At 38.5% G+C, this 144,179-nt stretch overlaps 2 protein-coding genes across 2 annotated transcripts; one reads left to right on the top strand and one right to left on the bottom strand.

Moving 5' to 3' along the window:
* The first annotated feature begins 34,406 nt into the window (after positions 1 to 34,406).
* LOC127412436 (golgin subfamily A member 7B-like) lies at positions 34,407 to 80,988 on the top strand. The gene is made up of 5 exons (XM_051648782.1): positions 34,407 to 34,765; positions 48,591 to 48,716; positions 51,748 to 51,900; positions 66,665 to 66,766; positions 71,427 to 80,988. The coding sequence occupies exons 1-5, from the start codon at positions 34,754 to 34,756 to the stop codon at positions 71,508 to 71,510; spliced, it is 477 nt and encodes a 158-aa protein (XP_051504742.1). The 5' UTR covers positions 34,407 to 34,753; the 3' UTR covers positions 71,511 to 80,988.
* LOC127412425 (cartilage acidic protein 1-like) lies at positions 60,823 to 133,670 on the bottom strand. Its single transcript, XM_051648766.1, has 14 exons — positions 133,489 to 133,670; positions 132,333 to 132,529; positions 132,090 to 132,226; positions 124,551 to 124,707; positions 120,840 to 120,974; positions 120,571 to 120,716; positions 114,093 to 114,229; positions 110,678 to 110,760; positions 109,704 to 109,804; positions 108,418 to 108,586; positions 102,680 to 102,825; positions 102,551 to 102,593; positions 98,100 to 98,243; positions 60,823 to 60,931 (listed from the first exon to the last, which is right to left on the bottom strand). The coding sequence occupies exons 1-14, from the start codon at positions 133,668 to 133,670 to the stop codon at positions 60,840 to 60,842; spliced, it is 1,869 nt and encodes a 622-aa protein (XP_051504726.1). The 3' UTR covers positions 60,823 to 60,839.
* Positions 133,671 to 144,179: the final 10,509 nt, after the last annotated feature.

Raw genomic sequence — 144,179 nt, 5'->3', positions numbered from 1 at the left:
GCCGACAATGCATCTTTATGCGTTTCCAAACATCAGTCTGCTGCACGCAGTTCTGCAGAGAGTTTGGGAGGATCAGTTCAGCTTCTGTTAGTGGTGCCGTTTTGGCCATCTCAAGTATGGTTTTCGACTCTGGTCTCTCTCCTGGAAAAGTGCCTTGGGAGATATCAGTCAGAACAGACACGTTGTCTCAGGCTCGGGGTAGCATTTGGCACCCCCTGCCAGACTTGTGGAAGTTATGGGTATGGCCCCTCCACGGGGCACACTTTTGAATGATGGGTTATCCCTCGCTGTGATTGACACCATTCTGAATGCTAGAGCTCCATCATCTAGGAAGCTTTATATGGTACTTTCAAGTGGCGTATTTTTGCTTCTTGGTGTACAGCGTGAGGTGAACATCCAGTTCACTGCCCTGTCAGTGCAGTGCCGGATTTTTTGCAAGAGAGTTTTGGGGCCGGGGTTGCTTCAGCAATGCTTAAAATCTATGTTGCCGTTATAGCGGCTGAACATGTGCTTATCAATGGAGTCTCTGTCAGTTCACATTCTCTTATCTCTCATTTTATGCATGGGGTATGCAAGTGTAGACCTTTTTGTCCCGTCTGCATTCCTTTATGAGATTTATCTTTTGTTTTAGAGGCACTCTTGGGTGCTCCGTTTGAGCCCTTGGCAACAGTCGCTGGTAAGTTTCTGACTCTTAAAATGGCCCTGCTGGTGGCATTGGCGTCATTTAAAAGGGTTGGTGATTTGCATGCTCTGTCGATTAATCTCTTATGTATGGATTTTGCACCAGGGTGTTCAAGGGTGGTGTTAAGACCTCGCATGGGCTATTTGCCCAAGGTCGTTTCTACATAATTTAGCTCGCAGACTATTAATTTTCAGGCTTTCTATCCTCCCCCATTTGAGTCGGAGGAGCATGAAAGATTTCATATGCTTTGCCTAGTTCAGGCACTGTGAGTTTATGTTGACCATACTAGCCAGTTGCTTAAGTCAGAGCAGTTTTTTGTGTGCTTTGGTACAGGGGTGTTTTGGTGTCCAAGCAAAGACACTGGCTAGTTGATGCAATTTCAAGTGCTTACGAAGCATGCGGTTTACCTTCGCTTTCAGGTATTCGAGCTCATTCTACGAAGATCATGGCATCCTCATGGGCTTTGGCTAGAGGTGCATCCTTGGAAGACATTTATATGGTGGCAGGATGGTCCTCTTTGCATACATTTGTTAGATTTTATAATCTGGACGTGGGTTTGACTCCTGCTTCCCAGGTTCTCTCTGTTGGAACAGGAATAAACTCATAATTCCCTCTGTTTTATACAGACGCTTTAGCGCGCTTGTGCGCCACTATGTGCTTGCCACATGGGCGTAGACAGTTGGCAGCTACTGTGCGCATGGTGTGAATGTATATCGTTCCTACAAAAGGGAAAGTCTCGATTACGTGAAGTGTAACCCTGTTTCCCTGAGTGGGAACAAGATGCTGCGTAAGCTGGCCATACTTTCTACCAGCTGCATAGGCTCGTGCGTTCATGCAGAAAATCTGACTCGATGGTGTGAAGTGAGTGCCTTTATGGAGCCCATGACATAGCTCCCTAGGGGCGTCGCTTAAGCGGCATCAGCCAATAAATTGATGTGATTGTATAAGCGCTTCAGACCACATGGCACTCAGGGCGTGTCCCAATGCAATTTCACAGCATCTCGTTCCCACTCAGTGAGCCAGAGCTATGCTTCACGTAACTGAGATGTTTTAATTACACTATGTTGTGTTTGTTTATGTATCGTACAATACATATGGTATTGTATAGTGAGCGTTGTATCGTGCGATACGATACGATACAATATTTTTTTACACCCCTAAATGAGAACTGTACAGGCATGAGTTAAGTTGAGTTGAATGTTTGGCTAGTTAGCACGGACCAGTTATTCCCTACTGGTAGATGCTGTAACTACACTTTTTTGAGTGCAAAATCCATCTTTTTCCATTGGCAGCCATTCAAAAGTAGCCATGTATTTTGACAAAATTCACTACTTTGCAAACAACATATAAATTGCAAATTTGCATATGTATGTTTTTGCAGCTTAGTTTCAATCTTGTTTTTTTTTTTTTTTTTTTTTTTTTTTTTTTTTTTTACTGGAGAAAATTTTGAGTTATGAAAGTTTCAGTATGTTTTCATAGTGCAATTAACTCTTGTATCTCAAAAGATCAAGGAAAATTGTATTCCTCATGATATGACCTCTTTAACTACTAAAGCTCTACCTGTTGTAATTCCATATTTACATCTGAAAACAAATCCGTACTGTAGGTGATGAAAAATATTCCTGGAAACCACAACAATATGAGAAACCAATAGTCCTTGTGCTCGTTTGAATACAATGTCTGAAAGTAATCAGATCTCACATGCTAAAAAGACCAAAGGGAGCAGTTTTTTCTTAAGACTTTCCAGTGTGTTTCTGGAGAGTAACAAAAAACTAATCACTTTTTCCTTTAGTTTGGGAAAGTTTATTAAATCTTGTGGTGCTTCCTTCTGTCAGTCTACTCCTAAAACATCCCAAGGGTTATTATGTAAGCTTTCTGTTTAAAAACAAGACTCATTAGAAGGGGAACTGAACTTCTATAAGCATGAGAGTCAATGTCCATCCAATCTTTAACTCAAAGTCTCATATTCAGTATTGTGGGGCCTGGGTAGCTCAGCAAGTAAAGAAGCTGACTACTACATCCGGAGTCACAAGTTCAAATCCAGGGTGTGCTAAGTGACTCTAGGCAGGCATCCTAAGCAACCAATTGGCCCGGTTGCTAGGGTGGGTAGAGTCATGCTGGGTTAACCTCCTCGTGGTCACTATAACATGGTTGTCGCTCTCGGTGGGGCGAGTGATGAGTTGTGCATGGATGCCGCAGAGAATAGCATGAGCCTCAACACACACTAGGTCACCGCAGTAATGCACTCAACAAGCCACGTGATAAGATGTGCAGATCAACTGTCTCAGACGCAAAGGCAACTGAGATTCTTACTCCACCACCCAGATTGAGGCGAGTCACTATGCCACCATGAACACTTAGAACGCATTGGGAATTGGGCATGCCAATTTGGGGAGAAAATGGGAGAGAAAAAATAATTGTCATATTCATATTCCAGCTCAAAACAGACACTGCAGCACTTCATTTAAACTTCTGGTTGTTAATTGTTCAAAATTGGTGGGACTTGTCATACAAAATGTCATACAAAAGCTGTCAAACACAATGAAAAATAATGATGTTTTGTTTCCATGGAATTTAATCCACTTTATTATTCAGACACATGGTTATGCATTCCAACCTATATAACAAAGCATGCTTCTTTAGAAAAATTAAGAAAGTTAAAATTATGAATTAATTTAGACATTTTTATTTTGAGGTCACTGTGGCACACAGAGCCAAAAGCAGGCATTACTGTGCAGTGATTCCTAAAGAGAGTGTGTTGTCCAGAGTTTAAGTTTTTCAGTGTTACAGTTTAACAGTGTTATATTATTTCATTGTTTAATTATTTCAATTATCCCTTATTCCCCCTTAAGCGCAAGTGAAGCAAAGTGTCGAATTGTATCGTCATGGTGCTAACCCTAACCCTAACGAAATATTCTGGTTCTGAAGACACAAGCAAAATGCATATTTTCAGTGATTCAGTACTTCTTGCAATTCACTCTACACAGAAGCTTCTCACTCCAGTCCTGTGTAACTGGCCTGGGGTTTGTCTTCTGTAAATCACAAACTCAGTTAGCACTGCTGAGAGCATTAACTCTCTTGCAAGAAAAAAAACTTCCACCTCTGAAACTCTTGCAGAGATGCTCAGGTAGTCCTGCAGCTATGGAATCTTGGCAGTGGCTTTTGAAAACAAAACAGGCTGATAACCTTTTTTCATGTTTTATTGTACTTTCTCATCCAAAAAACTGGTCTATTTCCTGCAGCAGGCTAATTTTCTGTGCTGCAGCAGATGTTTTACAGATACAAAAACTGGCAAACTCTTGGATCTTAACTCATATTACAATATAGGGAGCAGTGTTTGACATCAGTGAATGATGGCACTCTTGAGTGAGGTTTTCATTTCCTTATTGATTACTGTACAGACTCCAGATGGAAAGATAAAGCCAAAGAGGAGCATTTAGCCAGAGAATATGAATGACTTGACAACCAGTGTTGGGAAAGTTACAAAGAATGTAGTCTTCTACAGATTACTAATATTTTTTAATTAATCAGATTATGTGACTCACTACTTAATGGGAAAAAAAAAAGTTTTCTAAAACTCCTACAAATACTTTCAAACTTGAGGCAAAAAAAGACCAATATTATTATAAATGAACTTCTCCTACAGCTTTAAAGCAATCCATCAAACTTGGCACAGACCATCAGACTGTTCTGACTTAATGTACTATGTCTTTTCTAACTGATTTTCCCGTAGTGGGTGATCAAAAATCCTCATAGACTTACATTTACAGAATGTTCAAACAGGACAAGACTATTCAAACACCAACTGTCAAAAATTAAATTGCCAAAATTCAAAATCAAATCTATCTATCTATCTATCTATCTATCTATCTATCTATCTATCCCTTTCTGTCACTCACTCGACGTTGTGTCGACGTAGTGACACTAGGGTCGCTCTTGGGAGCCCCAAACACCTCTAATCTTTATTTTTTTAATTTTTTTTTTTTATTACAGCAACATCAACAACAACAATAACATCAACAACAATTCCAACAACAACAGCAATAACAACAACAACTGGGGCACCAAAGGGTACTGTAAAGAAAAATGTGAGGAATATAGACAATAACAAACACAAGAAATAAGTATCTATGTATTTTTGTGTGTATGTGAGTGTGTGCACGTGTGTGCACATACATAAATAATGGAACCATAGACAGAAAAAGACAATAACCACACACTAGAAGCAAGGCATAGTAAAGTAAAAAAATAAATAAATAAATAAAAAACTAACATTAACAGTAAAAGCAGCCCTCCCTTCCAAAAACAACCAATTAAGTGGAATCAGGTTTGTAGGAAATTGATGAAAAATGACCAAATAAGGTGGGGTTCTATTGCAGTGTTTTGGATTGAGGTGGATACTTTTTCCATAGAGAGGTAATCTATAAGTAAATTTTTCCAGTGTGCAGTATGTGTGGTGTTCCTTGATTTCCAGTTCATGAGGATAGTTTTCTTAGCAATAGTTAGAGCCATGAGGTGTAATCTGCTGTTTGTTTTGTTTAGATTGATTGTTGATATATCTCCTAACAAGCAGAGTGCAGGGGTTAATGGGATGTGGCAGCCCAGGAAGAGGGATAGTGATTCAGTAATTTCTTTCCCAAAATTTTTAATGGGTGTGCAGTGCCAGGTGGCGTAAACATAGCTATCCGGGTTGTTTTTTTCTCAATGTGAGCAGATTTCTGATGAAAATCCCATTTTAAACATTTTTTCTCCAATGTAGTGGATTCTATGAAGTATCTTATACTGTATGAGTTGTAGATTGGCATTTTTGGACATGAAGTAGATGTTTTTGCGAATTTGATTCCAGAATCCGACATCAGGAGTGATAAGTAGGTCTTGTTCCCATTTTATTGATGGTATAGAGAGTGTTTCGTCAGACTGTGATATTCTATATATTTTGGAAAGGAGTTTTTTTGAAGATGGAATGTTAATTAAATCTGAAACTGATTGAGGAAGATCTACGTTGGTGGCCATAACGTTTAATTTTGTATGAATGGATGACTTAAGCTGTAGATATTCCAACATTTTTTTACTCTGAATACCGTACCTTTGGACCAAGTAGGAGACTGAAACCAATATATTATTTTGGAAAATATGTTTAAGATGTGTGATGCCTTTTTCTGACCATGTGTGGAAATTAAGAGGTTTCTTGTTACTTAGGAAATCAGGATTATTCCACATGGGAGTAAGATTAAATGGTGCGATAGTGGCATTTTATGGAATTTCCACCAGGCTATCAGAGTCACAGCTATTGTTACTGTTTTGAAACAAGGATGGTGTTTGATATTCTGGCTGAGAAATGGTATATCTGAAATCTGAATGTCTTTGCAACTGTTTGTTCTAAATCTAACCATGTGTTATCTGATTGATTAGGGTGGATCCATTTATATATGTATTGAATCTGATTTGCTAGATAATAGTGGTAAAAATGTAGAGCTTCCAACTCTCCTTGTGTTTTTGGTTTCTGTAGAGTGGACAGTTTAATTCTAAGTGTTTTGTTTTTCCAGTAGAATTTGGAGATACTTGAATCTAAAGATTTGAACCAGGTGAGGGTGGGTTGGGTTGGAATAATTGAAAATAGATCATTTATTTTAGGAAATATTGTCATTTTAACAGTGGCAATTCTGCCCAAAATGGTCAAAAAAACACCTTTTATCTTTGAGAAAAGGCCAATGGGAATTGGCGAGCAGAGAGCCCCGTTTGAGCCTCTAGAGTCAGTTGAGTTAAAGGCTCTCATTGAAGATGGCCCTCCTGACTGCGCTCACGTCCCTCAAGAGGGTTGGGGACCTGCAGGCGTTCTCTGTCAGTGACACCTGCCTGGAGTTCGGTCTGGCATACTCTCACGTGGTCTTGAGACCCCGACCGGGCTACGTGCCCAAGGTTCCCACGACCCCTTTTAGGGATCAGGTAGGTAGATCCCTCCCTCCCGGGAGGAGGCAGACCCAGACTTGTCGTTGCTGTGTCCGGTGCATGCTTTGCTTATCTATTTGGACCGCACGGAGAGCTTTAAACACTCTGAGCAGCTCTTTGTCTGTTTTGGGGAACAGCGGAAAGGAAATGGTGTCTCGAAACAGAGGATTGCCCACTGGACTGTGGATGCCATCGCTTTAGCATACCAGGCCCAGGGCGTGCCGTCCCCTTTGGGACTACAAGCACACTCCACTAGGAGTGTGGCGTCCTCCTGGGCACTAGCCAACAGTGCCTCTCTAGCAGGCATCTGTAGAGCAGTGGGCTGGGCAACACCCAATACCTTCGTAAGATTTTATAATCTCTGGGTTGTGCCAGTATCGTCCCATGTGTTGACAGGTATGAACAGGTAAGTGTGTGGGCAGCTGGCCGGGTGTACCACTTGCGCACAGTGCACAGCACGAGAAGACGTGTGCTTTTTTTCCCCATGTGAGTTCCCGAGATGGGTGAACCCTGGATGTCCCTCCTCCTTAGCCCTGCGGCAGGTGAATTCGGTGGAGGAATTTGAAGCAGGGCCCAGTACGTGTGCTACTATGCCCTGTACTGGGGTAGGTGCTCCACATATGCTGGTTACCTGTGGTAACCCCTTGTGATGTATTTTCCATGGTACGGTTTCCCTGAGGGCAAATCCCCTTCAGCAGGGCCCCCCCGCCTCCGGTCACCGTGCTGTAGAGTTCCTCCCCTCTGGGTAGGACCTACCACGGGGCTTCTTTCACATGCATCTTGTAAGCCCATGTGATGTATTCGCCACATGTTAACCTCCCCTTCGGCAGGATGTGGTCTCCGTGGCGTCTTCCCCTGTAGGAAGAGCGCCTTCCCTGAAGCGAATACATATGACCCCAGCTGAATAAATTTCATTTTTGTGGGAGAAAAAAAAAGAGAAAAGGTCACGGCTGGCATGGCTTGTTCCCATTGTGAATACATCTTGTCCCCCCCCTCCCCCCCCCCAGGGTGTGAGGGACCGTGCAACGTTCATGGGGCGTTGGGGAGGCTACGTGTGGGCCGGACGCACTTGCTATTGGGCACACAGCCTCTTGCCTGCACCTGCACCGCCATTCCATGTAACACAGTTCAGCTGGTTGAGGCGTTTTGTATAGGGACCCCTAGTGTCACTACATCAACACAACATCGAGTGAGTGACAGATAGGGAATGTCTTGGATACTGTTGTAACCTCTGTTCCTGATGGAGGGAATGAGACATTGTGTCCCTCTTGCCACAACGCTGTACTACCTGCTGAAATGGCCGGGACCTGTCTCGGCTGAATGAGTGGTTGCGAGCCAGCTCCTTTTATACCCGTGTCCGGGTGAGTGGCATGCAAATTCCACTCACCAATTCCCATTGGCCTTTTCTCAAAAATCAGAGGTGTTTTGGACTACCAAGTGCGACCCCTAGTGTCACTACTTCAACACAACATCTCATTCTCTCCATCAGGGAATGGAGGTTACAACAGTAACCAAGACAATCTATCTAATGTCTGTCAGTCTGTCTGTCCATTTATCCATCCATCTATTTGTAACTTGTTGCACCCAACACTGAAGACAACATTCCTTCATTGTAATTCTGGAAGTCTGTGGATGGTCAGGAACATTGGACATTGTTGTGTAAGCCTACATTGAAGGATCACGATTCGTTTCCTGGTGTTATTTTCCTGCACTCACAATGCTGAGATTACTGACCATTTCATAATGAGGCACCACAGATTTTGGCCCGTTGTGTGCAGATAAGGGCCAAAGCAGGGTGGGATGTTCTCTGACAGTTTGAAAAACAGACATGACTTCAAAGCATCAAGACGTTGGCAGATCCTTCATAAGATGGAGAGAGGGAGAAGGGAAAGGTAATGTCTGACAAGTTAATCCAGAGCAGGGGGGAGTTATTATTATTTTGGCTGTTCCTGCACCATTCCTTCCTTCCCCCATCATTCATTTGATGTTGGAGCTCCTTTCGATTTTATCAGGAATAGATCACCCAAAAATGTAAATGCTGTTCTCATTTATTTTTTCTTTAGTTTGTTCCTAACCCTAACCCTAATCTTCTTTGAAACACAAAAGACAAAATCTTGAAGAATGTACAAGTCATTTTTTCAATGCAATTACAAGACTGAAGCTTTTACACTTAAATAGGATGCAAAAGTACAAATAAAAGTACAGCATCATAGAAGTAGTTTTGTGTGAGGAACAGACTGCAATTTAAGTCATTATTCAGTGAAATTGATTTTTGTGAACTGGATCAATGATTAACTGAAAAGATTAAAAAGACTTGAAAGAACAATTCTTTCATTACATTTACATTTACATTTATTCATTTAAAAGGTGATTTTATCCAAAGCGACTTACAAAATGAGGAAGGATACAACATAAGTGATTCATCTTAAGGAGACAGTAACACGAAATGTGCTGCATTACAAAGTTTCAATTGTATCAGGAGAGTACTAGCCAATACAGAGATTCTTTCATGAACTGGACAATGTTACTTCTCTTATGTGCTCTGATAAACTGTCATGAACACGCACAGCAGAGCAATGGCGGATGTCAAGATTTTCAGTGAATAACAATTTAAAACACTTTTTGTGTTCCATCGAAGAAAGTCTTTGGACCAACATGAGTAAAAAATACAGAATGTAAATTTTTGGGTGAACTATCCCTTTAATAGAAACTCAGACCAGCTAAAGAGGAGTGTGCAAAATGGCTTCAGCTCTGATTAGGTGGGGGGGAAAAAAACTGGTGCTTCCAAGAACTGTGAGGATATTTGGCCCTGTGTAACTCTCAAAAATATTCCATGTTTAAAATCCATGATATAAGGTCCAACTCTGGGTTAATGGACCATGACTTACACCTTTTGTAAGGAATGGAAATGACATCTGAACCGAGAGAGCAAAGAACAAAGTTCTCTTGGTACCTCATTACTGAAGATTTCAACCCACAATTGTCTAATCTGGGTTGGAGTGCAAACAGTGTCATTTATTTTTTATGTAAGTGCACTAATGCTGCAGTACAAAATTTTCCATTCTGTTTCAGTGACAGTGTTATACACTGTATGGATCCCCTCTCTATTTAGTTGCATCACTCTATGGCAAATGTAATTTTGATATTTCAAAATCCAAACAAAGCATTCCACTGTTGTGATGCCCATCACTGGGGTGGGTTCTAAAATTGTGCTTTTATTAGTATAGTTCCCTGTCTGTCACTCACTTTAAGATGTGTCAATGTAGTGACACTAGGGGTTCGCTCTTGAGAGCCCCAATCACCTTTGCTTTATTCAGAAAAGGCCAATGAAAATTGGTGAGTGGAATTTGCATGCCACTCTCTGCCCTGGACATATGGGTATAAAAGGAGATGGTGTGCACCACTCATTCAGACTTGTTCTTCGGAGCCGAGCGTAAGTGTGTGTTCGTCCCGTCACCTTGCTATCGCTGCTGGAATTACGGCTCATATCAGCAGTCACCCTCGCACGGTCGAGTGTTGTGCTTCCCGTGGGTGCTTCGGCTGCTGAGTCCACAGGTGTTAAAATAGAATATTTCAAAAGAGTATATTTTCTCTAAAAGAGCTTGCACAAACAATTGCCATCTTTTTAAAGATGTCCTTTTGCCTTTGTGCTACTGGGTGTGGCCGTTATCTCTCCCCACCAGATGGCCACAAAATCTGTCTCGAGTGCTTGGGTCGCCAGCATGCCGAGGCAGCTTTTGAGGAGGGATCATGTTCTCACTGCGAGAACTTGCCCATGAGAACATTGTGGTCGCGGCTCTCCTCCTTCTTCGTGAAGTAGAGAGCCACCGTGGCTGCTTCCCGACCCGGTCTATCCTGGGTTGAGACTCAGGCGGCTGCGTCGGCAAGCACCGTGGGCAATCTGGATGTGGATATGGGAGCGTTTCCGCTGGCTCAGTCCCTGCAGACCTCCCATCCCCCAGCATGTTTGTTCTGCCTGGAAGAGTTCACAAGCGAGGCAGGCGGTCCGTATCAGGGCGGATTTAATATCTCGCTCGGGGCTCGTGTCGGAGGTGGGCTTCTGCTTTCAGAAGTGGACGAATCTTCTGAGCTCCCGCTCTCGGGTGGTAGAGCTCAGGATGAGGCGGACGCTGACTTGGCAGCCATGCTTGCCCGGGCGGCCGCGAACATTGGGCTTGAGTGGAACCCTCCGCCCTGCCCTGAGCGTTTGCAGCTGGATGATTGGTTTCTGGGTTCGGAATGCGACTCATGGCCACGCCCTGCCCCAGTGCCCTTCTTCCCGGAAGTGCACGAGGAGCTCACAAAGTCATGGAAGGCACGTTTCTCTACCCATACACGCTTCGCCGTCTCATCCACCCTAACTACCCTCGACGGTGGAGCGGCTAAGGGATACGTCGAGCTTCCCCAGGTAGAGGATGATTGGTTTCTCGATGCGGCCATCTCCCAAGAAGGGCTTTTTGGCGACACTGTCGAGGACTTCGGCCATCAGTTTTCGACGGTGAAAAAGCAGATGGAGGCCATCGAACATATCTTGCAGCGGCGCGACTCAGCCGCCTACAGGCCTCTGAAGTCCCGCAAACTATCTGCCTCTCACCTCGCTACCTCCTGCGGTGTCGGCCCCAGCTCCCCCACCATCAGAGCCCGTATGCCGGCCTCTGAGAAGAAGATCTTCCGCAGGAAGGCGGCACCGCCTACTCGTCAGCAGGCCGCTAAGAACCCCTGATGGGCTTCGAAGTGGTCCTGAGGCAGGCGACCCAGGGATGAGGCAACTCTCGTTGACTGGCCTGACCCAGGGGCGTGCACGGGCCCCACTCCTGCCCCTGGGCCAGCAGGAGGTGAGTACCCTCGTAACATCGCCGGGTGCCTTCTGGCCCAAATTGTCAATAAAAGAGCAGTTTCCTCATTCCCTGGGTCATTCTCCAATGCTCAGCCCCTCCGGCCCTCGCGACGGCCAGGTGCTGAAAGTCTTTCCGGTCAATGAGCGGGACGGGAGTATCTCACGTTCCCTTGTTTTCCGTCGAAAGAAAGCCGGCAAACAGGTAAGTACAGTGGTTCTTGGGGCCGCTTGCCCGCCCCAGCCACCGGCCACCATTGCGGGCTTGCGGGGCAGCACGGACGATCTTCCCAGTGGGGTGTCTGCTCTGCCTCACCGCGAACCACCCACCTTATGCGTGATAAATCCAATCATCCCCTTGGTACCATTAGCACAGAGGCTGGAAGCCTGGTTAGCGCTTTCCAGCCCATCGCGATGGTTCATCAGGATGATCCGGCTCGGCTACTCGATCCAGTTCGCCAGACGATCACCCAGGTTCAGTGGCGTCCTCTCCACCGTGGTGCGAGTCGAGGATGCCTCAGTCCTTCAGGCGGAGGTCGCCAACCTTCTGGCGAAGGGAGTGATTGAACCCGTCCCCTTAGCTGAGTCGCACAAGGGCTTTTACAGCCCTTATTTTATCGTGCCCTAGAGGGGGGGATTGCGCCCAATCCTGGATCTGCGTGCCTTGAACAGAGCCTTACACAGGCTTCCATTGAATATGTTGATGCAGAAGCACATCCTAACGTCTGTAGGACATCAGGATTGGTTCACGGCCATTGACCTGAAGGACGCATACTTCCACGTATCGATCCTTCCTCGACACAGACCCTTTCTATGGTTTGCCTTTGAGGGACGAGCATACCAGTACGAGGTCCTCCCTTTCGGTCTGTCCCTGTCTCCTCGTGTCTTTACCAAAGTCGCAGAGGCAGCCCTGGCCCCACTAAGGGAAAAGGGCATTCGCATCCTCAATTATCTTGATGACTGGCTGATTCTAGCTCACTCGCGAGATCTAATGTGTGCGCACAGGGACCAGGGAGACCCTTATCGGGACGAGGGAGACCCCTTACCTAATTCACTGGAAGGTCACGATGTGGTCAAGCGCTCTCTGCGAGGCACGCAGCAGCCTGCCCATGTCCGCTCCTCCTTACCTCATGACATGGTTCAGCGCCTGTGGGGTTTCGTATAGGAACCCCTAGTGTCACTACATCGACACAATGTCGAGTGAGTGACAGACAGGGAACGTCTTGGTTACTGATGTAACCTCTGTTCCCTGATGGAGGGAACGAGATGTTGTGTCCCTCCTGCCAGAGCACTGAACCGGCTGCTGACATGGCCGGGACTCTCTCTCAGCTCCTCAGCACAACTCTGAATGAGTGGTGCACACCATCTCCTTTTATACCCGGGGCGGAGAGTGGGATGCAAATTCCACTTGTCAATTTTCATTGGCCTTTTCTGAATAAAGCAAAGGTGATTGGGGCTCTCAAGAGCAAACCCCTAGTGTCACTACATCCCTTCATCAAGGAACAAAAGTTATATCAGTAACCAAGACGTTTTCTTTGAGGGACTTGCCAACAACCCCTCAAGGAGAGCTGAAAATACTCAGAAACAAGAACATAACTGTGTATTGAGTATCGGGAGGACCAAAAGTAATAGTTTAAGATCCAGAACCCAATTTTTAGATTGGACATCAAGTGGTGACCCAACATTGTGGTCAGCACAAACCATGTTTATCCTCATTGCATGTAAACCCATATTTAATGTTGCCAATCATTCCCTATCTGTCACTCACTCGACGCTGTGTCAATGTAGTGACACTAGGGGTCACTCTTGGGAGCCCAAGACACCTCTGGTCTTTGATAAAAGGCCAATGAAAATTGATGAGTGGTATTTGCATACCACTCCCCCGGACATACGGGTATAAAAGGAGCTGGTATGCAACCACTCATTCAGATTTTCTCTTCGGAGCCGAATGGTCAATGCTCACTGAGCTGTATTCCCACGGCTGTTCATTCACCTCTGCTGGATCTGACAGCGCATTTCAGCGGCTTCTGCCCCCTCTGCACTGGTGTACTGCAGAGAATGCCCCTAGGCACTTCGGCAGAAATAAAAGAGTATATTTCTCTAAAAGAGCAGCACACACGGAACATGGGTATGAGGCCAGCACGGCTAGCACTGGGGCGATTTGGGGACCCCAATGGGACCACCTCCGCCGGGTATCCCCCCACGGACCACCCATTCCCCAGCATGCTCGTCTGCCCCGATCTGGCTTCCGGATGAGTCTGCCGGCTTGTCTCACGGCGATTTCGACCTCTTATTCGGAGCCCGCAAAGGTGATGAGCTCTCGAGAGCAGCATCGGAGAGCGGGCTCGTTCAGTCGGATGCGGAAGCCTAAGCTGGGCTCCTCCCTTTGGGTGCGGTCGCCCAGTCACAGGCTGACACGGAGATGACGACATGCTTTCTCGGGCAGCCACGAGCGTCAGGCTAGAGTGGAACCCTCCGCTCTCCCTTGAACCCTCACGGCTCGATGATTGGTTCCTGGGCTCACGGCGCCTCTCACAGCCACGCCCCGCCCCCATTCCTTTCTTCCCGGAAGTGCATGAAGAGCTGACAAGATCATGGGAGGCACCTTTTACTGCCTGGTCCCGATCTTTCAGCTTCCCTGCCCTCACTACCCTCGATGGTGGGGCGGCCAAGGGCTATTCGGCAATACCCCCGGTGGATAAGGCGCTCGCGGTGCACTTATGCCTGCAGAGCGCTGCCACCTGGCGCAGGCGCCCAAAGCTCCCATCCACGGCTTGTAGGTTTACGTCGTCCCTGATGGCCAAAGCCTACGGTGCCACTGGAAAAGCCGCCTCCACCCTGCATGCCATGGCTCTCCTGCAATCCACCAAGCCAAGGTGCTAAAGGAACTGCACAGGGGTAGTTCTGCCCTGGGATTGATGCAGGAGCTGTGCTCGGCGACCGACCTCGCTCTCAGGGTGACGAAGGTCACGGCGCGGTCTCTGGGGCAGGCGATGTCCACCTTGGTGGTCCAGGAGCGCCACCTTTGGCTCAACCTGGTCGAGATGGGAGAGACCGACAAGACACGGTTCCTTGCTGCCCCCATTTCCCAGGTTGGCCAGTCCGGCGACACCGTCGATTACTTTGCCCAGCAGTTCTCAGCGGTGAAGCAGCAGACGGAGGTTATCCGGCACATCCTGCTCCGGTGCGGCTCAAGATCCCACACCCCGTCTGCTCGTTGCCAAGGGTGTCCCCCTGCGGTGACTGCACCGGCTCCGCCGCAGCCCTACCCTGCGGACCGGCCCCAGCGTGCAGCCCACCACAGGAAGCAGACGCCACCCATCTCGCGGCCGCCAAGAACCCGCGAAAGGCTTCGTAGTGCCCCTGAGACGGGCGACACAGGGACGACAAAACCCGCTGCTCTGGAGCTGGTAAGCAGACCACTCCATCCCCCAGTGGAGGGCCGGGAGGAGAATATTTTGTTACTTTTGCATTTAATTGCGAAGCAATTCTGCTCGCCTTGCGGAGGTTCCGGCCGTTGATCCAGGGCAAGCACGTGTTAGTTCGGACAGACAATACAGCAACGGTAGCATATGTCAACCGTCAAGGCGGTCTGCGCTCCCATTGCATGTCACAACTCGCCCACCGTCTCCTTCTCTGGAGTCAGCAGCACTTCAATTCGCTGCGAGCCACTCACATCCCGGGCGACCTAAACACTGCAGTGGACGCATTTTCACGGCAGGTTACCCTCAGGGGAGAGTGGAGACTCCACCCTCAGGTGGTCCAGCTGATTTAGAGTCGATTCGGGCAGGCACAGGTAGACCTGTTCGCCTCCCAAGAATCCTCCCACTGCCCACTCTGGTATGCCCTGACCGAGGCACCTCTCGGTATAGAAGTGCTGGCACACAGCTGGCCCACTGGACTTCGCAAATATGCGTTTCCCCCAGTGAGCCTACTTGCACAGACCCTGTGCAAGATCAGGGAGGATGAGGAGCAGGTCGTCCTAGTAGCACCCTACTGGCCCACCCAGACGTGGTTCTCGGACCTCAAGCTCCTCGCGACAGTGATTGCCCACTGGCTCATTGACACCATAACTATGGCATATCACGCCCAGGACGTGCCGCCCCCAGTAGGGCTACGGGCCCATTCTACCAGGGGTGTAGCGGTCTCCTGGGCCTTGACCAGTGGTGCCTCTCTAACAGACATTTGCAGAGCAGTGGGCTGGGCAAAACCCAACACCTTGCGAGGTTCTACAATCTCCGGGTGGAACCAGTTTCGTCCCGTGTAGTGGCACGCACAAGCGGGTAAGCTTGCGCATAGCGCCTTTCACCTCCCTTGAGCTGAAGACATGCGCCGTTGACTCCCAGTAGTGTTCACAAACTGTGTTCCCTGGTTGATTTCCTCCGAGCCCTGAGGCAGACGAGTTTGCAGAGAAACTCACTGCTGGCTCAGTACACGTGCTAACTAAGCCTTGTACTGGGGTAGGTGCTCCGGATGTGGTGGTTCCACGTAGGTAACCCCATGCGATGTATATTTTCCGCTAATTCATTTCCCTGTTGGTAAACTGCATCTTCCTTGGGTAGAGGCCCCTCTGCCCCAGTCACCATGCTTGTAGTAACTCCTCCCCCGTAGGGTAGGACCTACCATGGATGGAACTTCTCCACATGGCATACTTCCGACAATGCTCGGCAAGACCATGTGACGTATTTACACTCAAAATACCCCCCCCCCCCCCCCGGGGCGGGGTGTGGTCTCCGCGGTGTCTTCCCCTTGGGAGGGACACCCCCCCGACTAGACCTGGTGGCCCCAGTCGGTTAATTCCCTTTTTTTGGGGGAGAGGGAAAAAAAATGCATGCCACAATGCTGAACTACCCGCTGAAATGGCCGGGACCTTGTCTTGGCTCCTCAGCACAAAACCTGAATGAGTGGTTGCATACCAGCTCCTTTTATACCCGTATGTCCAGGGGAGTGTTATGCAAATACCACTCGCCAATTTTCATTGGCCTTTTATCAAAGACCAGAGGTGTCTCAGGCTCCCAAGTTTGACCCCTAGTGTCACTACATCGACACAACGTCTCGTTCCCTCCATCAGGGAATGGAGGTTACGCAAATAACCAGGACGTTTCCTTTAATGTTTACTTGAATACCTGATACTGCTGTTAAGAATTTAAAGCACTTTTTTCTTAATTCGTATCTTTAATCTGTTGTTTTTATTTGTTCTATTGCTTGTAATTAGTCTCTTTGTTCTTTACTACTGACTGTTTATTTGTCTTGAATATCAATATCTCAATCTCACAAAATGTCAATACATATACAATATCAGTTTATGAAGTGCTTCATCATATTATTTGTGTTTGATGATTTACAAACTTATAAATTTGGTTTCTTCCAGCTGTGCCTGCAGTGCCTTTGGATTCCTATTTACTTTATTTGGCAGTGATTTCAGTCCCCTTGTAGAGGAATATTAGTGTTGCACTTACTGTATATTTACTATACTTGTATACAGTACTTGAATAATGACTGTTTTTTTGGGGGGGGGGCAACTCTCCCAGCCTGAATGAGATTAATAAGGCGCTGTCTGTTAGTTGCTCCAGGGTAAGCAACTCAATGTGGGCAGTTTGGACGTTTTCCAGGTGTGAACACAAGGGTTACAACCTCCATATTGCATGCATGAAGACATCTATTCATAGTCTGGCCTCTCCGGAGATTTACAGTGATAAAGATTTTAATAAACACATGTTACATTTTACCATTTGTAATGACTAAACTTATCTCAGATTCCCTGGCCTTGAGGTGTTTTTTTCTCTCAGAAGCCTGATTGGGTTTCTGTCTAGTAGTTTAAAAAGGAGTTTTTGATGAATTAGGCCTATCATATTGTTTTTCCTTACAGTGAAACTGTATAATTAAAAGCAGACAAAATAATACTGTTCAGTGTTTTAGATCATTTTCATACAGAGATGAGACTTGAGATTTAGAACAATTAATGACTAATTTGTTTTTACATTTTATTTAATGAAGCTTATGTAATTATATCAATGCCTTGTTACATTAAGAATGTTAGTCAAACCCTGCTGTTATAAATGGCAAAATAAGAGTGAGTCAATGATAGCAGAATTTTTATATTAGGGTTATAAAATCTGTAACCTAAAGTATGCATTTTAGTGATGCTTACCTTTGCAAGCACAAATAATTATTTGATGTAGATCCAGCCAAAGTTTAATACAGATTTGCTGATACATCAGACTGTGAGCTGGTAGCTTTGCGCACAGTAGCTTCTTGGTCCACTTGAGGTCGTTGTTCTCACAGATGGATCTCCAGACCTTCTGTGCCCATGTTATGAATTGATCTGCCCTATATTTAGTCACTCTCTGCATTCTGTCATGTTGTCCCTATGTCACTTTTGGCATAAATACACTGACTGGATAAACTGTGTCTGTGAAACACTGACTTGTCGAGCAGGAAATATCTCCTGTGCCAGAGTGCCCAAGCCCACAGCGCTCTGAGAGGGGGGATGGAAACCCGCCACTGTTGTATCAGGATAAACACAGTCTGCAGGTTCTGCCTGGAGGGCATGTCCATCTGCCCTGCCATATGATGACACTGCTGCTACACTGTGTTGATATTCATATTTTGAGCAGGATTAATTTGCCACAAAACTGTGACTGCTTTGCGTTCCTACATGTTTTGGCCAATGAAGTTTCATGACATTTCCAGTCGATCATGATTTCTGGATAAGGATTTTAAAAATCTTTTTTATAGAGATTTCACTCACAAAGAGCATTTTTTACCCAATGAAATATTTTGAAGCTGAGCATAACTAGACAAATGTACACTCACTTAGCACTTTATTAGGAACACCATGGTCCTAATAAAGTGCCCGACGTGCTCTTCTGCTGTTGTAGCCCATTCACCTCAAGGTTCGACGCATTGTGCATTCCGAGATGCTATTCTGCTAACTACAGTTGTACCTGAGTTACCGTAGCCTTTCTGTCAGCTCAAACCAGTCTGACCATTCTCCGTTGACCTCTCTCATCAACAAGGCCTCTCCGTCTGTAGAACTGCCACTCATTGGATGTCTTTTGAATCTCAGGAGATCAGCAGTTACAGAAATATTCAAACCAGCCCGTCTGGCACCAACAGTCATCCCACAGTCGAAATCACTGAGATCATATTTTTTCCCCATTCTGAAGGTTGATGTGAACATTAACTGGAGCTCCTGACCCATATCTGCATGATTTCTTGATTGTACTGCTGCTACACGATTGGCTGATTAGATAATCACAAGAATAGAATACGTAGGTGTACAGTGAATGTATATTCACTGTAAAAATGTCCTTCACTTTTTCATGACTTTTTAAGATTTTGTGGTAACATTTTAAAATAAAGTTCCATTCGATAACATTAGTTAATGCATTAGGTATCATAAAATAACAATGAACAATATATATTTTACAGCATTTTTTAAAAATCTTTGTTAATGTTAGTTAATAAAAATACAATTGTTCATTGTTAGTTCATGTAAGTTCATATTGCATTTACTAATGTTAACATATACAACTTTTGATTTTAAAAATGTATTAATATATGTTGAAATTAACATTAACCAAGATTAAGAAAAGCTGTAAAAGTATTGTTTACTGTTAGTTCATGTTAATTAATGTTTTTAACTAATGTTAACAAATGGAACCTTAACACCATCTAGCAACACCATCGCAAGGGAAATATTTTGAGGTACTGGAAAAATATGTTGATGTTCCTTGAATACGCATGGACAGTCTTTAGAGTGCTAGCAAGTTTTTCAGATAAGCTTTTGAGAAGCTTTTGATTAATTTATGGTAAGTTCTGCTAAGGGTATTCTTTCGTGATGCAACATGTGAACTGCTCCTGGCACATTGACCTTATGATAAAATAATGATTTCTTAATTTAACAGGAACATTGGGTGCACTGGCTGTTGGAAGATCTTGGTTAGCCAATCTAGATTTAATAATACAAAGGGTTTGGTTAGATTTCTGTGATAGATCTGTCAGTTCTCCAGTGGTGAGACCACTAGTGATTGAGACATATGCTGTTAAATCACTCTAACAGGAATTCAGAATGCTCAAACAATAAAACTAGCATACAGAATAGTTTACAAAATAAATAAATAAATTATATCATCATTTACTCACCTTCAATCCATATAGAGTTGTTCCAAACCCAGGGAAGAAAAATGGAGATGTTTTGCAGAATGTTTATGCTAGCCTTTAAGTTCAACGAACGCATACAGTGAAAAGGGGCCTTTCAAGCTTTAAAAAAAAGGCACCATTAAAGTGTCATTAATGTTGTCCATATATGATTTCTGAAGCCATACAATAGTTTTGTGTGAGGAACACACCCAGTTTTATTCTTATTATTGGTTCTTCTGATTAGAACAATAGTATACATCACATTTACTCCTTTTTACCTAACCATGACAGTGCAGGCCAAATTTCTGACTTCCGAATATGGGTCACTGATGTGAAAATGAGGGTGGTCACGTGTTTACGTGTAAATGCATTCATCTGTTTGTGAACATATGGAACAAGCCACTTTTTGCAGCTTAGTTTCAAGAAATGTAGTCTTTTTGGACTGGTTAAGAATTCTCAAAGTTATAGTATGTTTATATACTGTTGTATTGTTAACTCTCAATTATGAGGAAAATGTAATTCCTCATGATATTTTAAATTGTGAAATATTTCAAAATCTGTTTCATAAGCTTCCATTGTGGAAATGATTGTGGTCTGTGTATTTAAAAAGACACAGAATACTGAAGTCATTGTTTTGGATTAATCCGAAACAGACAAGAAGCTGCTCAAAACTTGCCAGAACAGCAAATGCACAATAATGTCTAAACTCATCAAAACACAATGACAAGTCTTGCATTTAGCCGCACATTTTTGTTGTCTTTCCAACTATTAGCATGATTATAATCACTAAACAGTGTGTGCTTGCATTGGCTGTGTGAATGTTTGTGACAATGCCAGAGTTTTTTGTGTGTGCGCCACTATTATATTTATGGAATACAGAATGTTTTATTTCATTCTTTATGTATTTATTGTTTTTTGTTTTTAAACTGAGAACCAGTAGCAGTTATTATTGTATCTGAAACCATAGCAACAGCATATACTGTACATGAACAACGTTCCAATACCTTAGCCAAAAGATATATGAGCTGTGGTGTCTACCAGCACAAGCACTGTTTGGAGACACTCTAAACTAAACCCTTTCTTTGGGCCTAATAGATTTAGAAACCTGTGTGTCAGTTCAGTTAGCCTTTGAGTTTCCATTTAAAGGGGCCCCAGGGGCCTGTGAAAGGCCCTTAGTTTTATGATGCCTCAGCTTTTGTCTCACACCATCTACAACTCCCTGTGTGTGTGTGGATTCTGTGGATTTGCTGAAAGATTTCACAGTTCATTCAGATGTCGTGATAATCACACGGCCATTGAATTATGTAGTGGACCTCACACAAGACACTAAAGTAAGTGGTGTTTTTTGATCACGTCACTTAACCTCGTGCGACCCCGTGTATACATGCGTGGACGTTGTATTTTGGCTTCGCTATATGCAATGCATAATTTAATTTAATTTAAACCAACTGATCTCAGTTCAGGAGACTCTGGGTTGTAATTAAATGGTTAAACATTCGATGGACAGAGTCATGTGACAAAACAACATGGCGCCGATTACAGCAGAGTTTGTCTTTGGGAGAAACACCAACAAAACCACATCTGGTAAGAAACGTAATTAAGTTTTTACATTGAAACCTGTTTGAGTCAAAAGCTTAGTGTCTTGTTTCATCAGATATGCATTTTTTTTAATAATTGAGTGATTTATCGCAAAATGCCACTCTGCTAAACATAGTGTACACTAATGTGTATAATAGCACAACGTTTTCATTAGAAATCCTATATTTACTGTGCATTTTCACATTGTAAAAAAAAATAAAAAAAAAAAAATAAAAAGCTTTTACATTTATATGAGTTAGGATAAAAATCGAACTGTTCTGAGACCAGTGCAGAGAGACAGCATACTTAAGGTTAAGTCATTCACTAAATAAGGAGCAAGGGAGCATCCTATATCTTCCCTATGAAGCCAATTGCAATCATTCGAAACTTCCTATCAAAAGTTCATTTTCAGGCCGCAGATGATGTTAGAACAACTTAACATGATTGGCAGACATGGGACAATGGTAATCAGTACTCAGATTCAGAATTTATAATGTATAATTTAATTTTAACATGGTTGGCAGTGATTGGATGATGCTGGCCATTACTTGTATCAGAATAATTCATGCTAAGAGTACCACACCCACGGCCAGACGGTTGTGACGAGTTACAAGGACGGGCAAAAAGTCCCTCCTCCCCCGTCGCTGACCCCCCCGACGCCGGGTACATGGAGCAAGGTAAGTGCTTCGAGGGCCCCCTCAGTGCAGCCAGGAGTTCGAGACGAAGCAAGGCTCCTCGAAGTGGCATTCATGTCTCGGTTTTACATCGTCGCTTTCGACGGCCGCGTGTATTAGTACAAGGTCCTCCCCTTCGTCCTGTCCCTGTCGTGTCTTCACAAAGGTCACAGACGCAGCTTTTGCCATATTAAGGGAAGTGGGCATCCGCATACTCGACTACCTCGACAACTGGCTGATTCTAGCGCACTCTCAAGAGTTGCTGTGCACACTCAGGGACCTGGTGCTCAGGCACCTCAGCCGTCTAGGGCTTCGGGTCAACTGGGAAAAGAGCAAGCTCTCCCCGGTTCAGAGCATCTCTTTTCTCGGCATGGAGTTAGACTCAGTCTCAATGATAGCATGCCTTACAAGCGAGCGCACGCAGTCAGTGCTGAACTGCCTGAATTCATTCAGGCGGAAGACAGTGGTTCCACTGAAACACTTTCAGAGGCTCCTGGGGCATATGGCATCCTCGGCGGTGGTCACGCCGCTCAGGTTGATGCATATGAGACCACTTCAGCACTGGCTTCAGACTCGAGTCCCGAGATGGGCATGGCACCACAACACATATCACGTGGCTATCACGCCACTCTGCCGCCACTTGTTCAGCCCTTGGACAGACCTTGCATTTCTGCGGGCAGTTGTCCCCCTATAGCAAGTGTCCAGATGCATCATGGTCACCACAGACGCCTCCAAGTTGGGCTGGGGTGCCGTGTGCAGGTGTTCCAGCTGATTTGGAGTCGATTCGGCAAAGCACAGTTAGACCTCTTCGCTTCTCGGGAATCCTTCCACTGCCCGCTCTGGTATTCCCTGACGGGAGCCCCCCTTGGGACAGATGCACTGGCACACAACTGGCCCCAGGGCTGCGTAAATACGCAGTCCCCCTAGTGAGCCTACTTGCACAGACCCTGTGCAAGGTCAGGGAGGACGAGGAACAGGTCACCCTTGTGGTGCCATACTGGCCCACTCAGACTTGGTTCTCGGATCTCATGCTCCTCGTGACAGCCCCTCCCTGGCAGATTCCCCTGAGGAAGGATCTCCTCTCTCAGGGACGGGGCACCATCTGGCACCCACGCCCAGACCTCTGGAACCTCCACGTCTGGCCCTTGGACAGGACGCGGAAGACCTAAGTGGCCTACCATCAGCAGTGGTAGACACGATCACTCAGGCCAGGGCTTCCTCTACAAGGCAGCTTTATGCCCTGAAGTGGCATTTGTTCGCGAGTTGGTGTTCTTCCTGAGGTGAAGACCCCCAGAGATGCACAGTCGGGTCAGTGCTTTCCTTCCTGCAGGACAGGCTGGAGGGGCGGCTGTCCCCCTCCACCCTGAAGGTTTATGTGGCCACCATAGCGGCACACCATAATGCAGTGGATGGTAAGTCCTTAGGGAAGCACAACCTGATCATCAGGTTCCTGAGAGGTGCCCGGAGGCTGAATCCTCCTAGGCCACGCCTCTTTCCCTCATGGGATCTCTCCGTGGTCCTCCTGGGCCTTCGGAGAGCCCCGTTTGAGCTGCTAGAGTCAGTTGAGCTGAAAGCCCTCTCTTTGAAGACGGCCTTCCTGATTACGCTCACCTCCATCAAGAGGGTTGGGGACCTGCAGGCATTCTCTGTCAGCGATACCTGCCTGGAGTTCGGTCCGGTAGACTCTCACATGGTCCTGAGACCCCGGCCAGACTATGTGCCCAAGGTTCCCACGACCCCCTTCAGGGATCAGGTGGTGAGCCTGCAAGGACTGCCCTGCGAGGAGGTAGACCCAGCCCTGTCATTGCTGTGTCCAGTGCGTGCTTTGTGCATCTACTTGGATTGCACGCAGAGCTTTAGATGCTCTGAGCAGCTTTTTGTCTGCTTCGGCAGACAGCGGAAGGGAACGCTGTCTCCAAACAGAGGCTTGCCCACTGGATCGTGGATGCCATCGCTCTGGCATACCAAGCCCAGGCCATGCCCGCCCCTTTGGGAATACAAGCACACTCTACAAGGAGTCTGGCATCCTCGTTGGCACTGGCCAATGGCGCCTCTCTAGCAGACATAGAGAGAAAAGGCTGCGACTGGCGCGGCCTGCTCCCACACTAGTTACGTCATTCCCCCCCCCCCCCCCGGGATGTGGGGAACTACATAACGTCTTGTGTGGCGTAGGGGGAGGTTACATGCAGACTGATGCACCTGCTATAACACACGCAGCAGCTTGCTTGCACCTGCATTGGCAGTTCACGTAACATGGTCCAGCTGTTGTGGCATTTTTCTATAGGGACCCCTAGTGTCACTACGTCGACACAACGTCAAGTGAGTGACAGAATGGGAATGTCTCGGTTACTATTGTAACCTCCGTTCCCTGATGTAGGGAACTAGACGTTGTGTCTCTCTTGCCACAACACGGTACTATCCACTGAAATGGCTGGGACCTTGTCTCGGCTCCTCAGCACAAAACCTGAATGAGTAGTTGCAAGCTAGCTCCTTTTATACCAGTAAGTCCGGGGGAGTGGCATGCAAATTCCACTCACCAATTCTCATTGGCCTTTTCTCAAAGATTGGAGGTGTTTGGGGCTCCCAGGAGTGACCCCTAGTGTCACTACATCCACACAACATCTCGTTCCCTCCATCAGGGAACCGAGGTGACAACAGTAACCGAGACAATTATCATACACTGATTGTATACACTAATGCCAAGATCTCTGGAAAGAGGTTTGTATAGTGATATTTACATTCCGCTTGATCCAGTAATGAGTCTTCCACTGGTTTTGATGCGTTGCATAGGGGAAGGTGCTGGATTCCATTTCCACGGCCCACTTTTCCTTCTCAGTGTGGAACTAATTTGCATCATCTATATTTCACAGTTAGAATAGTGTCTTTAAAGCAGGGGTTTTCAAAGTCAAAGACAGTGGTTCCCTCTTGTGACACAATCTACATGATGGCGACTACTCCCCCAAACACCCACACAAACACATTTGAACAGATTGTAAGAAAATTGTTTGACATTATTTAATTATTTTTTTAATTTTTTTATCATTTATTGTTTAACAAGAAAAGTGCAGAAGTTATTAACTGAATTATGACATAGAATATGCTTTTTATATTAAACTTTTTATATGATATCATTTTTATAATTAAATTTTTTTTTTTTTACATTTTTAGTGGACAAAAAAAATGCAACAAAGACAATGCTAGTCCCTAATAAAAAAGAAAAAACATAACTTGAAATTCCAATAAAGGTCCATCTTAGTCAAACCAGTCAGAAGATCTGTAACAGAGAGGAGGAGTGTGTGTGTGTGTGTGTGGGGGGGGGGGGGTGTTGTGTGGTTGTGTGGGTGGGAGGGTGGGAGGGCAGGGCCATAACAAGAAATTCTGGGCCCCCTGACTGTATATTGGTCTGGTCCCCTTTTGTATTAAAAAAATACAGTTTAAAATTTGTTGTGGGCCCCCTAGACCTGTGGGCCCCTAGAATCGTTACCACCTTTCACCCCATTAGCTATGGCCCTGTGGGTGGGCAAAGGACTACTGAACAGAAACTCTTCTTGAATGTCCATATTTTTCACATGCCTCACATATGCTCACAGACAACTTTTTTCTGACCTTGAAAGGCTTGAAGTTTCCTTTGGTTTTCCTGCTACCTCAGCATGCTTGGTGTCAAGGTGTCTGCGGAGTTTAGCAGGTCGCATGCTGTCATTAACTAAAATCTCCTGAAGGATTTGAAGGATTCAAATTTGGTGGTCTCAGAAACCGCTCCACTGTAATTACAGACTAATGCGTCACGTCTGCTTTATTGGCAGCTTGACAAATATCAGAGAATCATCACAAAGATTCTTGACAAACATATACATATTTTTTACGTATTATTTTAGGAACTGTTTAAATAATGTTTTAAATATAATATAATAGTTAAACTCAATAAATTAAATATATAAAATTATATATATATATATATATATATATATATATATATATATATATATATATATATATATATATATATATAAATTATTTAATAAAAAATGTTATCACTCTCCATGCCTCCCCTGACATGCTCTAGCGCCCCCCTGGGGAGGCATGCCCCACACTTTGAAAATCCCTGCTTTAAGGTTTTACCAATGCATGGTTCACTTTACAAACTATTTCCAAAATAATCTTGGCAATATTCTGAACGAATAGTGTCCAAATATGATGTAAATAGGATGAAATATCACCCATGCATTCATTTATACCTTAATATTTCATGTTGTGTGAACTATTGTGCTAATCAAACATCTGCAAACATATACAGTTCTGTAAACAAATATGGAGTGCGAGGATGTGTTGCAGTTGGTGTCCATTTTAAATATCCTAAACATATGTATGGATACATTTGTCTTTCTTTGTGACCTCTCTTTGTTTCAGCCACTGCTGCCACGTAGGCAGTTCATTACTGTAAGACGCTGCATCTGGAGGTCCTAAGGAATTTTTATGGCCATAGCTTAAACCTTTGGATGGGAGTCAAGATGTGCCAAAGGATTTTGGCACTAAGAAACCACCCATGAGAAATCCCTTCAAGTGTTGAGGTGGATCGAGGGCCTTCCATCTTGCCATGTAAGAGGTGTCTGGCAGTTGTCTGAGCAGCTTTATCTGATGGCCTCTTGCATTTTTTGGATTGGTCAACCAGGATCAAATTAAAATGTAGCAACTTTTCTTCCTTATAACAGTTAGAGAAGGGCCCTGCCATACACTGGGGCCCCTGGAATGCCATCTCTTCTGTTGTTCACCTAAACAGAATTGTTGTCTTCTTAATGATCTCCGTCAGTCACAGTAGATCCAGACTCTGTTTCCAAAATCTAGTGAGCTACCTCGCAGTACCATTCTACAGAATTGGTTCAAACTCAGAGTTACAGTGTATGGTACCTTATTATAGGTAAGCATATCTAGTAAGTAAAAGTACAGTCGGTTTTCCTAATGTATTTTCAGACTTTTTTTTAAATGTTTTTCCTCTCCCAACATTTTTCACTTCCGAAACATAGAAATACACTGTAATACAAAGATTATATTTATCTATTGATCATTTGTTTCATTTCAAAGTTCAATTTATAAGATTCATTAAAACCTATATGCAAATTTTCAATGTAAATTGCATACATTTGATCATACTGATTTGAGAATTTATGGTTGATAAAACTGAACATATATTTAATCAATCATCATAAAATATTTGTTAACTCAATTTTACTTTATTAATAAATATATATAGCATACAAAATATTGGGCGCAATCTTCCTTTTTATTTATATTAAACTATTTTTTTTAATTTTTTTATTGTTACTGATCATTTTCAGTATTGAATTGCTTTTATAATTAGCAATTCTGCCTTTGAATTTGGCAAAAAGAAGGTATTTTTCAATTTAATTACTCTGACTTTGTAAAAACAGAAATTTCTGAGGTATCAAACAGTTAAAATAAATATAAAAAAGGTAATACAGCAGACAATTTTGTAGTTTGTATTAGGTCATCATAGGTCCTGGACTGTTTTTTTAGTCCCAGTCCATCCCTGGCGACAGCAGGATACTATTCTGCCAGACTTGGTTTTCTGAATAATGAAGTCCCATTTATCAAAGAAAGACAACTTTAATTTAACTTTAACTTTTACTCATTCTTTCTTTTATTTGATTGTGTGTTTTGAGACTGTATGTTGTTTAACTGTGTTCCCATGCAGTGTTGTCACTGTAATTAAGCATTAATCCCAGAAGTGTAGAAAAAAAAAACAAAAAAAAAACATATAACATATATATATATATATAAATCATCAAATTTCTATGAAATCTCTTAACAGCCTGAGTTATATGATACCACAGGTCTATCATTTCATCAAATACTTTAATGAAGCAATACCATAAGCCCTGCCAACTTTTGTCACGTCTATTACATCTGGGGGAAAAAGAGACAAAGTTCATTTGACCCATGTGTTTTAAATCTCAGAGACTCTGATAAATGTTTATTTGCTTTTCTAAATATTCCAAGTTAATAATGTTTTATTTTTGCATTTTCAGAATTCTCATTTCCTGTGTTCTTGGAATGGAGCATGATTTTGATCGCATTCCAGACGTCTTCTGTTGTTAAGTCAACAGTTAGGCGAAGAATATTTGTGGTGGCAAGGAGCCTGACCAGTCCTGCACACAAGAACACACACACACAAGAACACACACACACACACATACACACACACACACACACACACACACACACACGCACACACGCACACAAACACACATGTTGGTGCAGCTATCATTATGAGGACTCTACATAGACATAATGATTTTTATACTGTACAAACTATAGATTCTATCCCCTAACCCTAACCCTACCCCTAAACCTAACCCTCACAAAAACATTCTGCATTTTTCATTTTCAATTAAACATCATTTAGTATGTTTTTTAAGTGATTTGAATTATGGGGACACTAGAAATGTCCTCATAAACCACATTTATAGGGTAATACCCTTGAAATGACCAGTTTGTAACCTAAAATAAAGTCCTCGTAAACCACTTAAACCTGCCCACACACACACACACACACACACACACACACACACATACATTTATGCACAGACTTTAAAAATTCCCCCAATAAATTTACATTAAAAACCTGCCCCATACAATGAAAAATACTAATTCAGATGATCAAAGAAGAGAGAGAGAAACATGGCTAGTTATATTTTTTGTGGTAATGGGATTCTTTTGAACTCAAAAACTTTCAAAGACCAAACAGGCAATGTACTGGACAGAATAATTTGATTGACCACACACAATCCTGCTGTCTACTGTGTTTCTCCCACTCTGGGAAATGCCAATACTGTCTATTATTACCAAATGACTGAGGCACAAGGTTTACTTCATATGAAAACGAAACTGAATTATAATAATTATGCAAACGATGAGTTATTACTATAATTTAGTAAATAGCTGCTGAAATATAAGTCAGTACACAAACTGTTTGGAAAGAACTGCAGCATTCATACTCATGCAGTATTAGCCATTTTAAAGTCACTGAACTACACTGTGAACCAGATAATTACAACCAAAGTCCTTTTAAGGCATAAAAGTATGGCTCCTATCAATTTGAATGGAGAAGCAAATCTCTGAAACTGAAGAACATATTTCAAGTGAGCAGTTTAATCAGACATCAATGGTATCATAAATTGTGCTTTTGTGATAAGATCACACTAAAAACTATTTTCAGGCTGGTCCAGCTAATGTGCATGTGCGTTTTCATGTTGACTGATGCGATGCCTGTATCTAAAGGTGATAGTCTCTTTTACCTGTAATCGTGGGACTTCCTATTCTACATCCGTCATATTGGCCATTCCAGTTTCTCCCATTCATTTTAATACAAGTGCTCTGTCTCGGGCTAAATATTCTCTGTTATTATTAACACAGGTGGTCTTACATTGTGTAGTAATGCAGGTCCAAAGACTTATTGTTGGTATCAGCAGGGAACATACAGTGACCCCAAAAAGTATTTGCACATTTAAGCCACATTAAAAAATATTAATGTAATTACACTAATCTAGCGAATAAGAAAAGAATGGATATAATGTTAAAAATGAATTGAGACAAAGTATTTAGACACTTTCCAGTAGTGGAACAAGTCCATATAGTTAATTTGATAAACTATCCATGTGATTACTCTGCTTGTACACCTGTGTGACTTCATACTACCCCTAAAAATGATATTGAGACCACTTGGTTAAAAGAAACTGCTGTAATAGCTAGGAATTTGACACTTCGTTATATATATTGTTAACTTTGCAATTAAATTCTGTACATTTTAAGTGCATATTAATTGTCCAAATACTTTTTGGGACCCACTGTATGCATACAGATTATGCTGTATTAATACTGAAGTTCAAGATCTCAGGATCAATGACTATGGGTGACATCTGTTACAAAGCGATGATTGTGCTGTGTCATGCTAATGTCTTCCGTCTACAAGACAGTAACATTAGCCATATATTTCAACACAAGTCTAATATTACCAATAAAATGCCAGATTTCATAAACAATATGCCAAGTAAATGGAAAAATCCTTAGGAATGCACTTCACACACCAAAGTCAATAGTTCATTGGCCTGTGAAGTATTACAATATGTTTTTCTCACACAGACATTTCTCCATCCCAATGTGTCTGAGGATCGTTTTGAGATTTTAGAGTGATCCAGAGATCATTCCAGGTGGTCAGATGCAAAAATAAAAAATATGTTTTTGTTCAGTTTCCTTAGAAACAGTGATGGTTGTCCTTAGCAAATGCAGAGGCTTATGAATCGGTCATTGAAAAACCCATATTAATCAACAAATGATCAGAATAATAGCAATCTGATTATTTTGGGACATGTCCCCCTTAATGTCTACGGTGGTTATGGCCCTGAAGAATTATCATTTTGAATTATTATTAAGGGTTTTTGTGATGTTTTTGGAAATACTTACAGATCATACCAAAATAATCAGACTAAACCAAATCATGAACAAATTTCAGATTTGCACTGTATCAATAACTGTAACTGAAACCTATCCCTTAACCCCTAATTGACACTTTTACAAATGCATCCTCTTTATTGGTTTGACCGAGAGCATGTGTAAACCTTTAAGTTCCATTTAGTGGCCTGTTAACCTTGCTGTGTCCTCTAATGAATATGGACTCTGTAGATCTGAATTCTCCCCCTCCGGGAGCTCTTTGCTTTTGTGTGTGTTTTTGGTCTTATATCTCCACATAACACACAAAAAATCAGGCTAATAGCTCATCTTTATTACTCAGCTTGATTAGGCAGAACTGAGAGATTTTATTTTTAAAGTGACATATTGTAATAAACTTAAGCTGTAATTTTTACAAAAGAAAAACCACATGTTCTTATGATCAATTTTAATCACTAGCTATAAAAATCTTTTAAGTGTTTTAACGCTTTAGTTGCCTTTATGCATCGTTAGTGACTGGGCACAGTAAGATTACACATTTTATTTTTAACACCCCTATTTATAGACAATAAAAATATATATATATATATATATATATATATATATATATATATATATATATATATATATATATATATATATATATTTATAGCATCCGCCATACCCTAATTTTTCCCTGTTTCCTCCTTTTAAGACAGACACTTGTGCCAAGGGTTGTTCCACCTCTGCACAATACATTTTTGGCCTGGATTATAATTGTGGAAGATTTCTCTTGGTGTGCCTCTGATTTACACAATAGCAGTCGGAATTAATGAATGCTCTTAGTTCTGCATGTTTTCCAATGTGTTCTATTTTCATTCAGAAAAGATGGCAGGATGAAATTGCACATAGCAGAAATGCTTTTATACATTTACTTTTAAGAGTCATATAATCTGACATAGGAGGGAAAATAATTTCACAAAATTTGTAGATAAAATTAATTGGCTTTACTTCATCAGGACTCCCACATGTTTTAGCATGTTGTATGACCTCTTTGTATGATCGTTTTCTGTGACATTCCCACTGGCATTGTGCCGTCTTTTCTAATAAGCACTGATTAGAGTACACACTTCCTCTGTCTTTTCAGGATATATCATGCCTGAATCTGTGTACTGTGAGTGCGTGTGTATTTGTGCATGTGTTTGTGTGTGTATGCATGCTCTGGGCAATAAGCTGTTTTGATAATGTCAGCTCACATGGGCCTGTAATACAAATTCTTTTATTGTTTGGATGTTAGGCAAAGTTCCTTTGCAATGATTTTGTGGTGTGCAGCTATTTCTGTCATCAGTCACAGAAAGGAGCAGATGGTATTGTCCTCTGTCCAATGTGATCCAGATTAGCCATCTTTCAGTTCCATTGATGGCAAATGTTCCTATCTATCTATCTATCTATCTATCTATCTATCTATCTATCTATCTATCTATCTATCTATCTATCTATCTATCTATCTGTCTGTCTCTGTCTGTCAGCTATTTCTGTCATCAGTCATAGAAAGGAGCAGATGGTATTGTCCTCTGTCCAATGTGATCCAGATTAGCCATCTTTCAGTTCCAACAATGGCAAATGAATTAAATAAACATATCCAAAATTACAACGAATTTATGAATCTGTGCAGCCAATATTTCTAATATGTAAACCTTATGAATGAAAATGCGCACATTGTGATTTCAGATCGGATGGGCGCGGTCTCGACTCCTTTTGCAGTCTTTGTAAATTGTGCGCGTCTGGAGCTTGTAAAGTGTAACATTAAGATATGACATCATATACACTTTCCTCTTCTTGAAATGCCAATGTTAATGTATCACACGATTCACAAGTGATTATTATTATTATTATTATTATTATTATTATTATTATTATTATTATTGGGCTATTATTATGAAAAGGCATATACAAGTCATATTTAATTAATAAACTATAAATGTAAGAGTAAAACTTAAAAATGGGCGTTTCATTTAGTTTTAAAGCACTTCCGGTTTAAGTCCCACCCACACCCGGTTCTATCAGAATACAGAGATAGATACAGATAATTTTGTCACTTGAACAGATACAGATACAAATACAGATAATGGCTTCACTGTACACCTCTAATATATACAGGGTTGGGAGGGTTACTTATGAAATGTATTCCACTACAGATTACAGAATACATGCTGTAAAATTTAATTTGTAATGTATTCCATTAGATTACTCAAGGTCTAAATACTTTGGATTACTTCTTCATCACTGGTAGATTTTTTCACTTGTTTTGACTATAAAAACTCTTCCAGTACAGTAAGACAAAATACACATGTTAAAAATACATTCTCTGAAAAACCTAAATATCTTATGTAGTGTTGTTTCTACAGGATTTTTAGATATTTTTACAGGAAAACAATACAAAAATTATTATCAAGAATACTATTTTTGCCCTAATATCAAAGGTCTTACTAGAAAAAAAGAGATTATGATCTAACGTGAATTTTCTTGATAAAAAAATATGATCGTGCCTGGTAACGTACATTTTTCCTTCTGAAAGGACTAAATATTAAATGAAACAAATGACAATAAAATGCAAAGTAATCTCTTCAGTAATCAAAATACTTTTTGAATGTAACTGTATTCTAATTACCAATTATTTAAACTGTAACTGTAGTGGAATACAGTTACTTATATTTTGTATTTTTAAATACGTAATCCCGTATTTCGTTACACCCCAACCCTGAATATATATATCGTTCATGTCTGTCATTCATTCAGTTATTCAATTCATGTAAGATGCAGTGACAACACAGCACAGGACCAAAAGGGTAAGTGAATATTATGTCAACTGTCACAAAACTCTTACTGTTGAGCCCTGGTGTGTGTGTGTGTGTGTGTGTGGTATGAGAACCTCTATCTCAGGGCAAATCTTACACCAACTTTTGTCTTTTAGACACTATACTGACCACTAAGTTAAAAATCTGTAATCTGCATGCACTTTATTTTTCATTACAGATGAAAAAGTTACAGGCTAAAACATGACCACTCCCCAGTCTATCTGATCGAAGCCCAGAAGTGCCCATCCAAACATCAGTAGCGTCATCAATGCATTTTTAAGTGACGTTGCTCCTTCCTGTGAATTATGCAGTCTGTTTTATGCATGTATGACTCAGGCTGAGCCATCACAATGATGATCGGCAAAGGGGTTTTTATTTTTTATTTTTTTACAACAAACAGGATGAGCCAGATCTGTGATTTAGATGGAATATTAAATGTTTATTGAAGCATTAGTGTCAAGCAATATCAATGCCATCACTTTACAGTAAGCACTTAAATCACTTTCCAATACCCAGATGTTTCTGAAAGTCAAAAGTTGGAATTTGAATTAAATAGGTTATGCAGAACAGCTTGAATTGGAATGAAAGGAAGAGGAATATAATACATTGCAATCAGAATTTCAATATTGTCACACAACAGAGGGATTTCATAAGATGTTTTCTGACAAAATAATTACATTAGTAATTTTGACTAATCATGTCAATTTTATCCCTGATATGTATTCGACAAATTATGAATGTAATATTGTAATGCATGCATCAAATTCATGCAACATGCCATTAAAACAGATTTCATTTATTTATTTGCTTGTTTTCCAATACAGAACAACAAAATACCCACTACATTGTTTTAGCTAACCTTACAAAATAATATTTTGATGTACATTTTCACTTACAACATTTTGGAAAATGGCATATTCAACCATGCTCCATTACTATAAATGAAACTTAATTTATAAAATATAGGCTAATAAAATATATGTATATCAAAAGCAAAATTCTATGGCTGGCAATTCAAACACTGATTATTAAATTATTAAGATAATGTTTCTGGAAATACTACATTTGTTGCGTGTATGAACACGTGTATGGATAATTTTCATTCTAAATATTAAGTGCATTATTAAAAACTATATGCTTGCAACATTTATTTATTTATTATTCTCATAGACAGTTATAATCTTTCATTCTGTTCTAATTCAACTTTCTCCAGAAATTCAAACTCTGCATCTTGTTTTCGACCTCACCGATTGCAAATGAATGTATTGAATTGGCATTTCAAATGCATTTTCAGTTCGTCAACATTGGTGTTTACATTTTTTATTCAAGAAACTCTTTTTTTACCCCAGGGTTTATGTATGGGGGTGATATGATCCTCTGGTCCTGCTGTTCCTCTTTCGGAGTCTCTATACAAATCCCGGGTAGGCCTATTCACAGGCATGAAGTGAAGCACATCTGTACTAGTCACTCCTCCTCCAACAGTATGACGGTGCTCCACCCTCTTCATCGCTTTCATCCATCCGTTACTGTCCCACGAGTGGATAACAGCGGATTTCAGCACCGGGACGGATAGTCCACCGACTCAGGCATCATGGCGACAGAGGTAAGTATTATTAAAACACATTCATTTGAGCTTCATGAGAGATGATGAGCGTTGCTGCGGACAGCAGGACCTTATTCACGAATCGATGGTTTGAATGAAGTTATTTTGACACCTGCTGTGGGTTTGAATCCTGATCACTATGTGTCCTGTATAAACGCTTTTAGTTAGACGCGATCAAAGAAGCCAATTAAGAAATGTAGTCGCTGTTTTTCTTTAAGATAATTTCTTCGACATTATACTGAGCTTTCCTTGAGTCAAGTTCGTATTTTATCGCGAAACACAAATATATTGTGGTAAGAGCAGACAGGGTTTGATGAAGATTGAGTGAGTGAAACAGACAGACTGATGGATTATTCAGCACCCTGGACAGAGACACAAACATACAGACCGAATCAAGATCCATCCCTCAACAACCCACAGACGCATTATTAAAAGTAGCCTATAGGCTATACTCGTTTTTAAAACCGCAACACAGCAACTAACCTCTTGCCTTTACTGTTAGAAAAAAAAAAAAAAAAATGAATTCCTCAAAGGAAACGCTGCGTGTTGTGATTAAATGGCATGAAGGAAATTCACACTTGAAAAGGAAGGTTATAAAACAAACTGTTCCGAATATGATTGGATTAGAGTTCTAGCCATAACAAAATAACCGGTGATACACACCTGTAACTGCACAATTCTTAAAATACATATTTAGCGCCAATTTGCCACGTTACTTGGCAACCGTAATCAGCACACAGTTAGGCTAATTAACTATATTATTTCGTGGACTAATGTTAATTTATGTTGGCTTTACAAAGCCAGCATATTGTTATTTTACAGACTTGGGTTAGGTTAAAAAATATATATATATATATATATATAATCCCTAAACTACCAAAATGTCTTACTAATTCTTCTTACCGCTTTTTAAGATACATCCACCAAACTGTACCTATTTACAGCTGTTTTCATCTTACTAAGGATACATGCGTTACAGTGATTTTACCACAGTTAAGGGTGTTTTAAGTAGCAAAATCATTGTAAGGCAAGGCCTCAAGAAGCGTAATGCTTTACTTGACATGCAAACCCACAAGTGATGTAGAAATAAGTTATCAATCGATCTCATATTGTATGAGCACTGTAAACACTAATAGTCATCTCAAATTATAAAAAATAGTTTACTCAACTTAACCTTACATTTTTACTATTCTTACTAAGTTACAGTTACTCTCTAAATCCTAAATTTGTCATTAATAAAAACATTTAAGTGGTCCTAATTAATCATTATTAACCTGAAATGTCACATCACAGTAATGGAATCATAACTCAAATACATAAGTTCTTTCAAATTTGGCTTCGAGTACTACTAATTAAAAATTACTAAGTACAAAATTGCAGTTGTGTGGAATACCCATAAACCCGTATGCTTGAATAAATTATGTTTGGTCAAAACAAGGGAACTTATGAAGTAAAATAATAGTTTTTTATTTAAAAATGTATTTAGTTTTAATTCTTATGACTATAGTTGTTGTTTTATTGTAGCTGGTTGATAACTGAGATTTTTGTTAAGTCACCATGAGGGTGATAAGTGTTACCTCTGGTCAAATTGGAGCCTGTTTGGTTTAACACATTCTTCTTTACTCAATTGTACTTTACAAAGGGCAGATTTATGTGCACTATGAAGTACTGAGTAGAGTACAGTGTGCCATATGGCTAACTTAAAGTCTAGTCATAATTTCCCTTATCCCTCATATCTTTTCGTATAAGACATGTTATAACCCAATTTAAATAATTAAATCAAAGCAATGATACTTTAATCATAGATGAGTTAAGCTTACTTGTAACTAGTTAAAATTACTTTAAAAAATACGTTCGGTTTACTTGAGCCAAATAAGTATGTTTTAAGCATGCAAACCGATTGCCTTGAAAAATCTAAGTAAGGTCAACTAATTAGATTTTACAGTGAGGAGAGACACAAACATAAAGCTACATTTATCTCATATTAATTCTTAATTGGACAACTAATATATACTGTATGTGCTTGTGAAAAACACTTAGCTCCATATGTTTTTTGGCATATCTTCCAAAATATAATTTCCTCTCTTAATCCATCCTTCCAAATAGCAACATAAATGGTTTATATTTAGGCACCTGTATAGATTGCATGGCAACCTACATTCTGTCTGTATACTCAAGCCATCTTGATTACAAATTCATTCAAAAGGCAGGCAAATCCCTCCAGTGAGAATATACAATGATATTTCTCTGTTTGTAATGTATTCAGGGAAACAATTATATCCCTCAGCAACCTAGTTATTTGTACTGGGATATACCAATTGAAACTGATTGTTAACTCTTACCAAGCCAACGTTTGCTAGAGAAAATGTGTTTCCTGTTGCTTTGGGCATCTTGTGGTCTTGTTGTCCTCCATCCTGCTCGGTTATATTGAAATATATTGCAATGAGTCATCTGAATGTACTAAGAACGCTCCAAGTGCCTTTCTTTTGGTTCACTGGTCAGTTTGGCATTCAGTGCTTGTTAACTCTGTGTTTGTTATTCTGACACTTCTTTAGATGGATCTTATAGTATCTTGATCACAAGCTTCCTAAATCAAGTACAATGAATCCTTAAAATAACTACTGCTGAAAATAAATCAGGTTGTGTTATGCAAGCTCTAGGGTCCCTGTGACAAGTGACGTGTTTCTGTTTATTGCACAGGGCTGCTGTAGAAAGCCTTTAGAGGATTTTTAGAGGATCTGTTTTGATGAGACTCCAAAGTTAATAGTGTTTTTACCCTTGTGCAGAGGAATCAAAATGGCCAGTAAAGGAATACTTCACCAAAATATGACAATTTTGTTATAATTTACTCACCCTCATGTCATTTGGACCCTGTTTTATTGTCTTTTTTGTGAAACATAAAACAACATAAGTATAATGTCTGAGCTGCACTTTTCCATACCATGAACATGGAGAATGATTTATTCTGCCAAGTTTCAAAGAGTACTATAAAAGTGTCATAAAAGTAATCCATATGACTTGTGTGTTTAATTCAATGTCTTTTGAAGCCATGAGGAATATATAGAAAAATTAAGATGTGACCATCCGGGTTAATCATTGACGTCAAAAGTGGTTGGATCCCTCACAGTGTTGGTTAAGTTACAAAAAAAGTAATCCACTACAAATTACTAACTACTTATTTAAAATTATAATCAGATTACTTTACTGATTACTTCATAGAAAAATTAAACACATAACTAATTACTTTACTTTTAAGTTGCTTTCTCAAACATATTTTTCACAACAAAAAAAAAAACAAAAAAAAATTCTGGTCAACAAATTAAAAACAATGTCTATTTTCTCCTTGTTCATTGTTGCACATACTTCAGCTGTCACAGAACGCAAACAGACATATACACTGCGTGCACAATTATTAGGCAAGTGAGTATTCTGATCTTATCATTATTTCCATGCAAATTTTCCAACTCCAAACCATATAAACTTGAATGCTTATTGGATTCAATCATTTCCAGGTGATATTTATTTGTGTAATGAGGGAGGGTGTGGCGAAAGTGACTAACACCTTATATCAAGGTGTGCATAATTATTAGGCAGCTTCATTACCTCAGGTAAAATGGGCAAAAAAAGAGATTTAACTGGCACTGAAAAGTAAAAAATTGTAAAATGCCTTTCAGATGGATGCAACACTCTTGAAACAGCTAAACTATTGATGCGTGACCACCGGACAATCAAACGTTTTGTTGCGAATAGTCAACTGGGGCGCAAAAAATGCATGGAGAAGAAAAGACGCAAATTAACTGCAAAAGACTTGAGAATAATTAAACATGAAGCTACCAGGAACCCATTATCCTCCAGTGCCACCATATTCCAGAACTGCAACCTACCTGGAGTGTCCAGAAGTACAAGGTGTCAAGTGCTCAGAGACATGGCTAAGGTCAAGAAGGCTGAAACACGACCACCACTGAATATATTCACATGATGAACTGTCAAGATTGGGCAAAGAAATACATGAAGACAGATTTTTCAATGGTTTTATGGACAGATGAAATGAGAGTTACTCTTGATGGACCAGATGGATGGACCTGTGGCTGGACCACTAATGGACACAGGGCACCAATTCGAGTCAGGTGCCAGCAAGGTGGAGGAGGGGTACTGGTATGGGCTGCTATCATTAAGGATGAGGTAGTTGGATCTTTTCGAGTTGAAGATGGACTGAAACTCAACTCTCAAACCTACTGCCAGTTTCTGGAAAGTGCTTTCTTCAAGCAGTGGTACAGGAAGAAGTACTCAGCATTCAAGAAGGTCATGATCTTTATGCAGGACAATGCTCCATCACATGCATCCAAGTACTCCACTGCTTGGCAAGTCAGTAAGGGCCTCAAATATGCCTAAATAATGACTTGGCCCCCTTCCTCACCTGACTTAAATACTACTGAGAACTTGTGGGCCCTTCTCAAACATGAGATTTGCAATGAGGGAAGACAATACATCTCTTTGAACAGCATTTGGGAGGCTGTGGTTGCTGCTTCAGTGAAAGTTGATTGTGAACAGATCAAGAAACTGACAGACTCCATGGATGGAAGGATTATAAGGGCAGTTATTGAAAAGAAGGGTGGCTATATTGGTCACTGAATATTTTTGAAAGGCCAAAAATGTTATTCAGTTGTCATTTTGTGTTACTTATTTGTTGCGCTTACTCTAAAAATTGAGAATAAACAATTGAGTTGGGAGAAATTATTTTTGTAATTTAGTTGCCTAATAATTGTGCACACTGATAGTTGCCTAATAATTGTGCACACTTATATATTCCCCTGAGAAAGACAAAACTCACTTTTTCTTTGTTCAACATTCAGGTTTGAGGTTCAATAACATTTTGGATTGACTGAGAGCATTGTGTTTGTTCAACAATAAAATTAATCCTGAGGAATACAATTTGCCTTATAATTGTGCACGCAGTGTATATGAACATATGAATTCACATTTTAATTGTATTACACATGAATTGTAACCCAAGTAATGTACAAGTTATGACTCAATGAAAGTAATTACTTTCATTGAGTCAGTAACTGTAATCTGATTACAAGAATTTAAAATGTAATGCATTACACTACTTTTTGTGCCTAAAAGTAATTGTATTACAGTAACATATTACTTTGTAATCAATTTACACCCAACACTGCTCACACGTCACTACCGACAGCTATGCAGCAAATTTGAAAAACGTGACCAGCAAATGAGGTTTGATAGCTACAGAAAAAGGGAAGATTATCAGTAAACAACATAAAACAACTTAAATTTTGGTCTGTTTCTCACCCAAAAAGATTGTGTGACTTTCCATTTTAGTGAAGAAAGAAAGTAAAATAGGATTGGAACAACATCGGGTGAGTAAATAATAACAGAATGTTGAAGTTTAGTGTGTACTATTCCTTTAAAGACTGCCACATTGATTTGTTGTGTTTTAAAAGGGGCTGGTAGAAATCAAACACAGCCATCTCGTTACATACTTGCACCCTGGGCCAGGCCCAGTTAATTATACATAACACTTGCATATCAAGAATTTTTCAATGAACTGTTTTTGTCACTTGTTGCAGTAACTGTGATCGCCAATCTGTACATTCCCAATTAGCATTTTTAATTCCACTTTCTTTGTAAGAAGTGAATAGGTAATACAGGATAACAGTATAAGAATACATTGCAGTAATGCTCACTGTCATATTACTCATAGTATCTTTTGAATTCAGTTCACATTACCAGGAAAATTAGGCTGATACAGTTGTACAGTAATAAGACAAACAGATTTTGGGGTCTTAGGTATTCTGAGAAAGAAAGAAACCCAAAGTAAGAGTGTGGAAAGGAGAGGAGGACAGTGAGATAGCAAGACAGAAAGCAGCTCAACTGTGTAACAGCCCTTTTAAAATGTCGCAGCTAAAACAACCTGTAATTTGTTTAATGTGACCCTGAGGCCAAGTGCACTCAGCATCTCTGGTAGCAGTTAAAGTACTGGCCTTTCAGTAGCTGCTTCATTTTCTAATGGCATGAAATCCATGCACTGTTTACACTCAATGGATCTTACATATTTGCAGCATCGCTTTGATTTTCTCCTTATGTTCAGTTTTTAGTACATGGCAGATGTTTAGGACATGTGCGTTCAGTTACAAGTTGATAATCTGAATAAAGCCAGTAAAAATATGCAATGATAACATTTCATAATGGTGCTTAGACTGAAGAATGCTTGTCGCAAATTGTCATGAACTGCTTTACTTATCAGTGTCCATTATAGCCATACAGTGGCCTTCAAAAATGTATTGGTCACACTTAAAAAAAGTTTGAATGTCTTCGAATTAGATAATAAAATATGAAATCAAGTGTCCTGCAAACTAAACCTGTTCTCAGAACTAACTGAGCCAGTTTTGCATTTACTTTAAACCAACTAGGCCCAACTTTACTTTCTTTAAAATAAATGTCACTTGGTGTGATATCGTACCCAGTGCATACCTCACATTTACCCCACCAAAATCCTTATATTTTGCAGAGTTGTTCACCTCATTTTCTGTGTAACTCTGTTTTGCATGATAATCATTCACTCATAAACAAGCTTCAGAAGACAGCCAGATTCTATTTAAGAGCAAATTTGTCTCTTGGGGCAACAGTAAAGCTGAGCTTATTGTCTCCTGGTATTTAATTAACATGCATAAGAAAATGTGCTTAATTTAGGATCAGAAGTGTTTGATTGTAAAGGCATCTGTGCACCAGAATGGCATCTGGCATGTTTGACCTGTTTGTGTGAAAAAAAAAAAAAAAAAAAGAAAGGATAGTTTTTAGTTTGCAAGGTTTAAGTTTTTAATGAAACATATGAAGTGTTTCGACAGCAGATTTATTTAGAATCTACAGTGCTCTTTGAAACCTTTGCAATATGTGTTGTACATAAAGATTTGCAATATGTATATGTACTTCCATCAAGTATCATCTAACATGTCCAGCCTGATCTCATGAAAATGATGTGACCATGGCAACGTTTTTGCAAAACGATTCCGTGCTTTCTTACACGTTTCGCTGCAGTTTCCCATTGAAATGTCCAGCGAGGGGCACCAACAGCGAGTGAAATTATGCCGTAATCAATCAAGGGTTTTAAGGTGAGCATTAGATGCAGTAAAACATACCTCCCTAACCAAAAACTTTAACCTAAACCTAACCAATAGTATCCTAAAAGCAAATGAGAGGTAAATAAAACATTTTTAAAACATACTTACCCTAAACCAACAACTAAACTTAACCGACAGTGTCCCAAAAGCAAATGCGACATGAAAAGCACATTTTCATGTTGCTTCAGTGGTTTCGATTTTGTGGTTAAAAATTACCCATACATTTCTTTGAGCAATTTACCTCTAACATCACATACATCGTCATGTGGAATATTAGTGATCTGTTTTTTTATTTGTCCTCCCATATTTTGTGTGTCATTTTCACATTGTAACAGATGTGGTGTCTCTGTGGGTCAAGATAATGAACATAAAAAGCTACATATAATCGTATAGTGCGCCAACTGTGTTCAGTGATGTTGGCCATCTGGTTTGCACATCAGTACAAACTTGACATGATCGAAATGGATATATTGTATTTTAATTCTTCCAATGTCTTTTATGTGCTGGTTAAAACAGGGCCCATATGATGACTTACTCTTTCTCTGTGTAATGGGTCCAAAACATTGCTAAACATCCATCCCTCCAGGGCAAGACGGAGGTTTTCTATCACTCAGTAGATTGGAGTCCTTCCCTCATGAAATGTAGGTCTATAAAGTGATTTTTGGCTCTTCTACTGTGTCTCTCAAGGGTTTGAGAGTACATCAGCATTTCCCTGATTCTGTGTGAAGAAACCTGAGTGCTGTTAATGTTCTGCCTCTGTCGCATCTGTTTAAAATCATCTTCCACATTCATAAGGGAAAGAAGAGGAAATGCCCCGAGAGCCTATGAAGTCTTGAAGCTACACATCCTAATTTGCATCTGCAGATCTGCTCAGCTACTTATGAAATACCTCTTGGTGTTGGCAGCATCTGGAATCAACCTCTGAACCCTCAGATTTTCTGCCAAACACACTGTTTCAATAAAATGTATAATCTTTTCCTCAACTGATGAATTTTAATTGGCTGCAACTACCTCACTGCTGAGGGTCATGATGGCCGGTGATGCTAATGGTCTCACCTTTCAGACCAATTACAGCTCTGCTAACTTTGATAGCAATGTGATTTTAAACAATTGGATAGTTCCTCCAATAATAATCTCATTTTACCACCCACAGTCCATTCACTGATTGTCCAATGCATACTGCACACAAACATGCTGGCTGAAATGACCAGTTCCCATCTGACTGGCTGGCGCTGTGCAACCTCCGAGATTGGAAACAAAGTTGTGTGTACAAGTTGCAGGATTGGTAAAATTACTGCCTTTTTATGAAAGGACTAATCGCTAAAGGTGACCACACATCCTCTTTTTGCCGGACATGTTCTCTTTTTTGGACCTGTAAAATGCGTCCGGCCAGGATTTTGAAAGTGGCAGAAAAAGAACGAAAAAGTGTGAAGTGCAGTACTATAAAATTATTTTTTAATGGCTTTTCTGTTTTTATTTTATGTTGTTTTATATATGTAATTTTGTTATATTTTTTTTTTTTTAATTATTTTTTGTTTTACTTCATGTCCATTCTTACATGTATTAATGTTACTAATTATTAAATGTATTAAATACATTTAAATACATCTACGGTCACCCTAAATCCCTGGATTTGCCAAAGTTTTCCAGGGAGCTTGATCTCATGAAAAAAAAGTGACATTTTTGCAAAATGATATTACATGGTTTTTAAACATATTGCGAGGTGAAATATCCACAGAGTGGCGCTTAAAGCAAGTTAAATTTTCTTCCCAACTGATGAAGTTTTTAAGGTTAGTGCTCTATTGAGTTTTAAATCAACAAAACTGACCTTCCTACCAGAAACCTTAAACTTAAATCTAACCGACAGTGTTACGAAAAGCAAATGTGATGTGAAAAAAGCAATTGCTGAAGCAACCAAATAATAATTTTGTGGTGCTTGTATGACACTTTTTTTTTCACAGTAAGTGCTATGCTATATCAGTTGAGCTACTGCACAATTTGATCACACTTGAACAAACTTAAAAATGTAGTTGGTTATATAATGCAAACATTAAAATGTAATGTCTTAAGTCATGCACTACATTGAAAGTGTTGTAAGATATAAGATGGCATTGAAGAACATGATGAAAAGTGTTTATGAATTGATAATCTGTCCTTTTACTCAAGATTTGAGTGAAAGGAAATAAAAGTAATTGTAGCTTTAGTGTTAATTTCAGCGGCGATGAGTACAACGAGCCATGTAAAATTATTTTTCAAAAAATGTAGGTATAGTAATGTGATTCTATCAGACCAGGTAGTTTCCAGGTTATTGGCATCAAATCTTTGAAAAATATGTTTTTGAGTTTTGTTAAAGGCACTTAGTAGCAAGTACACTAGAAACCCATGAGCAGAACTGTATTCAATTAGAATTTTCCACAACAGTCTATTATTGTGGTATAAACCGCCCCAAAATGGTACTGTATGTTTAAACAAAAATAATCTTTGATTGGTTGCTTTTCATGACTGTCAGACAGACCTTTCTTGACTTAGTGGACAGTTTTTGGCCAGAATAAGCTGCAAAGTGGACCAGACTTTATGCTGATAGTCAAAAGTATGGCTACATAAGACTTCTCTCCTTATAATAAGCACATATGTACCAATAACAATTTAGATGAACTCCCAAGTTTGAATAATTTGCCATATCTTCTGGGAAAAACCCAACCGTGGTCAGTCTCATGACTGGATAAGCCACTTGCTTGCGGTTATGCCAACAGCTGCTTAGGGATTTCAGACAGCAGAACAGCTATTATGAGTGTCCCCAGCCTGTGCTGGAATCTCTCTGAGCGGTGCTCGTGGAGGAGAGAAGGAGTAATTAGACTCGTCTCATTTAGAGGGAACTAAAGGCTTTGTGTGTCTCGTGGCAACGGTGAAGACTAATTATTGTTCATGTCCATCCTAATGAAGCTTTGGTTGCTAATTCAGACTTTCTTTGTATTTTGTTGTTGCTATATAGAGGTCAATAATGACAACATGCTGTTAAATTCTGCTTTTACTGCTACAATATACAGTATGCATGAAATCCCAGAGAAAAGATTTATTACTCAGAGGTCACTCTTTCATAGCTCGGGAGACTGAATGTGTTCTCAGTAATTACTCATTTAAGCATTAACTTTGTCTCTGATGTGTCTTCTAAAATGCCATAGGAGAAATAAAAAGGCACAAATCTTGACAGAAAGTAAGAGCATGGAGCTATAAAATTAATGTGGATAGCATAGTGCTAATAATATGGTCTTGGATGAATTTGAAGAGAAATAATAGAATTCATATTGAGGTATTGTATATGACTTTTGATGGCAGACTTTGGTATCTTGGAAAATCCAAGCACAGTATGAAACATTGTTGAATTCTTTTCTGAAACTCTAAAGGAGGCACATGATTACTTGTGTCTTTTACTCAGGAGAAACATCTGAGAAAAGGAGGCTTAAGCAAAATTCTCCATTAGCTTTCCATTTAATCTCACTACTGTCTAGCAGAAAAAATTGCAATATTTAATCATGTGTGATTTTCATACTTTGTATGAAATGTGCAGACAAAAATATGCATTTTCCCAAAATCATCATATTTCACAATCCAGTATGGTTCTATTTATGCAAAACTATGAACCAAATGAAACTCACTTTCATTGCTTTTTCATTCTCTGTGTGTGGTTCAGCGCTGGCCTTAAATAGTACTTTGCTATTTAAGCAATGGAAATTATTAATAATAGACTTCTTTCTGGCATCAAAGCTTTTAGGAATTACACTAATGAGATTGCAACTGTGGCCACTTAATTTTTGCTTAATATTAAGCTGTAAGCCTTGTGTTATATATTGATCTGTTAAAATAATGATTTATTTATACAGGGAGACTAAAATAACTTGTTTGGAAACTTTAGATTAGATCTGAAATTTTAAAATGCTACAGTGGTGCACAAAAATATGCTGTTTATTTAAAGGGGTCATGAAATGTTCCTTTTTTTTTTTTTTTTTTTAAATAGATTTATAATCTTCCCTGAGGTCCACTGATAATGTTAGTAAAGTTATTATTATTATTATTATTATTATTATTATTATTATTATTATTTTGCATTTAAACATAATTTAGTCATAATTCACTGATAATTCATAATTCATTCATAGTCATAATTTATTAAAATATGATCATTTTCCACCCTCTCTCTGGCCCTCTGTCTGAAACGCTCAGTTTAGGCCTAAGCGCCTCCTTAAAACTTCAACGTAAACACTCCCACTGTTCTGATTGTCTAGCATCGTACAGCCCCTCAAATTCAGCCACATTTGAAAATCAATCAGAAAAGAATGAACAAGATCCACAACATTATTAAACTAAATTTCAGGGTTTACACATAACGCTCATTCAACATATTGCATCTGAATATATTAAACTGTTCATTTCAAGCATAACTGTTAACACTCACACACTGTCTACACAAGACGGGAGAGTCACGTTCCGTCAAAAGCAATAAAACCCATTATAATTAATGATGCTGTCTACCATGGAAGTGTCCATTGTGATGCATCGTGTTGCGCAGACAGTAAACAGATGTCTCGTTCCATTTTGTGCAGCATGCACTGTGCTACTACTGCCAACAACACAAATAAACGGTTTAGAAAGTTCATGTCGACGTGCCCGGTGTAGTCAGCCTCAAGCCGTTGCATCGCATCAACGGATGCACCTGGTGTAAACAGGGTGTCAGCACCATAAGCAGTTGTGACATTTGAAATATTCATGAATGGAACTGTTTACTTACTGTTTTGCATCGGGTCCAAGTGTTTTTAACTGCCCCATCCTTCAGTAACAGTTACTTTGCAAAGCTTGAATAATTTTATGACTGGTTCACAATCGATCCATGCTGATAGCTGAAAAAACTTGCAATCCACGCTGAAATATGCTGAAGACACATCCAGTTTCCAGTATCATCCTGCACTAAAATGAACATCGCCATCTAAACAGTCAACGGCGTCCATCTAGCATATGTTTTCATACACCAACAATTAAAAATAGCGCAGATGGGCGAAAGAACGTGCCCATGATGCGTTTGTGCTCAAAAAAGCAAGAGGCAGTGGCTGAATGACAGAGAATGGTTTCTTCTCTTCAGAGTTGTAACTTGACACCACGATATGTATCAAATGGTCAAAGACGTCTGTCTGTGCATGTTTAAATACAAAAATAATTTAAAATAGTCCAGATGGGTCCCTTTTGGTGTTCAGGAATAATAAGGCCACAGTAGGCCTTGTTTGTCCTTCTCTCTCAGTTTACGAACTGAAGCACCAATGGGCGGGGCCAAGGGTGCGTTGATGTAAAAGTAGGCGTTGATGTTTTTGAGCTGTAGTGGTTTTAGAGCCCTTAGTGACGTAGGGTAGTCGTGGAAGTAGAGAACGAGGCGTTTTTGCAGCTTGGTTTCAATAAATGCTTTTACTGCATTGGGGATTTTGAGTTCTGAAATTTTTAGTGTTTTTTTTTTTTTTTATTGTAGAAAGACCTCTTATATGTCAAAATATCAAGTAAAATTTGATTCCTCATGACATGACCCCTTTAAAAGAGTACAAGCCGCATAATTTTAGGTATTATTCATGTCCATAGCGTAAACGGTACGCAACAAGTTACACTTATAATTTCAGTAGTAAGGGTAAGGGGAAAATCCCTAATAGTAAGCATAAATGAACCATTTATATTATTTTTAAGCATCACTAATAAATAAATACTTTTTACATTTAGGACGTTTATCAGATGCTTTTTGTCCAGAGCAACTTTATCCACTAGGGATAAAAAAAAAGAAAAAAAAGATGAAAAAATATTTTTAACATTTCCATTAAACGGAAGCATTAGAATATCAGTCAAAATAAGACACAGCAAATGTTCATCATGGCTGAATGTATGTCCTATTGGATGTATCAGGTATCATTCTGTCCCGCAGGTGTTGTTGGCTCTCTATTTTATGATATTTGCAGAGCTGTTGAAGATGGTTTAAGCGTATAAAGCCCCAAAACAACTCACTGTTTCTTGTCCTTTGTTTGATTTATACTCTGTCTTCATTCTGGCCCATGTTTTATACACATTTACTGTATATTCCATCGTATTTAAAAATATTATTTCTTTAGAAGCCCCTGTCTGAGACCCTTGAAAAAGGGCCAGGCTCTGTCACTTCTTTGTGTTAAGGAAGAGATAGAAACAATAAAGCACTGGCCTAAGTGAAACTTAATTTGCCAAATTCTTAGCGACTTGTATAATGATTTAAAGGTGCGCTAAGCAATATTTTCCACTTATAAACATTTTACACCTAAGAAATTAATAGTACTTCTGACAAATATGTTTAAAATGAAGTACACTCACATGACGGTAAGACTCCAGTCATTCTACTGGCCTACAAAAGTTGCAGAGACAAATATAAGTAAGCCATATGTAGGACGATTCCTCAGTGGCATTTTCAAAACATTGCTCTGTTTTTTTTAGCAACATTGGTTCATCAAATGGTTTGAGATTGGGGCGGGAACAATGCTAGGTGGGGGAAACCTGTTTAAAAAGAATTACTTTTGTAATTCCATTAAGTGACTTTACTAATGCTGAAATTAAAAACCTTTAAAATATGCTGTATGTGTAATCAGTGTGCCATCTATCTTGACTTTGTATTTTGTTTCTCTTTTTAGTTCCACAACCTTCAGGAGCTGCATCACGGTGTGTCTCTGGCCACCAAGGTCTTCATTCAGAGAGACTACAGTGACAGTACCATCTGCAAATTCCAGACCAAGTTCCCAGCAGAGCTGGACAGAAGGGTATGCTTCTTCCTCTTGAGTCAGAGCCATGGAGGTGATCACAGCACAAGAGCATTCACAGACCGCAGACACTGTCTGAAAGCTCAGACAAGAATGCTTCATCCTGCCCATGCATATTAAGCAAAATAAAAATAAATAATAATAATAATACAAATACAGAGAGGAGTGAGAAAAGTAAAACATGTTTGTTGGTTGTATTGTATGAAGAACAAGAAAGGGTTGGGGGCAATTGATGCACCATATTACCATTTTTTACGTGGTTCCGCATCCCATGAGGCGTTGCTCATTTTTGTAACTTTCTGAATGCCTGAATCTTAAAAGGGTCATATCATGAAAAGTAAAAAAAAAAATGTATGTGCTATGTAAACATGTTCTAACTTTCAACATTTCTTCTTCAGCCCAAAAAAGACTATTTTGTGAAACTAAACTGCAAAAATTGCTCACTTCGAACATGTGAAACTTTCTGGTGTCAGGCACATTAAGTGAAACGAAACAGTTTACCCAAAAATGAAAATTCTGTCATTATTCACCCTCATCAGTAGCCACAGATTTGCCAGGGTGTGCAACTGCCAAAACGTCAGGTTACACACACAAATAAAATAAGATTTTTTTTTTTATGCTTATAATAGTGTGCAACAATGTTAATAAAAATAAAAAAACTATTTAAATTCAGAAAGTTTATGCTTCAGTATACGGAGTTCCGCTTTTTTATCATGCCTGCGTCAATACCAGCAAAATAAGGTAGTTGTTGTTATATTTTTCCTCAATTACAATACAGTATATGCAAATTACAGAACATTTGGAGAATACATTTAGAAAGGTAGGCTACTATAACGCTCTGTCATGTGATGATTTGTTCACAAAAACGGCCTAGTTATAAATCATTCCAAAGAAAAACAATTATCGTTTTTTTGACAGATTTTTGTTTTTATGACTAAATATCAAGCCTAATATTTGGTTACATTAACAGGCCTACCTACTCCATTGTCAAAAGTAGGTGTGGAGGTGAGGGCGTGGTCAAGTGCCCGTCTGGGGAGAGAGAATTGTGAATAATTACCGTTTCCATGTTCACAGTGAGAGGCGGGGGAGGTAAAAGATGGCCCAGTCCGCCGAGAGAGAGAGAGAGAGAGAGAGAGAGAGAGAAAGCTGAGTGTTCCTGAGTGCGATTTGTATTGTGCTGAAAAGCATCAATTTGCGTGTGACCACTGAAAAGTGGAATATATATATAGACTGTGAAGCTGTGGGAAATAAAGCCCTTTTGAGTTGGATCTCGCCGTGTCCCGCTTCCTCCTTTTGATTCAAATACGAACATCTGTTACACTGGTGCCGAAACCTGGGAAAAGGAGGAAGCGGGACACGGCGAGTTCCAACTCAAAAGGGCTTTATTTCCCACATCTTCACAGTCTATACATATATTCCACTTTTCAGTGGTCACACTCAAATTGATGTTTTTCAGCACAATACAAATCACACTCAGGTACACTCTGCTCCATGCAGCTCTCTCTCTTTCGGTGGACTGGGCCGTCTTTTATTTCCCCCGACTCTCACTGTGAACATGGAAACGGTAATTAGTCACAATTCATCTCAGGTGGATGTCCTTACCGCTTTCTCTTTCCCCAGATGGGCACTTGACCACACCCTCACCTCCACAATAGGATTTAATTTATTATATTTTTTATAAAATAAGACAAGTCATTATAACATAACACTAAGGCTAAATATCTCAGCTCTGTTGGTCCTCACAAAGCAAGTGAATGGGTACCAACATTTTGAAGGTCCAAAATCACATAAAGGCAGCATAAGAGTAATCTATACGACTCCAGTGGTTAAATCCGTGTCTTCAGAAGAGAAATGATAAGTTTGAGTGAGAAACATCAATATTTAAGTCCTTTTTTTTACTATTAATCTCCATTTTCACATTAATCTTCTTTTGCTTTTGGCAATTTGCATTCTTTGTGCATATTGCCATCTACTAGGCAGGAATGAGAAAAGTAAGACAGTACTTAAATATTGATCTATTTCTCACCCACACCTATCATATCTCTTCTGACAACATGGATTAAACCACTGGAGTCATATGGATTACTTTTATGCTGCATGTGATTTTTGGAGCTTTAATATGTTGGTACCCATTCACTTGCATTGTGAGGACCTACAGAGCTGAGATATTCTTCTAAAAATCTTTGTTTGTGTTCAGCAGACGAAAGAAAGTCATACACATCTGGGATAGCATGAGCGTGAGTAAATGAGAGAAATTTAATATTTGGGTGAACTATCCCTTAAACAATGCATGTCACGTTATTGTGCTTCAGTGTCTTGCACACTCTGTTTTCCCTTGGCACACCCAGAGCCTCATTTTTGGCATCCGGTAAGATCTACCAAAGCTCTGAAATCTCATTCATGTTTCAGTTCAGATTAAAAAATGGCGTGTCTCACCAGGTTAGATGCCATTGACACTAAACAGCATTGGTTGTTGCATGTGATATAACCAATCAATGTCCAGAATCATAGTACAGTATTAAATCAAGTCTTAAATCTCATTGTTAACACTTTTCTAATTGCTGCAGGTTAGTTTTATAAACTCTTTTGCAGGGCAATTAATTTAATTTTTTTTTTTTTAAAGTATTATATATCTAGGGAATCTATTTCTGAAAAAAAATAAAAAGACCACATTTTCACAGGAGAAAGCAACAGAGAGTAGATGAAAGTCTCCCTTGTACAGTACAGTATCTGAACAGTGTTACGATATTCTGAGAAAATATTTCTCCTTGTAGACATAAAGACTTTAGAGAGTAAAAGTGTGACTCGAGCAGTCTGAATATGTGGAATAGAAGATTAGACTAGTAAAACACCCATAAAATTGTGTCCTGGGCCCTGTGAATTTAAGTGACGGCCCTGCTTTAAATGAAAGTGTTCTTACAGAAGTGAGAGTGAATGGCATGATCACAGAGATTATTAGATAGAGGAGGTACTGTATATTAATCTGTTCGTGTAAAAGCCTCACATTGTTGTAACTGACTATTGTGTGTAGATTGAGAGGAGCCTGTTTGAAGAAACGGTGAAGATACTCAACAGCTATTATGCAGAAGCTGAAAAGATTGGTGGTCAGTCCTACCTGGAAGGCTGCCTGGCTTGTGCTACGGCCTACATCGTCTTCCTGTGCATGGAGACACGCTATGAAAAGGTATTGAGATAAAGTCTTCTCTTGATTCATTTACAATACAGTCAACATTCATCACAAAGTCAGTTCTGAGATCTATGCTTGAGTACAGTTTCTGGCCCATGGAAAGCTTTGAAGATCAAAGAGGAGCATTCAGGCCTGGTCACCCAAGAATTCTCAAAGAATCTAAACATTAGAAAGTACATTTTGATGTGCCGGCCCATTCGAATCTGACCACACACGTTCAGAGTAACAGATGGAAATCGCTTTGGAATAACAGTCAAACAAAGTTGAGATAAGGTTTGATATGTGTGGATATGCCGTACGTAGACAATGGTTCCCCTCAGGTGTGCACCTCTCATCCAATAAGCATATCTGACTGAATCATAACATGGCATTCAGTGCGGTGGTCCACTTCCAAATAGCTAATTACTCTTCACAGGTGTGCTTCACCTGACAGGCACTGAGATAGAATGGACATAAAGTGGAAAGTGCCTGCCAGCTCTATGCTGTCATTCCACATTTATGTTCATGCTTTAGCATTTTTGAAAAGTGATGTTATTCCATTTGTGGAACTTTGAGGTCACATCAGGTCAGAAAGCATAATGCCCATTGTTTTTTGAACCAAGTTTATTTTGAGTGCAAATATATATACTTCTAAAATAATAATTTGTATCTTTGATAATTAAGTTACGGGAAAATTCTCTCTCTATAATGCTGTAAGCAGAAATTCCCCTTCACATGTCTAAATGGGGTCAGTCAATCTAGTTGCACATTCTGCAAATCATTTGCTTTAAAGGCTTAATCCACCCTTATATCATGTACTCACTCTCATGTCGCTCAAAACACTGCAAAACAATAAATAAATAAATAAATAATAATAAAATCACTCTATTTATCAGTAATTTTGTTTTCAGAGCCCCTTAGAAGACAGGGAGGGAATTATTTTTCTGAAATCGTTTTGCATTCCCTTTAAAAATTGTTGCGTTCCCTCGCAATACACATTGAGTTCAGTCACAATTATTTTGGGTTCCCTTGCAATTAATTAACCATGGGTTTTACTATAGTAATACTGTAGTTACCATGATTGTAGTTACCATGTTTTTTGGCAGAAACCATGGTTTTACTATAGTGATATTGTAGTAAACATAACTGTAGTGACCGTGTTTTTTGGTGGAAACCATGGTTTTACTATAGTAATATTGTAGTAAACATAACTGTTTACTTTTTTTTTTTTTTTTTGGGTGGTGGAAACCATGGTTTTACAAATGGATTAGTAATGTTGACTGTAGTAACCATGTTTTTTTTATTTTTTTTTTATTTTACTATAGCAATATTGAAGACTATAGTAACTGTGGTTAAACTGTGGTTACTGTTGTTAAACCATGGTTAATTTTCAGAAGGGTTAACCATGGTTTTACTATAGTTACCATAGTTGAACTATGGTGTTTGTAGTAAAACCATAGTAACCACGAATTATGTTTTTTTTAAAGTTTTTTTTTTAACCATAGCTTTTATTTTCCTGTATTATTACCATGGTTTCATTACGAATATCATGGTTTAAATATGGCTACTGCATTAATAATAATGATAATAATGAGTTTATTTTATAGCACTTTTCCAAAGTTCAAAGCACTTTACAAGCAACAACAGACATAAATACTGTACATCAAAGCAAAAAATGAAATGAAAAACAATAGAAGAATAAAACAATACAGTTTGCACAACAATCACCACACAAGCAAGGAACCATAGTAAAACCATGGTAAATATTGTGGTTATGGTTTTACTTACAATAATATAGTTGAACTATAGGTACTATAGTAAAACCATGGTACATTTTGTGGTTATTATGTTTTTACAAATATTACAGTTTAACTATGATTATTATAGCAAAACCATATTTAATTTATTGCAAAACAGTGGGGTTGCGAGGAGAGGTTCCGGGGGCTTAAGCCCCTGATATATTGTCCCAGGCCCCTGATCTCTTTTGAAGATTCACACACATTTCACTTCACAAATAAAATATGTTTTATGACTTTGACTTTGTTCGCCCTGTAGTCCATCTGTCCGTGATGAAAAGCAGCGGCCGCTGGCCATGGTAAATTACCGTTTGCGCGTTTATTCAGTTCACCGCAGAAACAACCATCAGCTAGGTTTTAAAGCCCTCACATTTATAGCCAGTTGTTGAACAAATAATATTAGGTCACTTGGGGATTTCTCGCTTACTCTTTTATGAATACTGAGGATTCGCACACACTACTCCATTGGCATACTGTTTTTGGCATACTATATAGTAAGGAAGTATGGATATTCAGACCAAGTGCAGGTACTATCTAGTGTTCAGCATAATTGAGACCTTATGTCTTAACTTTTATGGTTAATAATTGTTCACAGTTTACAATGTGACATGGTAAATCTATAGTTTTAACTTTGAGATTATTTGGGGGACATTAATTAGTTATTCAATTAAATAATTTAGAATTTTTGTATTAATAAATTCAGGTACAATGTTTAAAAAAAAAAAAAAAAAAAAAAGACCAAGCTAGATATTTTATCTAGGTTTGATATTGCCTGCTAGGTACAGTAGCTGTCTGATAACATCAGTTACTGTAACGCTACTTACATAATGTAGGGCCAATCAGTTCCTATTTGGGGTCAGCAAGCTATTAAGATAACTTATTCATGAAACCATAGATAAATTAGAGGCAGGTTTGGGAGGGTTACTTTTGAAATGTATTCCACTACAGATTACAGAATACATGCTGTAAAATGTAATTTGTAACGTATTTTGTTAGATTACACAAGGTCAGTACATATTCTAAATCCTTTGGATTACTTCTTCAGCACTGGTAGATTTTTTCACTTGTTTTGACTATAAAAACTCTGCCAGTACAGTAAGACAAAATTCACATGTTAAAAATACATTCTCTGAAAATCCTAAACATCTTATGCAGTGTTGTTTCTATAAAAAGATAAATCAAATTGATCTTGTTTTAAGGATTTTTAGATATTTTTACAGGAAAACAATACAAAAATTATTATCAAGAATACAGTTTTTGCCCTAATTTCAAAGGTCTTACTAGAAAAAAGAAAGAAATTATGATCCAATGTGAATTCTACTGATAAAAAAATATGATCGTGCCTGGTAACGTGCATGTAAAATGGCTAGAAATAGCATTTTAGCTTAGCGTAAAGCTGACAATTTACACAAGGTTTATTTCTTTTTTCTTCTGCTCCAAACTTACTTCAAACTTCTCTGTCTGCTCGTATGAATGTAACACTGTTCTGTTCAAATGCACTTAGGATCGCATCATTTATATTTATAAATGTTTTCCATCTGAAAGGACTAAATATAAAATGAAACAAATGACAATAAAATGCAAAGTAATCTCTTCAGTAATCAAAATACTTTTTGAATATAAATGTATTCTAATTACCAATGATTTAAATTGTAACTGTAGTGGAATACAGTTACTTATATTTTGTATTTTAAATACGTAATCCTGTTACATGTATTCCGTTACTCCCCAACCCTGATTAGAGGTTAGTTGGCTTGCTTATTGCACCTTAGTTAATTAACCACTTTGCCCAAATTAAGGATGTTTGGATATTGTTTTACTGGAATTTTATTTTTTTTTTTTTTTTTTTTTTTGCAGTGAACACAAAGTAGATAACAAGCAAAGTGGCCTGTGCTTGCTTATATCTAAAGTGCATTTTGATCACTAGCTATCAAGCTCAGTTACAGTTTTGCTTGATTTTCAAAAATTCTGTATCAGGGTGGGACATGAACGTAGGTCCGCTTGCACACTAAATTAAAACTTTACAGTTTTAATGATTATCCTTAATATGGTGTTATTGCCTCCATTCATAAACAGTGTTTGCCCGCCACAGTCTAATTTGTCCCACCACAGTTTTATAATGAAACGAAAATATGTTTACACTTCTCATAATAACATAAAAGATCTCTAAACGTTGTGTTTTGCGTTGTTCGGCAAAGCATCTCTCACTCCCAGTCAGTCAGCCCCCTGCCCCTGCTGTACGCGTGCATGCTCACACACACACACACACACACACACACATGCACTGGAACCAATTATCTAGCGTTAACGTTATTACCAGTGGCTCTGACAACGTAGCTATTTTCAGCATCTGAGGAGCAAGTTCAACACAGGTAACCACTTTTGCTTTATTCTTTGATGGCTCACAGGGCTCGACATTAATGCTTGTCCGGGACAAGTGGATTTTTGAAGTGGCAAGTGAAAGAGAATTTTACTTGCCCGACCGGACAAGCAGACTGATTAAAACGACAATAACAAAAAAATAACCAGCTATATTTTTGATAGCCTAGGCCTGTGTCACTTATTACAAAGCTCATATTCTTATTCTGCTGTTGAAAGTAATGAAGAGCACGTAATTTTATAATTCACTAGCGATCTAGTAACAGCTGTGCCCTGTTTGATTGACAGGCAGCGTATGTGTGTGTGCTGAACATGTACGTGTGTGTGAAAATGCTCGTGCTAATGCGCTCCTGAACGGTCAAATGCATTTAAAAATTCTGCCAAAATGCTCATCTTGGTGAGGTATTCATGTAAACACAGAGAGTGATGTCTAAAGTGAACATAAACAGCAGAGAAAAAAGCGGATTTGTATTAAAATGTCGGACATGTAAGTATAAATGTAAGCTAATAGACCTGCTGCCGTCTAGTGTGTCATTATAATAATCAAACAACCATAACAAGAAAATGAGAACTGAGCTCTTGACTGGGTAACTTTAGTAGCTTTAAAAAGTATTAATGTATTATAATCATACAGTGAAGACCAGTAGTAGTTTTATGTTGCATTTCATTCTGAATGTTTCCTTGAATACTTGATAGCCTACTGCTGTTCCATTTTTTTTAAATGCCGTTAAAATACTATTATTTTTAATATATTTCTATTCTTTGCTGTTTTTAATTGTTATTTTATTACTGACTGTTTTCTAGTCTTGAATAATTACTTAAGAACTTGAAACCATTCTTCCATAATTAACAGATTAGTTAGTGTTATTCATTGTTGTGATTTTGAAGCTTGTATTGAGAATCATCAAATTTCACTACAGACTACAGAAATATTGGTATTGTGATAATGTATAGCCTTTATTGTACATGGTAGATCTTGCTGCAATAACATGATGAAAAAGTAGATCTCATTCCACAGAAGTGTGAGCAGCCCTGCTGTAAATGATGCTGATGGAGGCTTTTCTTTATACGTAACATAAAATAATTACCATATGACAATAGCCTTCTCCCCTACCCAGTGCAGTTCATATTTCTATTGCAGAGAACTGAGTTGATTGCATCGGTACACTATTAAGTTGGGTATCAGTCATCATTTTAGAAAAATATACAACATGTTTTTGACATGTTACTTGAATGTCCTTTTTTAGTCTCTGGACAAGTAACTTTTTTACTCGGACAAGTGGATGACCAATTAATTTGTCTGGAGGACAAGCACATGACAATGCTTAATGTCGAGCCTTGGCTCAAATGTATGCTCTAGTCGATTTTGTGTTTTGTCCATTTGTGAACTGCGTTAAAATCCATCTCGTTTATGCTTTGTGGGTGTGACTTTTTTGCTGTGTTATCATCATTCATATCTATGCAACCAATGTGTCTATGATTAAGTCAAGTCATTTTTATTTGTATAGCGCCTTTCACAACACACATCGTTCCAAAGCAGCTTTACAGAAAATCATGCATTAACAGAAAATGAAACTGTAATATCTATAATGTCTTAGAGTCATCATTATGTAGTTTGATTAAATACGATTTTGAATTGTGTTTAAAAATAAGTAATTCAATTATAATTGTATTTAGAAACCCAGTGAGCATGCCGAAGGCGACTGTGGCAAGGAACACAAAACTCCATAAGATGTTGGTTAATGGAGAAAAAAAAAAAAAAAGAAAATAAATAAATAAATTAAATGACTACTAGAGCACAAAATTGTTTACAAGAGCACAAAGTTCTTCATAGATCTAGCCTCTTCATTTTGCTCTCAAAGTGCACCAGATTTATGCATGTAACTTTAAAATGTACAAAATTATCTCATGGGGGGCATGCCTAGAGGGTCTGTGGTCCACCCACCACAGTCTCACAAAATCCTGTGGGAAACACTAATTAACATACATATACTATTACACCAAGTTTTAGCATAGGCAGTTAAGTTGCATATTTTTCTTCTTTTTTTTTTTATCTTGCCAATGGCGCCAAGTGACCCAGGTCCGCCAATGGTGCCCCCTCAAACAAATCAAGTGCATGACGCCTCTACATCAGGCTTTTGCAGAGAGTTATTTGTAAACTCTAGATTGTAAAAATGCCCACCTTTATGGCAAACTCTGATGAACTGCACCCACCCAAGATGTGCATTTTTGTTTGCCGCACCATCTGATAGGAGGCCACACATGAGTGGACACGGATGAGTTCACTCACGCTGCAGGCTATAGCTAGATAGGCATCTTCCTCATCAAAGACGAGTGATTGCATAAACAAGTCAGGGCAGCGAAGACAAAGATTTAGAGCTTGCTGCACTGTGTCACACGTCAAGGCTTAAGACCGTAAATCACACAATGACCTTTCATTCTGTAGAGCAGCCATTCTCAACCTGTGGTAAAAGCACTCCCTGGTGATACAGTCCACCAGCACCAGCTCACTCTATATGGCTGATAAAAAATATGATATGATATATAAACCAGCCCATCTGGCACAAACAATCATGCCCCGGTCCAAATCATTGAGATCAAATTTTTTCCCCATTCTGTTGGTTGATGTGAACATGAACTGAAGCTCCTGACCCATGTCTGCATGGTTTTATGCACTGCACTGCTGCCACACGATTGGCTGATTAGATAATCGCATGGAAGATCCAGCAAGCAGCAGCTCTGCGGATGGAAACGCCTTGTTGATGAGAGAGGTCAACAGAGAATGGCCAGACTGGTTCGAACTGACAAAGTCTACGGTAACTCAGATAATCTCTCTGTACAATTGTGGTGAGAAGAATATCATCTCAGAATGCTATTCTGAGATGCAAGTAGGCGCTGTTTTGGTGGCACCTATACAATATTAGGCAGGTGGTTTGTGTTATGGCTGACTGGTGTATATATGAACGGTACCAAAATTTCAGTTGTCGATACCGATACCAGTGAAATTTCACGGTTCTCGATGCCAATTTCGATACCACAGCAAAAATATGATAATATGATAATGTGCTACTGAACACATAAGTTTAGTTATTTTTAATAATTATTTTAATTATTATTTTCCAGAACTTGTTTTAAAGTTTAATTGAATCATCAAAATGGTGTCTAATCAATACATTCTTAAAACTTTTAATAAGCTGTCTTGCTTGTGATATATTGCTTAATTATTATTATTATTATTACAGTGAATAATACATTTTACTATACACTTGTAATATATTTGTATTCAATTCTTTATTTAATTTCTTCAATTTCAGGCATCTAGCTTTTATTCTGAATCGTGCTTTTATTATGACATTTGTTTTTTGCCGGAGTCTTCACTTTACCGGATAAACAGTTCGCAACAAGGCCCAGTGATCCTTGAAGACTTTCAAGTCACCTCTGAAATCTCATCTGTTTACACTGTCCTTTGAGTCTGACAAATTAAATGTAGTACACAGTTTTGGAGTGTTTGTATTTTACACTACTGTTGTTTGTGTATGTGGTAATTTTGAAATGTTATGTTTTAAATTCTATTATGTGAAGCACTTTGGTCAACTCTGTTGTTTTAAATGCTATATAAATAAAGTTGAGATTAAAGTGCAGATGCTGTGATTTAATTATATAAAAATATAGTTTACATGTGCTGTGTGGTTCACAGTGGATTAGTGCTCTGCTTTGTCATCTCAAACAACGTGAATTATTCTCAATGTCTGTGGAGTTTCTAGTGTTTGAGCTGTTGGATTTATACATTAATTTAAAGTATGCAGCTCATCCACGCCAAGATTGCAGCCTTCAGCAGTTTAATAAATCACACTATGACATGTCACTTGAATTAATTTCCATTTTAGTGTACAAGGAGTAACAGAGCATGCGTTCAAATTAAGCCTGTGAGCATTTGAAAGCTGTGGTGTGTCAGTCATACTGCGTGCTGGCACCAGATTGAGTTGGTACTACCAGTACAGCAGAAACGCTGGTATCATTACATCTTTTTTATTTTAGTACCGACTTGGTACCTGTGATGATGAGTCAGATGATGAGTTGAGATCCATGTGCAGCTTTAATAATGATAAACGTCACAGCTCTGGAAAAAATAAAGAGACCACTCCAAATGTTCAGTTCCTTTGGATTTACTAGTAAAATGAACATTTTTGTTTTATTCTATAAACTACTGAAAACATTTCTCCCAAATTCCAAATAAAAATATTGTCATTAAGAGTATTTATTTGCAGAAAATAACAACTGGTCAAAATAACAAAAAAGATGCTGTGTTTTCAGACCTCGAATAATGCAAAGAAAACAAGTTCATATTCATTTATAAACAACACAATACTAATATTTTAACTGAGGAAGAGTTCAGAAATCAATGTTTGGTGGAATAACCCTGATTTTCAATCACAGCTTTCATGCATCTTTGCACGCTTTCCACCAGTTTTTCAAATTGCTGTTGGGTGACTTTATGCCACTCCTGGTGCAAAAATTCAAGCAGGAATTCAACAGACACTGGAATGGAATGGCTGCCATACATGTAGAAATGATTTAAGAAACATTGGGAGTGGTCTCTTAATTTTTTCCAGAACTCTATATATATATAAACATTTCATCATGATAAATGCTTGTAATTTGTTGCATAAGTGTGTTATTCTGTGTGCTGTGCTTTGTCATAGAATTTTTGTTCTGGAAGATATTTGTGCGCTGGGCAGCATATTAGCGGCGCTGTTGCGTTCACCTTCTGTGAGTCATTACTCATTCTGAAGTTTGTTCATGGCCACTGAACTCTGAACAGATCAGTTTTCTTGCCCCTCTTACAAACATCTCATCCTCTTTCACGGCCAGTTCTGTAGATTACAAAGCAAAACAAAAGAGTAATGCACAGTTTCACCCCACTGGGGTTGAGAAACACAGGCTTCCTTTGCAATGCCCACTTGAAAAGTCAAATAAAATAAACCAGAGTTATCTAAATAAACTCATGCTATCTGCCTTTGCTATTTTCACAAAGGGCCGTGACAATTTACAGCACGAAACTGTGCACCAGTCTACACGCACACACTTGTACTGTATACCATTGAAGATAGTAAAGAAAGCTAGTTCCATATCTGTCACTCACTCGATGTAGTGACACTAGGGGTCACACTTGGGAGCCCCAGACACCTCTAATCTTTGAGAAAATGCCACTCATTCAGATTCACATTTTCTCTTCGGAGCCGAGTGGTTGAATTTCAGCGAGCTGAATTCCTCCGCCGATCCATTCACCTCTACAAAAGCTGTTGGAGTTACGGCCCATTACAGCAGCTTCTCCCCCTCTGGCAACTAAAGCCTATGGTGCCGCTGGACAGGCTCTCCTGCAGGTGCACCAAGCCAAGGCACGAGGGCAGTTCTGACCCGGGATTGATGCAGGAGCTGCGCTCGGCGACTGATCTCATCCTCTGGGTTAAGAAGCACTGACAACACCAGCTCCACCGTGGCTCGGCCTGCTGCCAAGAACCCGAGGAAGGCTAGCTGCCCCTGAGACGGGCGACCCAGGCACGTGGAGACCTACTGCAGGCCTAAAGATGGTAAGCAGACCACTCCATCACCCGGTGGAGGGCTGGGAGGAGAATCCTTTGTTGCCTTTTCTTTGATTCGCTGCATGCCCGAAAGGCTGCATGTTCAGAAAAGGAGCAGTTTCCTCATTTCCTGGGTCACACAGCCAGTGTTTATGGCCATCTTTATTGCGATTGCTGGACACTGCACATTTATGGCAGGCACGACGCTGCAGAGGCGGGATTGGTTCACGGCGGTAGACCTGAAGGATGCGTACTTCAATGTCCAGTACAAGGTCCTCCCCTTCGGTGGGTCCCTCTCGCCTTGCATCTTCACGGAAGTCGCAGAGGCAGCCCTTGCCCCGCTAAGGGAAGTGGGCATCCACGTCCTCAACTGTCTCGACGACTGGCTGGCTCTAGCTCACTCTTGAGACTTGTTGTGTGCACACAGGGACCTGGTGCTCAGGCACCTCAGCCGGTTGGGGCTTCAGGTCAACTGGGGAAAGAGCAGCTCTCCCCAGTACAGAGCATCTCTTTTCTCAGGTTGGAGCAAGTCTCTATGATGGCACGCCTCACAAGCGAGCTCATGCAGTCAGTGCTGAACTGCCTGAAGTTGTTCAGGTGGAGCATGGCGGTCCCACTGAAGCATTTTCAGAGGCTCCTGGGGCATATGGTGTCCTCGATGGCGGTCACGCCGCTCGGGTTGATGCATATGAGACCGCTTCAGCACTGGCATCAGACTCGAGTCGTGAGATGGGCATGGCACCGTGGCACACATCGCGCGGTCATCACGCTGATCTGCTGCTACCTGTTCAGCCCTTGGACGGGCCTTGCATTCCTGCAGGCAGGACTCCCCTTAATGCAAGTACCCCAGGCGCATTGTGGTTACGACACACGCCTCCGAGCATGGCTGGGGCGCCGTGTGCAACGGGCATGCAGCCACGGGCTCCTGGACAGGGCCGCGACTGCATTGGCATGTCAACTGCCTCGAGTTGCTGGCAGTGTTTCTCACCCTGTGAAGGCTTCAGCCATTGATCCAGGGCAAGCACGTGTTGGTCCGGACGGACAACACGGCGATGGTAGCATACAGTAGCCGCCAAGGTGGCTTGCTCTTGCATCGCATGTCGCAACTCGCCTGCCGTCTCCTCCTTTGGAGTCAGCAGTGACTCAAGTCGTTGCAAGCCACTCAAATCCCGGGCGACCTCAACAGCGTGGCAGATGCGCTATCGTGACAGGTCATGCTCAGGAGAGTGGAGACTCCACACCCAGGTGGTCCAGCTGGTTTGGAGTCGATTCGTTCAAGCACAGGTAAGCCTGTTCGAATCCTCCCACTGCCCGCTCTGGTACACCCTGACCAAGGCATTCCTCTGCAGGCATTACTCAGGCTAGGGCTCCTTCTACGAGGCACCTGTATGCCTTGCAGTTGTGTCTGTGCGCTAAGCGGTGTTCTTCTCGACGCGAAGACCCCCAGAGATGCGCAGTCAGGTCAATACTTTCCTTCCTGCAGGAGAGGCTGGTGGGGTGGCTGTCCCCCCCACCTTGAGGGTGTACATGGCTGCTATGGTGGCGCACCACAATGCAGTTGACTGAAAGTATTTAGGGAAGCACGACCTGATCATCAGGTTCCTTAGAGGTGTGAAGAGGTTGAATCTTCCCAGACCGTGCATCATTCCCTCATGGGATCTCTCCGTGGTCCTGCGGGGAGCCCCGGTTGAGCCCTGGAGTCAGTTGAGCTAAAGGCGGTCTCTTTAAAAACTGCCCTCCTGACTGTGCTCATGTCCATCAAGAGGGTAGGGGACCTGCAGGCGTTCTCTGTCAGCGACACGTGCCTGGAGTTCGGTCCGGAATACTCTCATGTGGTCCTGAAACCCCGACCGGGCTATGTGCCCAAGGTTCCAACGACACCGTTTAGGGATCAGGTGGTGAACCTGCAAGCGCTGCCCCAGGAGGAGGCAGACCCAGCCTTGTCGTTGCTGTGTCCGGTGCATGCTTTACACATCTATTTGGATCGCATGCAGAGCTTTAGATGCTCTGAGCAGCTCTTTGTCTGCTTTGGAGGATAGCAGAAAGGGAGCGCTGTCTCCAAACAGAGGATCACCCACTGGGTCATTGAAGCCATCGCTTTGGCATATCACGCCAAACTAGGAGTGTGGCGGCCTCCTGGGCTCTGACCAATGGCACCTTTTTAGCAGACATCTGCAGAGCAGTGGGCTGGGCAACACCCAACACTTTTCCTAGGTTCTACAATCTCTGGGTTGAGCTGGTTTCCTCCCATGTGTTGCCAGGTACGAACAGGTAAGTTTGTGGGACAACTGGCCAGGTGTACCACTTGCGCATAGCACCTTCCCCCTCCTGGAGGTGGAGATGTGTGCTTTTACCCCCAAGCCATGTTCACGAGGTCATGGACCCTGGATGTCCTTCCTCCTTAGCCCTGTGGCAGACGAGTTGGCAGAGAAACTTGATGCCGGCCCAGCACGTGTGCTAATAGGCCCTGTGCTGGGGTAGGTGTTCCACATGCACCGGTTGCCTGTATGTAACCCCGTGTGATGTATCTTCCACAAGACGGTTTCCCCGTTGGTAAACCCATGTCTTCCTTGGGCAGAGTTCCCTCTGCCACCAGTCGCCATGTTGTAGAGCTCCTCCCCTCTGGGTAGGACCTACCATGGGGACTTCTCCACGTGCGACACTGCCGACAAGCTCGGTAAGACAATGTGACGTATTTCCACACAATTACCTCCCCTTCAAGTAGGATGTGGTCTCCGCGGTGTCTTCCCCTTGGGAAGGGACACTTCCCCAACGCAGACACTTAATGGCCCCCAGCTGAACAAGATTTCCATTTTTTTTTGGGGAGAAAGAAAAAGAGGCCACGTTTGGGGCAGCCTGTCCCCATTTTTGGGCAGTCGACTTGTCCCCGAGGTGCAGGGGACCATACGACGCTCATAGGAGCATCGGGGGAGGTTACGTGAAGGCCAGTCCATGTAACACAGTTCAGCAAGTTGTGGCATTTCGTATAAGGACCCCTAGTGTCAATACATCGACACAATGTCGAGTGAGTGACAGATAGGGAATGTCTTGGTTACTTTCGTAACCTCCATTCCCTGATGGAGGGAAGGAGACATTGTGTCGATGTAGTGACACTAGGGGTCACTCTTGGGAGCCCCAAATACCTCTGATCTTTGAGAAAAGGCCAATGGGTATTGGCGAGTGGAATTTGCATGCCACTCCCCCAGACATACGTGTATAAAAGGAACTGGCTCGCAACCACTCATTCAGGTTTTGTGCTGAGGAGCCGAAACAAGGTCCTGGCCATTTCAGCGGGTAGTTCAGTGTTTTGGCAGAAGGGACACAATGTCTCATTCCCTCCATCAGGGAATGGAGGTAACGAAAGTAACCAAGACGTTATAGCAAAGTTATGAATTGGGTGATTAATGTTCACAAGCCATTTTATTTCCACAATCTGCCGTATTCCCAAATTAAACAGATTGACTAAGAAAAAATGTAGGATGGGACATGATTGTATCCATTGTTTATTGATTGAATTGTGAAAAGGGGTGTTACATACCAAAATGAAGCCAGGTGGTTGGAGGGAAGGGGTTGAAAAAGTAATAGTGTTGTTAAGAAAAAAGACTGATTTGAAATATTTACTGTAATATAATGAAAATTCTGTGATTTATGTTGCTTGCCAAAAAAAGAAAAAAAAGAAAAAAAAAGAAATCATTTAGTCAGAGCATATGCTTCTAAACTTCTGTCAGTGGAGAAAGATGCTTTTGCCCACATAATAGTGCAGTTATAGCCAGATGGATCGCAATGTGAATTCGGCGACAGTAGGTCGAAAATGATTTAGCTGAAGTAAGTCTGTTAACTAAAATTCTAATCAATGCCCCCAGTGGCCAGAGTTGCATGTGTTTTTGAAAATACAAGGGACGTGAGCGCTCCAGCTTCCTAGTGAAATTTCCAGAGTTTTGCAAAAAAGCAAGTTGTATTTTTAGTTAACTGATATAATACAGTCAACAGGAAAGCATATTTAATTAGCTATACCCCCTACCCCCAAACCTTAACCTGTCAGTGAAGTAAACATTTTAAATTGGTTAATTTTAGAGTGTAAATGCAACCTCCGAATCACGCTTACTATTGTTTCTATGAACACAATTACTTCCTGGTTTCCATGTGACCAGAACCCATGTCTTGGAAGTTGTACCAGAGTTAATGTTGATCACATCTGAATTGATGCAAAATGTCTAATTGGAGGTGTTGCTTCTCAGTAATTCAACAAAATCTGGTCAATTTCAGGATACATTTACATTCGGAAGCAACTTGTTGATTTCCAATGTGATCATGTTGTTATGGTATCTAACAGTAGGGGCTAACTGCCAAAGCTGACCAGCCAAACCTTCACCTCCTGGCTTGGAACAGTCAGCAGAAAAGTTTTTCAGAGGTGGAGAAAGTCGATACATTTTGATGAAAGATTACGAAGACAAACATTTGCAGTAATCATGCACAATTGAGAATAGTCACATTTGATTATAAGACTTTAATGGACAGCTACAGATTTCTTTGAAAAAGTGTGTTTTTTCATGCACCTTCAGGCAATCCATCACGTGAAATCACTCAGCATACCGTAGACGGGCTTCTTAGAATTAAAATACATGTTGCACTTCTCATAATATCCACCAAGTGGCGCATGGATTCTTGAGTAAGAGCTTACGCCCCTCTGTCCAGATATAGTTACAGGTCACCTGCTGCATCTTTTGTGGGCGTGTCATATAGTATCCCATGCACATTTTAATGTATAACCTTGTAAGAAAGGTATTAGAAAATATTAAATGTATAGGCTACAATTCGCTCTGATGAGAAACGCTGAACTGCAAAGGTGATTGAAAGTGAGACTGATTCTAATATGTGTGTTCCAAAGTGTGTGCTGCTATACGTGTGTGTTGCAGGGAGGTTACAAGTTCCTTGAACAATTGTATTAAGCTATTTTAAAAGATAATACAATTTTATATGCTCTGTTTATCCTCCTCACCCTTGTCACTTTTGTAACCCTCACAGATACTGAAAAAGATCAGCATGTATATCCAGGAACAGAACGAGAAGATCTATGCACCCAGAGGTTTGCTCCTCACCGACCCAGTCGAGCGGGGTATGAGAGTGGTATCCTTTGCAAACAGCCCAGGACATTTTTCTTTCTTATATTATTATGTTGTTTTAAAGCAATGGTTGGCACCACCTTGAAGAATGGAGCATGATTCAACTGTAAACTTTACTGAGTCTGACTTATCCTTTGTGTTTACTGAAGAGGCTTCTGTTCTTTTCTTTGTCACTTGTACAAAGATATTTTCCCATAACCCTGTTTCCTATTTGCTTCTGGTATTCCACAAAAATCATGATGGTTTATTTGTGGTTTGGCAAAGCATTATACCAGTCAACACTGTTGTGATTGTGTAGCTCCTGTTCTTTCCAAAATGGTAGGTCACACTTTTTCCTAAGTGGTCCTTTAATGAAAGTTACATAACACACAGTGAACATCACATCACCTGCAGTCGTTCAACCAAGGTGACACCTTGATATGATCATATAGAGCAGAATGGAAAATCTGCCTTATATGTAGGCACGTCTATCCATTTTCCTGCATGATGGTTGTAGCTAGGAAACTTTGTGAAACCAACAAGCGCCTGAGGCCAGAACTGATTAGAAACACTTTGTTTCTGTGTTTAAAGAATAACTTGAAAAGAAAGGAAAGTTTGTCAAGAAAACTGCTTAAAGCAGGTTAAAGGTCTTGTAATGTGTTTACTGTACATCTGCTTGACAGTTGGAGTTTAAAATCATCCACATTCCTAGCCAGACTTGGAACATCCATCAGAATATTGGAATTTTCAATTGTCGGCTCCAGGAAACCTTAAGTCTGAGTGGTTAGAAAAATAATCTTAATAAGCCAGAACAGGCTGAACGACTGTGCCAAGTTTGGTGGACATATCTTGAAATCGCGAGGAGTAGTTGCAGTCATAAATTTTTAATGGAAGTCTATTGGATTTTTTTTAACTGGGAAAACCTCGTGATAGGCCTATTACTCATGATGTGACACCTTTCACAATTCATATTCCTATAAAGATGAGGAAAGAAAATAGCATTACAAAATCTTTTTTATTTTTTTTATTTTCTCCCCTTTTCTCCCCAATTTGGAATGCCCAATTCCCAATGCGCTCTAAGTCCTCGTGGTGGCTTAGTGACTCGCCTCAATCCGGGTGGCAGAGGACGAATCTCAGTTGCCTCTGCGTCTGAGACTGTCAATCCGCACATCTTATCACATGGCTTGTTGAGCGCGTTACCACAGAGACCTAGTGCATGTGGAGGCTTCACGCTATTCCCCATGGCATCCAAGCACAACTCACCACGCACCCCACCGAGAGCGAGAACCACATTATAGCGACCATGAGCAGGTTAACCCAACGTGACTCTACCCACCCTAGCAACAGGGCCAATTGGTTGCTTAGGAAGCCTGACTGGAGTCACTCAGCACACCCTGGATTAGTACAAAATAATTTGTAAAAACCGTAGATTTACACATTCTTAGGTCTGTTCCATACATGGCTTGAAAAATTATGTTGCAACATTGCAATCGCCCAACATCATTATGTTTGCACTGAAGTCAGTGACTTTTATTAAAATGGAAGCAGTCTAATTTGTCACATCGCTTATATTGTGGTTTGGTTGAACACGTCCGCATGACCTAAAGAGTTGCAGGAGTGCGCTGACATGAGTGCTCTGTTTGTCTCTCATGAGTAAGTGTGTGCATAATGCGCATATTTATGTGTGTCCACGTGTGTGAGAGCTTAAGATAGGTTTTCCACAGATATTTCAGATAATAGAAACTGTTGAATTGATCAAGTGTATCTAACTTTGATAAAACTCAAGCCTTCTTTGCTAGTTCAAAAATGTCACCTCAGAACTAGCAACAGAGGATGTGCTGCTTTTCAGCATTGGAGTAACAAAGTACTGCGTGTGTGTGTGCGTGTATGCGTGCAAGCGAGAGGGAGGGGTAGCGTGGTGCTTTCCACTATAGCTATGTGGGGCTGATTAGGGCAAAATACATTGAAACATAAACATTTCACATTTTAAAAGTTATTCCGGATAATAGAAACTATTGTATTGATCAAGTCGTGGGGGTGCGGCTCTATTTGTTGGTCACGACACGAGTCTCAGTGTGTGTTTGTGTGTGTGTGCATGCTCATGCGTATGTACGTTTGGAGCGTGTGTAAGTGCGGGGGAGATGAGGAAGCACGAAGGCTCTTTTTAACTGAAATTGAAATAAAAATAGGATATTTTACATTGTTTTACATTCTTAACCGATTTACTTTAACCAATGTCTTTGTTTTAATTGGTTATGTGGTTGTGGTAGCCTGAATGGCTCTTTGAAATAACTGAAATAATTTGGCGAAGTGATATAAAACAGTTATGCGGTCAAGACCTGGAACTACTTCATAGCCGTGCATTTACTTGAAAAATAATTGCACACCTTAGAACATCCGTCAAACAATCAGGATCAAGCATTCAACAGACCCGTGGTATATATACACTGGCGGCCAAAAGTTTGGAAAAATATACTGATTTTACTGTTTCGGAAGGAATTTGGTACTATAATTCACCAATGTGGCATTCAACTGATCACAAAGTATAGTCAGGACATTACTGATGTAAAAAAACAGAACCATAACTATTTGAAACAAGTCATTTTTTATCAAATCTAGACAGGCCCCATTTCCAGCAGCCATCACTTCAACACCTTATCCTTGTGTAATCATGCAAAATTACTAATTTGGTATTAGAAAATCACTTGCCATTATATCAAACACAGTTGACAGCTATTTGGTTTGTTAAATGAAGCTTAACATTGTCTTTGTGTTTGTTTTTGAGTTGCCACAGTATGCAATAGACTGGCATGTCTTAAGGTCAATATTAGGTCAAAAATGGCAAAAAAGAAACAGCTTTCTCTAGAAACTCATCAGTAAATCATTGTTTTGAGGAATGAAGACTATAAAATGCATGAAATTGCCAAAAAACTGAAGATTTAATACAAAGGTGTACACTACAGTCTTCAAAGACAAAGGACAACTGGCTCTTACAAGGACAGAAAGAGATGTGGAAGGCCAGATGTACAACTATACAAGAGGATAAGTGCATCAAGGTCTCTAGTTTGAGAAATAGATGCCTAACATGTCCTCAGCTGACAGCTTCATTGAATTCTACCCGCTCAACACTAGTTTCATTTACAACAGTAAAGAGAAGACTCAGGGGTGCAGGCGTTATGGAAAGGATTGCAAAGAAAAAGCCACTTTTGAAACAGAAAAACAAAAAGAAAAGATTAGAGTGGGCAAAGAAAAATAGACATTGGACAACAGATAATTGGAAAAGAATGTTATGGATCTTAAACCTATTGAGCTTTTGTGGGATCAGCTAGACTGCAAGGTGTGTGAGAAGTGCCTGACAAGACAGTCACATCTATGGCAAGTGCTACAGGAAGTGTGGGGTGAAATGTCACCTGAGTATCTGGACAAACTGACAGCTAGAATGCCAAGGATCCTCATTTTTTTATGAGAACTCTTTGAAGAGGTTTAAGAAGTTCTAATTTTTTTTTTTTTTTTTTTTTCAAATTGTAATAGTAATTTTTCAAGTTATTAATGTCCTGACTATACATTGTGATCAGTTGAATTCCAGAGAGTTCTGGGTGTGTTCCCTTACACTTGACATCAAATATGTGTATATCTGACCAAACACTGGTCCATAATCTTCAGGTATAATATTAAGCAAACTCTCAAAACAGCATCCAGGAACATATTATTCTTTCAATCCCACAAGTTTGGGTGATTTCTTTTAGGAAATGAAAATCTATCCAGTAGACCATCAAGCATGCTTGGCAGTGCTGCTTCCCACTCTTCCCACTGACTACAGGTCCAACTGGCTTTGGCGGCCCGATCATTAGCTCACAGACCTGCAGAATCCAACCAACTGTCATTTCAGGTCAGTGGGCAAACAATAGCTGCAATTCAGGATCTTCCACAATGACCACTAGTATCTCATCATAGGGCTTTGGTTTAACACACAGTAAAGTTGGTGTACTGAATGAACAAGTTGATTGGTTTAATTTCATTATGGCTGTTTCACATTTACACAAATGTTGCATATTCTCAAACATCTGATTATTTTGGTACTGTAATGCCCTCGAGTAGTTTAATCCATGTCCTCTAAAGCGATACGATCTGTTTTGGGTGAGAAACAGACCAAAATGTAACTCCCTTTTCACCATAAATCTTGACATCTGCAGTCTCCTGGACTGTTTTTCACCCAAAACTGATTTCAGCGCTTCAGAAGACATGGATTAAACCACTCAAATCGTATGGATTACCTTTATGCTGCCTTTTTGGACCTTGAAAGTTCTGGACCCCATTGACTTGTATTGTATGAACAAACAAACATCATGTATCCTTCCAAAAATCTTTGTGTGTATTCCGCACAAGAAATCAATTTATATGAATTTGAGGTGGCATAAGGGCGAGAGAATGATGAGAAAATGATATATTATATATTTTTATTTCTATTACTTTAATATAAATAGCTTCCAACTAGCAATAGCAAGTAGCAAATCACGGTTCACAACTGTGACACAAACTTCCTATTTAAATAGGAAATACTTCAACACAGGAAAATAAATTGTGCTCATCAAGCAATTTTGTGATGTCTACTTATTTAACTTTCTTTAAGTAGCATTGGTTTGCTTCAAGATTACAGTGTGTAGCCCTTGACTGTGACTGTCCAGATAGAGATCTCCATTTTTGAAGACAGTGGCACCAGCAGCTCAAGCTCCAGTGGAAGCTCTCCGTCCAGTACCACAGCTCAATGACTGGGGGAGCAGCCCCAGGGGTACGGGTACAGGGTGGCCAGTACGCTCCCCAAAATCCGCATGTTGAAACATGAAAGCACCAGATTTTAACAAAAGAGAGTGAGAGCATAGCTTACTCGCTCTCTTCTTACAAACAGCAAATGCAAAGCCAGGAGCTTTAACTTACACACACTTCCCTTTCCCTCTCCTCACTTCCTTTATTTCCGCCTCCTCTGCATTTCTATTTGTAACAGACAAAATCTTTGCACTGAGTTCATCAAACACCCTCAATGCTTAAATTATGAGGGTTAGCAGATGGGTATAGTAAACAGAGTGCAGATGTTACACCAGATTTACTTTACTGCAAAACCTATTGAGCTGCCTTTCTGCCTACATCGGCAGCTGCCTTCTATGTCATCTTCATAATGGCCATGGAACCTTATAAAAGACTGATATGGAACACTACATAGATAGCAACTCTGCACACATTAAAAAACTGACATACAATTAACTTTAATAGAGTTCGGTGTTAGCATGTTGCTAAGCTAACAATGCGATACACTACTAAGCATAAATCTGACACAAATTTTAGGGAAAAAATAGTCCATTTTTAATTATCTTATACTGTTTTTATTTGTACTTTTGATACAAAATTGATACATACAGTCAGGAATACAAGAAATAAAGTTACACTTAAGAGAATAAACACATTCAGAATCAGAATCAGCTTTATTGCCAAGTATGCTTACACATACAAGGAATTTGTCTTGGTGACATGAGCTTCCAGTGTACAACAATACAAAAACAATACAAAAACAGCAGCAAGACATAGATAATAATAAAAAATAAAACTAATTATACACATACGTACAGACACACACATACATACATACATACATACATACATACACACATACACACATACACATGGGTAGTGCAAATCTAATACAATCTGTTATGTACAGTGCAAATACAAATCTGTTATGTACAGTGCAAATGTTTTTTTTTTTTTTTTGTTTGTTTGTTTGTTTTTCAGAGGAATGAAATGGCAGAAGAGGTTGGATGTGTTGGATAAATATAAGAAAGACTAAACTGTGTATTGCACATAGTTATTGCTCAATGGGGCAATTTAACTGTTCATGAGATGGATAGCCTGAGGGAAAAAACTGTTCCTGTGCCTGACGGTTCTGGTGCTCAGAGCTCTGAAGCCTCAGCCAGAAGGCAACAGTTCAAGAGGTAGTGGGCAGGGTGAGTGGGGTCCAGAGTGATTTTTACAGCCTTTTTCCTCACTCTGGAAGTGTATAATTCTTGAAGGGGGGGGGGCAACCAATAATCCTCTCAGCAGTTCGAACTGTCCTTTGTAGTCTTCTGATGTCTGATTTTGTAGCTGAACCAAACCAGACAGTTACTGAAGTGCAGAGGACAGACTCAGTGACTGCTGAGTAAAACTGTATCAGCAGCGCCTGTGGCAGGTTGAATTTCCTCAGCTGGCGAAGGAAGTACAACCTCTGCTGGGCCTTTTTCACAGTGGAGTCAATGTGGGTCTCCCACTTCAGGTCCTGTGAGATGGTAGTGCCCAGGAACCTGAATGACTCCACTGCTGCCACAGTGCTGTTTAGAATTGTGAGGGGGGTCAGTGTTGGGGTGTTTCTCCTAAAGTCCACAATGATCTCCACCATTTTGAGCGTGTTCACCTCAAGGTTGTTTTGACTGCACCAGACAGCCAGCTGTTCAACCTCCCTTCTGTATGCAGACTCATCGTCATCTCAAATGAGGCCGATGACAGTGGTGTCATCTGCAAACTTCAGGAGCTGGACAGAGGGGTCCTTGGTGATGCAGTCATTAGTGTAGAGCACTGGTGCCCTGGGGGGCACCAGTGCTGATTGTACAGGTGCTAGAAGTGAGTTTCCCCTGTGTCACAAGCTGCTGCCTGTCCGTCAGAAAGCTGGTAATCCACTGACAGATAGACATGGGAACAGAATTGGTCTAGTTTATTCTGGAGTATAGCTGGGATGATGGTGTTGAAAGCTGAACTGAAGTCCACAAAAAGGATCCTTGCATATGTCCCTGGTCTGTCCAGATGTTGCAGGATATGATGCAATTCTATGTTGACAGCATCATCCACAGACCTGTTTGCTCGATAAGCAAATTGAAGGGGATCTAGAAAGGGTCCAGTGATGTTCTTCAGGTGGGCCAACACCAGTCTCTCAAATGATTTCATGACCACAGACATCAGGGCGACAGGTCTGTAGTCATTTAGTCCTGTGATTTTTGGTTTCTTTGGGACAGGAATAATGATGGAGCGTTTGAAGCAGCATGGGACTTCACACTGCTCCAGTGATCTATTAAAGATCTGTGTGAAGATGGGGGCCACGCTGGTGAGACGCCATCTGGGCCTGAAGCCTTCCTCGTCTTTTGTTTCCTAAAGACGCGGCTCACACCATCTTCACAGATCTTAGTGCAGGTTGAGTAGCAGGAGGGGGGAGGAGGGGGGTTGCAGGAGATGTTGGTGTTTGTGTGAAGTGAAGGTCAGAGTGGGTGTGGGGTGTGAGATTGGGCCTTTCAAAGTAGAACACATTCAGTTCGTCAGCCAGTTGTTGGTTCCCTATAGGGTTGGGGGTAGGAGTCCTGTAATTTGTGAGTTGTTTCATGCCACTCCACACTGATGCAGGGTCTTCTTTTAGCCACTCTGATTTCCCTGTTCAGTGTGTTCCTGGCCTGATTGTACAAGACTTTATTCCCACCCCTGTAAGCATCCTCTTTGTCCTGACAAAGCTGCTTGAGCTCTGCTGTAAACCACGGTTTGTCATTGTTGAACTTTAAATAAGTCCTAGTAGGAATGCACATATCCTCACAGAAACTGATATATAATGTAACAGTATCTGTGAGCTTGTCCAGGTCTGTGGCTGCAGCCTCAAAAACACTCCAATCCATGCAATTGAAGCAGGCTTGTAGTTTCCGCTCTGCTTCATTGGTCCATCTCTTTTCAGTCCTTACTACAGGCTTAGCAGATTTTAATTTCTGCCTGTAGGTTGGAAGAAGATGAACCAGACAGTGATCAGAGAGTCCCAAAGCTGCTTTAGGGACAGAGCGATATGCATCCTTTATTGTTGTGTAACAATGATCCAGTATGTTCCTGTCTCTGGTGGGGCATGTGATGTGCTGTTTGTATTTGGGCATTTCACGGGTGAGATTTGCTTTGTTAAAATCCCCAAGAATAATAATAACTGAGTCCGGGTATTGTTGTTCCATGTCTGTGATTTGATCAGCCAGCTGCTGCAGCGCCGCATTCAAACACACGTTTGGCGCGATATACACACTCACCAGAATAAACGAGGAAAACTCCCGCGGTGAGTAGAAAGGCTTACAGTTAATAAAGAGCGATTCCAAATTAGGACAGCACATCCTCTTTAACGTTGTTACATCTGTACACCAACTTTCATTGATATAAATGAATGTTCCACCGCCTCTCGTTTTCCCCGCTAACTCCGCGATGCGATCCGCTCTGAACAGCTGGAAGCCCAGCAGATGTAACGCGCTGTCGGAATGGCTTCACTCAGCCAGGTTTCTGTTGGTGCGGGTGAGGAGATGTAGTTTGTCCGTTTTGTTAGGAAGAGAGCAGAGATTCGCTAAGTGAATACTCGGCAGCACTGTTCGAAATCCGTGCTGACGGAGTTTGACCAGCGCACCGGCTCGTCTCCCTCACCTGCGTCTCTTGAACAGCAGAGCTGCGCCTCCAACTAAAATGTCTAGCAAAACGTCTGAATATTCAAAAACCGGGAAAAGATTGTCTGGTACATGCTGTCGAATGTTCAGCAGTTCGTCTCTGTTAAAACTGACTGGAAAAAGATTACTAAACACAGGACAAACAACAAAAACAACAAAAGAACTGAGGAGCTCCACACCGAGGCAGCCATCCACGGCCTCGTGATATACTGCAAAAGAGACAACAATTAGCGCTGATGAGGTATCAGGAACATAACATTTTTCATTTGTTTGCTAGTTTTTAAATTATGCCACAGTCACTGGCATACATTCAAAAACAGTTTGTTTACCTATATCAATTTTACATCTGCAGTGGCTTGTTTAATATTAATATTATTAATACTAAATAAAACTAATAATTAAAATGTATTAAATAAAATTGTTAATATTGTTGGTAACACTACAATAAGGTTGTTTTCATTAACATTACTTAAATATGCACTCAGTAATTTTTACTATTAAAGACATGAATTGTAATTTTTAAACATATATATATATATATAAAATCATTAGCACTCATATGAAATGAAGAATCCTGTCATATCAGTAACCTTATAAAAGCTGTTTTATTCTACATGGAGAGGGTCCCCTCATGGGGGCTGCCATGTTGAGATCACATGACCAGTCAAATACTACTTGCTTAATCTCAGTAACCAGCCAGTTATTGGACACTTTCACTCTTGGATTAAATTAATCATGTCTGACTGTAATTACTAAATTTCTACAATGGCATCTGTGACTGAAAACTATTGATTTTGTATGATGCTGCATCCACACCACTAGGTGTCACTGCAAGTCCTAGATGACACAAGCAAAAAGTTAATGAGTGCACCTTTAACTACATTAGTTAACATGAACTAACAATGAACAATACTTTTACAGCACTCATTAATCTTGGTTAATGTTAATTTCAAAAAAATATTAATACATTTTATAAAATTAAACAATTTATGTTAACATTATTAAATGCATTATGAACATGATCTTTTATTAACTTAAGTATTTAATTTAATTTATTGAGTATTTTAATTAATATTAACCAAGATTAATAAATGCTTCAAGTAATTATTGCTCATTGTTAGTTCATGATATGTAATGCATTTACTTACTGTATGTTAACAAATACAACCTTATTTTAAAATGTTATATAGTTTAATATTTATACAATAATATTACATATATCGTTTAATATTAATATAAAATATCCTCTTGTTTCTGTCACACCCTTCTGTGTGCCTCTCACCTTGAGGCCCCTGGCACCAATTCCATCCAATTCCATAATCTGTCCTTGCCCATACATTGACTTTGGAGCTAATTATGTTCCAATTGCCCACTCCATAATTTGTCCTTGCCTATACCTCAGACTTTGGTGCTTATTTGGTTTGGACAGTGACTGTGCTCTTTCTCTCTCTCTATTTGTCCCCAGCTTACTGGGCCAAAATTAGCATTGCCTCAGTTCACTGACAATCTTAACCATGCGCAGTGCCCGAAGCTCATGTTCCCTCCTTTAGTTCCACCACACACCTGCACCACAGAGCTTCATTGATTGGTGTTGTGGACAATATGCCCAAAAAAGGTAAAGAGGCAAATGCTAGCCCTTCTGGAAGCATGGTTGCTTATTTCTTTACTTATTTTTGTATGATAAAATCTACCTCCAGTTGGTGCTTGTCCAGGGAGCTGAGGAAGGCAGTGTGGAGAGGAGCAGGTCAAACATGTAAATGGGCCTTAGATAAATTTTATTTTGACTGATAAGGTTCAGAGAAGATTGACTCACCAGCTGTTCAAAATTAGTTGTGAGATGTTGTTCATATCTTGCATATTTGCAAGACTCTCAGACATAATACTGTACAAGAAAGAATGCACACTAAATATTGTCTTGAAAGGAATAACAGCCCTTTCCATGATTGGGCATACTGACTTACCTTTAGTTTAGGCGTTTATATAGAATGTAGAAAGAATTCTACTTAAAAATCTGTGCAATTGTACATAGGAAATATTCATAAGGTGTTAAGTTTGGTCTTCCTTTATCTTGTAGCATTTTTCCCCAGTTTGGAATAAAGAAAGTATGTAACCAATTATTCAATATTTAGGGGACCAGAGGTAAGATAAAATCGGTCATTGAAAACCCCATATTGATTGGCAACTCGTCTATAGTAGATGGCTGAAAAGTTAACATACAGCTTCTGAAGACTTAGAATAGCGCACAAGTCATACAGACTTCTTTTATGATGTTTTTTTTTTTTTTTTTTTTTTTTTTTTACCTTTTTGGAGCTTGGCAGTATAAATCACCATCCACTTTCATTGTATGAAAAAGAGAAGCCCATAAAAACACTTCCTATCATCCACTTTTGTGATTCACAAAGAAAATATTATGGTGAAGAAATTGACGATTTTAATTTTTGGATGAACTATTCCTTGAAAATCATATAGTAATCGTAGAAGATACATGCTATTTTTCTATCCAAACAAGCTTGTTTTAGACATGCATGGAAGGAAACATTCCTTTTTATGTTATTTGAATGTTAAAGTTGATGTGTGTTATTTTTTTAATGTTAAAATTATCTTTCCAGCTTAATGTAGAGTCAACTATACAGTATAATTAAGCCTTTTTATAGGTTGAAAGTACTCTATCAAAGGAGGGGCCAGTTCAGCCCGAGACAGCAACACTGGCTCGACCAATACCGTGAGTTTAGGGCAGGACTATCTGTTTGTACAACCAATGGAAGACAGGGAGTTTTCTGGAATCTGTTTAAAAATGAAAGTGGTGCAGAAATTACACATTTTAACTTTAAGTTCTTTCCTCCTATTATCCCTCTACTTTTCTACTTCTTTATTTTATGCCATTCTTTTGCACTTTATGTTCAGTTTCCCATCTGGCTACAATAAACTCACCTTCTCTAGTGTTTTCCTTCAGCTCAGTCACACATGTGATCTTTAGTACTGTACTGAAGTACACACAGATCTCCTGTGCCTGCTGCCTTCATGTTTCACTGGTGTGGAGATACCCACCCTGGCGCTGGTCTATCGGGACTGTGAACTGCCAAAGAGGTGTCTGTAAATTGTACATGACTTGCACTATTAACGCATGAAAGTGTTTCTGTCTAGATGTGGACACGTTGTTTGGTACCATTATTGAGCGAATGAAAACTGTCTGCAGTTGTTGTTATGATAGAACCATTCTCGTGTTGAATGATGGAATTGGTTTGTTTATTTGTGATATATACAAGGGTGGGGAACCTGTATGTGTATAAAAAAAAAAAAAGTGTGTTAAAGTCAGCATGAAACACTGTTGGCAACCCATTTTACTTCCGATATCTGATGCCCCATAAAGTAATCTGATATACTGTATGTGTGTGTTCATATATGGTTTTCACTAGTAAAAAAGTTCTACATATATGCAACAAATACACTATTTAAAAATGGTAGGAAAATTACAGTTTTCATATATGTAAAATATATTTATATAGATGGATGGACGGACGGACAGACAGATAGATAGATATACTGTATATACTGTATTCTGCATGGGATATTTCCAAGTGAAACAGGTTATTCAACAAGAGCAAATATGCTTGATTGGAGTTGATTTTATCCATCGGGAATTCACGAGATCATGAAAAGTGGTTGTTACATATCAGAATGTACAGTAAGAGGGATCAGCCAAAAAAGAAAGATGTTTCAAAAGCAAAGTTATTACATTTTGATTAAATATTACAAAGACAGACATATTTTTTACAAGACCAGAGCAATAAGACCAGGAACGTGCATTAATAAAGTAAATAGTGTCAATTTTGATTTTATGTTGACTTCAATATTTGTTGGGCTGGAAGGGCATTTTTAGGTTGCTCAAGAAAGTTTTTACAAGTCATTCTGCAAAACCTACAGAGCCCCTTAGAAGATGGCAGTATATATTTTGTATTTTTTTCTGAAACAGTTTTGCGTGCCCACGCATCAGTTTTGCATTCCCTCGCAATAATTTACCATGGTTTTACTACATGATACTAATCATGATATTTGTAGTGAAACCATAATAAAATAATACAGGAAAATGAAAACTATGGTAATAAAAAGCATAATTTTGTGGTTATTTTGGTTTTACCATACAATACCATAGATTAACTATGGTTTTACTATAGTAATTTTATAAACTGAAGTATAATTTATAAATTAATTTAATTATCACACATTTGCACATATACAATGAAATTCTTTTTTTCACATATCCCAGCTAAGCTGGGGTCAGAGTGCAGGGTCAGCCATGATACAGTGCCCCTGGAGCAGATTGGGTCAAGGGCCCTGCTCAAGGGCCCAACAGTGGCATCTTGGCAGTGCTGAGGCTTGAACCCCCAACCTTTAAATCAGTAACCCAGAGCCTTAACCGCTGAGCCACCACTGCCCCCATAGTAACTATAGTTTTTGGTGGAAACCGTGGTTTTACTATAGTAATTTTGTAGTAACTATGAAAAGTACGTACAGTTTTAATACAGTGTAATGTATCCATATAGTAACCATGGTTTTACTATAGATTAGCCATGGTTAATATTGTAGTTACTAAACCATAATAACCACAAGATTATTATTTTTATTACCATAGTTTTCGTTTTCCTGTAATATTACTATGGTTTCACTACAAATATTACTGAAGTAATACCTTGGTAAATGTATTGCGAGGGAACGCTAAACTATTGCGATGACACACAAAACTTATTGTAAGAGCACACAAACTACTGCAAGCGAACGCAAAACTTATTGCAAGGAAACGCAAAATGTAAAAAAAAAAAAAATCCTGCACTGTCCTCTAAGGGGCTTCGTATATTTACTCCCACAACCCGTTTTGACAAAAACCGACTGGAAATCTGAAATGAATGTTTTTTTATTGTTTGTCACAGAGATGGCTCTGCATGGTTTTACTGACTGATTTTGACTCTTATGATGGAGTGTAAGGTGCCCTTAATACAACATTTAGGGTCTGAAAGGGCCCCGGGCTATTCCATACCAATCAGTAAAACATGACATAAAAATGTATGTTACATTAAAAAGACATACATTACCATGTGTTTATATGGACAAGCCTTCTATTTTGGTCAGGCCATACATAATTCATATGACATGTCAGGCAGAGAGTGGCTTATCAGCGCCATGCCATGAGTTTTCTACATTATTCACTTTTCATATAAGTATATATCAACAAACACTTGTGCATGCATGTGTGCATACTAAATGTCTCCTAAAGGAAAAAGGGAAAAGATTATATATATTGAAAATATATAATAGTATAAAATACTTTGATATGGCCAAATTTACATACTAGTTTTGTATTGTAGATTATGTTGTTCTAAACCAATTGTTCATAGGGTATTACTTAAAAAAAAGTAAAAATTGTCATGTTTACCTAATGTTTATTCATAGCATTCCAGTAACTATTTATACTTCCTTTGGGAATACTATAAAATCTGTGTCTCATTGCTGCTATAGAGACAAATGTGTTTTATTATATCTACTAACATACGTTGAAATTAACATTATACAGTATAACAACTGAACAGATATTTTTGCTGTTGTTTCTTTACTACTGTTACATTGCACTGAAAGTTTTTATTTTACAATTTATATAAAAATCTATTTGTCTCCCAAATGTCTAGATGGTCTGGATGTAAGCAGGTATTATATTCTGCTTTTGTTAAGAATGCCAACCAAAATAAAATGTTTTGTTCCTCTGGAAACAGATCAGCTGAACTTTTTCCCATCTGATTTTTTTTTTGGGCATGATGTGTGCACTGTTAATGAACATTGCTTTGTTAGAATGATCTACATAAAATCCACTCCTTAACCATCACATCAGGCCCTTTCACATGACTTGTGTCAGGGCTTCAACACAATTCTCAATGCAAGTGTCATGTGCTGATTTGACCTCTACATGAAAAGCGCTTCAGATAGTGTCACTGAAGGTTGTTTAAGAGGCATTTATGATCTTGTCATAAAGTTTGACCATGTTTAAAAATGGTCAAACTGTATTACAAGATCTTAAAAGCCTCCTATTCTTTTTTTTTTTTTTTCAAATGTAACCATTTTTAAACATGTTTTGTTGATTTGTACTCTAAAAGACATTATTAGTGAGGCAACTTGAAAAAACAAAATCTGTCATCATTTACTCATCCACAAGTTATTCCAAATCCATATTACTTTCTTTCCTACGTGAAACACAAAAGAGAATTTTCATTTTTGGGTGAACTATCTCTTTAATTCAAGATCCAGCTAACACACACTCTTTCCAAAAAGGGATTATTATCTCCATTAGACATTAAGCAACATTACTGTCTACTGAAGAAGTCATATGTTCTTATTTCAGAGGAAATGATATTGCCCTTGATGTGACAGATGAACATTCTCTGCCAGAGATGGATATTTACAGTTATGACTCTGCATTTTGTTCTGCTCTTTTATAGTGCACTTGCATTGAGTCTGCTCTTGCCCCAGAATATTGATTCAAGAACAAAGATTCATCGGCAATAATATATGAAAGCCTTGTGATTTTTAAATTAGTTGCTCTATGTGGATTATTTCAAAATTTGTACATTTTAAATCATTCAGTAAATATTTTGTTGTTCTGAGGTTCATTTTCAGATTTGTCTCAAAAATAAAAACATAGTGCAATAATTCATTTACAATGGAAGTCTTAGGAGAAAGTTTTTAGTTAAAGCACTTTAAAAGGTGCACTCAGTAATTTTTTCCTCATTAAAAAAGTTTAACTCCTAAAGACATGAATAGTCATTTTGCAATATATGTCAGAAATCATGACCACTCACATTAAAAAGAAGACTCCAGTCATATCAGTAACCTTATAAAAGCTGTTTTATTCTACATGGAGAGGGTTCACACATGGGGGCTGCCATGTTAGAATCACATGACCAGCCGAATACTACTCGCTTAATCTCAGTAACCGTCCTGTTATTTGACACTTTCACTGAATACTACATTTCTACAATGGCATCTGAAACTGAAAACTATTGATTTTAAATTATGCTGCATCCAAGCCGCTAGGTGTCAGTGTAAGTCCAAGACAAACAAAGACAAAAGTTACTGAGTGCACCTTTAAGTTATTCAATAAATTATTTGTTACATTAATTGGTCTGTAAAATTGTCCTTTAAGACGTGACTATTTTTCTGAGACAGCACTAAGTACGCCTTGTTGGTTGATAACCCTGGAAAAGTGTAAACACTGACTCTCTTTTTTTACAATTCTGTTTGGTAACACTATAGTGGCACATGAATTGCAGACTTCACCTTAAAGCTCATTTATGTTCACAAATTTGTGTTACATTTGCAACTTCTACTGAGAAAAATAAACAGTATGGTCAAAAAACAAAGAAAGGTTTCTTAAAACTTCAGAGTACTATTATTTTGGAGAATGATAAAAGGCAACAAAAGACAACAAAATTAATCACTTAAATGAACTAAAATTATTTCAAGGCCAAGCAAGAGTTTTTTCCATGAGTGTATATATTTTTTATGTAAACACTCAGGTCAGGGTGAGGAGCTTGATATGCTGTTGATTTCAAATGTAGAAAGCAAACGTCAAACTCTTGTCAACAAAGAGGAAAATCAAAATCACACCCTTGTTAGAACGCAGACCAACTCTGAGTTCTGAACTTTTAAAAAACTGAAACAGGAATGAAAAAAAAAAAATTGAAAGACTTATTGTTGTCTGAGAACCATACAATAATCATATAGGCTGAATTGATCCAAGTTTTCTCAAATTTGTGCAAGTTCACTTTAAATAAAGTGACAATCATTTTGAAACTACTAGGAAATGTTCTGTTCAGAAGATTCCAGTTTCTGACATGAGTACAGATGGATGGGCCAATAAAATGCTGAGATGATCTCATAGCAGGTCTGTGTTCTCATCTGTTCAGATGAAGCAGCTCTTTCCATTCAGGGCTCGGAGTGAAGCTGTTCCTACAGTGGCAGTTAATAGAGCTGTGTTCATTATGCAACATGTGCTCACATACTGCGCTCTGCTGACACTCGTTAACATCTGAACATTCACTGAGGACAAAGCCAATGGAACAGAGCCTATTGCCAAAGAGGAGACACCTGGCCATATATTATTTTAAAAAGCTTTTGGAGAGCAGGTGCTTTAATTCATATGAATAAATTGGGAATTGCATTTATGTCTCTCTTTTCAGCTTTCTCCTCTACTTTTAAACTAATTTTTAATTTCAGTTCAGTATATTATGTTGGCTTGACAAAGTTCCAAATTCAAAAATGCCAAAAATCACATAGACTTAAATTGACAAAATGTAAAAACGGGCCAAGACTAATTAACGGCGGAATGTTCGTGATTTCAAACTACAACTGTTCAACCAAGCAAGATTAATTAAAATGAATGTGGCTACTGATTTTTTTTTTTTTTTTTTACCCATAACAAAAATTCTATAGTTTGTTTTATACAAACCATAGTCACATTATACTCTTCAGTGAGTCATCCATGGTCTATTCTGTGGCGATTCTTACAACGAAAAATGCTATTAAGTACCAAGCTATCAGTTTTCCTCCTGTGTATCTGTTCTGTTCTAATGCCCTCTGATTGTAGGGGTAAAATCTGGTTTTGTTTACCTTCAGATATTCCAAGATATGACTTCAATCAATGTTTCAAACATAAAAAGCCAACATTTCCATTAGAAGTACAATTCTATCAGAAAGACTCGGGATGATTGGAATCAATACGAATCAAGAGAAACTTATATAATTTGGCGTAAGCCCTGTCCTACGGTTCAGTGCTAAGATACTTGCTTGAACCGTCAAATCCTGCCGGAGGCGATGATGGCAGGTGAGCGAAGCCTACCCCCACCCAGGACAGGACCTAAACTGTTGGTGATGGGGAGGAGGGGAGTTAAAACAACAGAAGTATGTGAACAATGAGAGACAACTGTGCAGGCTTATAAAGCGGAGGCTCTATTGTGATTGGATGAGATGCCAGATAAAATGAATCATGAGATCTTCCTGCTAGAACTATGCTTTCGCTTCCACTTCCAACTCCAACTAAAATTACTTGTTCAAAAAAACCTTATATTTAGGCCTATGTGTTCGTTTATTATAGTTATTTCTTTTAAATGTGTCATTTAAATTATTTCAATAAACTATACAGACAGAAATTAAGGAATAACGGAATATAAATCAGAACCCAGTTGTACTCATCATTTGCAGTGGTGGATGCTGTTTTTATGACATTGTGGTAGCATTAAAAACTATTTCATTCAAGTTATATCCATATGAATCATCCAGTGGCACCTGCAGCTGTATGCACTGTGCTCCGATTGAAACATTTTCTTTATCAACTCAAAACAAGCCTGCACTGAGATCACTAAAGTGAAAAATATTCAATTATACATCAGACACATTCCCTGAACATGTTAGGTTGGCATAATGTAACCTAACTCATAAGTAACGTAACAAATAACTCTCCATACCTTTTTAATTAGTTTTGTTACTTTAAGTAGTAACACAATGGGGCCTGGGTAGCTCAGCAAGTATTGATGCTGACTACCACCCCTGGAGTCACGAGTTCGAATCCAGGGTGCGCTGAGTGAATTCAGCCAGATCTAAGCAAAAAATTGGCCTGGTTGCTAGGGAGGGTAGAGTCACATGGGGTAATCTCCTTGTGGTTATGACTAGTGGTTCTCGCTCTCAATGGGGCGCATGTTAAATTGTGCGTGGATCGTGGAGAATAGCATGAGCTTCCACATGCTGTGAGTCTCCGTGGTGTCATGCACGGCGAGCCACGTGATAAGATGCGCAGACTGACTATCTCAGAAGCGGAGGCAACTGAGACTTGTCCTCCGCCACCCGGATTGATATGAGTAACCGCGCCACCACGAGGACCTAGTAAGTGGTGGGAATTGGGCATGCCAAATTGGGGAGAAAAAAACAAAAAATAAAAAAAAGTAGTTATGCAACATTCTGACAAGTTAGTTTTATGAGTAATGTTCCTAAACACTGCAACCAACCAACCATCGTCCGTCCAACCAACAAACCAACCAACTGACTGTCCAAACAACCATTTAACCAACAAACCGTCTGTCCATCCAACCAACCAACAAACCAACCAAGCGACTGTCCAACCCACTCTTCAACCAACCAATCAACCGTTCAACCAACCAAACAAACGTCCAACCTACAAACCATCCGTCCAACCAACTAACCAAACGTCCAATCAACCAAACAACTGTTCATTCAAACTGTTCAACCAACCAACCATCCGTCAAACCATCCAACCAACCGTGTCTGTCTGTCTGTGTGTCTTCCTGGCCTTTATAACCTTTAAACCTCCAACTTTTAAAGTCACTATTCACTTACAAATAAAAAAGGTGAAGAGCTTTTAAAAATTCACCTTTTGTGTTCCACAGAAGAAAGTCATATGGGTCTAGAGAGACATTAGTGTGAGTAAATTATAACAGAATTTTCATTTTTCAGTGAACTGTTCCTTTTAAGATTGTGTGACCATTTTTATTAATAATCCACCCTGAGAGATGTAGTATTTTACTGTTGGTTCCAAAAGGTTAGTAACAGAGTAACTGGTAAGGTAATATATATATATATATATATATATATATATATATATATATATATATATATATATATATATATATATATATATATGAAGAAGAACAGGTACAGTAAGTGACTAGTCCAGAGCACTTACCCATGCACAGCCCCTGAGCATTCACAATAAAACTCCAGACACTGACATGAAAAGAAATCCTCCTGTATTCAGACATTTCTAGATTAATTAATTGAGATCAAGGAAATCACAATGTACATCTGCGGGAGAATCAGTAAAGAGCAAGCAATATCTTATAAGAGGGAATTCTTCATGCTTCCGCTTGTTACATCCCAGCTTAATCTTGAACATGATTCTCTCAATCTTCACAGCAGAGTTTATTTATTATTTAAACACTCAGCCTGCAGAGCTTTCAAAAGACATTTGTTCAACAAAAAGAGGATGAACATGATGCAGTCTCCATGACTTACTCTTTGGTTCCTGGCTGGATTTAGTTACTTCAAATATTATGGTTTGACTGCTTTTGGATCACTCCTCTCAAAGCCAACCATGTTGGCTTTGGCTAATGGTGTTTAACCTCAGAGACTAACACTGATTTTGTTGTGTCTGTTGTAGGATGTACCATCCAGCTTACAAATCTAAATATGTGCTGTTGCAATAGGATCTGTTGTCAGACATGCTTAGCAATGTTATGAGTTCAGTTCAAGGCTACGGCATGTTGTTGGGTGATCTAAGGAAGATGTTGACCGTTCAATGCCTTTGACTCATTCTTTCACATTCAAAAATAATCAGTCGACCACACACTGAGGCTGGAAAACATTGCACAAACTCAAGTCTTCTGAGTTATAGCTTCAAGCATTCCTAACCACTCCTTTAAATTACAATGTCAAACTTAACCAATGTCAAATAGGATAATAATTTTGGCCTGATTAAGGGATATTGACTAAAATATTAATAATTAAAGGGACAGTTCAACCAAAAATGAAATTTCTGTCATCATTTACTCACCCTAAGTGTTGTTCCAAACCAGTATGACTTTCTGTCTTTCGTGGAACACAAAAAGAGATTTTAGGCAAAATGTTATGGACTGGCAGCCTCATTCACCATTGACTTTGTATGGAAGAAACAATGCAATGAAAGTGAATGGCGTCGGAGGTTGCCAGTCCATCACATCTCCTTTTGTGTTCCACACAAGAAAGTCACTGAGTTTAAAATGACATGAGTGTGAGTAAATGATGACAAAAAAATCATTTCTGGGTAAACTATCCCTTTAATAAAGAAAAACATCCCAGCTGCTAGATAATTACCTGTAAGCTGACCAAAGCTATCTGTGGTCAGAATCTGACAAAGTATTTTTTTAAATCAACCCAGTGTGATTCATATTTGTCTAAACAAATAAACAGAGACCAGAGAGTAAAAGACAAAAGCCCAATTCTTTATTCCATTGTAGCCAAATTACTTCAGATGTCTTCCGGTGTTTTGATTCTCTGAATCAAGCCATTCTGGTTTGAGGAACTCCAATGGCAGAAAACACATCATAGTCAGAGATTTTTAGACCTCTCAGGCAGAGTTATTCTTCCATCAAGAAAAGATTCTACCAGCATCAATTTCAATCCTGTTCTCTTCAATGGCATTGTGCCTTTGCTCTTTTTTTTAATCCCATCAATATCTGATTAGGCCAGTACTGTGCTGAAGCCAATCTGTCTAAAGAACAGCTATAGGGAACTTAAATCTGGCCAGGAGATTAATAACATATTTTTATTACACAGCTGACTATAAATCAGACACTGCACAATGGTCAAAGACATACGTCTAGCACATGTTTACATAGAGAAACAATTCAAAACAGCAAAGATGGATGCTAAAAAAGCATTCAGTTAAAAAAATGATTGACCAATTCATCAATCTGTGAGTCCCTTCACAGATGTCCCTGTGGCATTTTGCACATTTTTCAGAGCAAAATATTTTGTTAAATGCTGCTGCTCATCATTAAGTTATCAATTTATATAATCTGGGTGTTTTTAGTTTTATTTGTTGTATTTAGTGTAAAGTCTGTTTAATGCTGTCACCCTTATTGAGATCCTTGTTTTTATATTACATGCTAAATACTGCCTAAATAAACCAATATACCATCTATTATTTACCACCAGATAAATATTTTAAAAAGATATTTATTTAATGGCTTCATTAGCTTAGTAACGTTTTATTAGTAATGTGTAGTGTAATTACTAAGAAAATATATTTTTAAAAGTGTTGCTTGACTGTTGTTATATGATTCATACGAGTAGTTTTTACCTTGGAAAGCTAAAGATTCAAAGTAGCTTTCCGACAGTGGTATAAATTGCCTATGCCTAAGTGGCTTTGGATAAAAGCATCTGCTAAATAAATAAATGTCAAATGAAATGAAAAACAAATTTCATTTCAACACTGATTGAGTGGTTTAGCAAACATTCTGAATTGTTTCACCATCACATCAAATAGCTGAAACTGTTCCTAACTTTCCACAGACATTCAGATGCTAAAAAGGGTCAGAGAGTCACTGTGCAGTGAGATGTATTTCTTCAAGTACTTATGGTAAAGTTAGGTCATTCTCACTTTTCATGAAAACATGTTGACGTATACAGTGCAGCTAGTACCTTTGTAAATGGAAAAGACATAAAACCATCTTGATGAAAAGTTGACCTGTGTGATATGTCTTTCAGTCTAGTGTCTGGATACAACGTCTCTCAGTAACCTTGCTGGCTGATCGCCCAGTAATGGCCAGAACAGAGCACCTGGATAAACAGGTACGTCAGTGGCGTGAGCGCTATGTTCCGCTAGTACTGAACCATGATATGCATGGCCCAGTGCCACCCGAGTTGACATCCTTACAATCACCCCAGCACAGTGCTCTTTGAAACCCAGACCCAGCCTTAGGAATCAAATGTTGCATTCAAAGACAACAAACATGCAGCAACCTCACATCTCAGCAGACTTTCCTTTCTAAAATATCTGATCTTAGCTTCAGTTTTCTCTTTTAGTTTTCTCTCTGCCTGGTCATTCTCTTTATCTCTTAAGCCCATGGAGCTATAAAATACCTGGAGAGAGCTATCCGTTAGCATCCCCATTCATCTCTATGACTGTGCTCAGCTAGCAAAATGGAGGCTGCCATCTCAGTTCCGGGATCGGGTGTCATGTCAGAGAGTCACTGTGCAATGGGAATAGAATATAAATCAATTTCACGATTATAAGAGCCCTTCAAAAACAATCCGTCACTGGATGAGGATGTGCTATAATGTAATGAAATAATTTAAATCGAAATGGTTCTTTATAATTTAAGAAAAAATATTTCTTCATAAAACACGGCTACTTTTGAATGGCTGTCTATGGAGAAACATGCTTTTTGCCATCGGGTGGTGTAGTTCCAGCATCTACCAGCAAGTGCTAACAGGGACCTGCTAACCAGCCAATTCCTGACCCCCTGCTTAAGCCCCGTTCACACCGCCAGCGACATCACGTGAGACAGCGACACCATCCCATTCATTTTCAATGAGAGCACCATTTGTCACAGTGGCAACACGAGCTGTCGCGACCACTGGTGACTGAGATCGCCGTTGGGAGCTTCAAGACAAGTTGAGGAAATTTCAACTTTATGCAAATGACGAGCAACATTCGCGAGTGACTACCAACGAGAGAAGACAGCGGAGCTCACATCATCCGTCTCCAGGCAGGGTGAGTGTGAGATACTGGAGTCGACTCGAGTGCAGGCAAGACGGAGGAGAAGTTAAAAGTTTCTGTGAGCGATTTCACTGTTCTATATCATCTGTCTGTAACCACACACATAGTTATGGCCTAATAAAATGTGTCGGCATTCTGATTGAGTTTGATTCATATGTTGATATAACGTTCATCTTGTTTAATGATATGATGCATTAAGCACAGCTGCAGGTTATATAAAATGCTCTCCCCTGCAGAATGTGCTACTATGTCCAGTTGTGCAGTCCACCAATAACATTAAAGTGGCGGCAGAAGTAACAACACCCACCAGCAGCGATACAGATCCTAGCAGTCTAGCAGCATACCGCCCGTGGTGTGAACGGGGCTTTAGACTAACTCTGAGTCTGAATATCTGAAATGTCTCTGAGCCCCTACAAGAGAAAAACTCCATTAGCCTCAGGTAACCTGTCTGAGATATACAGTAGACATGCTGTTCTCGAGTTGACCCAAGCTCGATACACCTGGTTACATTTGGTTTTGAGATGCTGAGACTTTCTGGGTCAATTAGCACTGAATAAACATTCACGAATGTACTGTACATATGTGTTTCTTTGTTTAGAATTGGAGACAGATGGTTCTTCAAGAACCATGAAGCAAAATGATAAACACCACCAAAAAGTACTCAACTTTATTTTACACGTGGATCTCAAATTATAGTGAATTCTCAAAAAAGCAACAACTATTCACTCAAAAATCAAAATGCTGGATCAACATTGGCATCGTTTCTTTGAATATGATAGACTTGCATGCTATTTCCACATCATATATTCTGGTAAAATGACCTAGAGTTGAGGTGATGTAAACATCGGTATCAGTACATCGTATAATCTGATAAGGCTCTATATTCTGTAATCAGTCAGATAAACATTGCCATACTTAATTGTTAAAAAGACCAGCATTGCTGGCTTTGGATGCTGGTCCCCACTTCTTAGGTTTCTTAAAGCTGAAAAGTGTAATTACTGCGACACTAGGTGCTAGTGTCCAAACATAACTGCAAAAATAAACATTGTTTTCAAAAAGTTTTCTGAATACGCTCCCTGTCTTCTTTTGATCAGACAAATAGATAGTCCAACCCCAAACTCACGGCATTGGTTGAGGCAATGTTGTTGTGTTGGGCTGGATTAAAAACAGGAATTTTTATATCGCCAGAGACACAGTGTGGTGGCATTTTAAAATTCAGTTAATTGAGGGTGTCGTCTCGGAAGGTTGTCATCTCCTGGCGGGACACCAAATCAGTAGGTAAGCTGTCTCCGTTGTAACATTATTTTTACAAAAGCCTCAGAGAGACAGCCTTCAAAGTAATCCATTGTTAACATTAATGCAGTAACCTAGCTAACTACAATGTCCTCAGCAAGCACGTGAGATTGTAATAAAGAACGTCACATCCAAACCACACCCACGATTAGTTTTAACCAATCATCAACACTCTTCAACTAGCCAAGTTCTCCTAGGTCAAGAATTTCAGGATGTCTACGAACAGGTGAAGTATCACCAAACAAATACCTTATGCCAGTGGTTCTCAACCCTGTTCCTGGGGGCCACCCAACACTACACATTTTGGACATCTCTCTAATCAACACACCTGATTCAACTCATCAGCTTGTTAGTGGAGACTCCAAGTCCTGAACTGGGTGTGTCAGAAAAGGGAGATATACAAAATGTGCAGTGTTGGGGGGCCTCCAGGAACAGGGTTGAGAACAGTGGTGTAGTAGTGTCTGAAGAGGTGGGCATACTGTGAATTAATGAAAGCCCCCCCATTAAAAACAAAAAAAAGCACATGCACCTGATCTCTGAAATTAATTTACATTTATATACAGTACATATGTAAAAGTTTTTTTCCATTAAAAAAAATAAATAAATAAATAAAATAAAAAAAATAGACTGTTGTAATTATAGTCCCACATAAACTTACTAAATGTATATCAGGGTAAGTTTCTTGCTGGCATGGTGTAGAGTACAATACTAAGAACAATGGTATGGTAACTTAAAATGTATTTAAATTAATAGGTGTCAGTAATGTTCCTTTTATTAGGCTACTATGAAAACTGTTAATACATTATTATTACTCTAACTAATAAACTAATTCATAATACGCAATAAACTGTTAAGACAACATCTTGTATTACCAATACAGCCAACATAAAATATTAATGTTATTTGTTTTGAGTACTATTATGTGCTTTACTGTATATAGTGAAATTGTTTTCCTATTTAGAAATATAAATTGAAATGATTTGATATCATGAGAAAAAGGCACCACCGACTGCAGTAAAAGGCAAAAAAGCTTCAAAAACTAGCAGGGGTGCAATAACATGCAGTATTTTCACAAAGTTTAATTGCATAAGTTAAATTTAAATGTATATTCATATATTTACGTTAAGCAGGGAAATAAATTTACAGTGCAAATTATGGTTACTCCAGAGATGCTTGTACATCAGGTGCTGGAAATGTACAATTCACTCAACTGTGCTGCAGCATCGCCTTAGTAGATTGAAAAAGTTCTGGGTCAAAAGCCTACTCGTTGTTCTGGCGGCCATACGTATCATCACTTATTTCAGGTAGGCATACACAAAATCCTAAGAAAGATAGGTGGGCATACGGCGTATGCCCTAGACTACACTACTGGTTAAGAATGTTGATTGAGTCATACATTTTTAGGTGAACTAAAAGAGGCCTGTCCACCCACTAAGTACATTAACCTTTAACTAGCTTAACTTTCTTGGTCAAACAGTTTTACCAACAAAACCATTGTGGTTGACCACTATTTTTGCTGGTTAACAGCATGGCTATGCTGGTCAGCCAGCTAGACCAGCACTAACCAGCATAAACCATTAATTTCTATCAGGGAATGCTATAGCAGAAAACATGAAGGGAGATCATAGTTTCAAATACCATGACATGCATTTGAGATTGTTCACAGTCTCTTTCCTCTCCTAGTAATCATGTAATCAAATAAGCAGTAAACCAAAAGGAATATTCCAGGTTTAATACAAGTTAAGCTCAATCGACATCATTTGTGGCACAATGTTGATTATCACAAAAATTAATTTAGACTCTTCCCTCATTTTCTTAAAAAAAAAAAAAAAAAAAGCAAAACTCTGGGTTACAATATGGCACTTACAATGGAAGTGAATGGGGCCAATCTGTAAACATTAAAATATTTACTGTTTTAAAAATATTGCCACAAAATGTAAATCAATACAGTATGTGTGTTAACATGATTTTAGTGTGATAAAATTGTTTGCTAACCTTTTACGTATAAAGTTATTTATTTTGTTACTAATTTTACAACTTCGTTGCCATGACAGTTTAACGCTGTAAATGCTAAAACCCTAAAACGACCATAAAAATGACGATTTAAACAACTTTACAGAACTTAACACATGAGTTTTAACAGAAGAATTAACGTAAGTGCTTTTATAAAATGATAAGCTTTAAGCTTCTGTGTTTAAACTCTCTAAAAAATTGGTCCCATTCACTTCCATTGTAAGTGCTGCACTGTAACTCTGATATTTTTTGTTTTTGTTTTTTTGGAAAAGTAGAAACTAGTCAAAATTATTTTTTGTGGTAATCAATATTATACCACAAATGCTGTCGACTGAGCTTAACATGTATTGAACCCAGAATATTCCTTTAACTTCATCTGCTGTATCTACATTTACTTTTTAAATTATGATTATGTGACATCCATCAACTGTTGTGATGACTTTTTTGCTTTAACAGTTGCCACATTTTGCCCATGAACCACAACATGAAAAATTATAACTGTTTAATAAAATAAAGAGAATCCATTCTGCTCAGAGATTGAGGAGTTTTTAGCCAATGCACACATCATGAGTCAGTTCAGATGTTATTGAACACCATCAAAGACCATGGTGGATTCATCAAATGTTAAAAAGCATTCTCTTGAATTATAATAATATCCAATGTTTAAAGAATGCACTAAATGTGGATTTTGAATTCTGTGGCAACAATGATGCACTAAAATCAAATCTCTTCTCTGTCCAGTCCAATTCAGTTGGTAAGAACAACATTTACATCCAAAGCTAACTGATACTACCTGAACTAAATGGGGTTTCTATGGCTTTTTTAGTCTTTCTCATTCATTTCATCACACAAGGTTCTTTAACCTTTGCTGAATGTTCGGCATAGTGATCTGTATTATCTGATAACTTTGGGATCAACAAAACAACTAAATTAATAAAAATGAACAATAAATAAATAAATGTCTACATTACATGTTGATGTAGTCTACCGGTTAAGAGTAAGCGGGGGGATATTTTCATCTAGTTTTATGGTGCTTTTTTGTCCTTGTTGGAGCTTTTTGGTGATTTTTCATGTCTTTGCATGGAAATGAGAAACATGGACATTCTGCTAAACAACATCTGTGTTCCACAGAAGAAAGAAAGTCACACAGGTTTGAAATGACATAAGTGTGAGAGTAAATAACGAATGTATTAAGCTAGAATATTTTTGTTTTCACAATCTGCAAATCAAATGATGGCAACAAATCTGTAATTTTCTTATAACCTACCAAAGTAACAATCAAACCTAGGAATTTCTACTGAAATATTTGAACCTGAGAAAGTCTGAACTGTAGGATCAAATTAAAAATGAAAAATAAAAGTTCTACATCACATGTCTGGTTTTATGTTTTTGCAGCTAGATCGCTGTGGAATGCCGCACACGGATATCTGAATAGCATTTTGGTAAATGAAACAATGTATTTTGCAACACTCATTCATGCCAAAAACATGCACAGATTCTGACAGCAGTCATGAGTAAAAAGTGTGTGGTACGAATCTCTCATGATTGTATAATTTAGAGTTTAAGGAATGTAACCCTGGGTGAACAGATGGCCGGGCATATGCTCTCCTGAAAATCCTGCTAATACGCTGCTGCCCGGAAGGACTCGAGGTGTGACTGAATACGCTAGAATTTATGTGAACCCTTGACCGATTGTTTACGTGCCTGTAATGCACTCAAATGACAATTTTAACCCACATCACAGCTGATGAATCGGATAAAGAAAAGGGCTACAGAATGCTGTGTATTTGGTCAGAGTTTTTCTAGTTGGAGTGAGAATGCTTTGTCCTAAAAACAGGGATCTTTAGCATTATTTCAACAGATTAGATAGGCTTTGTTCAGACTGGCAGCAAAAAAAAAAAAATCTGTTTTCTCCTCCCTGCCCAGAAGGTGGCGATATGCACGAAGAATGCAAATTGCCAAACACAAAAGAAGAAGAATGTGAAAGTGGAGATTGATAGTAAAAAAGGACTTAAATACTGATCTGTTTCTCACCCACACCTATCACATCACTTCTGAAGATATAGATTTAACCACTGGAGTCATATGGATTACTTTTATGCTGCCATTATGATCTTTTGGAGCTTCAAAAGTTTGGTACCCATTCACTTGCATTGTGAGGACCAACAGAGCTAAAATATTCTTCTAAAAATCTTTGTGTTCAGCAGAAGAAAGAAAGTCATACACATCTGGGATGGCATTAGGGTGAGTAAATTATGAGATAATCTACATTTTTGTGTGAACTATCCTTTTAAAGATCAGATTTGAAAACCAAATCAGATTTGTGTGCAGTTAAGCCTTTAGTGATGACAGTTCTTTAGTGAGACATTGCAAGAGTGACAGGGGAAGTGTCCATGGAGAGTTCATTTCACAGTCGACTCCCAAATTCTCAGTGTGAAAAAGAAAGGAAAGCAGAGAAACAGAGACCAAGCAAGGTGGCAGATGTCAGGAGAGGACATTCTCTGCCCTTCATGCCCACAAGCGAGAAGTGAAGACAGACAGTTGAGTTAGTACAAGAAGCCACAGACAGGAAGCAAAAAATGTGGAGGCTGAGGATCTGTTTCCTCCAAAATAAGCCACCTGAGCTGCAGAGAGAAAAAAAAAAGTGGAAAGAGAAGTAAACCAGTCATTTTCAGAAGAGAACAGAAGAGAAGAGAACAGCGAAAATATGCATAACTAGTTTATGGGAAAATGTGATGGCAATGCAGAAATGGAGAATATTTTTTTCTGTAGCTCTTTCATGTTTCATTTATAATTCATATGAATTATTTAAATTGCAATAGGAAAAAAAAAAATCGTATCCCTTTCTTAAAATCTTAAAATGTTCCATTAAATTGTCTCCTTATATAATTCATGGAGGTTTGGAAGTAGGCCTAACATAAAAAAAATAAATAAAAAAAATTGCTTTTAAAGACTGGACGTCATGCACCAAAGAGTTAAATATCAACTTTGTCTCAGATGTTCCTCTTAAAGTTAATTAGGAGAAATTAAAAAAAGAAACAAATTAGAAAATAGTTAACACAGTAAGAGTATAGAGCTATACAATTAATATTAAAATATAAAATATACAGATCAGATAATTTGGTCCTGGAAGACTTTTTGATCAGAAATTAATTTATATTAAAATCTCTGATTGCAGAGGTTTTTGTGGCATTGTTGAGATCTCTTCTGAAACTCTACGGGAGATTGACATGTAAGATTACTAGTGTCTTTTTAATAAGGGAAAAATCTGAGAAGCAGGTGACTTCAGCAAAGTCTGCATTTGCTTTCCATTTAATCTCATTGCTGTCTAACAGACAGAAGATTTTCTTTCCTATGGGAATGTTTATCACAAAGACAGGTCTAAATTTAACTGTAGCAGGCCAAAGTTATATAAAACAGACATAAAACAGATGTCTGTGAAATGTGGGCAAACAGCTTTTCTCAAGGACTTCTTAATGCCCTAAAACAGTGGTTCTCAAAGTGTGGGGTGCGCCCCAAGGTACTGTAATATAGCAATTTGATAGGTGTGGGAGAGAAACAGATCAATATTTAAGTCCTGTTTTTCTATAAATTCTCCTCCCTGCTCAGTAGGTGGCGATATGCACAAAGATTGTGAATCACCAAAAACAAAAGAAAAATGTAAAATTGAAAGTTGAGATTTATAGTAAAAAAAAAAACAGGACTTAAATATTGATGTTTCTCTCCCACACCTTTCATATCGCTTCTGAAGACATGGACTTAACCACGTGAGTCATATGGATTACTTTTATGCTGCCTTTATAATCTTTTTGGACCTTCAAAGTTCTGGCCACCATTCACTTGCATTGTATGGACCTACAGAGCTGAATTGTTTTATATACACAACCGGTCAAAAGTTTTGAAACACTTATTCTTTATTATAATTTTTTTTTTCTTCACATTTTAGAATAATAGTAATCAAAACTATGGAATAACATAAATGGAACAATTGGGAATTATGTTGTGACTAAACAAAATCCAAAATAAATCAAAACTGTGTTATATTTTAGCATCTTCAAAGTAGTCACCCTTCGCCTAGAATCTGCAGACATGTACTCTTGACATTTTCTCAACCAGCTTCTTGAGGTATCACCCTGGGATGATTTTTACAGTATTGAAGGAGTTCCCATCTATATTGGGCACTTATTGGCTGCTTTTCTTTATTATTTGGTCCAAGTCATCAATTTCAAAACCTTTTTTTTTTTTATTAAATTTTAGTTTTATAATGAAATAAATTAATATGGTGGCACAATTATATTTTTGTCTACAAACTAATTTCAAACATTTAAGCATACGCCTTCAGATCAAAAGATTTTTAAGATCATGAGAAACATTTCAGTCAAGTGTTTCAAAACTTTTGACTTGAGTGTGTGTGTGTCTGTGTGTGTGTGTGTGTGTGTGTGTATATATATATATATATATATATATATATATATATATATATATATATATATATATATATTTTTTTTTTTTTTTTTTTTTTTTTAATCTTAATTTGTGTTCAGCAGAAGAAAGAAAGTCATACAGATCTGGGGTGGCATGAGGGTGAGTAAATGATGAGAGAATTTTCATTTTTGGGTATCTATCCCTTTAAATTTCAGTCTGTTCCTCACAACACTATTGCATAGTTTCAGAAGGATTTAAATGTAGCACAAAAGTGATATGGACAACTTTTATGGTGCTTTTATGTACTTTGGAGCTTGACAGTAACAATTACAATCCTCTCATCCCTCATTCTTGTGTTTAACTGCTGAAAAAGTTGTTTTGAATGAGGAGGATGAGTAAATACATTTTTGGGTGAGCTATTATATATTAACATTGCTCCTGCAGCAGTATCACTTATTATTTATTCTATTTTTGGATGTTTTACATGTATATAGGCATTATTAAATTGTTTTTTGCATTTATGTAACAGAAAGTATACAGAAAATAACAGAACAATGTAGTCCTAGTTTAACAAATGCAGTTACTCTTTTAAAATCATTTTGTAAATAAAAAACTATTTTTTATATATAAACATATACATATATATATATATATATATATATATATATATACACACACACACATAATTTTTCATTGAGATTATCGAGTGGGGGGTCAAAGTTTTTCTTGTTTCAAAGGGGACCATGACCACAAAAAATTGAGAACCACTGCCCTAAAAAAAAAAAATCCAGAAAACTGCAAAACACCTTAGTCATCTGGCTTTAGCTCCAACTCACCTACACATGCTGTGCCCTCATCATTAGGCTCGTATCCCTGGTTGCACCTCTTGTTAGCACGGCACTTGAAGCTCCCGTAGGTGTTTGTGCAGACAGGTCGCTCAGTGGGACAGACAGATGGGAACTGTGTGCACTCATCTCGGTCTAGGGAAGAAAGACCACAATGAACCAATGCACACTAGGGTTGCAAATTTTAAGAAATGTTCTTAATCGACAAATCATTAACATTAATGAATGAAAATTGATTAATCATTAAAGCTGCATTACATAAGATTTTTTGGTTAAAAATTTACAAATTGCCATTACTCATTGATTACATAAACAATCAGTGTTCAAAACAATGTACTTACCTTACCCCGAATCAGTATAGTTAGCATATAAAATGATTTGTACTTTGAGCTATCCGGTCAGATTTGGGGCAAAATTGTTGACTTATGATGTTCATCCTCATGTCCGTAAACACAGGAAATTAGTACCGGCTGTCACGTGTTCCAGCTGACATTCAGTCAGTCACACTCACACAGTTCAGGACAGCATCGCAGCAGTCTGGATGGATGTTTATCTGTTATCAGTTTGGCGAAGTTTCTTACCTGCTATAATTTTTGGATATGTTGTCTGGTAGAGTTGTTGAAACTAATATTGCCTGTCATGCTTGTATGAATCGAACATTACTCATGTTACCCGATTGCAATGTATCTACGTTGTGGGGGTAAGTTACTGTGACATGTTTACTAATATTTATGAGTTCTGAAATTGACTTCTTGTAATTGTTATATTGCATATTTAAGCATATTATTTTCATGTTTAATAAAGTATATTTTGAATCCTTGTTTTGTGTTTTTAGTTTAAAGTGTTATTGTGTGCAATGCTTAGACATACTATTGTAGTATTACGGTTCACTTGCATTACCACAGTACAATACAAACATTAATAGTAGATAAAACACTTGAATAACCATATAAAATTATACTGGTAACTGCAGGTGATTGAATCCCCTGTTCTTTATATAAAAGCGCATTAAGTGTAGCGTCAGAAAAACTCTATAAGTGTAAAATTCATTCATTCAATATAATGTAAATAAGAGTGTTTTTTTGTCTTCATCAAAGCAAGTAATATTTCAGTTTTAAATGTTTAATCGTACAGCATAATATCAAGGTGATGTCCAGGTAAGCTCAAATCATGAGATTCATCCACTAGAAGAGCAGTGCCAAAACACGACTGACATAAAGTGTTCTTCTGCAAATTGCTTGCAATTATAAGTTTCAACCACAGATGTCGCTAGAGAGCACAAAGTTACGTAGTGCAGGTTTAACAAAAACAATAATAGACAATACATAAAGCTTTATTTGAAGAAAAATATGCATCAGTTTCAAAATGTTCACCACTGTCAAATAAAACATGCTATGTGAATATAGTTAACATACCTCTACTCTACACTGGTGATGGTGATATTTCAGGTGAATGTGCCTCATGTTCTCCTGGCGAGAACCGACATGATTGTCGGACGATACAGGGCGACTGGCGGATTAACAATACTTGTTGTCATGTTGTACTTTAACACACTATCAAGGTTTATGCGGTAAACGTAATGTTTATCTATAGAGAAATGTAACATGATTACACTGACCCCCGCTTAATCTTTTCAAGCTGTGTTTTTTATTCTGTGATGCTTACAAGACTTGACATGCAACTGTATAGACAATCTTGCTGGCATGATTACTGAACGCATTTGTGCTCAAATTGATTAATCAATGATCGATAAGCCTAACTGATCAACTTATTAATGACAAATAATCGATCGTCGATTATTCAATAACATCCCTAATACACACTGCAAGTTTTCGGGAAAAACAAATGCATTAATTTGCAGAACTGAATACCCCAAGTTATCATTCAGTGTGTGAACAAACTACATCAGTTGCTCCTACTACCCCAAACTTTCAAATGATTAACATAGGCTCTGTGCCAAAACCTAAAGTAGTAAGCTGTCATAGTGTCTGCTGCCTACATAGGCAGCTACCTTTTAAGGCAGTATCCTAACTGAAATAGAATCTAATAAGTGACCGAACACTACATAGGCAGCAACTTGATTTCAATAGGGTTTAGCTTAGCATGTTGCTAAGCAAACAACACAATATCTTAATAAGCATAACATTTTTTATTTATTTATAATACAAATTTTGAATGATTTGATCACTGATACATTCTAGGACTGCCTTCTCCCCAAAGGATAGGCCTAAATGTGATGCCAACTTTGAATTTGTTCAAAACCTTGTATTACCAGTTGGAAAAAATTTCAAGTCAGAATTGTGCTTAATATGCTTTAAAATGCTGCCTATGTAGGCAGCTAACTAGGTTTTGGAACAGAGCCACAGTAATAACCATAGTAATATTTTGGCATTTTGTGACACTTAACAAGAAACATGAATGCCAACAGTTTAACTTGTTTGGTATTAGTTATTTTTGACCAAACTGATGTTTGCAACTGGAGACGTATTAGCATCTGGCAACTGTAAGTGAACTGGTGTTAATAGTGACGCCGTGGTTTATTTATGCTCTTTAAGCTGTTGCTTTAAAAGCATGTATACTCTCTAGACCAGCGGTCACCAATTAGCGGACCGCAGTCCAGGTCCAGACCTCGGCTTGCTTCCATCCGGAGCGCGAGACTTCTTGACATTTGCTGCCCTATCTCATCGTTTCTATACTTCAAGTGATCAGCACGTGAAAAAAAAGGAGCTGTGTACTGATCTTTCAGCGCTGTATCCTTGAATACTTTTTTTACAGAACATGCTTAATTTATACCCTTTCGCTCACTGCGTGCAGAGGTGCAGACATGGTTATTTTAATGACAGTAGACCATAGCGGAGAAATACAGTGAGCAGCAATATAGATGGATACTGGCATCTTTTGTAAAACACACTGCAGAAAACGGGAATGAAGTGAAGTGAATTCAACTTCATGTGTCTGAAATGAATCCGACTGTTCAGCTAAACCATGTTTGTGACAGGACAATGAGCTTCCAGAGTGCCTTTATAGTTTAAAGGTTTTTTTTCCATTTAAAATTAAATTAGCTTTATTAATCAGCATGTTTTGATCCTCTCACAAACAGATTATTTTTCAAATCAAAGATCATCTCTCGCATAAATGACAAGGAAAATCAACCAAAAATGTGATTTTACTAGTAGCATAGTGGAGTTCTCATGAGAACGTTTCCATTATTTGATAGTTTGACCATTTATAGGCCTACTTAACATTAGCTAACAGTATTTTTAAGCTTCACTGTTGTGCTGTACATTGTTTGTTGTTGGTAGATTTTCATTTTAATTAAAATATAAAAATGGTCCATTCTTACATTTTCAACATTTTCTCTCAGGGGATATCTCTGAACCCCCAAACAATATATTTCCTTAATAGTCACAAGGCCTTCTATGCCCCTTGAGTATCTAAAAATGTTCAAACACAAATACTGGACTGTTGTAATTCAGCTTGAAAATGAACAGTTGATTTTATATTTATAACAATGTACTCTTGACTGATGAACTAATTTAAATATTTTACATTTTTTGGTAGAAGATCCCCCAAACCCCACAACTTTGGCTTTGTCAAAATTAGCATTCCTTATGTCATTTCATAGCTATACTGACTACTAACACCATGTAATCTATTGTCCAGACCATTGTGGGAAGTCTAGAGACCCCTGTTCTAGACCATAAGAGAGACAATTTAGCTGAGACAGACCACTTGTATTAAAATGCATGGGAGAAACCGTAATGCCCAATATAGTGTAGAAAAGAAAGTTGTGCCTTGCAGGTAAAAGAACCAATCACATTTTTTATAAAGATTTCACCTGTCAGTTATCTGAAGAATGCACATTAGATGGACCGGCTGGAAAACAGATTTTTTTTCATGATATGAGCTAAACAAAAAAAAGCACAATTTATTATATCATTGCTGTCTGCTGATTTAAAAAATGCTATTTGATCATTTTGACCAACTGTTTTGGAGATTTCAGTCTTTCTCCATTCAAGTAGATAGGAGCTTTACTTGTATGCAGCTTGTTTCCATAGAAAATATCTGCACGGGAGTGTTCCCAAGATGGCCACTGAGTGGACTGACTTGCATTTAAAAGGTCTTTGACCATAATGTATGTTCAGTCCAACACTATAGGTCTAATATAAAAAATTGCGAATTAGTAAACTGCATTTACTAGTTGTTCAGTTTGGTTCTGTACACACTGTAATACAAGTGGATTTCATAACAATTTGCTTGTTTCTACCTCAATTTTTAGGGAGTGAATTCTGTTGTAGAAAGTTGTTGTCACCCCCATGAAAGACTAAACTCTGTGTGAACAGAATAGGTTTAAACACTCCAAAGAGGAGTAAAAACCATGCTTAGCTACTGTACAGTGTGCAAATACCCTTTTGAAGATAAAGGAGTTCAAAAATGTTTACCAGTGCAACGGCCATTTTCATTGACTTCAAATCCTGGTCCACACTGTATAAGAAAGAGCATTTGATGAGTACAACAATTACATATTTCAAACAAAAGGAACATGTGAGCAGGGCAAAGTGGTTGTATACCTCAATCTCTACCGCTGGGGTCGCCGCCTCCTCATTTTCAGGGTAATGAATCTCCATAACTTTGTTCATATCACTGGGTTCCAGTGGCCTGGCCACAGAACGTCCATCTGACCAGAACACTTCCACACTGGTGGCCACATCTTTCCCTGTCAGGAAAGCAGGCAGAATTCCTTTCAGTACTTCACGAACAGTCTGTCTTAATAACTTTCCCTCAGGGTTAGGAGACATAATGAATGATTTATTTTCTTAACGTACAGCTCTCCATGGAAAAATACCATTCTGGAGAAAAGGCCCTCCCAAGAAGTTCCTCGGCAAAGGCCAAGTTGGAATAGGCTTTGGTTTGGCAGGCTCTTAAACAAATGCACAAGAATGCGCTCCGTCTGAGCCGTGGGCAGCGCTACGAGCACTGAGGCCTGAACATGTCTAATTTGATAGAGGCAGAACTGGTTTTTCATGACTACTGGTGTGTGGGGTTCACAAGCCAGAGAGTTACTGGCATAGCAGCCACTGGGGCATTAAAGCAATGAGCTACTCATATACCAGACCGATGAAATCTGTCTTTTGTTCAATGGCTGAAATAAGGAGTTACATAAATGGCATGGTGGTTGGAAAGCACTTCATTTAAGAACATTTTACAGCAACATCCATTTATTGACTTCCCTCAGGTCTCCACACAGCAAAAAAAATCATTTTACTCAGTATAACTTGATGTTTTCCAATAAAATATCTGAAGTATATACATCCTTAAAACAACACAAATTTACTTGAGAATTAATATTGAATAAGATGTTATAAGAACAGTTTGGCCAAAAATTAAAATTCTGTCATAATTTGCTAACCCTCATGTCATTCCAAAACCATATGACTTTCTTTCTTCCGTGGAACACAAAAGGAGAATTTTTGTCCATGCAGTTACTTCAAAATGGACACAAAACACAATTAAAGTTGTCTATACAACTCGTGCGCTATATATACAGTATGAGAGGAACAGACTCATTTAAGTCATTATCCTCCTAAGACAGACTGCTGTTTGAATTTTCAATTTCCCTTTTTGATTTGTAACTAGTAGCACCTAATAAAAATGCAACAAAAAAAGAAAATCTACAGCAAATAGTTTTCCTAAAAATTGATGGCAACATATGTGGATAACAGGAATAAGTTGTGACATTTTAAATAATACCAAGCTATAGAAAGTCAGATTTTTATTTTATTTTTTTATTAAGTTGTTTATTATGTTTCCAGGAGCGTTGGTTATTCATGTTTTTGAGACAAGAAATTCAGAAATTAGCATAAAAAATTCTGATTCAAAGTAATGGCCAGCATCATTCAATCATTGCCAACCAGGTTTAGCATTGATTTTCAATGTGTTAATGTACAGTAAAAATGCACTAAAATACACATTACTGTACAATGTGTTTAGCAGCATGGCGTTTTGCACTCTAATTTAAAAAATGCCACATCGGATGAAACTAGAGACTCTTGACTTAAACAGGTTTCAATGTAAAATTGTAATTAGGTTCCTTACCAGATGTAGTTTTGTTAGCGTTTCTCCCAAAGATAAACTCTGCTGTGAACAGCGCCATGTTGTTTTGTCATATGACTCCGTGCTTCGAAAATTTAACCCTTTACTGACAACACAGAGTCTCCTGAACTGAGATCAGTCAGTTTAAATGAATTTAAATTATGCATTGCTTATTGCGAAGTCAAAATACAACGTCCAAGCATGTGTACGGAGGGTCGCACGAGGTTATTCACTGAAAACCTTCTGGCCTAGCTCTCCTTGTCATGTTCAAGAGAGAAGTAGCGATGTTCGATTGGTGAACAAATTGTTATTTTGAGTCTGATCTTTTTTAATGAATCGACAGATCCATTTCACAATGATTTGTTCATGAATTAGGCCGATCCGATTCCCGCGTTCAACTCACAGACTCAATAATCCAGTTGCAGCCATGAACAGTTCAATAAGATAAAGAGCACCATCATAACAAAGATTTTGTTTGACTTCTGAAGATGTTGAATATAGTGCACAAGTCGTTTGAAAAACTTTTATGATAGTTTTAATGGTGCTTTTTTGTCATTTTTTAGAGCTTGACAGCCCTAGTCCTTATTTACTTTCATTTTATAGAAAACAGTGTCTGGGATGTAGTTCAAAAATTCACCTTTTTTGTTCCACAGAAGAAAGTCATATGGGTTTGGAACAACATGAGCATGTGTAAATGACATAATTTTCATGTTTAGGTGAAATTTCCTTTTAAAAGAGATCAACATCCAATAATTGACTCCCTTCAGGTCTCCAGAAAGAATCTGATTGTCAGAGACACAAGTGGCTTTCTCTCAGACAGCGGTTAACATGACAGTTAAAGGAGACATTGTAACAGTGTCATGATCATCAGAGAGACCATCCAAGGGAAACAAATGTGGTGGACGAGGAAAGCAAAGCTTCAAAGAAGCAGAAATGGGGAGGGAAAGAGTGGGCCGCTAGTCTTTCCTGCCATTATAGCCTTTAGTCAAGCAGGAGAGAAGCCTTGACCGCCTTCCCAGATCTTAATTAAAGCAACATTTTTTTAGGTAAACAGATCCACCGTGCTCCTGGCAGAGCCAGTGCTGGCTCAGGTGCCTCTCAAGACAAAAAGGATGACATTTCACCAGCAGTTACTGAAAGAGACAGTTTTGTTGGGGAAGAGAGCCATACTGAGCATCTGCACGTACTGAGTAATTCGTATTTTATAAGTTGAATGTGGAAAATTGGAAGGCTTTAATGACTGCACTTTATAATGCTGATAACCAATACTGGTGTTCCTTTTAATAAAGTACCATGGTATTACCATGGATTTTTGCAGATGGTACCATGTTAATACCATGTTATTTTATTTTTTTATTTTTTTGTGGTAATACTGTGGTATAATTTGAAGTACCTTGAAGTACAATGTCAACTCCATGGTATTTGTATTAGGTAATCATTCAGATCTCAACATTTCAAACTGTGCACAGATTTGCCAAGATACCAAAGTCTGCAAACAAAAGTCAGATATTTCAATATGACCTCTTTCTATTGTATTTCTCTTGAGGAAATTTAGCAAAAACACCAGAAACAATGTTGATGCTTAAATGTAATAAAATTGAGAACTCAATTAAGTCTTCCAAGCTATAAATGAGCAAACTCTAAGCAAACAAAGAGAAAAAAAAAAAAATAATCCTTTTGGCATGGTACTACCATATGGTACTGTGGCACCAGAACTTTTTTTTTCTTGAAATTTTACATATACAGTTTGTGAACTGATCCAAAGTATTAGGACCCTAACCCAAACTAAGTGACTTAAAGTTAATTCAAGGGATGTATTTTTTTAGTCCATGCATTCCCTAAGAATTGAACCCATAACCTTTGCATTACTAGTGCCATGCCCTCCCAGCTGAGCTACAGGAACACTCAACTTACAAACACTCTTACTGATAAAGACCGTGGGGTGATCCTGTGAAAACTGATGGCTATCATTTTGTTTTTCACAGCACATTCTGAGCTTCCAGCTGGCAGCCTGTCCCTGCAACAAATCTGTCCAATAGCTCCCTGATGAAGCCATGTGGGGAAGGTCCCAGTCGGCTGCCACCGGCTGTTGCACCTGCAGGCTTCTCTACTGGCTTCTCTCTGGGCCTCCAGTCTATAAGGATATTCAAGGAACCAGCCTCCACATGGAGGATTATGTTTCTGCTTTATAACAGAATGAAACCCGAGCCCCCCACTGAACATGACCTGGAGTTACATCATAATTGTTTCTCTGTAATGAATCAGCAGAGCGGGCGCTTGTTTTCCTTCTGCTCGCCGACCCAGAACATTTTCGTGAATGATTCCGCACAGTGGATACACTTATGAAATATATATTTTACAGGTCTGGTCAATTAAATAGCTGTAACTTTCTTAATGTGATCTTTATGCAAAGAATTTTCAGGCTTGTTGTGGTAGAGATGTGCAAAACTAAAAAAAAATTAAAATATGAACTGCCTCATTCACCATTCACTTTCATTGCTTGAAAACAAAGCAGCAATAAAAGGTAATGGTGACTAAGGTTGTCAGTCTCTAACATTCTGCCAAAACTCCACTTTGTGTGTTACACAGAGGAAAGTCATGAAGTACCACATTAGAGTGAGTAGATAAAGACAGGTTTTTCATTTTTAATTTTCTATCCCTTTAAGGAAGCCCTGTATAATTAGGATGGTTTTGGGTTCACTTGACCCCAATTGGACGTGTTTCTCTGGGGGCATTTACATAAAATGTGTTCTTGCATTCAAATCAGCTAGACAGACCACAATGGAATTGAACAGATGTAAGAGGCTTCAAGAAAGTTGGACTATTTTTAATTGACACATCTTAAAAATGCAATGCTCACAATGGGATGTTCAAATAAACAGCTCAAAAAAGACATCCGTCTGAAAGTGTATGGTTGTAGCACCAGTGCTTTTCCAAAAGGTTATACCTAGCAAACTGTCTAACAGCTAAAGCACAGCTTGCTGTCAGCACGCTAATTACAGAACTGTTGCTAAAAACAACCTTATATACTGTATATATTATATATATATATATATATATATATATATATATATATATATATATATATACACACACATACACACACACACATACTGTTGTTGGACAATTAGTCCATTAGTTGACCATCATGGCAACGGATGTCTCTTTACTAGTATCGGAATCGGATCCGATACTGTGCTCAAGCACTTGTACTCGTGCTGGTAAAAATTCTCCAATACTAAAAACAGATTTGACATGCGAATGTCATTGCATAAACATTCAGTGCACAAGTTAAAATCAAGTTATGTCCTAGTGTGATTATTAAACTGCAAAGGCTGCGATTTAATGAGATAAATATGCTGTATAGTTTGCATGTGCTCCATGCTTCAAAGTAAATAGTTTTAAGAATGTTTGAATGTAAATGTGCTGACTGCTCATACCAAGGAGCTCAAAAACACCATCATGAGCATTGCGTGCTCTGTTTGTAGCAGATGACAGCGGGCAGAGCGCTAATTTACTATGTAATGCACAGCACATGCAGACTAAATTGTCATTTAATGAGATAGCAGCCTTTTGTGGTTTAATAATCACACTGGGTCACATGATGCTTTTCAATAGGTGAGAATCTGCCTTCAGAAACACACAGAAATGAAAAGGGATTCCCTCCAAAATAAAAGTTTCCGCCAAAATAAAAGATAAATTTAAATGTAAAAAAACTACTAAATAAATATATCACTACTGTATATAGTTATGAAATATTCACTGCAATATTACTACTAATAATAATAATAAATAAATAATAATTATCTTATATTTAAGCAATATATCATATCTGTGATGCTCTGTTGTGCAGTAATTTATTTGACAAAAATAACTCCAATGTTGTATTTTGGATTGTGCTGTGAGGTTCTGTATAAAAGCTCTTCATTTGATAAGAATAAAACAATATTATATAAAAAATTAAATGTTCTATTTTAATTAGATTACAGTTTTTATGAATTCATTTATTTAGAACCCATTTTGATGATAACATTTAAATAAACTGTTGAATATGAAATTCAGAAAAAATAAAAACAAAAAACCAGGTATCGGTATCAGTGAGTGCCAAAAAAGCAGCATCGGTACTCATACTCGTTTTCCAAAAAATAGTTTTGTGAAATCCCTAATCATGACCCATCTCTACTTTTTAAGGAGAGAATGAATAAGAAATACTTACCTAGCCCAAAGTGAGCCACTGGCTCCATCTCACATAAGTACCCTGATCCTCCATCTATAATGCGTGTGTGGGGGCCATTTCTTTTGGTGTAAACTATCACCTTGGCCCCACGGGCAAAAGCCCCAAACTGTGTGCGTGGAATCACGCGGAGCCATTTATTAGATGAACCCTGCAAAGAGAAATCAACAATCAAAATACTCCATGTCCAAACAGTAATTTAGAAAAAAGGTGAAGTGTGTAATTTCTGTTCCACTAGTGTCACCAAAGGAATTGCGAAAAAGGAACTTTTTTTGCCATTGTTTGGACAAACAAATAGTCCCACCTCAAACTTACACCACTGGTTGAGCAATTGTTACTCTGTTGGACTATCCTATACACATTAATTGCATAACTCTGCAATAATTAATCTGTATAACTTTCCCTCTTCAGCAGAACCAAAGTGAAGATTTTTATAAGCACATTACAGCTCTTTTTGTCCATACAATGCAAGTAAACAGGTGCCATTAGACTGCTGGCTATTTGACGGTCCAAAAGGCATATTTAGGCAGCATAAAAGAAATCCACACGACTCCAGTCCATCAATTAATATCTTTTGAAGTAAACCGATAGGTTGATGTAAGAAACAAATCGATAATTAAAACGTTTTTAACTTTAAATCGTTGCTTCTGGCCAGAGCTGTATTGCTGTTTGAAATGACCTAACTCTTGCGTGATGTTCATTCCTCTGTTGTATACAAAGCTCACGCTTCTGGCTTCTCACATGAACGCGCCATTGCGCTTATGTCAATGATGCGTTGACTGCTGGCAGGAAGCGATTTTTTAAAGTAAATAAAGTTTTCATTTTCTATTTTTTTTTTACACAAACCTTTACACAGGCCTGGCTGAGTGACTCCAGCCAAGACTCCTAAGCAACCAAATTGGCCCGGTTGCTAGGGAGGGTAGAGTCACATGGGTTACCCTCCTTGTGGTTGTAATATAGTGGTACTCGCTCTCAATGGGGCACGTGGTAAGTTGTTCGCGGAGATCACGGGGAATAGCGTGACTGCCTCCACACGTGCCAAGTCTCCGTGGTAACGCACTCAGCAAGCCACGTGATAAGATGCACGGGCTGACTGTCTCAGTAACGGAGGCAACTGAGATTTGTCCTCCGCCACCTGGATGAGCAACTGCGCTACCTCGAGGACCTAGTGAGCATTGGGAATTGGGCATGCCAAATTGGGGAGAAAAGGGAATAAATAAATAAAAATAGTGACTGAAACATCACCTGTCTGAAACATATGTCCTCACCTGTGTGACTCTATACACAGAGATGGGCTGAGCTGCACTTTCCCCATGTGTCACCAACAGATCAAGCTGTCCATCCCCATCAAAATCAGTCACAGCTGCTCCTGAAATACAAATATACCTCTTTAGACAGGAACATAATCACAGATATAACAACAGTTGTTTCCCATCTCAAACAACTTACTGCTTTCTAGCATTCTAGCATTTCAATTAGTCCAGTAACTTTCTAATAATGTGACATTTTGATGAGTGGTGTTTGCACTCAGTATTAATGTTGACTCGAGGTGCTACTCACAACTACAGTAACACACAAGTCTGGATTTATAATGCCATCTAGTGGTAAGAAAAAACTCCATAACCAATTTAAGGAGAAAAACCTTGGATGAGCTAGAGTCTAGTAGGCACATTTTTAAACAAATGTGCATATGCCAAATATTATTTATATATGTGTAATAGTAATACTACAATAATACACCAGAAATGTGCAGTGCAGGCGGGTCCCTCCATGTAACCTGCAACATTTAAAAACTTTGTTTTTGTGCAATGGTTGATTGACAGGTGAATAGGTGGTCCTTCGCTGTTGTATGGGACGTATTAGGTCGAATGAGTGTTTACACTACAAATGCGATGTGGTCACCTGTATTTCTGCTTACCTTTGAGTGTAGTTTGAGTGATCAGGTCACAAAAAGTTGTGGACCCTGTTTACATATATATTTAGTACTGTCCATTTGTGATCGGATCACCTGAGATGGATGTTACTACCAGATCAATCTCTGTTACTGAAATTGTATTTAAAGTTTTTGTCAGAGCTCAATCCTAATATTTTATAACTCAAAAAGACATTACACAACCTATGGATCATTTTAAAGTGATAAGGGGAACAATCTTATATTTATCATTTCTGAAAATCATGGAATGCTTTTATAAAATAAAAAGTACTAAATTTTGATGGAATGGCTGAGCCAAACCATTCATACCAGTTCCACGTCCCTCTGGTTCCGCGGCCTCCCCGATGTTCAGCTCCTCAATCTGTGGATCTCCATGTTCTCTCCGAGAAATTCTGCCATGGTAAAGATGAATCACTTTGAATTTTGGTTTGAGACAGCTCCACACAAAGACAAATGTACCTTGTCTGCTCCATGTTATACAACAAGTCTCAAAGGAGAGATTAATTTACAGACTCCTGAAAACCCCACAGTACTGATTCAGTTATAATATTTCCAAGTCTGGTAGTTCATACTTTCTATTTTGATGACTAATAAAGCCAACCGAGATGTTTCTATAGTTATTTTATACAAAGCGCTTAAGGCTTCGCTTTATGAGAACTGAGAGTCTGGATTGTTTGAGTTTGGGATTAGAAGCAAATTTTAAACAATGTTCTCTGTTTAATATTACAGTGTTCTTAATAGGAAAGGTGAGGGTCAGATGTAGAGGTAATTTCCCATCAGGTAGAGTTGAGGTCTGGTTGTTGGATTTTTTGGCATGTAGTACAGCCTGGGCTTACCACCAAATCCCCAAAATGGAAAGAGAGAGTTTCCATAAATATTTCCTGTCTTACAATGTAAATGTTACAGAAATACCTCTATTACATAATCAAAATACTGTTCTTTGTGAGATCATATTAATCAAGCATGAAATTGGATAGAAATACAATATAGTGTGTGTGTGTGTGTGTGTGTGTATGTGTATGTATGTATCTATCTGTGTGTACAGTATACTGTACACATACATTATATATATATATATATATATATATATATATATATATATATATATATATATATATATATTTGTATACACACACACACACACACACACACACACATACACACACTGGCGGCAAAAGGTTTGGAATAACGTGCAGATTTTGCTGTTGTGGAAAGAAATTGGTACTTTAATTCTCCAAAGTGGCATTCAACTGATCACAAAGTATAGTCAGGACATTACTGATGTAAAAATCAGCACCATCACTATTTGAAAAAAGTCATTTTTGATCAAATCTAGACAGGCTCCATTTCCAGCAGCCATCACTCCAACACCTTATCTTTGAGTAATCATGCTAAATTTGGTACTAGAAAATCACTTGCCATTATATCAAACACAGTTGAAAGCTATTTGGTTCGTTAAATGAAGCTTAACATTGACTTTGTGTTTGTTTTTGAATTGCCACAGAATGCAATAGACTGGCATGTCTTAAGGTCAGTATTAGGTCAAAAATGGCAAAAAAGAAACAGCTTTCTCTAGAAAATCGTCAGTCAATCATTGTTTTGAGGAATGAAGACTATACAATGCTTGAAACTGCCAAAAAACTGAAGATTTCATACAAAGGTGTACACTACAGTCTTCAAAGACAAAGGACAACTGGCTCTAACAAGTACAGAAAGAGATGTTGAAGGCCAGATGTACAGATGTACAACTAAACAAGAGGATAAGTACATCAGAGTCTCTAGTTTGAGAAATAGACGCCTCACGTGTCCTCAGCTGACTGCTTCATTGAATTCTACCCGCTCAACACCAGTTTCATGTACAACAGTAAAGAGAAGACGTGCAAAGAAAAAGCCACTTTTGAAACAGAAAAACAAAAAGAAAAGGTTAGAGTGGGCAAAGAAACACAGACATTGGACAACAGATAATTTGAAAAGAGTGTTATGGATCTTAACCCCATTGGGCTTTTGTGGGATCAGCTAGTCACATCTATGGCAAGTGCTACAGGAAGTGTGGGGTGAAATATCACCTGAGTATTTAGACAAACTGACAGCTAGAATGCCAAGGATCTGCAAAGCTGTCATTGCTGCACATGGAGGATTTTTTGATGAGAACTCTTTGAAGTAGTTTAAGAAGTTCTGAACATTTCTTTCAAATTGTAATAGTAATTTTTCACATTATTAATGTCCTGACTATACACTGCGATCAGTTGAATGCCACTTTGGCCAATTTCTTTCCATAAGAGCAAAATCTATACATTATTCCAAACTTTTGGCCGCCAGTGTATATACTGTATATTAGGCATGTCATAAAATATTGATATATTGATTACTGATCGGCACATTAGTTTATTGATATATTTTTGTGGCATCGATATATTAACATTAGCCAGCATTTAAATTAGAAGCCTTTCCAATTCACTCATTTGGGCTTCTGTTTAATGTCTGGCTTAACAGCATTGGGAGACCACAAGAGGGTGATATACTAACTACTGCAAGTTTACTGTTTGCAGTATACAATCTACTGAAGCAGGTCGTGAGGCACAGGTATCACAACACAGGACCGGTATTTTAGAGCTCCTTGTACAGGATGTATACACACAAAAGTTCCGAAGGTTTTTGTACTCCTCAAGAATGAACAAAGTGACGTTGATGAGTTTGCAGGTTAACGTATAAAACTGGTTTAATTGCGTGAACTGAATGATTAGAAATTATAATGCAATTTCTCTGTATGTAGCTTTAATGAGTTTTCATTCAAGTGGTCAAACCACAAAAGACATACTTGACACTGAAAATACATTGTGTAGGCTATATGAAAGATACATATACATAATATATAATCCACTGATGGTCAGAGTAAATAATCTTTGTCCTTTGATAATGATTTGGGTCGAATTTAATAGAAAACTATGCGAGTTATGCTCCGTGGTGCTGCAGATTTTTGAGCAGCTTCCAGAGATGGCGAGACCACGCTGTGTATGTACCTTCGTAGAAAATAATTGTTTTGAATTTTAGAACGTGCCATGTTATGCCAGATGCGTCCGGTGTGCAGCCCCCTTTAATTTACACTGTTGCTCACACTTTACCAACCGTCAGATGAATACTGCACAAAAAACTAAAAAAAAGTTTTTTCAAGTTAGTCAGTCCTAATCTGATTGGCTGGTTTGATGGAACTTCTGAGAGTAAGAGCAAGCAGGGCTTTTTATTCAGTTCGGCTGGAAATAGAGTTGTGTACGCAAGTTTATGTGTTGATAGTTAATGAGTTTGTCAGGTTACAGACATTAAATCTTTTAAAAATATTCAGTTTCATTTGAGGCACGTAGTATCAAGTAAAGCGGATATCCATGACCAGAACTTTATATTCTGCTTTGTATAGGCTATATCTGTGAAATAGTCTATACAATCGCTTGAGGAGACTGTCGCTTATTCCCACGCTGGTCTTTTATTATGGTATAATATATCTCAGACAACCCCACCCCTAAACGGAACATAAGGATAAAATTGGCTGTGATTGATCAGCTACATGTCAGTTAGACAGCTTTTCCTGTCTAAGTGGGCAGTTGTTTGCCAGGTTAAGCTGCAATACAGACCAAACCTTTGCCATTTTAGTCAAAGGTCTGGCTTTGTGAATATATTGTTCTGGGACCTCATAATTTACAAATTTAGCTAGATGTCCTTTTTAATATACCTGAACAGTCTGTTGGCTGAGGGTCCTCTGTAGGCAATGTTGTTGAAAAAGACCTCCAATTCATTGTCATTGTCAAAGTCGGCTGCAATGACTGTGCGAACAGGAGATGGCATGGAAAACTTCTGTGAGGCGATGTCCTGGTACAGAGGAACAAAGACATCAACATGGGCACATTGACACACTCCTTTTATCTAGCATTAGTTACTGAACAAGCTTTTCTCTGTCTGGAGGAACAAGTTTATAAAAACAAGCATTGGCAAGTGCGCCGTATCACTTCAAATACAATGACAAAAAAAATATCTTTGAGGAAATGCACCATGTATGTACTGCTACCCTGAAGTATAATTTATTCTGCTGTGTTTAGCTTCTGCACCTCTAGTGGCACCAAATTGAATTGCAAAAATAGAGAGCTCTCCTCAAAACTATGCCAATCTACCATTGGTTGTATAAACCAGTAGCAACCCCGGTTCGTATCCAGGTGACAGCACCACATACAGCTTTTCGACACATGTCCATAAGTGACTAGGTGTATTTTGAACTTTATTTTTGTTTGGAAAATTATTTCATTTACCATCAACGACTAAAGTTTGGATATAGTTATTGGAGTATGTGCCTCGTAAAAACCCTCAACCTTCTGCACAAAGTGGGTGGCTTAAGTTTGGAAAAGGAAAGGATCAAGAAAGCCCCTACACATGTAGTTGTGCCCAAACTCAAGCAAATTATGTTGATCCAATGTAGCTTCTGTTTGTCATGCTGGTCGAGATGCTGAAACCAAGTGGTCAAGTTATGGATTTGACAGACAAAGCTATGTTAAAAACGCCACAGTATGTACACTCTTCGGGTAAATCAACAAACGAATGGCTTACTTATAGTTGTCTCTGCACATTAAACTGGGAAAGGAGAATGTATTGTACCATCAACAAAATTACACAGATCAGTTTTAGGAATAGGATAGCCAGATCTGTGACACTTATGACACAGAGAAATAAGATGCAGGTAAATCACAGCATTAAACACCAGGGAGTGGGAGCAGAGGAAGGTAACCACCATCGCCATGTTGCAGTAGAGCAGCAACGAGTCATGGAAGAGTTATTGAGCACGCCTGCACTTTCTCAAGTATTAACCCCAATTTTAATTATAGGGCTCATAAAACCTCCAAGAGAAAGCCCATGATGTGACCTTCTGCTGTCTGGTTGAAGGAGAGGTGATGGCCATCTCTGGACAGAACCCAGAAAAGGAGTGACAGTTGAGACAGAGTAAATAATGATCATCTCTACTGCTAATGGTAGAATGGACAGGCAGATACTGTAGATAGATCCTTTTTTTTTGTTTTGTTTCACTTTTTCACATAGAATATAAAAATGCTTGTACTATGTGGAATTTTCACATTTTATGCAATTTTGTTTAGTTAAATTTTGTGTTAAAAGTATTTGATGAAATGTGTCTTGAATTCTTTAGTTAAACTGTAAATTCACGTTAATGAATTTTTTACATATCAGACAGTGAGAGCATTGTCCTGCAGTGTGACATGCTAAACTTAATCTGAAATTATTTGATAACACTTTACAATAAGGTTCCATTTATTAACATTAATGCATTAAGTATCATGCAATTACAATGAACAGTATATTTATTACAGCATCTGTTCATCTTTGTTAATGTTTGTTAATAAAAATACAATTGTTCAGTAGTTCAGGTTAGTTCATAAAGCGTTAACTAATGTTAACATATCCAACTTTTGATTAAATTAACATGAACTAAGATGAATAAATGCTATACAAGTATGTTAACTAACGTTGTTAACTAATGTTAACAAACGGAACCTTATTGTAAAGTGTTACCAACTATTTAAAAAAATTATTGTATGATTATTTTGATTACAGTTTTTATGACCTTATATTATTTGAGAGACATGCAATATTTGTACTTCTAAGAATGCATTTGTCACACTACAAAATTAATGCCAAAAAGCTCAAATGTGATTTAAAAATTTGTGGAAAAACTTAAAAGAAATGGTGACCAGTCACAGCACCAAACATATACACCTTCCTTTATACTGTACATATAGTAAATAAACTTAAATCCAAAATCTTGATGTTGAATCTGAAGTTTATTGTCAAATACCTAAATGTCCAAATCTACAGAAACAATTTGGTGCCCACTTTATATTAGGTGTCATTAACTACTATGTATTTAAGCATTTGGTACAATGTACTTAATATGTACATACATGTCATTGCACTGTACATTTAAAGTATCTGTATTTAATTACATCTGTAGTTACACTATTAACCTCACCCCTAATTCTAAACCTAACCCTACCCCAACCCTTACCCTAAATCCTAACCCTACCCATATTTCAACGTTTTACATTTGATTCTGTTCAAAATTCGGTGAAACAAAATAAAATAGTAGGGGGAAAAGAGGGTTAGAAAGAGGGCTCCCAGGCTTAAACACACTAGACTTTAACAAAACATATGACAACTACAATCCTTCCAATTAAATAAACTACATCTTTTAGAACTACTGTTATTCCTATCATTGTTTGAGACAAGGGTCCTAATTTGGGATTTAAAAAACTGGTCAACCATGTGTTATGACTAACACATGCACTATCACAAGCTTGTGTGCTTATCTAGCAACTTTATGGTTTAATTAACACATGGAACAACAGAGCATCTTCATTACGTCTCAATTATAGTTGGCATAGGTCACAAAAGCCCACGCTGCATTTCACCTGCACATATCCTTCTGTAAGGGTTCCCACAAGACACTTTAACCCAACAACTGACCCCCATAAAACAGCTCCCTGCTGACATTTATCTCACTGCAAAAGGAGCCGATCACTGCTGCTAACAAAGGGATCAACCTTAAGTCAGAGAAGATTTACACACACAGCCCTGCTCCATCCATAACACACACACACACATGCTCCAGTCAAATACACACACACACACACACACAAACACTGAGGCATTCACACATATACAGTAATTTACTCCGAGGCATTGAAAGTCATTTTAAAATAGCTAACACATGCACATCTGTAACCGCACATCTTAACAACTGTAAACAACCTACTGTACAGTTAGACTAAGAGGCCATTTACACCGAATGCATCCTTGCGTATAAAAAAGCTAGATGCAGCACAATTAATTGAACAGTTCAGCTCCTTTTAATGTGACACAGCAACTAAACATTGCGATGCAATGGTCAAAGACGTCCACCTAGCACAGGTTAACATAGAAAAACAGTTAAAAAACATTTTTCAATTGCCTAAATATTATGCACATCATTCTCAAAAAACTTTATCATCACATTCGGACTTGATTCAGACAAACTATTATCAGAGATCTCAAAACTTCCTGCGTGTCTTCTCCTGTGAGTCTCAGGAAACATAGCGAGGTTCGAGACCTTAACCCCTGTGACTAATTACAATCACTGTGCTCTACCAGCTGAAATGAGGGTCAGGTCACCATGCAAACAATAGAAAACTGATTAGAGAATAATGCAATACTCTAATCAGACAGCAGATGTTTTTATATTATCATCTGTGTCTTCTGTCAGAAGAATAATTATATAGCAAAAAATTAAGGGATCATGTCTTGTTCTGCATGAGACTATAAATAATTGCACAGATGAAAAGTGAAGGCTACCATTCAGTATTTTCACATCTAATATAATCAAAACTAGATTTGCATGTGATAAAGTAAAAAAAAACACCAGTGATTGTAGTACATTTTGAATGTTGAACATACTATCAATCTATGTCAATGGGAGATTTTCAAACTTTAGTCTTACATTTCTAAGTATAAAAGGGACTAAAAACGGTTCAAGAAACGAAAATGAAAGCCGAAAATGAAGTTTTTAGCAGAACGTACCCGAAAATGGGATCAAAGTGATTTTCAGTTGTTCCAGAGTGAAAACGTTATTGTTAAATGCCGGTAACCGACTATAACCGGTTATACCACCGGTCTGTTGAATGCTTGATTCTGATTGGTTCACGGACATTCTAAGGTATGCAATTATTTTTCAAGTAAACTCACAGCTATAAAGTAGTTCCAGGTCTTGGCCGCATAACGGTTCAATGTCACTTCACCAAATCATTTCAGTTATTTCAAAGAGCCCTACAGGCTACCAAAACAAAATAACCATATAAACAAAGTCATTGGTTAAAGTAAATCAGTTAAAAACATCAAACAATGTCTAAAATATACAACATATATTTCAATTTTGGTTAAAAAGAGCCCTCACGCTTCTTCGTCTCCCCGCACTTACACACACTCACACGCATATGCGCGCACACTAAGACTCCAGTCGCAACTGACAAATAGAGCCGTATCTCCACGACTTGATCAATACAACAATTTATATTATCCGAAATAACTTTTAATGTTTCAATATATTTCGCCCTAATCAGCCTCACATAGCTGTAGTGGAAAGCACCGTCCCCCCGTTTCGCTTACACACACACACACACACAGAGAGAGAGAGAGAGAGAGAGAGAGAGAGAGAGAGAGAGAGAGAGAGAGAGAGAGAGAGAGAGAGAGCGCATCCTCTGTTGCTGGTTCTAACATGACGTTTTCGAATTAGCAACAAAGGCTTGAGCTGTATCAGAGCAAGATACACTTGAGCAATACAACAGTTTCTATATGATCTGAGATATCTGTGGTAAAAACCCTCACGCTCCCCCTCTCACACACACACACACACACACACACACACTCCCGCACTCGTGGACACACATTATACATGTAACACATACACTTAAGGCCCAAACATACTCGTGAGAGAAAAACAGAGTCGTCATGTCAGCGCACTCCTGCATCTCAGTGGGGATGAAAAAAAGTTGTTAAGGTTTATCATGGGAATATGCCAATTTTAAAGCGATGTTACTTCTGACGAGAGCTGCAACAAAAAAGGTAATCCCAGAAACGATTTCTCTCTCTTTCGATCACTCAAATGCAAACTCTCTCACACACATGCACAAACACACTAACTTGTTACTCCAGTAAGTCCTCGAGTAAAGCAGCACAAGCCTCCGTTGCTAGTTCTAATGTCACGTTTTCGAATTAGCAACGAAGGCTCCGACTGTATTAAAGCAAGACGCTGAATATGTGGCGGAAGAAAGTAGTTCCACTCACAAGAGCGTTTTAGGGACGAAAACCAGAAAATGTCTTGAGATAAAACCCTGAACGATGTCTTAAGGTGTGGTAACCGTGGTATAAGCGGAATAATTGACTCTGGCCCGTTGAATTGTTTACAAATAATGCACACACCTCGGGTGTGCATTATTTTTAAACAATTCAATGGCCCGTCGTCAATTATTCCTTTCTTAATTTCATTCTGATCATTTTTTCATGAACCAAAGGCCAAAGGGTTTATCACAGTAATTTTTTGGAACAAAACAACTTCATATTACCCTAAAGAATTAAACATTTGCTTTGATCCAGAAGGAAACTGCCCACTGTGGATATCGCATTCTGTGGATGAAGAGCTTTTTTAACAACTATGTATAATTACCACATATACTGTACATGCACGGCTAATCCAGATACAGGAATAACATTATTAGATGTAAAAATAACTTTTCTTAGATATTTCAAAATCTTCACTGAATTATTGTTAGATATGATGCATTAATACAGATTTGATGCTGCCGGGTCTTGACTGAGAAGCAGATCTGTAATTAAAATGATACTTAACTGTTAATTAACTGTACACTTATGATTTCTATGCTAATAAATCCACCACACAGGAAAAAAATTAATAGCTTATTTTCACTTATTTTGGTGAGGCAAGTGGATTATTTTAGGCTTGTCTTTCCAGAACAGGCAACATTGCAATGTATTTCACCCACCCAGCGCAGAGTACTGGCATTTTAAAAAGAACATTATTAACCATTCTTTTATTTTGTTCTAACCGGTTACCATTTGGAGGGGAGGCTGCGGAACTTCAGTTTTGCTCAGAATGAACCAAAATGAAAAACATTTTGTTTTTAGTCAATGGTTTGCATATAACAAAAATAGATAGAACACCTTCAGCTGAAATCATCTTTGCGTTAAGCGGTTTGGGCAGAATAAGTTTCAGAAGTATAATACTTACCACGTCTGGTTCTTTGCCCAGTTATAATGCTCTTCCACATCAACTGATCAGCATTTGATAAATAAAGGCTGCCATGATCTTTAGACATTTGTGGTATTTGCCAAGTTTTGAGAATGAGATGGGATCTATAATAAGCTTAATATTCAAAGAAAGGAGGTGTGTTTTGGCTGAAAAAGACAACAAATACTTAATTTAAATGCACGTGGAGCAGAATTATTTCTGCGCATTTAGTGTTTGGTAAACTGGGTTGCATGTGGTTAGTGAATAAGACTGAAACACTATGCTCAAAAGTGATGCAACTTTTTAGTAACTCTCCCCTTACTGTCCTCCATTATAGCAAATGGAAACTAAAAAGTTATTTCACAAACCCCACCTTAAACCTTTGCTTGCGATTGTTGCTGAGCTGTAGGAACAGACGATGTGGCCCATTCCAGTTTCCATAGACGATGTCTGTCTTCCCATCCCGATTAAAATCTGCCAACGCCACTCCACGGCCATGCTGCATCGGGTCATCGACCCCTGTGACAACAAAAATCAAAACATCCCTCATTTCATGTGTACTGCAGATTGGTTTAATGCTTTCCAAATTTGCCCTAGAAAACAAAATCATCAAGAAATATAAAAGCAACAGCTCTCGCTTACCTGCTTGCACAGCCACGTCCGTAAATGTTCCATCTCCGTTGTTGCGGAACAGGAAGTTTGGGCTGTACTCATTGTCGCAGAATATATCAGGTAGAGTATGACTAAGAATCGGGCCAACCACGACCCCCCGTCCCCCTATAACACACAGCAGAGACAGCCATCATCACCACCACACATGCAGCAGAAATTGTTAGTGGCTTTCCAGCTCATTTCCTCAGCTAAGGCTCTCTGCTGCTTTTGCTGACATAGACTCTGGCTGCCCACAATCACATTACAGGGAGTGTGAACATATGCATTTAACCAGCTTTTCTGTAACACAACTTACATCGCGATCACCATCCTACAACTTTGACCTCTAGCTGACATAGAGCAGAATGACTTGGCTGAGTGAGCATGATTTTAACATTTGTCATTGCTTTTATTTTCACATTTTTACAATCTCTTCCTAAAAAACAAGTTAAACCAGCATTTATGTACATGTATCTTCTGTTTGGATGGCTATTTTCTTTTAAATAAGACAAGTTTAAACTCTTCTTTGAGGAGGCGCCTCTCTGCTCTGGTGCTACGAGCCCAATGTGCACAAGTGTTTTTTCGATCACCTCTGAATGTGGTTGAAGTGGACAAAACTTAAAACGTTTTGGACCCCGTTACAGCTATCTTAAATGTTGCTCTATTTCAAAAAGATTGCACAAAACACATCTTAAAGATACTATCCCAAAATTCATGCAAACAAAAATGTTCAAAGCCTAGTGCGACCACCATTTACAGGAATGGGCCATGTTGAATACAAGTTAAGCTCGATTGACAGCATGTGTGGCATAATGTTGATTACCACAAAAATGTATTTCGACTCATCCCTAGTTAATATGTAAAAATGTAAAAAAAATAAAACAGCAAAAATTTTGGTCACAGTAAGGCACTTACAATGGAAGTGAAATGAGCCAGTCCATAAACATTTAAATACACATTGTTTCAAAACCCCATCTGGCACTGGTTGAAAAACAAAGTCCCACCCTAAACGCACACCACTGATTAAGCCAATGTTGTAATGTCAGCCTGGGGTGCGTTTCCTAAATGCTTCGTTAGCCAGTTATGGTCGCAAGTTACCAACATAGTTCAGCGATTTGGTGTTTCCCGAAACCATAGTTCCAACGAACATTTGCAAACAGCATTTCAAAGTTGTGTGGTTGGAACTACAGCCTTCCATCTGTGGTTAAAAGCACAGTGCCATGTTAGTTTGCTGTGTGGACATCATTTGACTTCACTGAGGCTTCTATATATTTTATTCCATATATACCTTTCATTCTATCAAGACTTTGATCACATTTACATGCACTTAAGAAAACTGCTTATTCCAGAGTCTGAAACGTCACATAGGCGTGAATGCAGCCATTTAAGGGATTAAAGACTGTTAAGAGAAAGCGCTTTAACAAACACATGGCTTCTGTCAGAGAACAAAGCTTATGTGTCCATGCTTAAGCATAAGTGAAGTTCTTGTTTTTGAAGATTGCGCATTAGTCTGATGTAAATGGGATCCCCACTATTGCTGCCCAATGCCTCTGTCGCATTACATAGAGCATGCAGCTTGCGTGTCTTCAGCAGCTTTCCCACATTAAACAGCTTTCTGGAGTACGTGTAAATGAGCTATTATAATTTGATATCCGCAGAAGTTATTGCTCCACCCCCTGCATAACTTCATTAATGACAGCTCTATGTTGTTGAACTAACGTGATTCCAACAATGGGTGTGCAACATACTACGGTTTCAGGAAACCGTCATGACTAGCTAATTTCTCCAAAGATGCATCATACTATTGTGGTTAAGCAGTGAGTTACGTAGTTGTATGGGAAACGCACCCCTGGTCTGAGTGCTCAAATGCTCAAAAACAGAGCAATGTTTTTCAAAAAATGACACACATAATCTTAAACTGCGAAACTGACTGTAACTTTGGGAGGGAACCGCTTGGTATCACTATTCTAAGCGCTAGTAGCATACTGTATTGTGCCTTTCATTCCTTTCTCAGTCTTCCACAAGAGCGCTTCCCCTGAAAGCACTCTGAACGGTTGTCCAAAACCCTGCTCTTCCATAGTGATTAATGGAATGGTTGCTTCACTGAATAAGTCAAGAGCTGAAATACAGCTTACTCGTCCTTGTGCCTTCACATGACTTTCAGTGCTCCAAACAGCTGAGTGGGCCAAAATCTTCATCTCTTTATTCAGCACTGCTTTCCAGGGCCCTGCTCTCTCTATTACTGGCTGCTTTAGCTGATAAACACTGTCTATAATTCAGTGATTCAAAGCCGATATGAGCACTGAGCTCTGCTGTAAATCAGCCACAAATAAAAATAAAAAACAAATAATAAAATTTGACCCTACAGCTCATGGCCATTAAAGAGTCATGGGTAATATATTCACTAACATCATGCTTACACACCAGAGTATGTGAGCAGTGCAGTGTGCAAGAGGAGTTGCTCGATTTTGCCTGGAACATTCTTGATTTTCTTTTCCGATAATGCTCCATCACAAGCATATAACACATGTTAATGCATAATGCAATTGCATGTCAGCAAGAATTCATCAAGTGTTAAACACAGTGTTAAAGACCCCATGGAATGGCTTGATGAGCAGTTTAATGCCCTGTGTTGAAATTAAAGAAGACAATAGGCTTTTGTTTCATCACAGCCATGAAACGACTTGCTGATCAGTTGCAGGGGAGGGGCATTCTAGAGACCATCTGATTGGATACAAATTTGTGAAGTTCAGCATAAGTCAACAAAATTTTTGGTCCGTCTACTCAAAAGAGGACACTGTAAATTTTATATGGTAAAATGCCATCGTCAATGTTTAGAAGCATACAGATGACCTTATACGCGTAACATGATATTGATGTGAAAATCGCTTGCTAACCCTTTCTGTGTAAAATTATTTCACATATTATAACTTTGATATCATAAGGCAGTAAGGCTGGTATACTCTTTAATCTGGTAAACTCGGTAATGCTTGTAAATCCCTGATTTTATTGCAGTAAAATCATGTTAACAAATCTAATGTTTACGTCTTGTGGCTATACTTTTGAAACAGTGTGTATTTTGTGTGTGTATCTACTTCCATTGTAAGTCCATTACTGTAACTGTGATTTTTTTCTTGTCGAAATAATAATTCAACATTATGTCACAAATGTCAATTAAGTTGAACTTGTATTGAACCCAGATAATTCCTTTAACAGTCAGAATGAAATAAATACAGACTTCGTGAAATCTTACTGAAAAAGTATAGATCAAAAATACAAATGTTTAGTGAAAATGAATGACGTATGCGACGGGCGAACATGAGCGTGGGGACGACCGAAGATTTGTTGAGAAAAAACCAAAATGAAGTGTTCCTTTCGCATAATATTCACATAATAATGAAAATAAAAACTTAAGGTGGGCCATATGTCACACTTTTCTCTCAGATTTGAAGTTTATTCACATTTTCCAACAATCATATCAACACACTAATGCATCGCCCTCACAACTGTACAAACATTTTCAAAAACTGCACAAGAACTGTGCAAAGATTTACATTCCAATTACATATATGTAATCAGTAGATGCATCTATCCAAAGCAACTTAAATTTGATCAGTTTTGTGTTCTCTGAAAATATAACCCATGACTGCTCAACTCACATACTGTATTTTGTAACTCATTCAGAAATATGATTACACACACCTGTGAGCTTGTTGACTCCGGCTTGCTCGGCCACGTTTGACAGTGCGATGATTCCCCTGGACGGGTCACTAGAACTTTCATCCATTTCAATCAGAGCATGTGGACCAACAGTCCCGCTGGCATAATTGGCAATGTAGATGGAATACCGACCTGTTCCCTAAGAAAGGAAATGAAAACATAGAGTTTAAAATGATATCTGCAATAATAGCTTTGTTCCAAAACCTAATGAGCTACCTTGCTGCCTACATAGGCAGGTGCCTTCTAAGGAAACATCCTAAATGTCATGGGACATTATAAGTGACTGATCTGGAATGCTTTACATATAGGAAGCAAATCCGTGTGCCACACAAAGAGAGCTACACACAGAAAACTTGAATTGCAACTGATTTTAACAGGGTTTGACATTAGCATGTTGCTAAGCTAACTGCACAACATTCTAATAAGCATACAGTATATAAGCACACAAACATATTAGATAAAATATTAAATTGTTAAATACACTGCTTTTTTCAGTATTGAATGAAATATAAGTGTATTTATTATGGCCATTTCTCTCATCTCAATTCCATTAAGAACATGCTTATGATGCCTTAAAATGCTGCCTTCATAGGCAGCTTGCTAGGTTTTGGAACAGGGCAAATGTGTAATCTCATAACCAATACAACATAGACTTTTGAAATTCCACATACTGCAAACACATCACATACACCATATACACATACTTGCACATACAGTACAGTAGCATATACACACACACACACACACACACACACACATACATACATATTTCAGCCGCCTCCCCTTGGATATTAATTTCACACCCCATTATCAGAAAGATTCCCTTGTGGACATGAAGTCAGTGAAGTAGCCAACCAAATAAACTTACACACACAGTTTCAATAAAGACACCCACGATCCAAAAGCATGGAAACGGTGAAATAAAGAAATATATACACAAGTATATAAATATCAGCAGCTCGTGACCAGAATCCTAATGAGGCACAACAATGAAAATGTCAAATGCTCTCTGGCTTCCACACAACTACCACTTCAGGTCAGAAAACACAAATTAAAGAATAATGGAGTTACAACACAAGCTGCCCCAGAGTCTAGTAGCAGTTTAAATCTCATGGTTTTCATGTTTTTCATGCACTGTTTATCAATAAAGAAGGAAATTTATAGAGGTTTTGCTGGTAACATTGTCCCGTATCTGATGTAATTTAGTGTAATGTAGCTAATGCTAATGTTTTTAAAACGTTTTGGGCCAACCCTGTTACATTCAAATTGTTTTGGGGTTGAAAGTTACAGTGTGGAAGGTCAGTGCACAAATGGCTCACCATAGCTTTAACTAACAAATATCACCACAACACAATATTCATAGTCAACATTTAGGGTGAAAAAAAAATCTGCAATAAAATGATCACTGACATTTTTTTTCCCATAACAGAGCACAAATATTGAGCTTGAAGAGGACAAAATACAGTATGACCAAGTGTACAGTAAAAACTTGCGTTTCAATCATGTGCACTGTAAAACATTTATTTTAACAGTAAAAGACTGTAAAAATGCTACAGTAAAAAAAAAAATTAATTGGCTAACAGGTAGTTACCTTAAAATATACAGTAAAATATTTTAATATATTTAAAAAGACAGTACATATAGTTTTACCTTAAACTTTTGTCAAAATATTTTTATGTAAATAGTATGATTTTCTGTATAATTAACAGTAAAAAATGTATATTATGTTTAACAAGAGAGTACATGTCCTTTTTACGGTAAATTATTGTTAAAATTAGGGTAAAAAACAATAATTGAGCGTTCCCAGAATTCCCTGTGTGACCCAGTTCATTTCATTATATTTTATGTGAATAGTTATTTTTATTTTTAATATCAGTTATGTATATTGGGGTGTTCTGTGTTATATTTGATGTAGTTTAGTTAATGTTTATTACATTATTTTAATTTCACATGTGTTAGCCTGATGGTGTTTAGTGTTTGTGTAAGTGACACTGAGCACTGTCTCTACATGTTTATTGGTCATTGCTCCAGGAAGGGCCTCTATTGATGAACTTCATGTCATTATGTGCCCTTTAGTAATTACTACAGTAATTAACAATACATTATAAAGTGAAAAGCAGATTTTACAGTTTCAGAAGGTTAATATATCAAGTTTATCATTTAATAATATAAATGACGGTAATGCACAGTAAAATATACAGCCATTAAAATGGCATCCCGTAAAGCCTGAAATGTGGTTACCATATTTTTTAAGGTGAATTTCTGGCAACCACAGCTGGCAGTTTTTTTACCGTAATTTAACAGGGTTTTTTTTTTTTTTTACAGTTTGGCCAGAGACACTTATGATGTAACTCCCATAAATATGACGTCAAAAAGATCAAACCATTATTTTTAAAAGAATAATCCATGTTCAATAAAAGTTCAGTTCAATCGAAAGCCATTGTCTTTAAAAAAAGCAAAAATCTGGTTTACAGAAAAGTACTTAGATTGGAAGTGAATGGAGCCAATCTGTAAACGTTAAAATACTCAGTTTCTAAAAGTATAGTATAGCCAGGAGACGTATACAATGTGTGTTAGCATGATTTTAATATGATTAAAAAACGATTTCTGTGTAAGTTATATCCAATTTTACAAATTTGTTGTCATGATGAACCCTAAAAAGACTATAAAAACTACAATTTACACAACTTTACAGCTCAAATAATACAAGAGTTTTAACAGAAGAAATAATGTAAGTACTTTTATAAAATTATAAATATCAGGTTTCCACCCTTAAACCCTCCAAAAATTGGCCCCATCCACTTCCATTGTAAGTGCCTCACTGTAACCCTGATTTTTGCTTTTGTTTTATTTAAAGGAGGGATGAGTCAAAATGAATTTACATGGTAATCAACATTATGGCACAAATGCTCTCGATTGAGCTTAACTTGTATCGAAACTGGAATTTTCCTTTAAAGGGGAAAATACCACATCATAACTGGGACAAAGACAGACAAAGAAAAATTCTGCATTTTCTAAGAAAACACACTGCCATTTAAAGGTTTTAGAAAACTAAGACAAAATACATTTTTGTTTTGTTTGTATTTCAAACTGTAATAATAATTTGCAACATTACTGATATTTTTCTTCTTTTTTACAGTATTTTTTAATCATCCTTGGTGAACAAGCATAAATTTCTTTAAAAAAAAAAAAATGTCTTAATGTTCTAAAACTTTTGAACGGTTATGTTCATAAAGCATTTTTAAGTAACAAAACTACATATGACATGAATGCATGATATTAAACATCAATAAAAGCTATATTTAGGCAGAATTTGAATTGACTGTTTTCATATAACCCATCAAAATGTAATGTTAAGATAATGGGGACATCCTGATATTCAGGTGAAAATGTTTAAAAATAAAATTTTGCATTACCCACTATTAATTCTATCAATTATGTTTAAGGATAATGACTAAAATCAGTATCCTTGTTTACAATCAGTAGTAAGCCATGGGGATATAAATAGCACCATTTGCTGAGAATAACCCAGTGCACTTACTGACACATTCTGAGGTTGCAGCAACCTGAGGTTGTTGATAGGGGAGTCTGAGTACCGATCCATCTCCCTATAGAAACAAGCCCATGAGTCTTCCTGTCCACTTTGAAGAGACAAATGATGGTGCTTCATTTTCAAGGAGAAAATAACTATGCTTTGAATTTGAATATTGATGTCTGTGAAGCCAAAGAAAACATACGGATCAACCATATGATTTATGAATTTCTGCATCTTAATGATTGTCATTTGAAACTTCTATGACCATCTATGACTACAATTAAAACTGAAGTGTGTTTAAAATAAAATAATCATTCTCTTCAAACAGGTTTCTCCACTGTCTCCATATACTCCACTGTCTTCCATTAGTCAGCAAACAGATGAAACGGTCTCAGTTCCAAAATAATTAAAATACACATAATGAGGACCTGAACGATCTGCATCAGCAGCTATTTTCAACTTTCCAAAGAGTCTCTATAAAGATCGACTTGTGAATATATTCCAGTGATAGGATGATTTTTTTTTTGGTTCCCACTTCAATTTCATGAAGACCAAACACATTTTGTTTTGTTTCTCTCTAAACCTATTATCAGCCTGATCCTAAATCATTTAAATCATAAAATTATTGACGAAGGACTTTTATGCAGCACCCTCTCACTGTCATCGGCTCAGTCAAATGACTGCGGATGAAAAAATCCATTTCAATCCCTCGCGGCTCTTCCCTTGGATTACTGAGCATCCTTCACTGCTGACTGCTCCACACAACAGCATGGAGTCCAAAAGTAATTGAAGAAATATGTTGTTCAGCTTATTGTATTTAGACTAAATACAAATCATTGACATGTATTGTCATCTTTCATGCCGTCTGAGATTAGGTACCCTGAAGCACGTACAGACAGTAGGTGCTCTGATAACGAAGAGGCAGAGACACAAATTAACACTGGTCTTCCCTCCTAATACGTCTCCTTACAAAAACAAATGAGGCTTTGCGTTTTCTAATTATCACAGCACATGATTCACTGTCAGAGACAAATATTGCAGAACGCTGGAAATTAACAATCATATTGGCTGGCTGAGGGGGAGCAGGACTCCACGGTGATGAACAGTAAATGATGGCCGCTAAGGATTCGGGCTCGTCAGGGTGAAACGATCAGACAGTAACGAGATGTAAAAAGTTTCTCAACACCCTCAAGAACCCATTTTCCCTTATATTGCACTGCAGTTTGGTTGAAGAGATTTGAAAGCCCTAAAAATAAGCCCTACTCAAAAAAACGTACAAAATGTTCCAACTCCCACCATGTTAGTTTAACTGTTTTTATGTGAATATATTGAACCATGTCATAACCAGGCATGTTGCAAAGTTTCCAAGTAATTTCTGTCCATACTGAAAGTGAAAATGTTGTATGACACAAAATCACAATCTGAATATATTTCATGCTTATATACAGTGCTGTGCAAAAGTCTTAGGCACATAAGATGTTTCACAAAAACATTTGTCTTAAGATGGTTATTTATATCTTCAGCTTTAGTGTGTCAATAGGAAAAATACATTTTAGACTCCCAAACATTCCTTTTGCAAATGGAATAGAACAGAAGAAAAGGGAGCCTTGCAACAGCTGACATGGCCCCCACAGAGCATCGAGTCAGTCTGGGATTACATGGAGACTGAAGCAATTGAAGCAGCCTAAATGCCCGATATACAGTCATACGAAATCGAAGAAATAATGGGTGTGACGTCAATTAGAACAAAATCTTGCCAACAAGAATGTGTTTTTGCTTTAGTTTCAGTGGTTTTAGGAAACCTTCTTACTGCTACTGGTCCACGTCATCGGTAGGTGTGACCTGGAGCTCCACCTACCTTGAGGTCAGCTAATTCCGTTTACATTGTTTAGTCAGTCAAATTCAGTCAACAAGAACACACCAGCGTGTAGAGTTATTAGCGAACTAGTGGAAGTTGTGGAAGACTCAGAGGGCGGAACCACCATGACGAAGTACGCTGGCAGTGAATGGGTAATGACCTCCATGGTCATGAGCAAGGGCAGTGCCTGGGGAACGACCTCCGTGGTCATGGGCACTGATGAGGGAACGACCTCTGTGGCCGTGAGCACTGGCAGTGACTGGGGAACGACCTCCGTGGTCATGGGCACTGATGAGGGAACGACCTCCGTGGTTGTGAGCATGGGCAGAGACTGGGGAATGACCTTCGTGGTCGTGAGCATGGGCAGAGACTGGGGAATGACCTCTGGTCGTGAGCATGGGCAGAGACATTTAAGATGCCCCCCCCCCGAAAATTCCTCTAGGGCTGGAGCTGGCTCTGGGATGGACGAGGCTTGCAACGCTGGCTCTGGGACGGACGAGGCAAGCAATGCTGGCTCGTTGGCCATGGCAGGCGTGGGCATTGGCTCGTTGGCCGTGGCAGGCCTGGGGCAAGGAGCCGTGGAACTGACGGCCACCCGGGGGCATTCACTGTAGGGGGAGATTAATGTCCTCTTCCCCTACATTGAAAAGTGAGCCACATAATTTGAGAGCCAAATCCACATACGCACATAAAGTCCAGTGAGGATCAGCCTGGGGCATCCGATCCCTTAATGCATCATTTAGACCGGCTCTGAAAAATGACATCAGAGTGCGGTCATCATAGCGCACCACATTTGCAAGCTCAATGAACTCCCAGACATGATCCTCTAATGGATGATCTTCTTGTGTGAGGAGGAGTATCTGGACAGCCCCTAGATCCATTTGTGGGTCAGTTCTTCTGTAACGTGGTGGTGGTGATCTTTTAGAAAAGATGCTTAGGATCCAATCACAGCTTTTTAATGATAACAATAATAAACACGGAAGAATACACACTAAATAAATGTATACATAAACACTACAGCTTGTCATAAAAACAAGAACTGACAATCAGTGAAAGAAACAAGAGGGTATATATATATATATATATACACACAGATGAATGATGAGGGAACAGGGAACAGCTGTGGAAGATGGAGGGCAGGTGAGTGTAATTAAAAGGTGAATGCTGGGAAGTGTAGTCCATGAACAAGGGGAAAACTAAACAGTCACTGAACTGAACTGAAGGTGAGGGAAAAAAACACAAGGAAGTTCGTGACATACTGATGTATATTTAGCTATTTATTTTATTTTTATTTATTCTTTATTTAAATGGTCAGCAACTGACATACTAAACAGTACTGATGTTTATTTAGCTATTTACTGTATTTTAATTTATTCTTTATTTAAATGGTCAGCAACTGACTGACACTGAATATACAGTACTGATGTTTATTTAGCTATTTATTGTATTTTTATTTATTCTTTATTTTCTCAGTGTTCACTTCTAGAATTGGTTGACAATGTATAATAATCATGTCAAATATTCTTTGATAAAAATATTTGTTTAAGAAAGCAGCATTCTGAGTACCTTTGCATAGTCATATCGGTGCAAAATTAGTGCACAATCCACATTTACTATACAAAATTACAAAAATTTACTATATCGGCAGCCATGTCAGTAATCTGTGAATTTTCCCCGTCTAAAATCGTTATCGGTCAGGCTCTAGTAGAGTCACATGTGGCAACCTCCTCGTGGTCAATATAATGTGTGGTTCTCGCTCTCGGTAAGGAGCACGTGGTGAGTTGGGCGTGGATGCCACGGAGAATAGCGTGGGCCTCCACACACACTACGTCTCCGCGGTAACGTGCTCAACAAGCCACGTGATAAGATGCACGGATTGACACTCTCAGATGTGGAGGCAACTGAGATTCGTCCTCCGCCACCCGGATTGAAGCGAGTCACTAAGCCACCACGAGGACTTAGAGCGCATTGGGAATTGGGCATTCCAAAATTGGGGAGAAAAGGGGAGAAAAAAAAAGAATATCCTTTTACACTGAAGCAATAGCTTTTATAGCTTGTCGGCGTACCGCATCACTACTGGTTATAGGACACCGTATTACCTTTGATGCAAATTGAGAAGAGGTGTTACCTTTCTATCCACACATGCCACTGATCGTCCAGCCACACGATTGGCAACATCCCTGTGTTCATTTATCTCATCGTTCAGAAGATCTTCAAACCGCCCATTACGAAACTTGAAGAGCTTATCAGTGTATGTTGCTCTCCCTGCATGAGGAAAAGTGAGAGGACATGAAAAGTTACATGAAAAATAACTAATATCCATTTACCATAGTATTTAATTCAGAGCCTCTTCAGTGAAACTGTTTTATACCTGAGAAGGCATTATTAGTGTTGAGGATGTAAATTTCCTCTCTGCCATCACCATCGATGTCACATGCTGTCACCCCGATAGCGTTGCCCTGTCGATCTCTGAGTGCATAGTATGGAGAACTGCGGTTGTCAACTGCAATGTTAACAAGCCTCTTCTTAACCTTGTCATACTTAAGCACCAGGTTTGGGCCATTGTAGCTAAAAAGAAAAGAAAAAATAAAGCATATATATAACTTTTATACAAATGTTACTTGCACAAGCCATTCAAAATCTGGTGTAACATGAATTCAAGTCAATGGACAAAGAAGGCCACAGCCAAACAGGCTCACTCTCCCATAGGAAAGAAAAACACAGTTGAGAATATCTTTTTTAAATATCTTAGTTGTTTCTCTAAGACATCAATGATATTAAACAGAGCAAATGTAGACTTTTGCTTAAGTGTCCTGCTTCTCAGGTTTTTCTCCCCCCATCCCAGATATGTCTCTTCTAGAAGATAATCTCACCAACAAAAATAGCAAGGCTAAGGAATATTCCGAGTTCCCAGTGGGAAGTCCAAAACATTTAAGTGAATCAGTTCATTCAGACAGTTTGTGTGAATTAACTGGATAAAATGCATTATTCACCAATTCCCTTTTATGTAGCATTTGGAACATCAATTCATTTAAGTGAATATAGAATAAAATATAGAGTACATTTTTCAGATCTACTATCCCACATTTCAAACTCAGCTGTCATTTACTAAAAGGAAAAACCGACTCCCTATAGCTCCTTCTGTCAGCTACACTCTATTTGACTCTAAAATTCTTAAGCACAACTCCAAAAAACCTTCAACTCTCCAATTACATCCGTTATCATCAACTCCAATACACTAAGATCCAAATCATTTCACAAATGGTTTACAAATATGCCCAACTGATTGCTATGACATCTCTGTTTCAAGAAAATATAACTTTCATTCCACAAACTGAGGTAATAGCATTTTCTTGGCCAGTATCTCTGTTCTGTGTCCATATATATTACTTTAATCGATAAAACATGAGCACGCCATATTGCCAGACATTGATCAAGTATTGTCCCTAAAGAAATTTAATGTCATAAACTGTTTGTTTCTTCATTTTTCTAGTGAAAACAATGAATGTGGTTTTCAGAACACTCACCCTGATACAAACATCTCCAGATCTCCATCTCCATCCACATCAGTGACAGCCACGCCATAGTTGAGCTGTGTGGGGTTGTTCTCGTAGTCCATGGGGAAAATACTGTGGGTTATTGAGGCAAACATGGGTTCAGAACGCTGACCCCAAGATAGTCCAGACACACCCACAGTGAGCAGTAACATCCACGCTGACATTGCCATCTGTGGAATCAATTGAGGTTTTAAGTAAAATGAGCTCCCTGGAACCTCTGGACACTGGTAAATCTGTTATCCAATATGTGTGAGATGAGAATTTCTTAAATTATATAATTTAGCAATTTAGTTATAATGTAGTTTACCCCAAATGTAAATTCTGTCATTATTTTATTAAGTTTTAGATGGATGGGTTTATGTATGCTTTTATGTTCTATACTCTATGCCGTATGTATTTTTCTGGTGTGCAGTACAGTATGTGCAATTGTTCTGTTGTTATTTTAGAGACTAAAGAATACGTTTCAGACATGGCTGGACAATAAAGTTAACTAAACTAAACTAAACTAAATACTCACTCTCATGTCTTTCCATGGTTGATTTTTCCATGGAACACAAAAGGACAAATTGAGAAGAATCTTCTTGCAGCTTTTTCCATACAATAGTTCATACTGACCACGTCTGTCAAGCTCCAAACAAGACAAAAACACCCATTAAAGTCACATAAAAGTAGTCCAAATGACTCACATTATATTCAAAATCTTCTGAAGATAAACATACTGAAATTTAAGTTAATCTAAGATTAAGATATTCTTCCCCTCTGCCAAAGCTACAAAATTTCATTCGCAATCTCATTCAGATTCAAAAAAGGTGCCCTGATGTGTCACGCAAGGTTTGACATCATTAATGCCAAAATGCCACTGGATCTCACAGTTTGAATATGCAGGATGGAGAATGACATTTGAGTCCTGTAATGGAGGGGAAGATTTTCTGTGAATAACGACCTAAATTCCATTCCGTTCCTCACATAAACCTATCATTTGCCTTCAGAAGACTCGGAATAGAGCACAAAAGTCATAGGGACTACTTTTATGGTTCTATTATGGTGTCTGTCGCTATATGGAAAAAGAGCAACGTGAAGATTCTTCAGAATTTCTCCTTTTGTGTTACATGGAAAAAATAATACGGGTTTGAAACAACATGATGGTGAGTAAACATTGACAGAATTTTCATTTTTGGGTGAACTACTTCTTTAAATTTTCTTTTAGAATTACGTAGTGGGAAAAATGTGAAAAGTTTAAATTAAGGTTAGAGAGAGAACTGTAATGATGCAAAGATCATTCATCCGTGCAACATTTCCTATACAACCCCTCCAGGAGGGGAGAGTTTAAATTGAGTGCCCAACTGTGACAAGACCCCCTCATACTTACCCCTTGATCTGTGAAAAAACTCTTTCAAAAAGGTTATGACTCACTCAAGTGAGTGTAAAACAGTTTACAGACTGTAAAACATCCTGTACTGAGCCACACAGACGAGATATTGCACTTTCATTGAGTTTTAGAAGGCCGAATGGCTTTCTACAGTGTTAAGAGGCAATTACCTTTCCAGCATTACACTCACAAGACAAAGGCATAAATACAGAGACTGCAGACATGTGACAAATCAGAATGGACCAAATTAAGATCTGAGAGTAGAAGTGATTTCACTGCACGTGAGACAGACATTTAAGATGGCAAAATCCATTCGTGACAAACAGACTAAGAGAACGCAGAAGCTTAAGGGAACCTACAAGATCCTTCAATAACCAATCTGACCGTTTAGACTAAAAGGGATTTCTAAATCAGATTTTAATTAGATTGCAAACCAAATATTAGGATTGTAAAAATCTTTTCTTTTTTTTTTCTTTTTTTTTTTTTCTGTGCACCTTAAAGACATCTAAACCGATTTCAGTTGGATATTCCAAAAAATCTGATATTTTCTGCCTGTCAAAGAAAAGCTGAAAGTCCAAATTGTTAAAGGAATGTTCACCCAAAAAATTACAACCGTGTCATTCTAAACCCCTTTGCTGTTTTTTTTTTCCATTGAACACAAAAGAAGATTCTACAGCTCTTTTTCGCACACTGTCACTACAACACTATGAATTGTAATTGAATGGAATTGAGTGGAGTAAAAATTCTACAAAAATTCTCTGTTTCTGTTCCACAGAACAAATAACATTATATTGGTTTGGAGCAACATGATGGTGAGATAATAATGGCAGAATTTTCATTTTTGGGTGAACTATTCCTTTAAAGCTTATTTCAGGGGAAAGGCAAAATCTGGATTTACATAACTGCATGACCGCTATGCTTTATGTGTCTGTAGTGCAGTACGTGGCAAAGAAAGAGAGATGGCATGCTGAATGAAGCTGGTGCATAAAGAGACACATGAGTGTGTGTGTATGTGTGTGTGTGTGTGTGTGCGTGCGTGCGTGCGTGCGTGTGTGTGTGTGCGTGCACATGTTTATACTACATTGTGGGGACCAAATGTCCCCTTAAGAATAGTAAAACCTGAGATCACCAACCTTGTGGGGCCCAGCCAGCGGTCCCCATGAGGGAAATGGCTTATTAAACATACTAAACGACGTTTTTTTGAAAATGTAAAAATGCAAAAAGGTTTCTGTGAGGGTTAGGTTTAGGGGACAAAAATTATCATTAGATCTGTATAAAATCCATATAATGCATGGAAGTCTATGGAGAGTTCCCACAATGATATAAAAACAAGTTTGTGTGTGTGTGTGTGTGTGTGTGTGTGTGTGAGAGAGAGAGAGAGAGAGAGAGAGAGAGAGAGAGAGAGAGGGGGGGGGGGGGGGGGGGGGGGGGGGGGCGGGTGAGAGAGGGAGAGAGTTCTCAGTGCAAATTACAAGAAATGCACACATCCTCACTTCAGTAATCAACCCATTGAACTCTAACATCAAAGCCATGTAATTAATTTAGATTAAGGTTGTCTTAATATATTCTCTGCTGTTTGAGATGAAAGTGTAATCAAAACTCTCAAATACGTATAATATAGCCATATTACCGGCCCAAAGGTTGGAGCACAGTGAAAATTTGAGTCCTGATTACAGAATACACAAAGTATGAGTCAGAGATATTTCATGATTACAGGGTGCAAATTATGGGAGTTTTGGGGGCTCAAAAATGTATTATTTCTAATGCACAAGTGAACATAATAGTGTTGTCAAGCAGTGTTTCAGTGCCCAATAATCTGAGATTCGTTAAAAGTTAGAGCGCACTAAACTGATTGAGGAGGTCACCATAGCAACAGTAGGCTGCTCAAGCTGCATTTTACTTTTTTACCACCGTCTCATGCCATGAGTGCCACATTTTAAAGATGCAGTATCAGTAAAAAAATAAATAAAAATAAAAAATAATAATAATAAATTTACTTTTAAAAATGCATCCTGAGAAACTTGTGTTTTGTTCCATTCCATTGTGCTTTACTAAAACAAAAGGACGAACCCTGTGTGAACGGCCCCATAGGATCTGTATTGGATGCTATATCCACAAAACATAAGTACTGTCATTATTTATCACTATAATCCAAATGTACATGTCGCAAGCATATCACAATTGTTATTTTATTTTTTTAAGTCTTTGAGGTACTGTAGTTAACAATTGGCTAACTGTGATGGGGCACCAAAAGACAATTCATTTGCAATGTAAAATCAAATTCACTGTCATTTAAAAACAAAAACTAAAGTTATTACTAAATAATTTGCAAACAGCAAGAGTCAGACTGACTAGCAGAGGTCACTTCCTTCGTTACCTATATTACTAGCATAATATTCTAATAACTCAGTGCAGAACAGTCAGGCAGAACCCGTAAAAGCAGAGTAAACATGTAATTTTATTGTAATTTATTTAGTGTTTATAGCTATAACACCCGAAAGGTTGGATAAGGGCAGTGGAACACCAGCGTTCTGAAAGTACTGTATGCACTGTCATCTGTCATCGTAATATGATGATGTAAAGGTTTCTCGGATGAGGTGAGAACTGGAAGTGTTCCAAACTAAAAAGTCTTCACAGGTACAGGGTCATAAATCCAGATAGTGAAACGCAGAGGAACCAAAGGAAGAGGTGAAACTGCCCTTGCACCAGCTCCGCATCTTGAGGCAGTTTGACTAGAGATGATGCGATCAGCTCCATCTCACTGCATTTAACATGCAACACTGTTACTGCAGTCACAACAGACATGCTAGATGATATGCATTATGATGTCACATATGAACATATCTCTGAACAAATATTAAATCAAAGTTTATAATGTATATGTATTATAAAAAATATATTTTTTTAAATAGTTAAAATGATGTTGATCACTAACTGTCCCTACCTTTTGCCTTTGACCTTCACCTGATAAATTATATTTACTCCCATCTTGAGTGTGTATTCATGCGAAAAACACCAGCAAAGACTCAAGCAGCTCTCTCATCTTATAGCAAGAGCTTTAAACTTAAAGACAACATAAAACTTATAATCCTTAATAATTAAAACTAAAGCAAATCTGTCTAAACGAGGGAGATGAAAGGGTCCTTATTTGATAAAAAATTTCATAATGTGGTTCTGGAAGACAGTTTTATTTATTTATTTATTTATTTATTTATTTTCTTTCAATTAGCCTGAATGTATTAGACAATTGTTCTATTATTCTTAACAAACTATTAACATGATTATGCTTATTAAAAAGCATGCTTGCAAATATTTATATAATAAATATTTAATGTACTGGGAAAATGGAACCATTTCCAGTGCTGTTTCGTACTGTGTTTGTTAAAAAACATTTGATATCAGCAGAACAAAGTAAAAACTAAATTAATTATAAGAAAAACGACTATCATGAATGTGCATTGATCATTCTCTCAGAATAAAACTACGATCGTCGTTTATAAATACACTAATCACAGTTATTGCATCTCATCTTATCGACCGAGAACAAACTGAGCACATTTAATTATATGCGCAATGAAATATCATCTTGTTAGACGCAATCAGGATCAGATATAATAAGGCATCAGTACTTACATGAAAGATACTCCAGCGGCGGAAATAAATTTTTTAAGAGATTCCCTGTGGACATTCAATACGTCTCTTAGTGAATTTACACAACTTCCAAAGATTTTGCTTTATGAAATCAGTTGTCTGGGAATCTATCCAATAACAAGCCCCTACAGTGAATATTTAAAACGGATAGCCAATGACTGCATCGGAGGGCGGAGCAATGCGTGCGGAATGGCCCTTACCTGAGGCTACCTACTTAATAATTCATAAGCATGGGTCTGGCATGCAGTAGAGGATTGAATTGACATCATATTTAACCATTTAAATATTCAAAATCATTTTAGTTTGAATAATAAATACATCGAAATAGAATAGGCTATTTGGTTGCTCAAAAATTACATCTGCATCTGTTAAGGTCCAGTTACTTTAAGAAACATCTCATATTCCATTATGAACATTTTCCCATGTAATTTAAATGGGAAAATAGTTATTTCTTAATTAAATTACTTTTTGCCAGTCAATACCTCTCACTGTCTGTAGCCCTGATTCTAAGGGTCAGAGAGAGGATGAAAAACAATAATGAAAAGCTTATTCATAAGTGGACCGATGGGAAAATAGCTAGGCTAATAATAAATGCATAATATGACATCTGAAAAAGTTTTTCCAAGACATAAAGATAGTGTCACTAACACACTTACAGAGATAGTTGTTAACAGTAAAACATCCTCAGGAAAAGAATAATGTTCTCTGAACAATGCAAGACTTTTCAACTCATTAAACTTCAATTAAGACTCCAGATGTCCGTTCTTTTATTGCGTTTCATTGCTCATATGTTGTCTCTGCACCTCTGCATAACACTTTAAGATCAGTAATGTCCAGCACAGTATCATCTGAAGCTATAAACAGACACTGCAGGCATGTATACCAGAAGACCTTTTTAAAGGGATAATTCACTCAAAAATGAAAATTATGTCATCATTTACTCACCCTCATGCTGCTCCAAACTAAAACACTAAAGCAGATGTTGAATGGAGATGGGGTTCTAGATACAGGTTAGTTTGTTGTTGTTGTTGTTGTTGTTGTTGTTGTTGTTGTTGTTGTTTTTAGCCTGTAAATGCCATGTGACTAATTACTCTGGAGCTGCAAGAAAAAGAAATCCTTATAATGCTGAGTCTCAAGCCATTCAGTCCCAAGACCTTCACTCCTGAGCTGTGATGTCAAAGACAGCAGGCAGGGCAAAAATAATTCCCTGTTAACATCACGCTTTTAAGAGCCCTTCAAAGACTATGGCACTGGCAAAACATACTATCATTAATTAAATGTTTATTATTTCTATGTTGCTTGCAAAAATATATATAGCTACTTTTGAATGGCTATGAATGGAGAAAGATGCTTGTTTGCCCGCAGAATGGTGTAGTGTTGGAATCCACCAGCAGGGGCTAACAGGACCATGCTAACAAGCTCAACCTTGACCTCTTAGTTGTCCCGATTTTGCACTGCTCTGTTATTATTTGTTATCTGTTGATTTCCATTGAGTGGAGGATTTGGGAAGAGAAGTCTATTTAATCTATGAGTAGATCCCTTAATAGATCCATGCATCACCTTCCACTGACAGCACAAAACAATGTCCTTGGCAGTTACCCATATTCATGTGCTGTCAGTGTACCAGACGGTTGAAGGATGCTGTCATATGTCTCCTGCTCTCCTCAAACACACCATCATCTTTGGCTCTTGTAATGCATGACATTACAGGCGTAATCTGTACAAATCCTATTAAGAATCACTGACAAAATGAGTCCAGCTGGGATGAAACCAGGAAATGTGATGAAGCACTTTAAGTTAATTAGTGCATTGTAAGTTGCAACTAAACTGCGATCAAGTAGTACCTTTGTGCTGTCTGGATTAGATGCTAGGAGATTCTAGTACATCACGTTGTTCAATGTCTGTCTTGTATAAACTGAACGTTTTTTTTTGTTTTTTTTTTTTTTTTGTTTTTTGTGAAGGATCTTTATGCATCTCTTTCCCATACAGTGACAACTCATAATGACCACAAAGTAATGACCTCTGTAAAGCTCTAAAAAGGATAAAATAGCAAAAAAGATTAAAATAGCCAACATCTCCTTAAAATAGCCAATATCTCACATCGTATGGCTTTAGAAATTTAAAATATAGTTGTATGGACTACTTTTATGTTTTATGTCCTTTTTGGGATGTGACAGTGGTCATTATCAACTGTTGTTGTATGTAAGATTTAAAAAAAAAAAAAATAAGAGCATACATATAAAATTGGGGTGCGTAAATAATGATTGAATTTTCACTTTTGGATGAGCTATTCTTTGGCTCACGTTGCTTACCCTTTAGTCTGTTAATAAGAGTCCTGATTAGATCGGAATTCAGCAAGTAAAACACTATAAAGTGGAGCCTCCTTGAATATGAGGAATGCCCTATGCTTCCCAAAAAACCCAAAAAATTGTACATGTTTTTATTACTCAGTCTTGCCCACTTGCACTAATATTTAATCTGCTTGTATAACAATTGTTCATTCTCTCCCTCTCTAAACACCACCCTTCACTGTTTTAATTTAATGTATGAATATGTGATTTATTTTCTGATGGCATGGGGCATAAATCTACTTCGTGGAGTGATAACAGAGGTGATGTCCCCCATATCGATTGGGAGCTTAATAGTGTTTGTTCTTTATAGCTGATCTCAGGAAATGAGGGGAATGTACAGTTTTGAATGAGCTTTCTCATGGTATCCAGTGGAGGAATAGAGCTACAGTGGAACAACACTTCCCACCATGTGCTTAAATTTGAATATGACAGAGCTGCATAAGAACATTTAGAGAGGTGACTTTTGGTCATGCTTTCAGAACACATAGCAAATGTTGATGAGTATTTTTTTTTTACATAAATTAAAAAACAAAACATGGATAAAGGATATGCACCTTTAGGAAATAAATATTTCAAATGAGACCTCTTTCATATCTTACTAGACAAAAAGGAGCAGACTGCACAACACGTCGAACCTTGAGGAAGACCACGTTGGGCACTTTATTAGGACCATAGTGTTCCAAATATAGTGCTCAGTGAGTGTAGTTTCATGAAAACTTGTAATAATTTGTAAGAGATGGCAAAATCATAAGATATCATACGACTTGGTACGAAAAGGTATGAATTTTATTCCCGTAGAGACCAACCAATTGAAAAATGTATTTCAAATTGATACAATACAGGTATACAATTTTATCTAGCCTCCTAGATAAATCTGGAAATCTCTATCCATGTCTTTGAAAAATGCTTTAATTCAGGGGACATCTGCCCCATTGAACACTGTATCTATCACTGCTATACCATCATGTTCTTGATAAATTGGTGTAGAAAGTTGTTTTCTGCCATTGGCCTACAAGCGTCCATAATTAGCATCCTAATTATGCTTCTCAATGTTTGTTACGCTCACTTTATTGCATGAAAACCTGCTTGTAGAGCAAATAAAATGTGTGAGGCCGTCACTCTGTCTTTATTCCCTTTGCTGGAGTTTCATGTCCAGAGAATCTGACAATTCAATAAAAGAAATCAAAGAGTGATTGTCATAGCACTGGCACAGGCAAGCTGGTGACAAATAGAAATGTTGCAGATGTCTCAGCACATCAGCAACACAGCTAAGCCATGTGTGAAATGCCTTTAAGGTGATGTGTGAATTTTTAGTAATGCCCTGCTGAAAAGAAAGCTGATTTGCTGGATTTAGCTGGTCTCCCAGCCTGATCAAGCTGGTCTGTTGGTAAGTTTTCCATGGGTAATGGGCACTTTGGGCATACTAGCACTATGCTTAAACCAGCTAAGACCAGCAAACCAATTGAGTCTGGTTTAAATTGTTCTTTTCAGCAGGGTATGGAGAGACAACAAGTAAATGAACTCATGGGTGGATTTTCCTGATACCATGTGGCACTATCAGAACATTAGCTTGTTTGAGCATTCTTACCAGCCCAACACAACAACACTGGCTCAACAAATGTTGTGAGTTTGAAGCAGGACTGCTTGTTTGTCGTCCAATGAGACGGGGAGGGAACCTGCTTTAAAATTTTTGCAGTTTAACACCAAATGTAATGCATTTAAAAAGTGAAACATTGCCCTGTAGCCTAAATCATATTTCTTTTCAAACAGGGCATGGTGAAAGATTTGTTCTCGTGCAGAACGTGAGGTGGATGAGGACCAGTAAATCAGGACAATTACATGCGAGGACTCATACTGATGGATCCGCCCTCAGCTAAACCAAACAAAACTTGTGTTTAGACAAAGCGGGCTGTCAGCATGAGGTAAAGAACTTTCTATCGTGTCATCTCACTACTGATGCCCGCAAATTAATTTTCCATCGATTTGCGGAAGTCTTACAGAGGAAATGGGGAGATGATGTCCATCTCCGGTGAAAGGGGAGTGCGGTGCAGTAGCAGGTTAGATATCCGTATGGATACCAAAGGCGGTGAAGTTTGGAGGAGGGAATCCATGACATTGATGAATCATTGTAATCTCTGTCTTTCACAGAAGATGAGTAGGAATGCAAGAAGGTTTACGAGGACCTTTGTTGACCCTTTAAGATCAGCACAAGTTTGCATTGTATTCTTGTCAAAAGACATCTAAATAAATTGTACTTTACGTTCTTATAAGTGTTTCCTCTATACAGTAAGTTATAGTCTGAGTTAATGTTTAGTCTGAGGACAAGTGATTTTAGGTTAGTGAAGAGTGATGTAATGTCATAGTTTTGATAAACTGTAAATAAAATAAAATGGTAGATTTGTGTTTAGCATTAATCTCTGATTCATTTTCAAAGTGGAACGTCGGCACTAATCCGTTTAAGTTTAAAAACTTTGTTTTCAGTTTCCTAACCTCATCTGTTATGTGGTTATGGAGAGCTTGTCTCTGTTTTTGGTGGAGGAAAATGCTGTTCTACTGTGGATGAAAGGCATAAACGTAGCAAAATCAAAGTATTTTCATCTTAAAATGTATTAGTGTGGACGTGACCTTAAAATCATACATTGCAATGATTTTACCCTTAAAAAAGCTGATGTACAGTATATATGCGAAAAATTCCACGGTTTCCCAAGGCAGTTTGTGCTGAAACTGACTACAGACTTTAGCACTGCATGTTTACCATTATCAAATTGCATAAGAGGTCAGAATGACTCACAAGAAGAAAAATAATTTTGCATTGTCACTAAATGCTGGGATGCAACTAACATGGCCAAACTAATAGATTATTGATCCTAAGAGAATTGTGCACAAAGATTAAATAGACAGCATCAGTTGATTCACTGCAGAGATGCTGGATGCTTATGTTAATTCATAAATACTTGTGGTTTCCTACTGATAGAATAGAGTAGAACACCATACACTTTACATTAAGGTTCTGTACATTAGCATTTGTTGATGCTTTAGGTCTCATAAACTAACAAAACATTTTTTATAGTATTTATTCATCTTGTTTAATGTTTATTTGTAAATATATTATTAATTGGTTTAAAAGGCAATATCTACTGTTAATATAAACAACTTTTAAGATTGAAAATGTATTAGCCAATGTAACATTGACCAAGATTAATACATAGTAATATTCATTATTGAAGTAATATTCATTATTTTTAGTTCATATAACTTGCATTAACTAGTGTTAAAATAGGCTATACAAC

This window comes from Myxocyprinus asiaticus, chromosome 21, assembly GCF_019703515.2.
Source record: "Myxocyprinus asiaticus isolate MX2 ecotype Aquarium Trade chromosome 21, UBuf_Myxa_2, whole genome shotgun sequence".
NCBI classification, from domain to species: domain Eukaryota; kingdom Metazoa; phylum Chordata; class Actinopteri; order Cypriniformes; family Catostomidae; genus Myxocyprinus; species Myxocyprinus asiaticus.
Note: the sequence above shows the minus strand (reverse complement) of the source record. Positions and strands in the feature narration are given on the sequence as shown.

What these genes read in the sequence shown, in the direction of transcription:
- LOC127412425 (XM_051648766.1), bottom strand. Translation starts at nt 133,670, where the DNA reads ATGTTACTGCTCACTGTGGGTGTGTCTGGACTATCTTGGGGTCAGCGT. An exon ending in CACTAATAATGCCTTCTCAG is followed by an intron (nt 132,227 to 132,332) that starts GTATAAAACAGT and finishes TTCCTCATGCAG; the next exon opens with GGAGAGCAACATACACTGAT. An exon ending in CGGAGTCAACAAGCTCACAG is followed by an intron (nt 120,975 to 124,550) that starts GTGTGTGTAATC and finishes TGTGTGTTATAG; the next exon opens with GGGGACGGGGGGTCGTGGTT.
- LOC127412436 (XM_051648782.1), top strand. An exon ending in CAGCAGAGCTGGACAGAAGG is followed by an intron (nt 48,717 to 51,747) that starts GTATGCTTCTTC and finishes TATTGTGTGTAG; the next exon opens with ATTGAGAGGAGCCTGTTTGA. An exon ending in TCGAGCGGGGTATGAGAGTG is followed by an intron (nt 66,767 to 71,426) that starts GTATCCTTTGCA and finishes GTGACTGTCCAG; the next exon opens with ATAGAGATCTCCATTTTTGA.